The 144179-nt window shown below is 37.7% G+C and overlaps 2 protein-coding genes across 3 annotated transcripts; both read left to right on the plus strand.

Moving 5' to 3' along the window:
- Positions 1 to 1803: 1803 nt before the first annotated feature.
- Positions 1804 to 2226, plus strand: LOC138905966 (uncharacterized). Its single transcript, XM_070194480.1, has one exon. The coding sequence runs from the start codon at positions 1804 to 1806 to the stop codon at positions 2224 to 2226; it is 423 nt and encodes a 140-aa protein (XP_070050581.1).
- Positions 2227 to 66300: 64074 nt separating this feature from the next.
- Positions 66301 to 114296, plus strand: LOC104085827 (probable inactive ATP-dependent zinc metalloprotease FTSHI 5, chloroplastic). Of its 2 annotated transcripts, XM_009589948.4 has the most exons (19): positions 66301 to 67377; positions 67936 to 68407; positions 74426 to 74626; positions 74709 to 75002; positions 75103 to 75372; positions 75516 to 75605; positions 75689 to 75820; positions 79343 to 79516; positions 80007 to 80128; positions 86067 to 86268; positions 86820 to 86948; positions 95943 to 96125; positions 98329 to 98448; positions 103200 to 103385; positions 103482 to 103556; positions 104034 to 104093; positions 109469 to 109576; positions 110874 to 110951; positions 113743 to 114296. In XM_009589948.4, exons 1-19 carry the CDS (start codon positions 66446 to 66448, stop codon positions 113812 to 113814), a joined length of 3900 nt encoding a protein of 1299 aa, XP_009588243.1. In that variant the 5' UTR covers positions 66301 to 66445; the 3' UTR covers positions 113815 to 114296. The 2 variants fall into 2 exon arrangements, with proteins under 2 accessions (XP_009588243.1, XP_009588245.1); XM_009589950.4 differs by lacking the exons at positions 103200 to 103385; positions 103482 to 103556; positions 104034 to 104093; ... (1 more) ...; positions 110874 to 110951; positions 113743 to 114296 and adding an exon at positions 99262 to 99611.
- Positions 114297 to 144179: the final 29883 nt, after the last annotated feature.

Genomic DNA, 144179 nt, shown 5'->3' on the forward strand with positions numbered 1-144179 from the left:
TTATTTCGGGTGAGGGTATCCGGGTTGATACACAAAAGAGTGAGGTAGTAAAGACTTGGCCTAGACCCACAACACCGACGGAGGTTCGTAGCTTTCTCGGTTTGGCAGGTTATTACAGGAGATTTGTATAGGGATTTTCTTCTCTTTCAGCACCTTTAACAAAGTTGACTGAGAAGGGAGCAAAGTTTCAATGGACTGATGCTTTCGAACGGAGTTTCCAGGCATTGAAGTACAAATTAACTTTAGCACCGGTTCTAACGCTCCCAAAAGGGACTGATAGTTATGTTATCTATTGTGACGCTTCAAGCATTGGATTGGGTTGTGTACTGATGCAGCATGATAAGGTTGTAGCTTATGCTTCTAGACAGTTAAGAAAGCATGAGAACAATTACCCGACCCATGATTTAGAGTTAGCCGCGGTGATTCATGCACTACAGATGTGGAGGCACTACATGTATGACATTCATGTTGATATCTATATGGATCATAAGAGCCTCCAGTATATCTTCAAGCAAAAGGAATTGAATTTACGTCAAAGGAGATGGTTAGAGCTACTTAAAGACTATGCCATTGATATTTTACACCACCCGGGGAAGGCGAATATAGTAGCCGACGCCCTCAGTCGTAGATCAATGGGTAGCATGTCATATTTATAGCCAGAGAAGAGGGGAATAGCCCATGAGATTCATTAGCTAGCTAGTCTTGGAGTTCGATTATTGGATTTAGGTGATACCGAAATTACTACTTAGGACATGACAGCATCCTCTTTAGTAACTGAAGTGAAGGAACGCCAGTATGAGGATCATGTGATAGCTCATTATAAAGATACAGCCCCTCTGAAGAAGAAGACACTATTTGAAATTACAGGAGATGGGGTCCTCAGATATCGAGGACGATTATGTGTCCCTAATGTTGCAGGGCTACGCCGGCAGGTTATGGGATAAACTCACTATTCTCGTTATTCTATTCATCCAGGAGCAACAAAGATGTATCATAATATCAGGGAAATATATTTGTGGGACGGAATGAAAAAGGATATAGCAGAGTTAGTTGCTCAGTGCCCTAACTGTCAGCAGGCCAAGATTGAGCATCAAAAACCCGGTGGATTATTGCACGCTATAGAGATTCCGACTTGGAAGTGTGAAGTAATCAATATGGATTTCATCGTAGGTTTACCTCGTACCCAACGTAAATTCGATTCTATATGGGTGATGGTTGATAGAATTACAAAATCAGCCCATTTTATGCCTGTTCGGACTACATATTCCGTAGAGGATTATGCAAGGATTTACATTAAGGAGATAGTACGACTGCATGGTGTCCCTATATCTATTATCTCGGATAGAGGAGCTTAGTTTACAGCTAATTTCTGGAGGTCCTTCCAAAAATGATTGGGGACTCAGGTAAGTCTTAGTACAACATTTCATCCCATACAGACGGACAGGCTGAACGTACTATTCAGACACTTGAGGATATATTACGGGCTTATGTGATAGACTTCAAGGGTAGTTGAGATGATCATCTGCCGCTTATTGAGTTCGCGTATAATAATAGCTATCATTCCAGTATTCAGATGGCTCCATACGAAGCTCTTTACGGACGGAAGTGTAGGTCGCCTATAGGGTGGTTCGATGTTGGGGAAACTACATTAGTAGGACCAGAATAGGTACAACAGGCAAGAAAATTAAGCTTATACAAGAAATATTATTAGCAGCTCAAAGCCGTCAGTTGTCTTATGCGGATAATCGACAGCGAGACTTGGAGTTTCAGGTTGATGATTGGGTATTCCTAAAGGTATCACCGATGAAAGGCGTTATAAGGTTCAGAAAGAAAGGAAAACTTAGCCCTCGGTACATTGGACCATATAAGATCATATGCAAGGTAGGCCAGATAGCATATGAGTTAGACTTGCCTTCTTACTTGGAGTCTGTACATCCAGTTTTTCATATGTCTATGCTTCGTAAATGTATCGGAGATCCTTCTAGAGTCGTGCCAGTTGATGACGTTCAGGTCACAGAGAAGCTATTAAATAAGGAAACTCCTATTGCTATACTAGACAGACAGGTTCGGAGATTGAGGACTAAAGATGTAGCTTCGGTGAAAGTACTTTGGAGAAACAATAATGTGGAAGAAATGACTTGGGAAGCCGAAGAAGGCATGAAGTCTAGATATCCTCACTTATTTCCTCTTCTAGAGAAGGATTCGACTGAGACATCACAGCCTTAAGGTACGTGTATGGATTTTTGTGTTAGTTATTACCATTGGTCGTGTAAAGCCATTATCGTTATTGATGCTTGTGGTCTTATGTAACATTGAATTATTGGGTTTTCTACAGAAAGGGTTGACAGTAGTACTGTTACAAATATGACCATGTCAAATTTATATAGATCCTGAGGAGTTAAACATTCAAGGACGAATGTTTCTAAAGGGGGAAGGATGTTATATCCCGCATTTTGTACGTAAAAGTTTCGTCGTAAGTCAATCGACGTAGACTCGGGGATGAGATTATCTTGAGGTTATAAGCATTTATGCTATTTATTACAAGCGATAAGTAAGTGTCGTAAAGGGTAAAGAGTAAACGAATCAAAGAAATTGAGTTTCGTTGAAGGTTGTTGGTTTGGGATAAAATACGGTACGAGCCATAATACCCGGTATTTATGGACTAGTGCCATATAAGGTAATACATAACCATGATAGTAAGGTGTACAAGGTATGTTAAAAGTGAGTAGTATTTTAAGTAAGTTGAGATAATTCTTAATTATGTGGGTAATTGGTTAATTATTGGGTAATGGGATATTACCTAATTAATTAGGGAATTATTTGGATAAGGTTAAAGGCACCAACGTGGCAGCCCATAAAGTGGATAATAAATCCCATAAGTGACTCATATATTATGTAACAAGGTGTCATATTATTAGAGCATACAAAGTGATTCATATTCCCTTTAGCTTTCTGATCAAGGTTGCATAATGATATTCATTTTTTCTCAACACATGCAAGCTAAGGCTTTCTACAATTAGCAAGATACTACATGCCATCAAGTTACTTCACGTTTTTGCAATGTAAATTCATGTGTGTCTTACAAATCAAATTGAATCTCTTGTGTAAGTAGAGTGGGTTGATCGTGAGTAAGAAATCAAAACAATTCCATACCAAATTCTAAGAGAATCGGTTGTTGGTTATTGATTCTGTAAAGCGTGAATTGCAAATTCTAAGAGAATCGGTTCAGGTATGTTAAGGCTATCCCTTCTTTCTTTTGGCATGATCAATATGATACAAACGAAACGAGTAAACGCACAATTTTCATAAATGACTCTATTCATAGAAGTATTAGAGATGCCTATGTTCTTGATTCCCCATGCAAATTATGATTATATCTTATGTTCATGGGTCTCAGAAAAATACGTATTTGATAAAGTTTATCCGAAAAGCATATTGATTTTATGACATTCCGAGAAATCCTATTAACGTATTTCATATGCATCTTATTCATTTATACATGTACATTGACCCATGACCAGATGACGTTATATACGCGTATATTATATGTATATGGGATATGGAAAAAGGTTACGGCGTTGTATACGTACCACCGCCTGATCAGCTGAAACCTGTTGATAATTTTGCCCACAGTGGCCGAGAGGATATGATGGGATGCCCTCAGAGGCTTGATAATGTTATGAACACCTATACCTATGCATGACACGACATTTATATCCACATGCATGATATTATAAATGTTTCAGGATTTACAAAGTGATTTAGACTTACAGGCGGAATTCCTTATTCCATGTTCTATCTATGTCTTTTACGTATTGAGTTTTATGCCTTACATACTCAGTACATTATTCGTACTAACGCCTATTTCCTGGGGCCTGTGTTTCATGCCCGCAGGTGCAGGTAGACGAGCTGACGGTCCCCCTTCTTAGGATCCTTGATCAGCGAGAGTTGGTGTGCTCCATTTGATCCGGAGCTGCTTTGTATTTTGGTACGATATGTTTGTATACATATATGGGTATGACGGGGCCTAGTCCCGTCCTTGTACAGTTGTATATTCTGTTAGAGGTTTGTAGATAGTTATGTATAGTTGGATAGTATGTGGCTTTGTCGGCTTCCAGTTTTGGATACATAGTTGTCCATAGAAGCCTTGACGGCTCGACCTACATATTCCGCACGTATATGTATATATGTCTTTTGGACAGGGTTTCCTCACGCATGTTATTCTCAAATTCAGTAGATGTTATTCATGTTTATATCTTGGTTGCATGCTTAAGGGTGTTAGACATGTAGGACTCGGGCACCCATCGCGGCCTATCAGTTTGGGTCGTGACACTCCAGGTGTGAATTCTAGTTGGATTCAGTGGCATTCTTGAGCCACGTGGTGTCTAGCGATGAATCAAGGCAGAAGAAGATTGAGGTGGTTTAGAGTTGGCCCAAACCTTTTACAGCCATGGAGATCAGGAATTTTCTGGGTTTGGTTGGTTACTATCATCGCTTTGTGGAGGGGTTCTCGTCTATTACTACTCTATGGACCAGGTTGACTTAGAAGGGTCCTCCATTCAGATTGTTTGATTAGTGTGATGAGAGCTTTCAAAAGCTCAAGACTGCTTTGACTACAACTCCAGTTTTGGTATTGCCTTCAAGATCGGGGTTGTATAGGGTCTATTGTGATGCTTAGCGTGTTTGTTTTGCATGTATGTTGATGCAGGACGGTAGGGTGATTGCCTACGCATTGCGCCAGTTGAAGCCCCTTGAGAAGAATTATCTAGTTCATGATTTAGAGTTAGCAGCTATTGTGCACGCACTCAAGATTTGGAGGCATTAGTTATATAGTGTGTCTTGTGAGGTTTATACTAACCACGAGAGTCTTCATCATTTGTTTAAACAGAAGGATCTGAATTTGAGGTAGCGAAGATGGTTGGAGTTATTGAAGGATTATGATATCACTATTCTATATCATGCGGGGAAGGCTAATGTAATAACAGGCACTTTGAGTAGGAAGGCGGAGAGTATGGGGAGTACGGCATTTATTCCAGCTGCGGAGAGGCCTTTAGCTAGGATGTTTAGGCATTGGCCAATAGATTGGTGAGATTGGATAATTTTGTGGTGAATAGATTCCTTGTTTGTTTTCTCTCATACTTATCATTGTTTGAGCGCATTAAGGCTCAACAATATGATGATCCCCATTTGTTTATCCTTAAGGACACAGTACAGAGAGGTGGTGCTAAGGAGGTGAAAATTGGTGATGATGTTGTATTGGGACTTTAGGATCAGATTTGTGTTCCTAATGTTGATGGCTTGAGAGAGTGGATTCTTGAGTAGGCTCACAGTTCGTGATATCTATTCACCCGGGTTCTACGAAGATGTATCGTGATTTGAAACATTAGTATTGGTAGAGGAGGATGAAGAAGGACATTGTTGGGCATGTTTCACGGTGTTTAAACTGCCAATAGGTCAAGTATGAGCATCAGAAATCGGGTGGTTTGTTTCAGATGATTGATATACCAATGGGAAAGTGGAAGCACATTACTATGAACTTCGTGGTAGGGTTGCCACAGACTTTGAGAAAGTTTGATGTCATTTGGATCATAGTTGATAGGTTGACCAAGTCAGCGCATTTCATTCCAATTCTGACTTCTTACATTTCAGAGAAGTTGGTTCAGGTCTACATTAGAGAGATTGTTTGTTGCATGGTGTATGTATCTCTACCATCTCAGACCGCGACACTCAGTTTACCTCGAACTTTTGGGGAAATGTTCAGCGTGAGTTGGGCATGCAGGTGGAGTTGAGTACTGCATTTCATCCTTAGGCGGATGGGCAGTTTTAGGGGACCATCAGATCCTTGAGGATATACTGAGGGCATGCATTATTGATTTTGGGGTCTAGTGGATCAGTTTCTAGCATTAGTAGAGTTTTCCTACAATAACAGCTACCAGATTAGTAACTAGATGGCTCCGTATAAGGCCTTATATGGGAGGCGGTGTTGTTATCCAGTTGGTTGTTTCGAGCATGGTGAGGCTAGGTTATTGGGCACAAACTTGGTCCGTGATGCTTTGGAAAAAGTGAAGTTGTCTATCGAGACATGCGGGCATAAAACACAGCGTCCCCAAGTAAAAGGGACGTCATTACAAATAATGTACCGAGTATGTAAGGAATGACATTCAGTAAATAATAGACATGAGAGAAACATGGAGTAAAAGACTCTACATATACGTCATCATAGCTCTGTGAATCATTTAATTTTTATAATACCATGCATATGCGTATAAATATCATACCATGCATTGGTATATGCGTTCATAACATCATCAAGCCTCTGAGGGCATCCCGTCATATCATTTCGGCCACTGTGGGCAAATCATCAACGTATACCAGCTGATCAGGTGGTGGTGCGTATATAACGTCGTAACCTTTTCCCATATCCCATATACATATATATACAAATATACGCGTATATAACGCCATCTGGTCATGGGTCAATGTACATGTATAAATGCATAAGAAATACATTAATAAGATTTTCTCAGAATGTCATAAAAATAATATGCCTGTCGGATAAATTTTATTAAATGCGTATTTTTCTGAGACCCATGAATAGAAGATATAATAATAATTCACGTGAGGAATCAAGAATATATACACCCCTAATATTTGTATGAATATAGTCATTTATGGAAGTTGTGTATTTGCTCATTTCGTTCGTGTCGTATAGATCATGCCAAAAGAAAGAAGGAATAACCTTAACATATCTGGAGTAGGAAAAAATTCATATAATATTCTTGAGAAGAATTGCACCGTACTCCCTTGAAATTACAAAATCCCGTTGCTATAACATTACGTAGTATAACTTCGTTGCAGATCTCTTAGAATTGCAATCCATATTGAAGCTTTCATCCGTTTCCTTCTAATACATATATGAATTACTCATGTTGCTATTACATAAGTTCTTATATGAACTTGCTGAAGCATCCTTCATCACCTTGTAGAGATACAAAGTGAGTTTTAAAAGGTTTTTAAGCCTTTAGGTGTGGGCCCCACATGGAATGATAATTTGGCCACTAAATTCTCTTTAAAAGTGCCACCTTGCTATGTGATTCAAGAGTCATTTAAGAGACCAAATCTTGCTGCCACGTTTTTGGCTTAGTCTTTGTCCAAAGATTTAATTAATCCTCCACTAATTATTAATTAACTTATTAATTTCTCCATTATCCAATAATTACCCAATTATTAATATAATTAGGAATTATCTCAAATTATATAAAATACTACTCACCTTTAGCACACTTTGCATACCTTACTATCATAGTCATGTGGTACCTTGTATGGCACTAGTCCATAAATATCGGGTATTTTAGCTCGGACCGTAATCTTATCCAAAAATGTCAAACTTTGACGAAAATTTATTTTCTTCAATTCGCTTAGCCTCTCACCTTCACGAATTTACTTATCACTTGTTTGAAGTAGCATAATGCTTATAATCTCCAAATAATCTCATTCCCGAACTTACGTCGATTAGCTTACGACGAAACTTTAACGTACGAAAATGCGGGATATGACATCTCATTTCCGAGCTTATATCAATTTACTTATAGCGTACTTCCACGTATGAAAACATAGGGTGTAACATCATTTCCTCTTTTGGAATATTTGTCCTCGAATGTCGACTGATGCACTTATCATTTCCATAACCTATGTCTTCTGAATACTTTAGTACTCTCCTTGCAATCTAAGCAATTGTTCTGTGAATAATCCCAAAGGCCAGGGCATTCCCCCCTTTAGACCTCTTTCTCATACCACGACTTGTGGTCGGATTGTTGCTACCTTCTATCATGCAGCTTGTACGATTCTGACCTTGTAAGTGCGCCTATGCGACTCTTCTCTCCTTTTTCCTCCGGCTTTTAGCCAATCTCTAGGCCTCACTTTGTAAACATATACAGAATTATGACAAGTTGTCCTCTGGGCATCTATGGGTATACTGAAGTTCTTTGCTCGGTACTTTGTTGAACTTACGAATATTGTTATACCTTATTTCATAGCTCTGTTTATCCATCTGTCACAAGTCGACACATGATGTCCCTATGACAGGTGCATCAAGTATCCAATCGGCACGGAGGTCTCGTTCCAACATTCGGCAGCCCGCGGGGCTGGCCGTTCCACACATCGAGCCTCCAGCACCACTTTGATGCCCAACGCTAGCCCGAAGGCGTTGCGCCGCCCATAGAGTTTCCTTAACTCGTATGGGTACCTTTGACACTCCTTTGAGTCATCTAGGCAGGCCCTTAAGGTTGCCCCCAAGGTAGCTCATTCTATACGGCTCGGTGGCAGCACGTATGGGGGAGGCAGGTCGGAGTTTTCATCACCTATACCCCCCTTATATATGCTTAAAATTAAAAAGCCCAAGTTGCCCGAGTAGACAGTTCTACGTCAGACCATCAGAAGGACCTTTTCTCACCAGTTCTTGGCCGAAATCACAACTCCAAAATGTGAGTTGTGACAAAGGGCCATACAAAGGGTCTCCTATTTTCTCTTCCTCCTCCATTATCCTTCTTTTCCCCTCTTTTTCTTTCCCTTTTTTGAACTTTTTCTAGTTACTTTAATGAGTATACAATTATAAAAAATCACATAACTGGTATGCATTAAAACAATGTGTATGGGTTATAATATAACTTTTAATAAAAAATAAGTTTCCAAAAATGATCAATATTGATCCCATTTAGCAAATTCAACATAGTAAGAAATCATGTCCCATAGAAATCCTCGAATGCGTTATTTTGAATTTTGAAGACTTTTGTAGAAATATCTTTATAACCTAATACTAAAAGTAAAAAAAAAATAATACAAAATACTTTTATTACAATTTGTTAAATAACACAAATTGAAGATTTTAATATTTTGATTTTTTAGAGATTTAAGAATGAAGTGATCGACCATATAGCTCCTACAAAAGAATTGGTAAGTGAAAGGGGCACTCCTAGCATAGATTACCATTCTAACCTGTCTTTGCTGGTAGATAGATGCGCTTAATTAGTTACTTGAATTAAAGAGGACTCTTGAATAAGTTGGCTTCGCCTGGGCGTCATCTTTCCTTTCATTCACTAGTTGAGTACTTCCTCTTGTCAGATAGAAGCTTTTCAAAGGGTGCTTCACTTCCACCTCTTCTTGTTCGATACCGCTTCCCGTCCTTGTAAATATCATCCTCTTACCGCTTTTATGGATCAATCGGTCAACTGTAGGAAACTAGCCAATTGTTGTCAATTGGTATCGGTACAACCACGAATTTCTTGTTTTCTTTGTTTACAGCTGGCCTTACTTAAATAAATAGGAGTTCCTGCTTCTAGCTAGCTCAATTAGTACGTTGGAGTTCTGTTCTTTCAATCTCTCCGCCAGGGAAGTGCTCTTCGGGCCGAGGTCCAATTCATCTCGTAGGCTTATTGTAGAAAGGAAATCTTCAATCAATCATCATCTAGCTACGGTTTCTAAAAGTGATAGTTGAACTAATCAGATGGGCCGCCCCAAATCTTACGCTAACATTTAAATCGCCTATCGGAGTCGTGATGGGGCCTAACGCAGCTCGTTGGGCAAGCCAACAACCAATATGCATAAATAAACTTCAATAACAGTATTAAGTAGTCTCAAATGCAGATTAATATAAATAACTGAAGCCAAAATAGCAATACAACTTATAACCATCCCAAAATCTAGTATCACCGAGTATATGAACTTTATAGAATAAGTAAATACAATATTGTCCGAAAAGACTAAATAGTGATAACATGAAATAAGGAAAGGGACTTCAAGGCCTGCGAACGAAACAACAGTATTACCTCGAAATCTCCAACTAGTCCAGACCCGGCTCACGGGCAGCTACTACGATCAGTAACACATAGATCTGCATATAAAGTGTAGAGTGTAGTATGAGTACAACCGATCTCATGCACTCAATAAGTAGCAAGCCTAATCTCGGGATGAAAGAAGTAGCGAGCTTGGAAAGGTCCGATGCTCACTTTCCAAAGCCAACAACAATAATAACAGCAGAATAATAATATATAGGGGGAAAAGCAGCTTAGATAAAAACAGGTTCAACTCTAACACAATAAGAAGATAAATAGGCATGCTTTTTAGAAATATCAGTCAAGGCATAAGCTTTTTCCCACAAAAATCACTCAGACAGAGATTTATCAAGGTAAACTATGATTTCAAGCTCTAAACATCAAGTAGAGACATCAAATACTAACTAGCATGAGAAAAATACAACTTTATACTTGCATGTCAAATATACATGTCAAATCAATAATTTCACAGTTAAATCATCACGTATATACAATATCAGCACATTCATAGTGCCTAGCACATGTACCCCTTAATCATACTCTTATCACTCTCACGGTGCCTGGAAAATTGCCCATAGATCATATCACACATACATATACACACTTACTCAGCACTGTACGGGTGTCTGGCATAAGCCCTCACTAAGCACATATTACTCACGGGCCCCAAAGTAACATGGGTTATCACCTAACTCCGGAGGGGCGAATCCTAGCCCAAGTGTTAATCAGATCTAAGTCAACGATCAATATCACTCAGCCCAATATGGATCCTGGCGCACGCATCACCTTACTATCAATAATGCTCAGTCCAACATGGGGTCTGGCGCACGCGTCACCTCACTATCAATATCAACACGGATCTATAGCCTAACATCAGTCATCAATCCGCTTAAGTCTCTGTATGCCAAAATCTCATAGAAACATAATTCAATATATCACACGGAATATACCAATGTGCCACATTTTAGCTCAAACTAGTGTCACGCATGAGGACACTAGCAACATCTGAGATAACATATAAAAAGTGTACAGAGACAGATATATAACACGCGAATATAATATCATGACCGAAAAGTATGACTATGGCTAAGGCAAATAGCTCAACATAGCAAAAATAGCTTTATCATGCCTCAACAAATAAGCAAATAGCCTAGACATAATTTCTAACATGAATAATTGCTCACGTAGTCATACAAATGGAAAAAACACGATATGAAACAAGCATGATAGCAAAACAAGGCATATAATAGCCTAAGATCTACCCGAATTATGAATAACAACGATGCACACATATACGCTCGTCAACTTGCATATACATCATTCCCAACATACGACCAGGACTAGGTAAGCCAACATGCAATAAAGATGCAAAACAACGAAACAAGACATAATATGGTTGAAATAACATAAATAGTGAAATAAATCTTCAACAATAGATAATACACATATACCATAATATCAAATTCCCAAAACCAGGTAGTACAACGTCATGAGCTTTAAAACTGAATTCAAGAAGATATCTCAATAGTACAATATTGTCTAAATCTATAAATAATAGTATGAAGATAAGGGAAGGGTAATACAACGGTCTGCGACGATCATGCAGCACTACCTTGAATCCTCTATATTACTATGAATCCTCTCTATTACTAAACAATGTTCACTCCTAAGATCCGCTACTGCCAATGTCCGGATCTACACAAAAATGTACAAAAACGTAGTATGAGTACAAGATAACGTGTACTTAGTAAGTATCAAGACTAATCTTGGTAAGTAGTGACGAGGTTAAATCCATGTGATACTCACTAATCAAGAACTTGTGCAAGTATAATACTCACAACAAGAATATAACAAGATGAAATATCAATCAAATCAAGTGATATCAACTCAGCATCGATAAATCAACCCTGACAATCGAGTCATCAACAAATAACAGAGGCATATATATATCGTAGCATGTTAAAATTCAACATAGAAGCTTATAAAATCCCTAATAAGGCATAAAGGATTCACTTGCGTGGTCAAAGTTTCCACTTTTATGCTCAAAATTCAACATCATCGGATTCTATATCAGAATCTACCAACATCAATAAATTTACCATAATCTGCGTGTACGCCATCAAGAGAGAAACACGAGAGGGCGAACCTAGGGGTGGATCCAAATTCACACGTTGCACAGTACAATATACTCGTGCAAAACAGTAACAAATATCATCATAGCTGTACGACAAAGTCCGCGTGCCACAATACCATCAACACCACAATATGCGCAAGGAAGAGACCTCGTGCCAATACCAAACCAATCCGCTCAATATGTCTATATGTGGCTTAATCATAATAATCCATTATACCAATTTATCATAAAGCGACATATGCTCATAATGCATCAATAAGGTGTACAAGGACATAATAATAATAAAGTGTGGATGTGTGCTCAAGATGTAAAATATGACTACCGCTAAATCAGTTATACCAATAATTTCCTAATAGACCATCTTAGCTAATTAGGAGATAATAATCCTAAACATGATCTCTAGCATGAAAGGATAAGTTCACGTATTCACAAACGATTAAAACATGTATCATAGAGCACACAATCAAAATAAGGCATAATAGAAGCCTAAAGTCTAATCCGGTCATAAATCACACATAGCACCTGCATATACGCTCGTCACATCGCATACACGTTGCTTTTCACACATTACAATTAGACAAATATGGTCAAATCCTAAGGGTTATTCCCTCACATAAGATTAGGCAAGATATTTACCTTAGCAAACCCAAATCAACCTTCTAAAATCGCCTTTCCCTTAGAAATCACCTTCAACCGGCTCGAATCTAGTCAAATACAACTCAAAAACGGTAAACAAGACCATAGGAATTAATTCCAAACAATAAAGCTTCCTTTTTTTATCAGTTCCAAAAAACTTAACAAAAGTCAACCTTGGTCCACACGGTAAAAAACCGAGTCAAGTGGTAGATCCCGACTACTCATAACCCCACGAGTCTAAATATGTATTTAGTTTTCAAATCCAAGTCCATATGATTGCTCAAATTCTCAATTTTTCCTCTCTTAAAGACCCCTCCCCCCCCCCCCCCAAAATTTACTTCAAAATCCATGTTTGGGGTGTTATTAATCCATGTAGATTCTAGAAATAATATAAAAAATAAGTAGAAATCACTTACCCCAAAATCTTGTATGAAAATCTCCAAGCAAAATCGCTCATCTCCAAGTCTAGGGTTCAAAATATGAGATAATGGACTAAAATCCCGAAATACAACACTTAAATATTTTGTCCAGGGGTACTCTTCCCAAACGTGGTCCATACCTCGCATTCACGAAGCACAAAAATGCTTCTGCCTGAAATTCCTCTTCGCGAATGTGAATCCCCTCTCATGAACACAACGCTTCCCTGCTAGCCTCTTAACGCGATGAAGCCCCCGCGAACACGAAGGCCAAAGCCCCCAACTCCCAACTCTTCTTCACGAACGCGACCCTCCAAATGCGAACGTGAAGAACAAAACCACAAGCCATCGCGAACGCGACCCTCCATGCGCGAACGCAAAGAATCTTTCCCAGCTCCAAATCCTTCATCGCGAATGAGAGACTCCCCTCATGAATGCGATCAACACCATACACTAGCACATCACCCAACTCCAAACATGCTCCGGGTGGTCCTCAACTCACGCGAGCAACCCAGGATCCCCGTTCAATTATACCAACAAGTCCATAAATACTATCCAGATCTATTTAAAGCCTCAATACGCATACAATAACATCATATCAACTAATCAAAGACCAAATCACAAGTTGAACTTCTCTTAAGTTCAAGAACTTTCGAACTTCCAAAAAAGCGTCTGATTCAAACCTAACCAGTCCAGATTATAACCAAACTTTGCTGTCACGACCCCAAAATCCCACCTTAGGAATCGTGATGGCACCTAGTTCCTAGGAATAGGTAAGCCTAACGCATGCTGAGATTTAACAGAAATAACAACTTAACTAGTAAATGTATAACTGATAAATGACATAATAAAGTTGAAACTGAACAATATTCATACATCCCCTAAACTGGTAGTACGGAGTCATAAGCTCTACTGAGGGTAAAGTAGAAATCTCAATACAACACTGTTTTGGAATGAAAATAAAACAGTAGTAAAAGTAAACATCAGAAGGTGACTCTAAGGCCTGCGAGTGGGATGACATGTATACTTTGAAGTCTCATCAGCAACTCAAACAGCTAGCTAGTCCGGCACCATGAAACATTATTTTCTTTGCAAATTTTACCAGGCTTTACACTTAATTACTTCGAAATTTTTTGGGGTGTTACAACAGGTACATTGACTGTCCAATCACATGATGTATATGCTCTTATTGATCCCGTTACCACCTTGTCCTATGTTACCCCTTATGTTGCTATGGAATTTGGGATAGAACCGGAATAACTTCCTGAGCCGTTCTCTGTATCTACTCTGGTTGGTGAGTCTATTGTGGTCGCACGGGTTTATAGGGGTGTATTGTCATGCTACGTGGTCAGGACACCGTGGCCGATCTTATTGAATTGGGGATGGTCAATTTTGATGTAATTATGGGAATGGGTTGGCTTTATTCATGTTTTGCCAAGCTCAATTGCCGAACTAGGACGGTGAGGTTTGAATTTCCAAATGGGCCAGTTGTTGAGTGGAAGGGAGATAATGTGATGCCGAAGGGTAGGTTTATTTATTACCTTAAGGCCATGAAGATCATTAATAAGTGGTGTATCTATCATTTGGTCCGGGTTATGGACACCGATGCTGAGGCGCCTACACTTGAGTCTGTGCCTCTTGTGAATGAATTTCTAGAGGTTTTTCCTAATGAACTCCCTGGGATTCCGCCAGATAGGGAGATTGATTTTAGGATTGATGTGATGCCAGGCACGCAACCTATATCTATTCCGCCCTACACGATGGCACCATCAGAATTGAATGAGCTAAAGGAACAATTGAAGGATTTGTTAGAAAGGGGTTTCATCCTATCGAGTGTGTCACCATGGGACGCACCGGTCCTCTTTGTGAGGAAGAAAGATGGATCACTGAGGATGTGTATTGACTACCGGGAGCTCAACAAATCACAATAAAAAACAAGTACCCACTACCAATAATAGATGATTTGTTTGATCAGTTACAGGGTGCTAGATACTCTCCAAAATTGATTTACGCTCCAGGTACCACCAATTGAAGATCAGGGATCAAGATATTTCGAAAACAGCTTTCAGAACCCGGTATGGGCACTTTGAATTTCTGGTAATGTTTTTGGTCTAACAAATGCCCCGGTAGCATTTATGGATCTTATGAATCGGGTTTTCAAGCCTTTCCTCGACTCCTTTGTGATAGTACTCATTGACGATATTCTTGTGTATTCAAGAGGTTGAGAGGACCATGCCGATCATCTCAGGCAGTTTTGCGGACTCTTCATCGGCACCAATTGTATGCGAAGTTTTCAAAATGTGAATTTTGGCTAGAATCTGTCACATTCTTGGGTCATGTTGTCTCTAGAGAAGGAATTAAGGTTGATCCTCAAAAGATTTCAGCAGTAAAGAATTGGCCTAGACCTACAATGCCAACCGATATTCGCAGTTTCTTGGGATTAGCATGGTATTACAGGAAGTTTGTGGAGGGATTTTCTACTCTTGCCTCTCCGTTGACTAAATTGACTCAGAAGGCAGTTAAGTTCCAATGGTCCGATGCTTGTGAAAGGAGCTTCCAGGAGTTGAAATCAAGATTGACTAAAATGCCGGTGTTGACCCTGCCAGAGGGTACAAATGGATTTGTGATATATTGTGATGCTTTAAGAATTGGGCTTGGGTGTATATTAATGCAACACGACAAGGTTATAGCTTACACTTTTAGGCAACTCAAGAATCATGAAAAGAACTATCCAACTCATGACTTAGAACTTGCGACGATGGTTTTTGCATTGAAAATTTGGCGTCATTATTTGTATGGGGTCCATGTGGATGTATTCACGGACCACAAGGGTCTTCAATATATTTTCAAACAAAATGAGCTAAATCTGAGGCACAGAAGATGGCTTGAGCTACTCAAGGATTATGACATCGATATTCTATATCACCCAGGGAAAGCCAATGTTGTGGCTGATGCGCTTAGCCGGAAATCTATGGGTAGTTTAGCACACTTGGGGGCATATCAAAGGCCATTGGCCAAGGAAGTCCATCGATTGTCTAGTTTAGGAGTTCGTCTCAAACTCTAATGAATGAGGGGTAATTATGCAAAATAGGGCCGAATCATCGCTTATTGTGGGAGTCGAAGAGAAGCAATACAATGATCCCTTATTGGTACAGCTGAAGGAAGGGATTCATAAACATAAAACTATGGCTTTTACTCTTGGCATGGATGATGGTACACTAAGGTACCAAGGGCGACTATGTGTTCTGAATGTAGATGGTCTCCGGGAAAGAATCATCACCGAGGCTCACGCTTCTAGGTATTCCGTGCATCGAGGTTCTACAAACATGTATCACGATCTCAAGGAAGTCTATTGGTGAAATGACATGAAAAGGAATGTGGCGGACTTTGTGGCAAGTTGTTCGAACTATCAGCAAGTGAAGGCCGAACATCAACGGCCTGGTGGGTTGGCACAGAACATAGAAATTCTAATTTGGAAGTGGGAGATGATTAATATGGATTTTGTGGTAGGATTACCGCACACTCCGCACAAGTTTGACTCAATTTGGGTGATCGTGGACCGACTCACAAAATTAGCACATTTCTTGCCAGTTAAATCTATCGACACAACGGAACATTATGCTCAGTTGTATATCAAGAAAATAGTAAGGCTACATGGTACTCCAATTTCTATCATTTCCGATCAACGGGCTCAGTTCACGGCAAATTTTTGGAAGAAATTTCAGCAAGGTTTGGGTAATCAGGTGAATCTTAGTACAACTTTCCATCCACAGACCGACGGGCAAGCGGAGCGGACTATTCAGACGCTTGAGGACATATTACGTGCTTGTGTTCTTGACTTCAAGGGTAGCTGGGATGATCATTTTCCACTCATAGAGTTTGCTTATAATAACAACTTTCATGCAAGTATTCAGATGGCACCATTTGAGGCATTGTATGGTAGGAGATGTAGATCTCTCATTGGGTGGTTCGAGATTGGGGAATCAGAGTTGATAGGGCCAGACCTTGTACATCAGGCTATGGAAAAAGTTAAGATCATAAAGGAGCGGTTGAAAACTTCTTAGAGTCGTCAAAAATCCTATTCGGATGTTCGTCGCAGAGACTTAGAGTTCAAAGAAGATGATTGGGTATTTCTGAAGGTTCCCCCATGAAGGGTATAATGCGGTTCAGAAAGAAAGGAAATTGAGTCCGAGGTATGTCGGGCCATACAAAATCATCCAAAGGATTGGTAAGGTGGCGTACAAGCTTGAGCTACCACCCGAGATGTCATTAGTGCACCCGGTATTCGATGTGTCTATGTTGAAGAAGGTAGTTGGAGATCCGTCAGCTATTATGCCGGTTGAGACCATTGAGGTTAATGAAGAATTGTCATATGAAGCAGTTCCAGTTGCCATTCTTGATAGGCAAGTCCGAAAGTTAAGAAATTGCCTCCGTGAAAGTGTTATGACAAAACCAACAGGTTGAAGAGGCCACTTGGGAGGCCGAGGAAGAGATGAAGAAGAAGTATCCTTACTTATTTGAATAGCTGTGCAATCCTTTTTATGAACTTGTCGCCTATGAATTTTGTATCACCTGTTCAGTTAATGTAAATGTGTTCCTTTTGATTATATCTTGTTTGCATGAGGCCACGTTTGGTGTTGTTTTGAGTTATGTTACATTGTTGGATTCTGTACATGTTGTTAGGATGTGAATATGGGGCTCTCTGACAGGTGGATAGGCCTAGTTACAAAGGAAACTCTAGCAAAATTTTTGGAAATTTAGGGAGTTAGTTAAATTTGGGGTTGCTGGTGTAGGGTATGATAACTGAGTTGCTCAAGGTGCTAATAATGGACCCTGATCCTCATTTGAGTATGAATGATCTTAAGTGGGGGAGGATGTAAGGCCCCGTAAAATATTTCCTAAAACCCCGAATTCTGTGATGCCAAAGTAGGCGTAGAGGTTTATAATAGTATAAATTCGTCACAGCAAGCTTGCTCGCCGCGATTTAGACTTTTTGGGTTGAACAGTGCGCTAGGGAGTTGAAGGAAAATATTGGGTAGAAGTAGGCATTTCTGCGGCCCATTCTGCGACCGCAGAACCACTCTGCGGACCGCAGACTGGTCGCAGAGTGGGGCAGTTTTTCGGGGCATTTTTTATGTCAATTTCGCGGCCATTATGCGACCGCATAAAAATTTTGCCATCAAGAGAGAAACACGAGAGGGCAAACCTAGGGGGTGGATCCAAATCCACACGTTGCACAGTATAATATACTCGTGCAAAATAGTAACAAAAATCATCATAGCTGTACGACAAAGACCGCGTGCCACAATACCATCAAAACCACAATATGCGCACGGAAGAGACCTCGTGCCAATACCAAACCAATCCGCTCATTATGTCTATATGTGGCATAATCATAACAATCCATTATACCAATTTATCATATAGCGACATATGCTCACAATTCATCAATAAGGTGTACAGGGATATAATAATAATAATAAAGTGTGGATGTGTGCTCAAGATGTAAAATATGACTACAGCTAAATCAGTTATACCAATAATTTCCTAATAGACCATCTTGGCTAATTAGGAGATATTAATCCTAAACATGATCTCTAGCATGAAAGGATAAGTCCACACAGTCACAAATGATTAAAACATGTATCATAGAGCACACAATCAAAATAAGGCATAATAGAAGCCTAAAGTCTAATCCGGTTATAAATCACACATAACACCCGCATATACGCTCGTCACATCGCATACACATTGCTTTTCACACATTACAATTAGACAAATAGGGTCAAATCTTAAGGGTTAATCCCTCACACAAAATTAGGCAAGATATTTACCTTAGCAAACCCAAATCAACCTTCTAAAATCGTCTTTCCCTTAGAAATCACCTTCAACCGGCTCGAATCTAGTCAAATACAACTCAAAAACAGTAAACAAGACCATAGGAATTAATTCCAAACAATAAAGTTTCCATTTTTTATCAGTTCCAAAAAACTTAACAAAAGTCAACCTTGGCCCACACGGTAAAAACTCGAGTCAAGTGGTAGATCCCGACTACTCATAACCCCAATAGTCTAAATATGTGTTTAGTTTTCAAATCCAAGTCCATATGATCTTCGGGATGGAAGCGTGTCGCGAGGGCAATGTATGGGCATGGCACGAAAGACGCGCATGACAATGGCCAAGGGCTAAAGGTTGCCTTACTCGGGCGAGGCACGAGCTAGTCGCGGATGCACTAGGCGAGTGTCAAGCTTGAGGATTGGGCTTTGCACGCGGGAGCGATGCTCAGTCTTGGGCGAGGGACAAGACATGTCCTAAGCCAATCCTCAGGGCACGCATGGATAGTTATCCTAAGATGAAGCGCCACAACATGTCTAGGGCCAAGGGCCTAGACATCTTACGGGCGGCACAAGTTGGGGGGAGCCTACGGGCGAGTCCCACCAACAGGCACAGGATCGTGCTTGGGAACCCTGGGACAGGAGACTAGGCTGGCCTGCAGCGAGGGGAATTGCAGGCGCCACACGAGCGAGCTATGGGTGGCAAGTGGGCCGGTCCAGGCCCGGGACCGGCCCGGGACCGCGGGCCAAACGGGCTAAACGGACCAGGACTGTTTGGCCCGGTTTTAGCGGGCCTCGTCCGGTCTCGTGGGCCAGTCCTATGATTTGGGCCCGTCAGGGCCCGGGACTGTTTAGCCCGCCAGGGCCCGGGGCCGGGCCTGACCCTTAGCGGGCCAAACGGTCCCAACGGCTATTTTCTTTTTTAAAAAAATTATTTTTTTAAGAAAATAAATAAATAAATAGCCGTTGGGCTGTCAAAAATAGTCGTTGGCTATTTACAAAATAGTCATTTAACCCCCCCAACTTTGTTTTAATCCCAAACTTTTTATAATTACACTTTTTTCTCCAAACCTTGAAGGATTTATGAAATTTATAAGAGATACCATGTAAATTAATATGTAACTTGTATTTTGGCACATCTTGATTAGTTTCTTTTTCTTCTCAATGGTGGTATTAGCACCTTGTTGTGCTCATTCCATGGGGGGAGGGGGGGAAGACTAAGAAAGATATTGCCATGATTTTTAATGCTATAATAAAAATATAACACATTGATTTGAATATCTCTTTACAATATTTTTGTCTTTTTATATATCTTAAGCTATACATATAGTATAATATAGTATAGTATAGTATATAATATACTATATATACAACTTAAGATATATAAGCTATATTCGATATACATATACATATATATATATATATATATATATATATATATATATATATATACTATACTATAGTCTATACTATATATATATATATATATATCTCATAAGATATATAAGCTATATTCGATATACATATATATATAGGATCAAGTGGCGGGCGGTAATCCGCACGGCCTTCTCAACTAAGCTAAAACAGAAATCAGCGTTTGACCGGGAACTGGAATTGTTTCGCACCTCTGCTGACATTTATATGTCCATCGAGGTTTCCACCAGTTAAAGATTTCTATTTTAACATACTTGAGAATTCTTAATCTAGCGAATTCAGTACCCTTATATTTAAAGACTGGCGGTAAACCGCACAATCAGTAAGGATATAAGAATTGAAATATACTTGAATTTTATATATAGTTTAATGACTGTATGGAAGGTTAAACCTTTTACTCGAGAAAGGGGCATGTCTGAGGTGCCCTTTTTAACTCCTTTAATCGGGCTAAGGTTCACGGCTGGCTAGACCAAGCCACTAAGGCAAAGCCAATAAGAGTAGTGTTATACTAGACTGTACCAACCATCTCGAAACCAAGTCAAAACTCTATATATAAAGTTTATTTATATTTAAATAGATGCCGTCTATTTCATGGTTTATATAGGAGAGAAGTTAGATACTCAACATAGATATGAAGTCTCTTAGCCGGACATCGTCACGGCCAGAGAGGAGAGACTAGGGGAAAAACTAATTAAGAAAGAAAGAAATCAGTACCTTTTGGCCAAGGATGCAAGGCCTGAAGATGAAGACCTGAAAACTTTATTTACTTGTTCTTCTGTTACAAACTTTAAACTAAAAACTCTTAATTACACTTTGAAGAGAGAGAGAGAGAGAGAGAGAGAGAGAGAGAGAATTCTAGAGAGAGATGGTCTCGACTTCACTTCCCCTTCAAGAATGAATGAAAGAACGTATAAATAGAAAAGAATAAGAATCTATGAACAGTAAAGTAGGGTCCCATAGGGGCCCCTGTATAGTGTTTCTACTGTGCAAACAGTGTTTCTACTATTGATGAACAGTGTATCTACTGTTTGAGTGGGGTCCGGCGGCTTCACTATGTTGTGGGTCCGGCGGCTTTACTGTGCTGTGGGGTCCAGCTGTTTCACGGTGCTGGTCGTTTGTCCGATTCTTTCATTTTGCGGAGGAATTATTCCGCACCCTGCAAATCTTCATCAGATAGTATCCTTTCTGATTCAAGTGGTTGAGAATCTTCAGCGATATCATCATTGCTGGTTTCACTTTGCATAGAAGTGTTTGATTTCTCATATTGATTAATGGAACGAAGTAAATTTCTTTTGACTTCTTCTAGGTAGTTGTTAATCATTTCTTGTTTATCTCCGTCCTGAAAGGAGATTTTCCTGGCAATGTGCCGTACTAAGCTGTCATCAATTACCTCTTTCTGAGGTTTACTGGAATATTCTTGGATCTTTGTTTGGATATAATCCAAGAGTTCTTGACCGTCTTTGACTTGGGATCCTTTTTCATTAGTTTGTCCCAAAAATTGTAGTAAAAAGTCATGTATAATCATGGGACTTGTTCTTCGGTGAATCCAACTTCTAGAGTCCATTTATGAATCCAGGAAATAGAGAATTCCAGAAAGAAATAAATCTGTTCAATTTTTTCTGGGTAACAGATATGATCTGCGTGATATAAATCGTTTATAAAAGGAGAAATTTTTATCCATTCTTTGTATAACATGAGAAATGGATCAGGTAAAAATTTTACTATCAGACCGTGGTATGACCACCAATTTAGAAACCAGTTAGGAATTGGCTCTGCAAATATCTTTGCACATACTTTAATAAACCAAGTATGTTTGTGTCTATCATTATTGTAGTATAATACTTTATCAAATGCCTGGATATAATCCCAATAGGTAAAACTCATTCGAGATTTGGAAGGTTAAACCTTTTACTCGAGCAAGGGGCCTGTCGGATAATATAATACATACTTTTATTGAGCCCATGTGTCTAGCAGTTCTAACCGTGAAAGAAGGTGCCCTTTTTAACTCCTTTAATCGGGCTAAGGTTCACGACTGGTTAGACGAAGCCACTAAGGCAAAGCCAATAAGAGTAGTGTTATACTAGACTGTACCAACCATCTCGAAACCAAGTCAAAATACTATATATAAAACTCATTTATATTTAAATAGATGTCGTCTCTTTCATGGTTTATATAAGAGAGAAGTTAGATACTCAACATAGATATGAAGTCTCTTAGTCGGACATCGTCACGGCCAGAGAGGAGAGACTAGAAGAAAAACTAATTAAGAAAGAACGAAATCATTACCTTTTGGCCAAGATGCAAGGCCCTGAAGATGAAGAACTGAAAACTTTATTTACTTGTTCTTCGATTACAAACTTCAAACTATAAACTCTTAATTACACATTGAAGAGAGAGAGAGCAAATTCTAGAGAGAGAGGGTCTCGACTTCTTCCTCTTCAAGAATGAATGAAAGAATGTATAAATAGAAAAGAAAAAGAATCTATGAACAGTAAAGTCGGGTCCCATATGGGTCCCTATACAATGTTTCTACTGTGCAAATAGTATTTCTACTGTTGATGAACAGTGTATCTACTGTTTGAGTGGGGTCCGACGATTTCACTATGTTGTGGGTTCGGCGGCTTTACTGTGTTGTGGGGTCCAGCTGTTTCACGGTGCTGGTCGTTTGTCCGATTCTTTCATTTTGCGGAGGAATTCTTCCGCACCCTGCAAATCTTCATCATATAGTATCCTTTCTGATTCAAGTGGTTGAGAATCTTCAGCGATATCGTCATTGCTGGTTTCACTTTGCATAGAAGTGTCTGATTTCTCATATTGATTAATGGAACGAAGTAAATTTCTTCTGACTTCTTCCAGGTAGTTGTTAATCATTTCTTGTTTATCTCCGTCCTGAAAGGAGATTTTCCTGGCAATGTGCCGTACTGAGCTGTCATCAATTACCTCTTTCTAAGGTTTACTGGAATATTCTTGGATCTTTGTTTTGATATAATCCAAAAGTTCTTAACCGTATAATGTCTTTGTTTTGGGATCCTTTTTCATTAGTTTGTCCCAAAAATTATTGTAAAAGGTCATGTATAAGCATGGGACTTGTTCTTCGGTGAATCAAACTTTTGGAGTCCATTTATGAATCCAGGGAATAAAGAATTCCAGAAAGAAATAAATCTGGTCAATTTTTTCTGGGTAACAGATATGATCTACGTGATATAAATCGTTTATAAAAGAAGAAATTTTTATCCATTCTTTGTATAACATGAGAAATGGATCAGGTAAAATTTTTACTGTCGGACCGTGGTATGACCACCAATTTAGAAACCAGTTAGGAATTGGTTCTGCAAATATCTTTGCACATACTTTAATAAACCAAGTATGTTTGTGTCTATCATTGTTGTAGTATAATACTTTATCAAATGCCTGGATATAATCCCAATAGGTAAAACTCATTCGAGATTTGTTAAGGCTTATCTGCCTTTCTTTCATTGTGGATATACCCCACTCTTCAACCTATATAATCTGTTTAATTATAATCTTTGAGAAGTTATAAACGTTCTCGTTTGTGCTATAGCCAGAAAAGTTTTGAAACTCTGCACTGCCAGTACTGGTTAGTATTGTTTCATAATAAGAGCGGGTTTTTTATGACTCACCCGGATAATACAATCCATTTATCAAATACCTTTGGAATATCTTCCAAGGCTCTTCCTTTCTCTGAATATCAGAATTTTCTAAAAGAAATATCATTTCTTTTTTAGACACTTTCTCGTATGACCTAATATCATCATTGTCATCTTTTGAAATGGAAGCAAAAGTATCACTTTGCTTAGCAGAAGTATCTTTATATTTTTTAGCAGTCAAATATGCCTGCAAATATGCGTATAACGGAGTATTTTCTGGAATATCTTCCACATGAACGGATGGTCCGATCGATGATTCTTCTCTGAGAGATATCCTCTCATTGGATAAAATCTTTCTTCCCATTTGTATAACTGGGAGTTTGATGTGGATCCGTATGACGATCCTGAAGGTGATGATCTTCCTCTAGACTGTGAGGATGATCTTCCCCAACCTCTACCTCTTCCCCTACCCCAGGGGGGTTCCATCCTATAAATATTCACGAGATAAGAAATCTGGCAGAGAATTATCAATTCCCTTTTTATATTGTATTTCAAAATCAAAAGGGGCTAATTGAGCATGCCATCTTGCAAATATCATTTTCGAGGCATCATGTTTAAAGTCCTTGTTAAACATATATTTAACAGATTGTGCATCAGTTTTTATCAAAAACCTTTGATTGTATAAATCGTCTTGAAATTTTAAAACACATTTTACTATGGTTAACATTTCATGTGCCACAGTTGCGTATTTTCTCTAGGCTTCAGACCATTTACCATTTTTAACAGGATCAAGTGGCGGGCGGTAATCCGCACGGCCTTCTTAACTGAGCTAAATCAGAGATCACCGAGTTATCGGGAACTGGAATTGTTTCGCACCTCTGCTGACTTTTAAATGTCCACTGAGGTTTCCACCATTTAAAAATCTCTTATTTTAACACGATCAAAAATTCTCAATCTAGCTAATTCAGTACCCTTATATTTAAAGACTGGCGGTGAACCGCACAATCAGTAAGGATATAAGAATTGAAATATACTTGAATTTTATATATAGTTTAATGACTGTATGGAAGGTTAAACCCTTTACTCGAGCAAGGGGCCTGTCTGATAATATAATACATACTTTTATTGAGCCCATGTGTCTAGCAGTTCTAACCGTGAAAGAAGGTGCCATTTTTAATAGCATCAAGTGGCGGGCGGTAATCCGCACGGCCTTCTTAACTGAGCTAAATCAGAGATCACCGAGTTATCAGGAACTGGAATTGTTTCGCACCTCTGCTGACTTTTAAATGTCCACCGAGGTTTCCACCATTTAAAAATCTCTTATTTTAACACGATCAAAAATTCTCAATCTAGCTAATTCAGTACCCTTATATTTAAAGACTGGCGGTGAACCGCACAATCAGTAAGGATATAAGAATTGAAATATACTTGAATTTTATATATAGTTTAATGACTGTATGGAAGGTTAAACCTTTTACTCGAGCAAGGGGCCTGTCTGATAATATAATACATACTTTTATTGAGCCCATGTGTCTAGCAGTTCTAACCGTGAAAGAAGGTGCCCTTTTTAACTCCTTTAATCGGGCTAAGGTTCACGGCTGGCTAGACGAAGCCACTAAGGCAAAGCCAATAAGAGTAGTGTTATACTAGACTGTACCAACCATCTCGAAACCAAGTCAAAATACTATATATAAAACTCATTTATATTTAAATAGATGTTGTCTCTTTCATGATTTATATAAGAGAGAAGTTAGATACTCAACATAGATATGAAGTCTCTTAGCCGGACATCGTCACGGCCAGAGAGGAGAGACTAGAAGAAAAACTAATTAAGAAAGAACGAAATCATTACCTTTTGGCCAAGATGCAAGGCCCTGAAGATGAAGAACTGAAAACTTTATTTACTTGTTCTTCGATTACAAACTTCAAACTATAAACTCTTAATTACACTTTGAAGAGAGAGAGAGCGAATTCTAGAGAGAGAGGGTCTCGACTTCTTCCTCTTCAAGAATGAATGAAAGAACGAATAAATAGAAAAGAAAAAGAATCTATGAACAGTAAAGTCGGGTCCCATATGGGTCCCTATACGATGTTTCTACTGTACAAACTGTGTTTCTACTGTTGATGAACAGTGTATCTACTGTTTGAGTGGGGTCCGACGATTTCACTATGTTGTGGGTTCGGCGGCTTTACTGTGTTGTGGGGTCCAGCTATTTCACGGTGCTGGTCGTTTGTCCGATTCTTTCATTTTGCGGAGGAATTCTTCCGCACCCTGCAAATCTTCATCATATAGTATCCTTTCTGATTCAAGTGGTTAAGAATCTTCAACGATATCATGATTGCTGGTTTCACTTTGCATAGAAGTGTCTGATTTCTCATTTTGATTAATGGAACGAAGTAAATTTCTTTTGACTTCTTCCAGGTAGTTGTTAATCATTTCTTGTTTATCTCCGTCCTGAAAGGAGATTTTCCTGGCAATGTGCCGTACTGAGCTGTCATCAATTACCTCTTTCTAAGGTTTACTGGAATATTCTTGGATCTTTGTTTTGATATAATCCAAAAGTTCTTGACCGTATAATGTCTTTGTTTTGGGATCCTTTTTCATTAGTTTGTCCCAAAAATTATTGTAAAACGTCATGTATAAGCATGGGACTTGTTCTTTGGTGAATCCAACTTTTGGAGTCCATTTATGAATCTAGGGAATAAAGAATTCCAGAAAGAAATAAATCTGGTCAATTTTTTCTAGGTAACAGATATGATCTGCGTGATATAAATCGTTTATAAAAGAAGAAATTTTTATCCATTCTTTGTATAACATGAGAAATGAATCAGGTAAAATTTTTACTGTCGGACCGTGGTATGACCACCAATTTAGAAACCAGTTAGGAATTGGTTCTGCAAATATCTTTGCACATACTTTAATAAACCAAGTATGTTTGTGTCTATCATTGTTGTAGTATAATACTTTATCAAATGCCTGGATATAATCCCAATAGGTAAAACTCATTCGAGATTTGTTAAGGCTTATCTGCCTTTCTTTCATTGTGGATATACCCAAGTCTTCAACCTATATAATCTGTTTAATTATAATCTTTGAGAAGTTATAAACGTTCTCGTTTGTGCTATAGCCAGAAAAGTTTTGAAACTCTGCACTGCCAGTACTGGTTAGTATTGTTTCATAATAAGAGCGGGTTTTGTATGACTCACCCGGATAATACAATCCATTTATCAAATACCTTTGGAATATCTTCCAAGGCTCTTCCTTTCTCTGAATATCAGAATTTTCTAAAAGAAATATCATTTCTTTTTTAGACACTTTCTCGTATGACCTAATATCATCATTGTCATCTTTTGAAATGGAAGCAAAAGTATCACTTTGCTTAGCAGAAGTATCTTTATGTTTTTTAGCAGTCAAATATGCCTGCAAATGTGCGTATAACGGAGTATTTTCTGGAATATCTTCCAGATGAACGGATGGTCCGATCGATGATTCTTCTCTGAGAGATATCCTCTCATTGGATAAAATCTTTCTTCCCATTTGTATAACTGGGAGTTTGATGTGGATCCGTATGACGATCCTGAAGGTGATGATCTTCCTCTAGACTGTGAGGATGATCTTCCCCAACCTCTACCTCTTCCCCTACCCCAGGGGCGTTCCATCCTGTAAATATTCACGAGATAAGAAATCTGGCAGAGAATTATCAATTCCTTTTTTATATTGTATTTCAAAATCAAAAGGGGCTAATTGAGCATGCCATCTTGCAAATATCATTTTCGAGGCATCATGTTTAAAGTCCTTGTTAAACATATATTTAACAGATTGTGCGTCAGTTTTTATCAAAAACCTTTGATTGTATAAATCGTCTTGAAATTTTAAAACACATTTTACTATGGTTAACATTTCATGTGCCACAGTTGCGTATTTTCTCTGGGCTTCAGACCATTTACCATTTTTAACAGGATCAAGTGGCGGGCGGTAATCCGCACGGCCTTCTTAACTGAGCTAAATCAGAGATCACCGAGTTATCGGGAACTGGAATTGTTTCGCACCTCTGCTGACTTTTAAATGTCCACCGAGGTTTCCACCATTTAAAAATCTCTTATTTTAACACGATCAAAAATTCTCAATCTAATTAATTCAGTACCCTTATATTTAAAGACTGGCGGTGAACCGCACAATCAGTAAGGATATAAGAATTGAAATATACTTGAATTTTATATATAGTTTAATGACTGTATGGAAGGTTAAACCCTTTACTCGAGCAAGGGGCCTGTCTGATAATATAATACATACTTTTATTGAGCCCATGTGTCTAGCAGTTCTAACCGTGAAAGAAGGTGCCATTTTTAACAGCATCAAGTGGCGGGCGGTAATCCGCACGGCCTTCTTAACTGAGCTAAATCAGAGATCACCGAGTTATCGGGAACTGGAATTATTTCGCACCTCTGCTGACTTTTAAATGTCCACCGAGGTTTCCACCATTTAAAAATCTCTTATTTTAACACGATCAAAAATTCTCAATCCAGCTAATTCAGTACCCTTATATTTAAAGACTGGCGGTGAACCGCACAATCAGTAAGGATATAAGAATTGAAATATACTTGAATTTTATATATAGTTTAATGACTGTATGGAAAGTTAAACCTTTTACTCGAGCAAGGGGCCTGTCTGATAATATAATACATACTTTTATTGAGCCCATGTGTCTAGCAGTTCTAACCGTGAAAGAAGGTGCCATTTTTAACAGCATCAAGTGGCGGGCGGTAATCCGCACGGCCTTCTTAACAAAGCTAAATCAGAGATCACCTAGTTATCGGGAACTGGAATTCTTTCGCACCTCTGCTGACTTTTAAATGTCCACCGAGGTTTCCACCATTTAAAAATCTCTTATTTTAACACGATCAAAAATTCTCAATCTAGTTAATTCAGTACCCTTATATTTAAAGACTGGCGGTGAACCGCACAATCAGTAAGGATATAAGAATTGAAATATACTTGAATTTTATATATAGTTTAATGACTGTATGGAAGGTTAAACCTTTTACTCGAGCAAGGGGCCTGTCTGATAATATAATACATACTTTTATTGAGCCCATGTGTCTAGCAGTTCTAACCGTGAAAGAAGGTGCCCTTTTTAACTCCTTTAATCGGGCTAAGGTTCATGGCTGGCTAGACGAAGCCACCAAGGCAAAGCCAATAAGAGTAGTGTTATACTATACTGTACCAACCATCTCGAAACCAAGTCAAAATACTATATATAAAACTCATTTATATCTAAATAGATGTCGTCTCTTTCATGGTTTATATAAGAGAGAAGTTAGATACTCAACATAGATATGAAGTCTCTTAGCCGGACATCGTCACGGCCAGAGAGGAGAGACTTAGAAGAAAAACTAATTAAGAAAGAACGAAATCATTACCTTTTGGCCAAGATGCAAGGCCCTGAAGATGAAGAACTGAAAACTTTATTTACTTGTTCTTCGATTACAAACTTCAAACTATAAACTCTTAATTATACTTTGAAGAGAGAGAGCGAATTCTAGAGAGAGAGGGTCTCGACTTCTTCCTCTTCAAGAATGAATGAAAGAACGTATAAATAGAAAAGAAAAAGAATCTATGAACAGTAAAGTCGGGTCCCATATGGGTCCCTATACAATGTTTCTACTGTGCAAATAGTATTTTTACTGTTGATGAACAGTGTATCTGCTGTTTGAGTGGGGTCCGACGATTTCACTATGTTGTGGGTCCGGCGGCTTTACTGTGTTGTGGGGTCCAGCTGTTTAACGGTGCTGGTCGTTTGTCTGATTCTTTCATTTTGCGGAGGAATTCTTCCGCACCCTGCAAATCTTCATCATATAGTATCCTTTCTGATTCAAGTGGTTGAGAATCTTCAGCGATATCATCATTGCTGGTTTCACTTTGCATAGAAGTGTCTGATTTCTCATATTGATTAATGGAACGAAGTAAATTTCTTTTGACTTCTTCCAGGTAGTTGTTAATCATTTCTTGTTTATCTCCGTCCTGAAAGGAGATTTTCTTGGCAATGTGTCGTACTGAGCTGTCATCAATTACCTCTTTCTAAGGTTTACTAGAATATTCTTGGATCTTTGTTTTGATATAATCCAAAAGTTCTTGACCGTATAATGTCTTTGTTTTGGGATCCTTTTTCATTAGTTTGTCCCAAATATTATTGTAAAAAGTCCTGTATAAGCATGGGACTTGTTATTCGGTGAATCCAACTTTTGTAGTCCATTTATGAATCCAGGGAAAAGAGAATTCCAGAAAGAAATAAATCTGGTCAATTTTTTCTAGGTAACAGATATGATCTGCGTGATATAAATCGTTTATAAAAGAAGAAATTTTTATCCATTCTTTGTATAACATGAGAAATGGATCAGGTAAAATTTTTACTGTCGGACCGTGGTATGACCACCAATTTAGAAACCAGTTAGGAATTGGTTCTGCAAATATCTTTGCACATACTTTAATAAACCAAGTATGTTTGTGTCTATCATTGTTGTAGTATAATACTTTATCAAATGCCTGGATATAATCCCAATAGGTAAAACTCATTCGAGATTTGTTAAGGCTTATCTGCCTTTCTTTCATTGTGGATATACCCCACTCTTCAACCGATATAATCTGTTTAATTATAATCTTTGAGAAGTTATAAACTTTCTCGTCTGTGCTATAGCCAGAAAAGTGTTGAAACTCTGCACTGCCAGTACTGGTTAGTATTGTTTCATAATAAGAGCGGGTTTTGTATGACTCACCCGGATAATACAATCCATTTATCAAATACCTTTGGAATATCTTCCAAGGCTCTTCCTTTCTCTGAATATCAGAATTTTCTAAAAGAAATATCATTTCTTTTTTAGACACTTTCTCGTATGACCTAATATCCTCATTGTCATCTTTTGTAATGGAAGCAAAAGTATCACTTTGCTTAGCAGAAGTATCTTTATGTTTTTGAGCAGTCAAATATGCCTGCAAATGTGCGTATAACGGAGTATCTTCTGGAATATCTTCCAGATGAACGGATGGTCCGATCGATGATTCTTCTCTGAGAGATATCCTCTCATTGGATAAAGTCTTTCTTCCCATTTGTATAACTGGGAGTTTGATGTGGATCCGTATGACGATCCTGAAGGTGATGATCTTCCTCTAGACTGTGAGGATGATCTTCCCCAACCTCTACCTCTTCCCCTACCCCAGGGGGGTTCCATCCTGTAAATATTCACGAGATAAGAAATCTGGCAGAGAATTATCAATTCCCTTTTTATATTGTATTTCAAAATCAAAAGGGGCTAATTGAGCATGCCATCTTGCAAATATCATTTTCGAGGCATCATGTTTAAAGTCCTTGTTAAACATATATTTAACAGATTGTGCGTCAGTTTTTATCAAAAATCTTTGATTGTATAAATCGTCTTGAAATTTTAAAACACATTTTACTATGGTTAACATTTCATGTGCCACAGTTGCGTATTTTCTCTGTGCTTCAGACCATTTACCATTTTTAACAGGATCAAGTGGCGGGCGGTAATCCGCACGGCCTTCTTAACTGAGCTAAATCAGAGATCACCGAGTTATCGGGAACTGGAATTGTTTCGCACCTCTGCTGACTTTTAAATGTCCACCGAGGTTTTCACCATTTAAAAATCTCTTATTTTAACAGGATCAAAAATTCTCAATCTAGCTAATTCAGTACCCTTATATTTAAAGACTGGCGGTGAACCGCACAATCAGTAAGGATATAAGAATTGAAATATACTTGAATTTTATATATAGTTTAATGACTGTATGGAAGGTTAAACCCTTTACTCGAGCAAGGGGCCTGTCTGATAATATAATACATACTTTTATTGAGCCCATGTGTCTAGCAGTTCTAACCGTGAAAGAAGGTGCCATTTTTAACAGCATCAAGTGGCGGGCGGTAATCCGCACGGCCTTCTTAACTGAGCTAAATCAGAGATCACCGAGTTATCGGGAACTGGAATTGTTTCGCACCTCTGCTGACTTTTAAATGTCCACCGAGGTTTCCACCATTTAAAAATCTCTTATTTTAACATGATCAAAATTCTCAATCTAGCTAATTCAGTACCCTTATATTTAAAGATTAGCGGTGAACCGCACAATCAGTAAGGATATAAGAATTGAAATATACTTGAATTTTATATATAGTTTAATGACTGTATGGAAGGTTAAACCTTTTACTCGAGCAAGGGGCCTGTCTGATAATATAATACATACTTTTATTGAGCCCATGTGTCTAGCAGTTCTAACCGTGAAAGTAGGTGCCATTTTTAACAGCATCAAGTGGCGGGCGGTAATCCGCACGGCCTTCTTAACTAAGCTAAATAGAGATCACCGAGTTATCGGGAACTGGAATTGTTTCGCACCTCTGCTGACTTTTAAATGTCCACCGAGGTTTCCACCATTTAAAAATCTCTTATTTTAACACGATCAAAAATTCTCAATCTGGCTAATTCAGTACCCTTATATTTAAAGACTGGCGGTGAACCGCACAATCAGTAAGGATATAAGAATTGAAATTTACGTGAATTTTATATATAGTTTAATGACTGTATGGAAGGTTAAACCTTTTACTCGAGCAAGGGGCCTGTCTGATAATTAATACATACTTTTATTGAGCCCATGTGTCTAGCAGTTCTAACCGTGAAAAAAGGTGCCCTTTTTAACTCCTTTAATCGGGCTAAGGTTCACGGCTAGCTAGACGAAGCCACCAAGGCAAAGCCAATAAGAGTAGTGTTATACTATACTGTACCAACCATCTCGAAACCAAGTCAAAATACTATATATAAAACTCATTTATATCTAAATAGATGTCGTCTCTTTCATGGTTTATATAAGAGAGAAGTTAGATACTCAACATAGATATGAAGTCTCTTAGCCGGACATTGTCACGGCCAGAGAGGAGAGACTAGAAGAAAAACTAATTAAGAAAGAATGAAATCATTACCTTTTGGCCAAGATGCAAGGCCCTGAAGATGAAGAACTGAAAACTTTATTTACTTGTTCTTCGATTACAAACTTCAAACTATAAACTCTTAATTATACTTTGAAGAGAGAGAGCGAATTCTAGAGAGAGAGGGTCTCGACTTCTTCCTCTTCAAGAATGAATGAAAGAACGTATAAATAGAAAAGAAAAAGAATCTATGAACAGTAAAGTCGGGTCCCATATGGGTCCCTATACAATGTTTCTACTGTGCAAACAGTATTTCGACTGTTGATGAACAGTGTATCTGCTGTTTGAGTGGGGTCCGACGATTTCACTATGTTGTGGGTCCGGCGGCTTTACTGTGTTATGGGGTCCACCTGTTTCACGGTGCTGGTCGTTTGTCCTATTCTTTCATTTTGCGGAGGAATTCTTTCGCACCCTGCAAATCTTCATCATATAGTATCCTTTCTGATTCAAGTGGTTGAGAATCTTCAGCGATATCATCATTGCTGGTTTCACTTTGCATAGAAGTGTCTGATTTCTCATATTGATTAATGGAACGAAGTAAATTTCTTTTGACTTCTTCCAGGTAGTTGTTAATCATTTCTTGTTTATCTCCGTCCTGAAAGGAGATTTTCCTGGCAATGTGTCGTACTGAGCTGTCATCAATTACCTCTTTCTAAGGTTTACTGGAATATTCTTGGATCTTTGTTTTGATATAATCCAAAAGTTCTTGACCGTATAATGTCTTTGTTTTGGGATCCTTTTTCATTAGTTTGTCCCAAATATTATTGTAAAAAGTCCTGTATAAGCATGGGACTTGTTCTTCGGTGAATCCAACTTTTGTAGTCCATTTATGAATCCAGGGAATAGAGAATTCCATAAAGAAATAAATCTGGTCTATTTTTTCTAGGTAACAGATATGATCTGCGTGATATAAATCGTTTATAAAAGGAGAAATTTTTATCCATTCTTTGTATAACATGAGAAATGGATCAGGTAAAATTTTTACTGTCGGACCGTGGTATGACCACCAATTTAGAAACCAGTTAGGAATTGGTTCTGCAAATATCTTTGCACATACTTTAATAAACCAAGTATGTTTGTGTCTATCATTGTTGTAGTATAATACTTTATCAAATGCCTGGATATAATCCCAATAGGTAAAACTCATTCGAGATTTGTTAAGGCTTATCTGCCTTTCTTTCATTGTGGATATACCCCACTCTTCAACCGATATAATCTGTTTAATTATAATCTTTGAGAAGTTATAAACTTTCTCGTCTGTGCTATAGCCAGAAAAGTGTTGAAACTCTGCACTGCCAGTACTGGTTAGTATTGTTTCATAATAAGAGCGGGTTTTGTATGACTCACCCGGATAATACAATCCATTTATCAAATACCTTTGGAATATCTTCCAAGGCTCTTCCTTTCTCTGAATATCAGAATTTTCTAAAAGAAATATCATTTCTTTTTTAGACACTTTCTCATATGACCTAATATCCTCATTGTCATCTTTCGTAATGGAAGCAAAAGTATCACTTTGCTTAGCAGAAGTATCTTTATGTTTTTGAGCAGTCAAATATGCCTGCAAATGTGCGTATAACGGAGTATCTTCTGGAATATCTTCCAGATGAACGGATGGTCCGATCGATGATTCTTCTCTGAGAGATATCCTCTCATTGGATAAAATCTTTCTTCCCATTTGTATAACTGGGAGTTTGATGTGGATCCGTATGACGATCCTGAAGGTGATGATCTTCCTCTAGACTGTGAGGATGATCTTCCCCAACATCTACCTCTTCCCCTACCCCAGGGGGGTTCCATCCAGTAAATATTCACGAGATAAGAAATCTAGCAGAGAATTATCAATTCCCTTTTTATATTGTATTTCAAAATCAAAAGGGGCTAATTGAGCATGCCATCTTGCAAATATCATTTTCGAGGCATCATGTTTAAAGTCCTTGTTAAAAATATATTTAACAGATTGTGCGTCAGTTTTTATCAAAAACCTTTGATTGTATAAATCGTCTTGAAATTTTAAAATACATTTTACTATGGTTAACATTTCATGTGCCACAGTTGCGTATTTTCTCTGGGCTTCAGACCATTTACCATTTTTAACAGGATCAAGTGGCGGGCAGTAATCCGCACGGCCTTCTTAACTGAGCTAAATCAGAGATCACCGAGTTATCGGGAACTGGAATTGTTTCGCACCTCTGCTGACTTTTAAATGTCCACCGAGGTTTCCACCATTTAAAAATCACTTATTTTAACACGATCAAAAATTCTCAATCTAGCTAATTCAGTACCCTTATATTTAAAGACTGGCGGTGAACCGCACAATCAGTAAGGATATAAGAATTGAAATATACTTGAATTTTATATATAGTTTAATGACTGTATGGAAGGTTAAACCCTTTACTCGAGCAAGGGGCCTGTCTGATAATATAATACATACTTTTATTGAGCCCATGTGTCTAGCAGTTCTAACCATGAAAGAAGGTGCCATTTTTAACAGCATCAAGTGGCAGGCGGTAATCCGCACGGCCTTCTTAACTGAGCTAAATCAGAGATCACCGAGTTATCGGGAACTGGAATTGTTTCGCACCTCTGCTGACTTTTAAATGTCCACCGAGGGTCCACCATTTAAAAATCTCTTATTTTAACACGATCAAAAATTCTCAATCTAGCTAATTCAGTACCCTTATATTTAAAGACTGGCGGTGAACCGCACAATCAGTAAGGATATAAGAATTGAAATATACTTGAATTTTATATATAGTTTAATGACTGTATGGAAGGTTAAACCTTTTACTCGAGCAAGGGATTGTCTGATAATATAATACATACTTTTATTGAGCCCATGTGTCTAGCAGTTCTAACCGTGAAAGAAGGTGCCATTTTTAACAGCACCAAGTGGCGGGCGGTAATCCGCACGGCCTTCTTAACTAAGCTAAATCAGAGATCACCGAGTTATCGGGAACTGGAATTGTTTCGCACCTCTGCTGAATTTTAAATGTCCACCGAGGTTTTCACCATTTAAAAATCTCTTATTTTAACACGATCAAAAATTCTCAATCTAGCTAATTCAGTACCCTTATATTTAAAGACTGGCGGTGAACCGCACAATCAGTAAGGATATAAGAATTGAAATACACTTGAATTTTATATATAGTTTAATGACTGTATGGAAGGTTAAACCTTTTACTCGATCAAGGGGCCTGTCTGATAATTAATACATACTTTTATTGAGCCCATGTGTCTAGCAGTTCTAACCGTGAAAGAAGGTGCCCTTTTTAACTCATTTAATCGGGCTAAGGTTCACGGCTGGCTAGACGAAGCCACCAAGGCAAAGCCAATAAGAGTAGTGTTATACTATACTGTACCAACCATCTCGAAACCAAGTCAAAATACTATATATAAAACTCATTTATATTTAAATAGATGTCGTCTCTTTCATGGTTTATATAAGAGAGAAGTTAGATACTCAACATAGATATGAAGTCTCTTAGCCGGACATCGTCACGGCCAGAGAGGAGAGACTAGAAGAAAAACTAATTAAGAAAGAACGAAATCATTACCTTTTGGCCAAGATGCAAGGCCCTGAAGATGAAGAACTGAAAACTTTATTTACTTGTTCTTCGATTACAAACTTCAAACTATAAACTCTTAATTATACTTTGAAGAGAGAGAGAGAGCGAATTCTAGAGAGAGGGGGTCTCGACTTCTTCCTCTTCAAGAATGAATGAAAGAACGTATAAATAGAAAAGAAAAAGAATCTATGAACAGTAAAGTCGGGTCCCATATGGGTCCCTATACAATGTTTCTACTGTGCAAACAGTATTTCTACTGTTGATGAACAGTGTATCTGCTGTTTGAGTGGGGTCCAACGATTTCACTATGTTGTGGGTCCGGCGGCTTTACTGTGTTGTGGGGTCCAGCTGTTTCACGGTGCTGGTCATTTGTCCGATTCTTTCATTTTGCGGAGGAATTCTCCCGCACCCTGCAAATCTTCATCATATAGTATCCTTTCTGATTCAAGTGGTTGAGAATCTTCAGCGATATCATCATTGCTGGTTTCACTTTGCATAGAAGTGTCTGATTTCTCATATTGATTAATGGAACGAAGTAAATTTCTTTTGACTTCTTCCAGGTAGTTGTTAATCATTTCTTGTTTATCTCCGTCCTGAAAGGAGATTTTCCTGGCAATGTGTCGTACTGAGCTGTCATCAATTACCTCTTTCTAAGGTTTACTGGAATATTCTTGGATCTTTGTTTTGATATAATCCAAAAGTTCTTGACCGTATAATGTCTTTGTTTTGGGATCCTTTTTCATTAGTTTGTCCCAAATATTATTGTAAAAAGTCCTGTATAAGCATGGGACTTGTTCTTCGGTGAATCCAACTTTTGTAGTCCATTTATGAATCCAGGGAATAGAGAATTCCATAAAGAAATAAATCTGGTCTATTTTTTCTAGGTAACAGATATGATCTGCGTGATATAAATCGTTTATAAAAGGAGAAATTTTTATCCATTCTTTGTATAACATGAGAAATGGATCAGGTAAAATTTTTACTGTCGGACCGTGGTATGACCACCAATTTAGAAACCAGTTAGGAATTGGTTCTGCAAATATCTTTGCACATACTTTAATAAACCAAGTATGTTTGTGTCTATCATTGTTGTAGTATAATACTTTATCAAATGCCTAGATATAATCCCAATAGGTAAAACTCATTCAAGATTTGTTAAGGCTTATCTGCCTTTCTTTCATTGTGGATATACCCCACTCTTCAACCGATATAATCTGTTTAATTATAATCTTTGAGAAGTTATAAACTTTCTCATCTGTGCTATAGCTAGAAAAGTGTTGAAACTCTGCACTGCCAGTACTGGTTAGTATTGTTTCATAATAATAGCGGGTTTTGTATGACTCACCCGGATAATACAATCCATTTATCAAATACCTTTGGAATATATTCCAAGGCTCTTCCTTTCTCTGAATATCAGAATTTTCTAAAAGAAATATCATTTCTTTTTTAGACACTTTCTCGTATGACCTAATATCCTCATTGTCATCTTTTGTAATGGAAGCAAAAGTATCACTTTGCTTAGCAGAAGTATCTTTATGTTTTTGAGCAGTCAAATATGCCTGCAAATGTGCGCATAACGGACTATCTTCTGGAATATATTCCAGATGGACGGATGGTCCGATCGATGATTCTTCTCTGAGAGATATCCTCTCATTGGTTAAAATCTTTCTTCCCATTTGTATAAGTGGAGAGTTTGATGTGGATCCGTATGACGATCCTGAAGGTGATGATCTTCCTCTGGACTGTGAGGATGATCTTCCCCAACCTCTACCTCTTCCCCTACCCCAGAGGGGTTCCATCCTGTAAATATTCCCGAGATAAGAAATCTGGCAGAGAATTATCAATTCCCTTTTTATATTGTATTTCAAAATCAAAAGGGGCTAATTGAGCATGCCATCTTGCAAATATCATTTTCGATTCATCATATTTAAAGTCCTTGTTAAACATATATTTAGCAGATTGTGCGTCAGTTTTTATCAAAAACCTTTGATTGTATAAATCGTCTTGAAATTTTAAAACACATTTTACTATGGTTAACATTTCATGTGCCACAGTAGCGTATTTTCTCTGGGCTTCAAACCATTTACCAGAGTAGAATCTAATCAGATATTCATGCTTATTGTTAGGATTTATCTGTTTCAAAATCCCTCTGTAACCAATATTAGACGCATCATTCTCTATAATCTTTTGCCATGTAGGATTAGCAAGGGTTAAGCAAGGTAAAGATTAAACACGTTGCTTAATATTTTTAACCAAAGCTGTATGACTATCAGTCCAGGGGTTTTTATAATCCTTTTTTAGCCTATCATATAAGGGGGCTAAATCACGCGATAAATCTTTATTAAAAGGCGATATATAATTTAAACTTCCCAGAAATCTTTGTAACTGAGTTCTATCAGTAATAATATCGGGAAGTTTTGAGGCAAAATCTATTGATCTTTGAATAGGAGTAATCTTTCCTTGACAAATATAATGTCCTAATAAACTCATTTTTTGTTTTGAGATAACCAAACCATTTTGTATAACAATTCTTTTAAAAATATCTAAATGCTTAATATGCATTTCAAGTGTTTTGGAAAATACCAAAATGTCATCGATCTATACAATGACGAAGTCTAGATAGGGGTTGAAAATATCATTTATAATTTTTTGGAATTCTGAAGGGGCATTCTTCAAACCAAAAGGCATAACATTCCATTCATATTGCCCAAATGGAACATTAAAAGCAGTTCTATAAGTATGCTCTTTAAATATTTAAATTTGCCAATAACCAAATTTTAAATCAAATTTTGAAAATATATTGACATCATATAATCTTGACAATAAATCTCTTTTATTGGGAATAGGATACCTTACCCACTTCAAATATTTATTCAAGGGTTTATAATTAATGACCAATCTAGGAATACCACGTTCTTTTTCAGCTGCGTTATTAACATAAAAAGTTGTGCAAGACCAAGTTAAACTTTGAGGGTTTTATCAAACCCTTCTGTAACAAGTTATCAATCTCTTTTTTGCAGAATTCCACTAATTCCGCGTTCATCTGACAAGGTCGAGATTTAGTAGGAATATCATCCTCAGAGAAATTATCTTCATAAGGCAGAGTGACAATATGTTTTTTTCTATTCCAAAAAGCACTGGGATGTTCTGCACAAATATCAATAGCAATATTTTCGGAAATCATTTTGATCTTTTTCTATATTTTAGTAGAATTCAAAGTATCAAATATATTCATACTAAACAATTCTAACTGCAAAGAATCAACATGTTTCTGCTTCATATCAATCAAAGCATTAATATCTCTCGTTACTGGATCTGTAACAAAAGTATAACTAATCTCTTTATCCTTAAGTGCGGAATACAGACTTTATTCTGACAAATACCCGTATTAGGTAGTTTATACTTTATATCTAAAGCATGTCCGGATGCAGATCTAACCATATGAGTAGTTTTTTGAAAATATTTCGTAGGTATTAAACCTTCTTGAATGCAGCTAACATCTGCTCCACTATCAATCATGGCAATGTTTGTAATAGAAAAACTATTATCAATGAGAATAGTACATTTGATGTACCATTTATGAGCAGTAATAATTTGCATCATTCCTAAAAACATATCATGTTTAGGATTAAAATTAATAGGTTTTTCTTCAATATTATTTTCAAAAATATCTTTGTTTTTATCATTAGATTTCTCAGCTGGAGAATTGATTTTCTCAATCTGAGTAATCCTATGATCACAAATTATTTGATTTTGTTTAAGAGATTTGATCTCTCGTTTCAAGTTTTCCACTTCAACCTTTAAATCATTGAAAGAAGAATCTCTTGCTGGAGTTGTATTTTTATTCAAAAGACGGTTATTAACCTCTAGTAAAGAATAAGGCGGGTAATATTCAAATTCTTTTTCAAAAGGTTTTGCAAAACTAGAACTTGAACTAGCAGCCAAATTAATAATTTTTTCACGAAGTTTTTCATCAGTAACTTCTTTTAAAAGTTCTATTACATTATCAGATGTAAAAGTTTTCATGTTCAAATGTTGAAACTGTGATTGCGATTTATAAAATTCATCATCATCACAAGTACATGTATTACCTTTGCAAGTTGTACAAGAATTATCAACATTTTTATCACTATCAGATAAATCAAGTAAATCTATTTCAGCTTCTGATTCTGACTCAGAATAATAATAATCAGATTTTGATCTAGAAGTATATAACAAACCATAAACCTTATCACGTAACTCATTGTCTAGTTCTAAGGTTTTCAGCTTTTGAAGCTTACAATTCGGGGCTATATGGCCAAATTTACCACACCTGTAACACTTAATGTCAGTAAGATCTCGCTTAGACCTATTTTTGGTAAATCTAGTAGACTTGCGATGGGCTTTCTTGGCTTCTCGTTCTTCTTTGGATCTATATCTAGATCTCTTTCTCCTATAAGGACTGTCTTGGTTGGGGTATCTATGATACTTATGTTTCTTCTTCTTATGAGTAGAAGTCTCGGGTAAACCAAACTGGGTGCAAAAGTCCCCTAATTGGTTTCTTTCCTTAAGCTTATCCATTTTAAGCTGTCTGGACAATCCTAATTCATTGCACATGTTTAATCCTTCCTGTGTGCAAATTCCTATCAATTTACCATAGGTATAGTCTATGTAGGGAATTTCACCATAGCTACCTCTTAAAATCTTTCTAACTCTTTTAGCAAATAAAGAGGGAAGGTCATCTATGAACTTAGCTTTCCAATGTTCAAGTTTATTCTCTGGTAGTTCCATTACTCTACTCATAAAGGTGTCTTTATACCACCTAAACTCACCTAAGGTCTTACATCTAAGGCCATTAAGGAGAGTACGGACAGTCTCATTCTGGTTGGTAAATTTACCATTTAAGTGTTCTAATATAGTAAGAATAAGAGTATAAACAACATCTTCTCTATTTGCCACTAGGGCCATTCCTAAGTTATCAACTCCTTCTTCAGTGGCTTGAGCATTAATAACCATTGCTCTTTCTTCGATAGTCAAATAATTGTCCCACCAACCACGAAGTTGGCCAGTAAAACCTGCAACAATCATTCTGCAAATATTTCTATCTGTATTTTTCACACTTTTACAGATAGTTGCATACATAAGCATTCTATGTACAAAAATAGTCAATTGTCTATCAGTTGATCCATCAAGATTCCATTCGTAAATTTCGGAACCACTGTAAGACGTATTAGTCTGATTCCAATCACGTTCCTGTAAAAAACATCTTGAGGAGTTGGACGATTGTAATAATAAGTTTGCATTCTGGGTTTATCAGCATATCTGCTATCTGTAAACTTACTATTCTTTTTGGGGTAACTTCTGAGTTTATTAAACTATGACAAAACATCTTTTTTATAGTCAAAAGTAGTATCTAATTTATCAGCAAAATCTTTTGATAAATCAATGGGTTTGATATTCAAACCGAAAAACTTTTTATCAAGAAGTTCTTCTAAATCATTTAAAGATTTAAATTTAAAATCCTGAATCTCAGGAGGTCTTTGAATATGAGTAAAAACAATTTGAGGTTTTGATTTGCTTCCTGAAGTAGAGGCAATATCAGTTATTTTCTTGCTAGTACTCATTTCTTTTATCAAAACTATTAAATCATCAAGTTTTTTATTAAGAAAACTAATATGTTCTCCCACAACATTAACATATAAGCTCAAATAATTATTTTGAGAAATTAATTTATTAATTTCTGCGATGCTGACTGCAGCAACATCTTCATCAATAAATTTTTGAAATGCAGTAAAAGTAATACCTGTATTATTAGGTAAAACAAAAGATGCTTGAGGAGGGTAAATGGCTTTAGTATTATTGCCACTCCCGTCTTTATAAGATCTTTCCAAAACTTTTATAAAAAGTGGTAAATATGTGGTTATAAACCAAGGAACAAAATACATAATTTGATTATGTAAAGCACAAGTTTCATAAAACTCTTGTGAAATATTGTTTAAATCCTCCTCACTATAAGTATCAAAAAACCAAGTTTTAAACTGGTTCCATTTATCACTGAAAAATTCTTTTTGGATATAACCTCTAGCTTGTGACCCTGGACTAAAATCAATTTGGTGTGGAATCATTTAAACTTCATTTGGGTCAAAATCCATTTCGGACGCAGAAGGAATATCCTTATCAGAAATATTATCATTATCCTGAACAATATTGGTCTTGGGGTTAATCTTAACCCTTTCAACAGGTTTATCACCTACTTTAGTAGAAATTGTGTGTAGAGATGCAGCACGATTTCTAGCTAGTCCATAGACTGGTTCAACAGGAGAAATGTGTTGAATATCAGGCAACAGTCTACGATTGATAAAGGAATGTCTATTATAATTAGAACTAATAGCAGGCAACAGTCTATTATTAGAAAATGACTGTCTACTATAAGTGGAACTATTATCATCGAACTGAATGCAAATCCTTCCATCCGTATTTTGAGTAATATGAGAATACTCAGTATTACTAACAGCATTAGTTATCTGATTGGGGGATATAACCGAATCAAAAGTTCATGTAGTTGGAAAATTATTTTCTTCCCACTTAATAAATCTCCTCGTGGTGACCTTAGACTTTGCAAAATTCGTTTCCACTAATATAGACTGGTCAGATGTATCATATAATTTACATCTAGGGTTTAACGTTGATAGCAATTTAAAATAAATTCTATATGACAAACATATAAGTTCAGAACCAGACGCATAATTATAACCATGCGTTTTCACATTTAATCTTAATGCATCAAGTATATTAACATTAGATAGAGATAATTGCAGATTGGGTTGAGTATTAAAATATACTGGGCCGTAGGCAACAGTAGATTCAATAGAACCCATCAGAGACTGTCTAAAATTCAGATTTCTGGCATCTCTGAGAGCAGCCAAAAACGTCTCTGGTAACACTTTAAGGGTTAATGGCTTAAAAGCAATTTGAACCATACCAATATGCAAATAATTATATTGGTTTCTATAAACATCTGCATCATGCTTGTTTAACAAACGAATAGTCTGTTCATACGAATTTAAAGCTAAAGATTGCTCAGTTGTTTTAACAAGTTGTTTAGAAGAGAGTTTATCAAACCATCCATAATCATAGATTGTTCTAATATGGACTTTAGGAATAGTCCATTTGTTTAACAAATTAAGGTTTTGAGGTATATCTACCTCTTCTAATCTAGTATTTTTCATACTAGTTTCTCCTAAATCCATATTTCAGAAACATATCTATGTCGAATATTTCATATCTATCTCATATATACCATGAAAGTACCTAGGCTCTGATACCATTTTTAACAGGATCAAGTGGCGGGCGGTAATCCGCACGGCCTTCTTGACTGAGCTAAAACAGAGATCACCGAGTATAAGAATTGAAATATACTTGAATTTTATATATAGTTTAATGACTGTATGTAATGTTAAACCTTTTACTCGAGCAAGGGGCCTGTCTGATAATATAATACATACTTTTATTGAGCCCATGTGTCTAGCAGTTCTAACCGTGAAAGAAGGTGCCTTTTTTAACTCCTTTAATCGGGCTAAGGTTCACGGCTGGCTAGACGAAGCCACTAAGGCAAAGCCAATAAGAGTAGTGTTATGCTAGACTGTACCAACCATCTCGAAACCAAGTCAAAACTCTATATATAAAGTTCATTTATATTTAAATAGATGTCGTCTCTTTCATGGTTTATATAAGAGAGAAGTTAGATACTCAACATAGATATGAAGTCTCTTAGCCGGACATCGTCACGGCTAGATAGGAGAGACTAGGGGAAAAACTAATTAAGGAAGAAAGAAATCAGTACTTTTTGGCCAAGGATGCAAGGCTTGAAGATGAAGAGCTGAAAACTTTATTTACTTGTTCTTCTGTTACAAACTTTAAACTAAAAACTCTTAATTACACTTTGAAGAGAGAGAGAGAGAGAGAGAGAGAGAGAGAGAGAGAGAATTCTAGAGAGAGAGGGTATCGACTTCACTTCCCCTTCAAGAATGAATGAAAGAACGTATAAATAGAAAAGAAAAAGAATCCATGAACAGTAAAGTAGGGTCCCATATGGGTCCCTGTACAGTGTTTCTACTGTGCAAACAGTATTTCTACTGTTGATGAATAGTGTATCTACTGTTTGAGTGGGTTCAGGCGGCTTCACTGTGTTGTGGGTCCGGCAGCTTTACTGTGCTGTGGGGTCCAGCTGTTTCACGGTGCTGGTCATTTGTCCGATTCTTTCATTTTGCGGAAGAATTCTTCCGCACCCTGCAAATCTTCATCAGATAGTATCCTTTCTGATTCAAGTGGTTGAGAATCTTCAGCGATATCATCATTGCTGGTTTCACTTTGCATAGAAGTGTCTGATTTCTCATATTGATCAATTGCTGATTTCTCATTTCTCATATACATGTATATATAGTATATCTTAAGATGTATACTATCGAATATGGCTTATATATGGCTTATACTATACTATATATACATAGTATATAAGCCATATTCGATAGTATATATCTTAAGATATACTATATATACATCTTAAGATATATATATAATATATATAGTAAGATGTATATATATTATAGTATAGTATAGTATATATATATACTATATATACAACTTAAGATATATAAGCTATATTCGATATACATATATATATATATATATATATATATATATAAGCTTATATTTATACTATACTATATATATATCTCATAAGATATATGTATATCGAATATATCGGATATAACTTATATCTCTTAAGTTGTATATATAGTATATACTATACTATACTATACTATAATATATATACATCTTACTATAAGATATATAAGCTATATTCTATATACATATATATATAAGCTTATATATATACTATACTATACTATATATACATCTTAAGATATACTATATACACATAGTATACTAGATATATATATATATATATATATATATATATATATTCTAAGATATATATATATATTCTAAGATGTATATATAGTATAGGACTTGATAACTTAGGCATGGCCCTAGTGGCAAATAGAGAAGATGCCGTTTATACCCTTATTCCTACTATATTAGAACACTTCAATGGTAGATTTACCAACCAAAATGAAACTGTTCGTACTCTCCTTAATAGCCTTAGATGTAAGACTTTAAGTGAGTTTAGGTGGTATAAAGACACCTTTATGAGTAGAGTGATGGAACTACCAGAAAATAAGTTTGAACATTGGAAAGCTAAGTTCATAGATGGCCTTCCCTCTTTATTTGCCGAAAGAGTTAGAAAGGTTTTAAGAGGTAGTTATGGAGAAATTCCTTACGCAGACTATACCTATGGTAAATTAATAGGAATTTGCACACAGGAAGGATTAAACCTGTGCAACGAATTAAGATTGTCATAAAAAACTTGATAATTTAACAGTCTTGATTAAGGAGATGAATACGAAAAAGACTTTGACTGATATTGCCTCTTCTTCAGGAAGCAAATCAGAACCTCAGATTGTTGTTACTCATATTCAAAGACCTCCTGATATTCAGGATTTTAAATTTAAATCTTTTGGAGACTTAGAAGAACTTCTTGATAAAAAGTTATCCGGTTTGAATATCAAACCCATTGATTTATCAAATGATTTTGCTGATAAATTAGATTCTACTTTTGACTATAAAAAGGATGTTTTGTCAGAGTTTAATAAACTCAGAAGTTACCCCAAAAAGAATAGTAAGTTTGCAGATAGCAGATATGCTGATAAACCTAGAATGCAGACTTATTATTACAATCGTCCTACTCCTCAAGATGTTTTAATAGAGGAACGTGATTGGAATCAGACTAATACGTCTTACAGTGGTTCCGAAATTTACGAATGGAATCTTGATGGTTTGACTGATAGGCAGTTAACTATTCTAGTACATAGAATGCTTATGTATGCAACTATCTGTAAAAGTGTAAAAAATACAGATAGGAATATTTGCAGAATGATTGTTGCAGGTTTTACTGGCCAACTTCGTGGCTGGTGGGACAATTATTTGTCTGTCGACGAAAGGGCAATGGTTATTAACGCTAAAGCCGTTGACGAAGGACTTGATAACTTAGGCATGGCCCTAGTGGCAAATAGAGAAGATGCCGTTTATACCCTTATTCTTACTATATTAGAACACTTCAATGGTAGATTTACCAACCAAAATGAAACTGTTCGTACTCTCCTTAATAGCCTTAGATGTAAGACTTTAAGTGAGTTTAGGTGGTATAAAGACACCTTTATGAGTAGAGTGATGGAACTACCAGAAAATAAGTTTGAACATTGGAAAGCTAAGTTCATAGATGGCCTTCCCTCTTTATTTGCCGAAAGAGTTAGAAAGGTTTTAAGAGGTAGTTATGGAGAAATTCCTTACGCAGACTATACCTATGGTAAATTAATAGGAATTTGCACACAGGAAGGATTAAACCTGTGCAACGAATTAAGATTGTCCAGACAACTTAAGATGAATAAGCTTAAAGAAAGAAACCAGTTAGGGGACTTTTGCGCCCAGTTCGGTTTACCCGAGACTTCTACTCATAGGAAAAAGAAACATAAGTATCATAGATACCCCAACCAAGACAGTCCTTATAGGAAAAAGAGATCTAGATATAGATCCAAAGAAGAACGAGAAGCCAAGAAAGCACATCGCAAGTCTACTAGATTTACCAAAAATAGGTCTAAGCGAGATCTTGCTGACATTAAGTGTTATAAGTGTGGTAAATTTGGCCATATAGCTCCAAATTATAAGCTTCAAAAGCTGAAAACCTTAGGACTAGAAGATGAACTACGTGATAAGGTTTATAGTTTGTTATACACTTCTGGATCGGAATCTGATTATTATTCTGAATCAGAATCCGAAGCTGAAATTGATTTGATTGATTTATCTGATAGTGATAAAAATATTGATAATACTTGTACAACTTGCAAAGGTGATACATGTACTTGTGATGATGAATTTTATAAATTACAATCACAGTTTCAAGACCTAAACATGAAAACTATTACTTCTGATAATGCAATAGAACTTTTAAAAGAAGTTAATGATGAAAAACTTCGTGAAAAAATTATTAATTTGGCTGCTAGTTCAAATTCTAATTCAAGTTCTGGTTTTGCAAAACCTTTTGAAAAAGAATTTGAATATTCCCCGCCTTATTCCTTACTAGAGGTTAATAACCGTTTGTTAAACAAAAATGCAACTCCAGCAAGAGATTCTTCTTTCGATGATTTAAAAATTGAAGTTGATAACTTAAAACGAGAGATCAAATCTCTTAAACAAAATCAAATGATTTGTGATCATAGGATTACTCAGATTGAGAAAATCAATTCTCCAGCTGAGAAATCTAATGATAAAAACAAAGGTATTTTTGAAAATGATATTGAAGAAAAACCTATTAATTTTAATCCTAAACATGATATGTTTTTAGGAATGATGCAAATTATTACTGCTCATAAATGGTACATCAAATGTACTATTCTCATTGATAATAGTTTCTCAATTACAAACATTGCCATGATTGATAGTGGAGCAGATGTTAGCTGCATTCAAGAAGGTTTAGTACCTACGAAATATTTTCAAAAAACTACTCATATGGTTAGATCTGCATCCGGACATGCTTTAGATATAAAGTATAAACTTCCTAATACGGGTATTTGTCAGAATAAAGTCTGTATTCCTCACTTCTTTTTCTTGGTAAAAAACCAGTTATACCCTCCAATTATACTTGGAACACCGTTTATTAACGCCGTTTATCCTTTTACTAGCATAGACTCGAAAGGTTTTACTGCTACTTATAAGGATAAAGAGATAAGTTATACTTTTGTTACAGATCCAGTAACTAGAGATATTAATGCTTTAATTGATATGAAGCAAAAACATGTTGATTCTTTACAATTAGAAATGTTTAGTATGAATATATTTGATACTCTGAATTCTACTAAAGTACAGGAAAAAATCAAATTGATTTCCGAGCAGATTGCTATTGATATTTGTGCTGAGCATCCTAGTGCTTTTTGGAATCGAAAAAAGCATATTGTTACTCTTCCATATGAAGATAATTTCACTGAGGATGATATTCCTACTAAATCTCGACCTTGTCAGATGAATGCAGAATTGGTAGAATTTTGCAAAAAAGAGATTGATAGTCTGCTATCAAAGGGTTTGATAAAACCCTCAAAATCTCCTTGGTCTTGTACAGCTTTTTATGTTAATAACGCAGCTGAAAAGGAACGTGGTGTTCCTAGATTAGTCATTAATTATAAGCCCTTGAATAAATATTTGAAATGGGTTAGGTATCCTATTCCTAATAAAAGAGATTTATTGTCTAGATTATATGACGCCAATATATTTTCAAATTTTGATTTAAAATCTGGTTATTGGCAGATTCAAATATTTAAAGAGCATACTTATAGAACTGCTTTTAATGTTCCATTTGGGCAATATGAATGGAATGTTATGCCTTTTGGTTTAAAAAATGCCCCTTCAGAATTCCAAAAAATTATGAATGATATTTTCAACCCTTATCTAGACTTCGTCATTGTATATATCGATGACATTTTGGTATTTTCCAAAACACTTGAAATGCATATTAAGCATTTAGATATTTTCAAAAGAATTGTTATACAAAATGGTTTGGTAATCTCAAAACAAAAAATGAGCTTATTTCAAACTAACATTCGATTCCTAGGACATTATATTTGTCAGGGGAAGATTACTCCTATTCAACGATCGATTGATTTTGCCTCAAAATTTCCCGATGTTATTACTGATAGAACTCAGTTACAAAGATTTTTGGGAAGTTTAAATTATATTTCACCTTTTTATAAAGATCTGTCACGTGATTTAGCCCCCTTATATGATAGGTTAAAAAAGAATTATAAAAACCCTTGGACTGATAGTCACACTACTTTGGTAAAAAATATTAAACAACATGTTAAATCTTTACCTTGCTTAACCCTTGCTAATCCTACATGGCAAAAAATTATAGAGACTGATGCGTCTAATATTGGTTATGGAGGGATATTAAAACAGATAAATCCCAATGATAAACATGAATATCTGATTAGATTTTACTCTGGTAAATGGTCTGAAGCCCAGAGAAAATACGCTACTGTGGCACATGAAATGTTAACCATAGTAAAATGTGTTTTAAAATTTCAGGACGACTTATACAATCAAAAGTTTTTGATAAAAACTGACGCACAATCTGTTAAATATATGTTTAATAAAGATTTTAAACATGATGCCTCAAAAATGATATTTGCAATATGGCAAGCTCAATTAGCCCCTTTTGATTTTGAAATACAATATAAAAAGGGAATTGATAATTCTCTGCCAGATTTCTTATCTCGTGAATATTTACAAGATGGAACCCCCCTGGGGTAGGGGAAGAGGTAGAGGTTGGGGAAGATCATCCCCACAGTCTAAAGGAAGGTCATCACCTTCGGGATCGTCATACGGATCCTCATCAAACTCCCCAGTTATACAAATGGGAAGAAGGAGTTTAGTCAATGAGAGGATATCTCTCAGAAATGGTATAAGTGGCGGGCGGTAATCCGCCATGCCTTCTCAATTAAATTAAAACAGAAATCACCGTTTGACCGGGAACTGGACTTGTTTCACACCTCACATCTGGCTTTTATATGCCTGGAAGGTTTTCACCAGTTAAAGATTTCTATTTTAACATATTTGAGAATTCTTAATCTAGCTAATTCAGTACCCTTATATTTAAAGACTGGCGGTAATCCGCACAATCAGTAAGGATAAGAATTGAAATATACTTGAATTTTATATATAGTTTAATGACTGTATGGAAGGTTAAAAACCTTTACTCAAGCAAGGGGTCTGTCATAATATAATACATACTTTTATTGAGCCCATGTGTCTAGCAGTTCTAACCGTGAAAGAAGATGCCCTTTTAACTCCTTTATCGGGCTGAGGTTCACGGCTGGCTAGACGGAGCCACTAAGGCAAAGCCAATAAGAGCAGTGTTATATCAGACTGTACCAACCATCTTGACACCAAGTCAAAACTCTATATATAAAACTCATTTATATTTTAATAGATGCCGTCGCTTTCATAGTGTATATAGGAGAGAAGTTAGATACTCAACATAGATATGAAGTCTCTTAGCCGGACATCGTCACGGCCAGAGAGGAGAGACTAGAAGAAAATCTAAACTAAGAAAGACAGAAGTATGTACCTTGTGGCCAAGAAGCAAGGCCCTGAAGATGAAGAACTGAAAACTTTTATTTATTTGTTCTTCTATTACAATCTACAAACTTCAAATTAACTCTTTACTTACACTTAGAGAGAGAGAGAGAGAGAGTTCTAGAGAGAGAGAGTCTTAACGTCTGCCTCCTAAGAATGAACGAATGACTTATATAAATAGAAAAAGAAAAGGAATCTATGAACAGTAAAAGTGGGTCCCCGTGGGTCCGTGTAACAGTGTTTCTACTGTAGAAACAGTGTATTTACTGTTGATGAACAGTGTATCTACTGTTCGAGTGGGTCCGGCGGCTTCACTATGCTGTAGGTCCGGCGGCTTCACTGTTTGAGTGGGGTCCAGCTGTTTCACTGTGCTGGTTTCTTTTCCGCTTTTTTCAATTTGTGGATGAATTCTTCTGTATCACGTAAGTCTTCTTCAGATAATATCCTTTCTGCTTCAATGGGTTGAGAATCTTCAGCAATATCATCGTTGCTTGTTTCACTTTGCATTGACGTATCTGACTTTTCATATTGATTAATGGAAGACAGTAAATTTCTTTTAACCTCTTCCAAGTAACTGTTAATCATCTCTGTTTTATCTCCTTCTTGAAAGGAGATCCTTCTGGCAATATGCCTCACTGAACTGTCATCAATTACCTCTTTCTGAGGTTTACTGGAATATTCTTGGATCTTCATCTCGATTGAATCCAAGAGCTCTTGACCATATAAGGTCTTTGTTTTGGGATCCTTCTTCATTAACTTGTCCCAAAAATTGTTGTAAAAAGTCCTATATAAGCAGGGGACTTGTTCTTCAGTGAATCCGACTTCTGGATTCCATTTGTGTATCCAAGGGATAGAAAATTCCAGAAAGAAATATATTTGGTTAATTTTTTCTGGGTAGCAGATATGATCTGCGTGATATAAATCGTTAATAAAAGGAGAAATTTTTATCCATTCTTTGTATAACATGAGAAATGGATCTGGTAAAATCTTTATTGTTGGACCGTTGTATGACCACCAGTTTAGAAACCAATTAGGAACAGTTGTTGCAAATATCTTTGCACATACTTTTATAAACCAAGTATGTTTGTGTCTATCATTATTGTAGTATAATACTTTATCAAAAGCTTGGATATAATCCCAATAAGTAAAATTCATTTTATTTTTGTTAAGGCTTATCTGCCTTTCCTTCATTGTGGATATACCCCAGTCTTCAACAGATATAATCTGTTTAATTATAATCTTCGAGAAGTTATAAACGTTCTCGTCTGTGCTATACCCAGAAAAGTGCTGAAAATCTGCACTTCCAGTACTGGTCAGTATCGTTTCATAGTAGGAACGGGTTTTGTATGACTCACCCGGATAATATAACCCATTTATCAAATACCTTTGGAATATCTTCCATGGTTCTTCTTTTCTCTGAATGTCAGAATTTTCTAAGAGAAATATCATTTCTCTTTTTGGCACTTTCTCGTATGACTTGATATCATCATTGTCATCTTTAGTAATGGAAGCAAAAGTATTACTTTGCTTAACAGAAGTATCTTTCTGTTTTTGAGCAGTCAAATATGCCTGCAAATGTGCGTATAACGGACTATCTTCTAGAATATCTTCCAGATGGACGGATGGTCCAATCGATGATTCTTCTCTGAGAGATATCCTCTCATTGACTAAACTCCTTCTTCCCATTTGTATAACTGGGGAGTTTGATGAGGATCCGTATGACGATCCCGAAGGTGATGACCTTCCTTTAGACTGTGGGGATGATCTTCCCCAACCTCTACCTCTTCCCCTACCCCAGGGGGTTCCATCCTGTAAATATTCACGAGATAAGAAATCTGGCAGAGAATTATCAATTCCCTTTTTATATTGTATTTCAAAATCAAAAGGGGCTAATTGAGCTTGCCATATTGCAAATATCATTTTTGAGGCATCATGTTTAAAATCTTTATTAAACATATATTTAACAGATTGTGCGTCAGTTTTTATCAAAAACTTTTGATTGTATAAGTCGTCCTGAAATTTTAAAACATATTTTACTATGGTTAACATTTCATGTGCCACAGTAGCGTATTTTCTCTGGGCTTCAGACCATTTACCAGAGTAAAATCTAATCAGATATTCATGTTTATCATTGGGATTTATCTGTTTTAATATCCCTCCATAACCAATATTAGACGCATCAGTCTCTATAATTTTTTGCCATGTAGGATTAGCAAGGGTTAAGCAAGGTAAAGATTTAACACGTTGTTTAATATTTTTTACCAAAGTAGTGTGACTATCAGTCCAAGGGTTTTTATAATTCTTTTTTAACCTATCATATAAGGGGGCTAAATCACGTGACAGATCTTTATAAAAAGGTGAAATATAATTTAAACTTCCCAAAAATCTTTGTAACTGAGTTCTATCAGTAATAACATCGGGAAATTTTGAGGCAAAATCAATCGATCGTTGAATAGGAGTAATCTTCCCCTGACAAATATAATGTCCTAGGAATCGAATGTTAGTTTGAAATAAGCTCATTTTTTGTTTTGAGATTACCAAACCATTTTGTATAACAATTCTTTTGAAAATATCTAAATGCTTAATATGCATTTCAAGTGTTTTGGAAAATACCAAAATGTCATCGATATATACAATGACGAAGTCTAGATAAGGGTTGAAAATATCATTCATAATTTTTTGGAATTCTGAAGGGGCATTTTTTAAACCAAAAGGCATAACATTCCATTCATATTGCCCAAATGGAACATTAAAAGCAGTTCTATAAGTATGCTCTTTAAATATTTGAATCTGCCAATAACCAGATTTTAAATCAAAATTTGAAAATATATTGGCGTCATATAATCTAGACAATAAATCTCTTTTATTAGGAATAGGATACCTAACCCATTTCAAATATTTATTCAAGGGCTTATAATTAATGACTAATCTAGGAACACCACGTTCCTTTTCAGCTGCGTTATTAACATAAAAAGCTGTACAAGACCAAGGAGATTTTGAGGGTTTTATCAAACCCTTTGATAGCAGACTATCAATCTCTTTTTTGCAAAATTCTACCAATTCTGCATTCATCTGACAAGGTCGAGATTTAGTAGGAATATCATCCTCAGTGAAATTATCTTCATATGGAAGAGTAACAATATGCTTTTTTCGATTCCAAAAAGCACTAGGATGCTCAGCACAAATATCAATAGCAATCTGCTCGGAAATCAATTTGATTTTTTCCTGTACTTTAGTAGAATTCAGAGTATCAAATATATTCATACTAAACATTTCTAATTGTAAAGAATCAACATGTTTTTGCTTCATATCAATTAAAGCATTAATATCTCTAGTTACTGGATCTGTAACAAAAGTATAACTTATCTCTTTATCCTTATAAGTAGCAGTAAAACCTTTTGAGTCTATGCTAGTAAAAGGATAAACGGCGTTAATAAACGGTGTTCCAAGTATAATTGGAGGGTATAACTGGTTTTTTACCAAGAAAAAGAAGTGAGAAATACAGACTTTATTCTGACAAATACCCGTATTAGGAAGTTTATACTTTATATCTAAAGCATGTCCGGATGCAGATCTAACCATATGAGTAGTTTTTTGAAAATATTTCGTAGGTACTAAACCTTCTTGAATGCAGCTAACATCTGCTCCACTATCAATCATGGCAATGTTTGTAATTGAGAAACTATTATCAATGAGAATAGTACATTTGATGTACCATTTATGAGCAGTAATAATTTGCATCATTCCTAAAAACATATCATGTTTAGGATTAAAATTAATAGGTTTTTCTTCAATATTATTTTCAAAAATATCTTTGTTTTTATCATTAGATTTCTCAGCTGGAGAATTGATTTTCTCAATCTGAGTAATCCTATGATCACAAATCATTTGATTTTATTTAAGAGATTTGATCTCTCGTTTTAAGTTATCAACTTCAATTTTTAAATCATCGAAAGAAAAATCTCTTGCTGGAGTTGCATTTTTGTTTAACAAACGGTTATTAACCTCTAGTAAGGAATAAGGCGGGGAATATTCAAATTCTTTTTCAAAAGGTTTTGCAAAACCAGAACTTGAATTAGAACTTGAACTAGCAGCCAAATTAATAATTTTTTCACGAAGTTTTTCATCATTAACTTCTTTTAAAAGTTCTATTACATTATCAGAAGTAATAGTTTTCATGTTTAGGTCTTGAAACTGTGATTGTAATTTATAAAATTCATCATCACAAGTACATGTATCACCTTTGCAAGTTGTACAAGTATTATCAATATTTTTATCACTATCAGATAAATCAAGCAAATCAATTTTAGCTTCGGATTCTGATTCAGAATAATAATCAGATTCCGATCCAGAAGTGTATAACAAACTATAAACCTTATCACGTAGTTCATCTTCTAGTCCTAAGGTTTTCAGCTTTTGAAGCTTACAATTTGGAGCTATATGGCCAAATTTACCACACTTATAACACTTAATGTCAGCAAGATCTCGCTTAGACCTATTTTTGGTAAATCTAGTAGACTTGCGATGTGCTTTCTTGGCTTCTCGTTCTTCTTTGGATCTATATCTAGATCTCTTTTTCCTATAAGGACTGTCTTGGTTGGGGTATCTATGATACTTATGTTTCTTTTTCCTATGAGTAGAAGTCTCGGGTAAACCGAATTGGGCGCAAAAGTCCCCTAACTGGTTTCTTTCTTTAAGCTTATCCATCTTAAGTTGTCTGGACAATCTTAATTCGTTGCACAGGTTTAATCCTTCCTGTGTGCAAATTCCTATTAATTTACCATAGGTATAGTCTGCGTAAGGAATTTCTCCATAACTACCTCTTAAAACCTTTCTAACTCTTTCGGCAAATAAAGAGGGAAGGCCATCTATGAACTTAGCTTTCCAATGTTCAAACTTATTTTCTGGTAGTTCCATCACTCTACTCATAAAGGTGTCTTTATACCACCTAAACTCACTTAAAGTCTTACATCTAAGGCTATTAAGGAGAGTACGAACAGTTTTATTTTGGTTGGTAAATCTACCATTGAAGTGTTCTAATATAGTAAGAATAAGGGTATAAACGGCATCTTCTCTATTTGCCACTAGGGCCATGCCTAAGTTATCAAGTCCTTCGTCAACGGCTTTAGCGTTAATAACCATTGCCCTTTCGTCGACAGACAAATAATTGTCCCACCAGCCACGAAGTTGGCCAGTAAAACCTGCAACAATCATTCTGCAAATATTCCTATCTGTATTTTTTACACTTTTACAGATAGTTGCATACATAAGCATTCTATGTACTAGAATAGTTAACTGCCTATCAGTCAAACCATCAAGATTCCATTCGTAAATTTCGGAACCACTGTAAGACGTATTAGTCTGATTCCAATCACGTTCCTCTATTAAAACATCTTGAGGAGTAGGACGATTGTAATAATAAGTCTGCATTCTAGGTTTATCAGCATATCTGCTATCTGCAAACTTACTATTCTTTTTGGGGTAACTTCTGAGTTTATTAAACTCTGACAAAACATCCTTTTTATAGTCAAAAGTAGAATCTAATTTATCAGCAAAATCATTTGATAAATCAATGGGTTTGATATTCAAACCGGATAACTTTTTATCAAGAAGTTCTTCTAAGTCTCCAAAAGATTTAAATTTAAAATCCTGAATATCAGGAGGTCTTTGAATATGAGTAACAACAATCTGAGGTTCTGATTTGCTTCCTGAAGAAGAGGCAATATCAGTCAAAGTCTTTTTCGTATTCATCTCCTTAATCAAGACTGTTAAATTATCAAGTTTTTTATTAAGAAAACTAACGTTTTCACCCAAAACTTTAACATATAAACTCAAATAATTATTTTGAGAAATTAATTTATTAATTTCTGCGATGCTGACTGCAGCAACATCTTCATCAATAAATTTTTGAAATGCAGTAAAAGTAATACCTGTATTATTAGGTAAAACAAAAGATGATTGAGGAGGGTAAATGGCTTTAGTAATATTGCCACTCCCGTCTTTATAAGATCTTTCCAAAACTTTTATAAAAAGTGGTAAATATGTGGTTATAAACCAAGGAACAAAATACATAATTTGATTATGTAAAGCACAAGTTTCATAAAACTCTTGTGAGATATTGTTTAAATCCTCCTCACTATAAGTATCAAAAAACCAAGTTTTAAACTGGTTCCATTTATCACTGAAAAATTCTTTTTGGATATAACCTCTAGCTTGTGACCCTGGACTAAAATCAATTTGGTGTGGAATCATTTAAACTTCATTTGGGTCAAAATCCATTTCGGACGCAGAAGGAATACCATTTTAACAGATATCATTTTAACAGGATCAAGTGGTATACTATACTATACTATAATATATATACATCTTACTATAAGATATATAAGCTATATTCGATATACATATATATATATAAGCTTATATATATACTATACTATACTATATATACATCTTAAGATATACTATATACACATAGTATACTAGATATATATATATATATATATATATATATATATATATATATATATATATATATATATATATATATATATATATATATATATATAGTATAGTAGATATACATGTATATATAGTATATCTTGTTAAATTCATTTTATTTTTGTTAAATGGTATCAGAGCCTAGGTACTTTCATGGTATATATAAGATAGATATGAAATATTCGACATAGATATGTTTCTGAAATATGGATTTAGGAGAAACTAGTATGAAAAATACTAGATTGGAAGAGGTAGATATACCTCAAAACCTTGATTTGTTAAACAAATGGACTATTCCTAAAGTCCCTATTAGAACAATCTATGATTATGGATGGTTTGATAAACTCTCTTCTAAACAACTTATTAAAACAACTGAGCAATCTTTAGCTTTAAGTTCGTCTGAACAGACTATTCGTTTGTTAAACAAACATGATGTAGATATTCATAAACACCAGTATAATTATTTGCATATTGGTATGGTTCAAATTGCTTTTAAGCCTTTAACCCTTAAAGGGTTACCAGAGACATTTTTGGCTGCTCTCAGAGATGCCAGAAATTTGAATTTTAGACAGTCTCTGATGGGTTCTATTGAATCTACTGTCGCCTATGGCCCAGTATATTTTAATACTCAACCCAATTTGCAATTATCTTTATCTGATGTTAATATACTTGATGCATTAACATTAAATGTGAAAACGCATGGTTATAATTATGCGCCTGGTTCTGAACTGATATGTTTATCATATAGAATATATTTTAAATTACTATCTACGTTAAACCCCAGATGTAAATTATATGATACATCTGATCAGACTATTCTAGTGGAAACGAATTTTGCAAAGTCTAAGGTCACCACGAGAAGACCTATTAAGTGGGAAGAAATTAATTTTCCAACCACATGGACTTTGGATTCGGTTATATCCCCCAGTCAGATAACTGATACTGTTAGTAATACTGAGTATTCTCATATTACTCAAAATCCGGATGGTAGGATTTGCATTCAGTTTGACGATAATAGTTCCACTTATAGTAGACAGTCATTTTCTAATAATAGAATGTTGCCTACTATTAATTCTAGTTATAACAGACATTCCTTTACTAGTCGTAGACTGTTGCCTGATATTCAACACATTTCTCCTGTTGAACCAGTCTATGGACCAGCTAGAAATCGTGCTGCATCTTTACACACAATTTCTACTAAAGTAGGTGATAAACCTGTTGAAAGGGTTAAGATTAACCCCAAAACAAATATTGTTCAGGATAGTGATAATATTTCTGATAAGGATATTCCTTCTGCGTCCGAAATGGATTTTGACCCCAATGATTCTTAATGATTCCACACCAAATTGATTTTAGTCCAGGGTCACAAGCTAGAGGTTATATTCAAAAAGAATTTTTTACTGATAAATGGAACCAGTTTAAAACTTGGTTTTTTGATACTTATAGTAAGGAAGATTTAAACAATATTTCACAAGAGTTTTATGAAACTTGTGCTTTACATAATCAAATTATGTATTTTGTTCCTTGGTTTATAACCACATATTTACCACTTTTTATAAAAGTTTTAGAAAGATCTTATAAAGACGGGAGTGGCAATATTACTAAAGCCATTTACCCTCCTCAATCATCTTTTGTTTTACCTAATAATACAGGTATTACTTTTACTGCATTTCAAAAATTTATTGATGAAGATGTTGCTGCAGTTAGCATCGCAGAAATTAATAAATTAATTTCTCAAAATAATTATTTGAGTTTATATGTTAAAGTTTTGGGTGAAAACGTTAGTTTTCTTAATAAAAAACTTGATGATTTAACAGTCTTGATTAAGGAGATGAATACGAAAAAGACTTTGACTGATATTGCCTCTTCTTCAGGAAGCAAATCAGAACCTCAGATTGTTGTTACTCATATTCAAAGACCTCCTGATATTCAGGATTTTAAATTTAAATCTTTTGGAGACTTAGAAGAACTTCTTGATAAAAAGTTATCCGGTTTGAATATCAAACCCATTGATTTATCAAATGATTTTGCTGATAAATTAGATTCTACTTTTGACTATAAAAAGGATGTTTTGTCAGAGTTTAATAAACTCAGAAGTTACCCCAAAAAGAATAGTAAGTTTGCAGATAGCAGATATGCTGATAAACCTAGAATGCAGACTTATTATTACAATCGTCCTACTCCTCAAGATGTTTTAATAGAGGAACGTGATTGGAATCAGACTAATACGTCTTACAGTGGTTCCGAAATTTACGAATGGAATCTTGATGGTTTGACTGATAGGCAGTTAACTATTCTAGTACATAGAATGCTTATGTATGCAACTATCTGTAAAAGTGTAAAAAATACAGATAGGAATATTTGCAGAATGATTGTTGCAGGTTTTACTGGCCAACTTCGTGGCTGGTGGGACAATTATTTGTCTGTCGACGAAAGGGCAATGGTTATTAACGCTAAAGCCGTTGACGAAGGACTTGATAACTTAGGCATGGCCCTAGTGGCAAATAGAGAAGATGCCGTTTATACCCTTATTCTTACTATATTAGAACACTTCAATGGTAGATTTACCAACCAAAATAAAACTGTTCGTACTCTCCTTAATAGCCTTAGATGTAAGACTTTAAGTGAGTTTAGGTGGTATAAAGACACCTTTATGAGTAGAGTGATGGAACTACCAGAAAATAAGTTTGAACATTGGAAAGCTAAGTTCATAGATGGCCTTCCCTCTTTATTTGCCGAAAGAGTTAGAAAGGTTTTAAGAGGTAGTTATGGAGAAATTCCTTATGCAGACTATACCTATGGTAAATTAATAGGAATTTGCACACAGGAAGGATTAAACCTGTGCAATGAATTAAGATTGTCCAGACAACTTAAGATGGATAAGCTTAAAGAAAGAAACCAGTTAGGGGACTTTTGCGCCCAGTTCGGTTTACCCGAAACTTTCTACTCATAGGAAAAAGAAACATAAGTATCATAGATACCCCAACCAAGACAGTCCTTATAGGAAAAAGAGATCTAGATATAGATCCAAAGAAGAACGAGAAGCCAAGAAAGCACATCGCAAGTCTACTAGATTTACCAAAAATAGGTCTAAGCGAGATCTTGCTGACATTAAGTGTTATAAGTGTGGTAAATTTGGCCATATAGCTCCAAATTGTAAGCTTCAAAAGCTGAAAACCTTAGGACTAGAAGATGAACTACGTGATAAGGTTTATAGTTTGTTATATACTTCTGGATCGGAATCTGATTATTATTCTGAATCAGAATCCGAAGCTGAAATTGATTTGCTTGATTTATCTGATAGTGATAAAAATATTGATAATACTTGTACAACTTGCAAAGGTGATACATGTACTTGTGATGATGAATTTTATAAATTACAATCACAGTTTCAAGACCTAAACATGAAAACTATTACTTCTGATAATGTAATAGAACTTTTAAAAGAAGTTAATGATGAAAAACTTCGTGAAAAAATTATTAATTTGGCTGCTAGTTCAAGTTCTAATTCAAGTTCTGGTTTTGCAAAACCTTTTGAAAAAGAATTTGAATATTCCCTGCCTTATTCCTTACTAGAGGTTAATAACCGTTTGTTAAACAAAAATGCATCTCCAGCAAGAGATTCTTCTTTCGATGATTTAAAAATTGAAGTTGAAAACTTAAAACGAGAGATCAAATCTCTTAAACAAAATCAAATGATTTGTGATCATAGGATTACTCAGATTGAGAAAATCAATTCTCCAGCTGAGAAATCTAATGATAAAAACAAAGGTATTTTTGAAAATGATATTGAAGAAAAACCTATTAATTTTAATCCTAAACATGATATGTTTCTAGGAATGATGCAAATTATTACTGCTCATAAATGGTACATCAAATGTACTATTCTCATTGATAATAGTTTCTCAATTACAAACATTGCCATGATTGATAGTGGAGCAGATGTTAGCTGCATTCAAGAAGGTTTAGTACCTACGAAATATTTTCAAAAAACTACTCATATGGTTAGATCTGCATCCGGACATGCTTTAGATATAAAGTATAAACTTCCTAATACGGGTATTTGTCAGAATAAAGTCTGTATTCCTCACTTCTTTTTCTTGGTAAAAAACCAGTTATACCCTCCAATTATACTTGGAACACCGTTTATTAACGCCGTTTATCCTTTTACTAGCATAGACTCGAAAGGTTTTACTGCTACTTATAAGGATAAAGAGATAAGTTATACTTTTGTTACAAATCCAGTAACTAGAGATATTAATGCTTTAATTGATATGAAGCAAAAACATGTTGATTCTTTACAATTAGAAATGTTTAGTATGAATATATTTGATACTCTGAATTCTACTAAAGTACAGGAAAAAATCAAATTGATTTCCGAGCAGATTGCTATTGATATTTGTGCTGAGCATCCTAGTGCTTTTTGGAATCGAAAAAAGCATATTGTTACTCTTCCATATGAAGATAATTTCACTGAGGATGATATTCCTACTAAATCTCGACCTTGTCAGATGAATGCAGAATTGGTGGAATTTTGCAAAAAAGAGATTGATAGTCTGCTATCAAAGGGTTTGATAAAACCCTCAAAATCTCCTTGGTCTTGTACAGCTTTTTATGTTAATAACGCAGCTGAAAAGGAACGTGGTGTTCCTAGATTAGTCATTAATTATAAGCCCTTGAATAAATATTTGAAATGGGTTAGGTATCCTATTCCTAATAAAAGAGATTTATTGTCTAGATTATATGATGCCAATATATTTTCAAAATTTGATTTAAAATCTGGTTATTGGCAGATTCAAATATTTAAAGAGCATACTTATAGAACTGCTTTTAATGTTCCATTTGGGCAATATGAATGGAATGTTATGTCTTTTGGTTTAAAAAATGCCCCTTCAGAATTCCAAAAAATTATGAATGATATTTTCAACCCTTATCTAGACTTCGTCATTGTATATATCGATGACATTTTGATATTTTCCAAAACACTTGAAATGCATATTAAGCATTTAGATATTTTCAAAAGAATTGTTATACAAAATGGTTTGGTAATCTCAAAACAAAAAATGAGCTTATTTCAAACTAACATTAGATTCCTAGGACATTATATTTGTGAGGGGAAGATTACTCTTATTCAACGATCGATTGATTTTGCCTCAAAATTTCCCGATGTTATTACTGATAGAACTCAGTTACAAAGATTTTTGGGAAGTTTAAATTATATTTCACCTTTTTATAAAAATCTGTCACGTGATTTAGCCCCCTTATATGATAGGTTAAAAAAGAATTATAAAAACCCTTGGACTGATAGTCACACTACTTTGGTAAAAAATATTAAACAACGTGTTAAATCTTTATCTTGCTTAACCCTTGCTAATCCTACATGGCAAAAAATTATAGAGACTGATGCGTCTAATATTGGTTATGGAGGGATATTAAAACAGATAAATCCCAATGATAAACATGAATATCTGATTAGATTTTATTCTGGTAAATGGTCTGAAGCCCAGAAAAAATACGCTACTGTGGCACATGAAATGTTAACCATAGTAAAATGTGTTTTAAAATTTCAGGACGACTTATACAATCAAAAGTTTTTGATAAAAACTGACGCACAATCTGTTAAATATATGTTTAATAAAGATTTTAAACATGATGCCTCAAAAATGATATTTGCAAGATGGCAAGCTCAATTAGCCCCTTTTGATTTTGAAATACAATATAAAAAGGGAATTGATAATTCTCTGCCAGATTTCTTATCTCGTGAATATTTACAGGATGGAACCCCCTGGGGTAGGGGAAGAGGTAGAGGTTGGGGAAGATCATCCCCACAGTCCAAAGGAAGGTCATCACCTTCGGGATCGTCATACGGATCCTCATCAAACTCCCCAGTTATACAAATGGGAAGAAGGAGTTTAGTCAATGAGAGGATATCTCTCAGAGAAGAATCATCGATTGGACCATCCGTCCATCTGGAAGATATTCCAGAAGATAGTCCGTTATACGCACATTTGCAGGCATATTTGACTGCTCAAAAACAGAAAGATACTTCTGTTAAGCAAAGTAATACTTTTGCTTCCATTACTAAAGATGACAATGATGATATCAAGTCATATGAGAAAGTGCCAAAAAGAGAAATGATATTTCTCTTAGAAAATTCTGACATTCAGAGAAAAGAAGAACCATGGAAGATATTCCAAAGGTATTTGATAAATGGGTTATATTATCCGGGTGAGTCATACAAAACCCGTTCCTACTATGAAACGATACTGACCAGTACTGGAAGTGCAGATTTTCAGCACTTTTCTGGGTATAGCACAGACGAGAACGTTTATAACTTCTCGAAGATTATAATTAAACAGATTATATCTGTTGAAGACTGGGGTATATCCACAATGAAGGAAAGGCAGATAAGCCTTAACAAAAATAAAATGAATTTTACTTATTGGGATTATATCCAAGCTTTTGATAAAGTATTATACTACAATAATGATAGACACAAACATACTTGGTTTATAAAAGTATGTGCAAAGATATTTGCAACAACTGTTCCTAATTGGTTTCTAAACTGGTGGTCATACCACGGTCCAACAATAAAGATTTTACCAGATCCATTTCTCATGTTATACAAAGAATGGATAAAAATTTCTCCTTTTATTAACGATTTATACCACGCAGATCATATCTGCTACCCAGAAAAAATTAACCAAATATATTTCTTTCTGGAATTTTCTATCCCTTGGATACACAAATGGAATCCAGAAGTCGGATTCACTGAAGAACAAGTCCCCTGCTTATATAGGACTTTTTACAACAATTTTTGGGACAAGTTAATGAAGAAGGATCCCAAAACAAAGACCTTATATGGTCAAGAGCTCTTGGATTCAATCGAGATGAAGATCCAAGAATATTCCAGTAAACCTCAGAAAGAGGTAATTGATGACAGTTCAGTGAGGCATATTGCCAGAAGGATCTCCTTTCAAGAAGGAGATAAAACAGAGATGATTAACAATTACTTGGAAGAGGTTAAAAGAAATTTACTGTCTTCCATTAATCAATATGAAAAGTCAGATACGTCAATGCAAAGTGAAACAAGCAACGATGATATTGCTGAAGATTCTCAGCCCATTGAAGCAGAAAGGATATTATCTGAAGAAGACTTACATGATACAGAAGAATTCATCCGCAAATTGAAAAAAGCGGAAAAGAAACCAGCACAGTGAAACAGCTGGACCCCACTCAAACAGTGAAGCCGCCGGACCTACAGCATAGTGAAGCCGCCGGACCCACTCGAACAGTAGATACACTGTTCATCAACAGTAAATACACTGTTTCTACAGTAGAAACACTGTTACAGGGACCCATGGGGACCCACTTTTACTGTTCATAGATTCCTTTTCTTTTTCTATTTATAGAAGTCATTAGTTCATTCTTAGGAGGCAGACGTGAAGACTCCCTCTCTCTAGAACTCTCTCTCTCTCTCTCTAAGTGTAAGTAAAGAGTTAGTTTGAAGTTTGTAGATTGTAATAGAAGAACAAATAAATAAAAGTTTTCAGTTCTTCATCTTCAGGGCCTTGCTTCTTGGCCACAAGGTACATACTTCTGTCTTTCTTAGTTTAGATTTTCTTCTAGTCTCTCCTCTCTGGCCGTGACGATGTCCGGCTAAGAGACTTCATATCTATGTTGAGTATCTAACTTCTCTCCTATATACACTATGAAAGCGACGACATCTATTAAAATATAAATGAGTTTTATATATAGAGTTTTGACTTGGTGTCAAGATGGTTGGTACAGTCTGATATAACACTACTCTTATTGGCTTTGCCTTAGTGGCTCCGTCTAGCCAGCCGTGAACCTCAGCCCGATAAAGGAGTTAAAAGGGCATCTTCTTTCACGGTTAGAACTGCTAGACACATGGGCTCAATAAAAGTATGTATTATATTATGACAGACCCCTTGCTTGAGTAAAGGTTTTTAACCTTCCATACAGTCATTAAACTATATATAAAATTCAAGTATATTTCAATTCTTATCCTTACTGATTGTGCGGATTACCGCCAGTCTTTAAATATAAGGGTACTGAATTAGCTAGATTAAGAATTCTCAAATATGTTAAAATAGAAATTTTTAACTGGTGAAAACCTTCCAGGCATATAAAAGCCAGATGTGAGGTGTGAAACAAGTTCAGTTCCCGGTCAAACGGTGATTTCTGTTTTAATTTAATTGAGAAGGCATGGCGGATTACCGCCCGCCCGCCACTTGATCCTTGTATATATAGTATATCTTAAGATAATATAGTATAGTATAGTATATATATATATATATATATATATATATATATATATATATATATATATATATATATACACAATATTGCCTTGAAAGTTCTACAACAGCTTTGGCAGCTAGGCTTGCATGTTCTGCAAACTCAGCCGCTTCTTGAGTAGCAGAGATAGCATCCTTATATTTCATGTTCCAATTCTGCCTGCCAACATAAATATTACCATTACCATCTCCAGCAATTGATTGCCTATGTTCCAACCTTTCATCCTTGAAATCAAAAAATAGTAATAAAGATATATAAGCTATATTCGATTTATATACTATATATACGTCTTAAAATATATATATATATACTATATTATATATATAGTATATAAGCCATATTCGATAGTACACATCTATGTGTACTATCGAATATGGCTTATATACTATATATATAATATAGTATATATATATATTTTAAGACGTATATATAGTATATAAATCGAATATAGCTTATATATCTTTATTACTATTTTTTTTTCTAACTTCTATAAAAAAGAAAATCAAAGAAAGAAAAAAATCTGCTGGGCCCGTTTAGGCCCACTTAGGCCCGGGACCCGGCCCACTTAACCCGGGACCGTTAGTTCGTGGTACCGATCTCGAGTCGGTTTCAGCAATAAGCCCGCGAAGCCCGAGACCGTTTAGGACCGGATTGCATAAGACTTGACTATTTAGGATCGGCCCGCTTTGGACCGGGCCCGCAAAACCCATTTAGGACCGGACCCGACCCACTTGACACCTTAGAGCGAGCAGGCGCCGCTGGCCAATATAAGGATTTGGGCCGTGACAATTTGCTGTATTAACTTTGCTCGCCGGCTCTTTCTCTTGGAGTTTTATAAAACCCCAGCGGTCTTATCCTTCTTCTCTTTCAACTTTCTCAGAAATGCTTCTACTCTCCCAATTTCATGCGCTATAACACCAACGTCTTAGCCTTCATCACCGCCCTATTATGTATACTACTGCTACTACTACTACTCCATTCTTCACTACCCCTACTCCTCAAAATCCATTCTTCAATCGCCCTAATAACCGAATCCGCTTGAAAAAATTCCCTGTTAAATCTTCCTGTGAAGGAGATAAACCCAAAAATTCTCTTCTAGTTCCTATAACTTCAGCTCCAGCTAGACTTCTTCTAGAGTGTTCTATCACCAAAAATGACACAATAATACCAGATAGGTATAATAATGACCAAAATCCTCTGAAACCCTTTGTAAAGCCTTTAGTCTACACATTATTCTCTGTTGCTTTTACATTTTGCCCCATTCTAGGATTTCAATTGCCTCCTGCTATCGCTGCTCCGCCCGCGGCAGCTGAGCTGATTAACAAAACAAAAAAGAAAGGTAGTAGTAAAGGGGAACATGTGTATTCACATTGTACTAAGAGATTGTTAGAGACAGTCTCGGGGTTGCTTAAAGTTATAGAGGAGGTGAAGTACGGTAAAGAGGATGTAAGATGTGTGGAGGAAAAGCTAAAAGATGTGAAGATGAAGAAGAAGGAGTTGCAAGAGGAGATCATGAATGGTCTCTATGTGGAACTGAGATTGTTAAATGGGGAAAAAGGCGCGTTGGTGAAGCGTTCAGAGGAGATTATTGATGTAGTGCTGAAGATTAAGAGGGAGGAGGAAAGTTTATTGAAGAAGGCTAAGGGCAATGAAGATGCAGTAGTAAAGGGAAAAGTTGCGAAATTGGATGAGGAAGTGAGACGGAGCGGGGAGGAATATAATGGATTGTGGGAAAGGATTGCTGAGATAGACGATGAGATTATGAGGAGAGAAACACTTGCATTAAGCATTGGTGTGAGGGAGCTTGCTTCTATTGAGAGGGAGTGTGAAATCTTGGTCAAGGAGTTTCTAAGGAAAATGAGGCTGGAAAGCATCAGGAGGTAAGACAATATTGAAATTTTAGGTCTTTGGTACAAGTAATGATAGCAAAGCAGCTGTGCTTCTTTTAATCTGACACCTGATATGGGCATGAATTTGGCATGGAGCTCTTTTGTTTCAATTGTGCCCTCAGGTTCAGGGAAAATCTTGGGATGCAACTGCCCATGTGCACGTACTAATTTAGTTGGCACCTAAAACATATAGCTCTGTTGTGAACTGATTGTTTTTTCTTTCTTTTGAGGATTTAACCTTGTAAATTGTTCTGGTATTTGCCTGGAATACCTCATCTAGACATTTTAATGCTTAGTTAGCTATTATATTAGCTAGAATTAAAGTCCATCTCCAATTTTACTTGTTCCTTGGTCATCTAATCTACTTTATGTTGGTGACTAAATAGTTGACGTTTAGCATGTTATTATTGTAGGTTGTAGATATCCTTTTGTTCTTTAGAAGAGGTTAGTTTTGTTTAATACTATTTGTAACAAAACTTGCTATCTGATATTGTTTGTGAACTATATTGTTCCAATCATTTAATATACTTGTGTTCTATGTGTTTGCAGTGTGCCTAAAAACTCTCTCACCAAGCTTTCTAGATCTGAGATAAAAGAAGAGCTGCAAACTGCTCAAAGACAATTATTAGAGCAGATAGCTCTACCCAGTGTTTTGGAAAATGAAGAGAATGTACTCCTTTTTGATCAAGACTCTATGGTGTTTGCTCATCGAATAGAACAAACACTTAAGAACTCCAGAGAGATGCAACAGAGTCTCGAGAGTCGTATTAAGAAAAAATTGAAGAGATATGGCGATGAAAAACGTTTTGTTGTAAACACGCCAGCAGATGAAGTTGTCAAGGGTTTCCCTGAGATTGAATTAAAGTGGATGTTTGGAAACAGGGAGGTCGTAGTTCCAAAGGCCGTTAGCCTCAATTTGCAGCATGGTTGGAAGAAATGGCGTGAGGACGTTAAAGCAGAGCTCAAGAGGGATTTGCTGGAGAATGTTGAGCATGGTAAAAAGTACATGGCTGAAAAACAGGTATGTTTTGCTGAAATGCTTAGATCTGCCTGCTTATGCTAGGTAGTGCAATCATCCGCTTCTACTTTTGCCTTTCTATTACTATCAGTTTGATAATTTATCATTAAATTGATCATCTTGGAATTCCTCTTGTGGCTCATTGCTATCCATAACTTATCTTTTCCTCTGTAGTAAGAGTTACTTTGTATCTAATTAGCTAGTGTTTCTCAGTAACTGTTTGTCTCATATCTTGGCTTCAATTTTGTGATCTAGAAGTGTGAGACTCTACATAAGTGAGGGGTTGGTACATTATAGATTGTGGGGTTGTGGTCTCATGGCTAAATAGGTGTCTGATAGGTTGGATGATTTTCCCTAATAAAGTTCACTTCTACTCTAGGGATAACTGTTTTTCCTGCCAAAACTACTGTATTGGGTATCAGCAATCAGGAGAGAACATGAAAGACTGCACCTTTAGAACTTGTATTAACCGATTTCATGGTCTAATCTTGAATGCTCCATTATGTGCCCCAATGAGGATAGACAGAAGAGCATTCTAAAAAAAATAAGGATATGCAGAAGAGAATCACATCACCAGCTATTTTTTATGCTCTGGAGCAACCTATAATCAGGTTTCAATGGTAGAATTAGCTGAATATATGGATACTAACCTATGCCTATGCCATCCGGCCCTCTCCCCAGAGGAGAAATAAAACCTAGCTCATTAGGAATGCTTACAGGTTACAGTTGTCTTAGCATGAGATCCTTCTGTTTTTAATTTTCCTGTTTGTTGGGCTAAGGGTGGGGATTACCTTCTGTGAGATCATATAAATGTGCTCAGATTGTGACTGGTACATGCTGAGGATCAATCTATAGAATTTTCTAGTCCTTCTTTTTAAAGATAAATGATGCTCCTGCAAAACACCCATTGACAGATCTAGAATTGCCGACGACAGTAGTTCATTTTTTTTTTCATTTTGTTACAGGATTTTGGGGCTTTTGTTCCTTTGATATTTCACTTACATAACTCTACAAACCAGTTTTCTTCATTTTGACTAAGTTCACCCTCTAAACCATTGAAAAATCCGTTGTTGTGCGCTAAAAGGTACTTACAAATTTTTGCATCAAGAACCCTATTTGTAGAGAACCATATTATTTTGTGGGTTCGCTGCAATTCGGTGTACAGCTTGCCTATAGGGTTTCCCTAGTCATTTTATTTGCCTTATATAGAAAAAAATGAACGTAGCTCAAGAAGGGGAAAAGAAACTTTGCTCTTTTATTATGATGACTATTAAGTGTTTATGATTACTATTTGACTTGCAATAGGCAGTTCAAAATGATAAAACTTTGAACTGTTTGTTTTTTAGTTTTTATATCGGTAAAGATAACTTCTATTTCCTCTGTCCTAGTTTATGTGTCATACTTTGCGTTTTAGTCTGTCCCGAAAAGAATGTCATACTTCTTTATTTAGAAATAATTTAATTTTAAAGTTTTTATTTATCCTTAATGAGATGATTTATAGCTGTACATATATCTGTGGCTTATTTTAAACCACAAGTTTAAAATATATTCATTTCTTCCTTAAACTCTGTGTCCAATCAAACACCACCACATAAATTGGGACAGATGGAGTATATTAGGAACCAACATACAGGTACTACTAGGAAAATATAACAGTGTTCTTTCTGTCGTCAAACAACCTTCTATTTCTTGCTTTCCAGATGCACCACCAGAGCATTGTTGTTCCATTTGTTGTTCGAAGAAAATTGTGTACCTTTCCTGTGCCATCACGGCAAAAATGATACGACTTTTTTGGGCATACACCAATCAATTCCCAAGATGTTAAGAATAAAATCCCAATTTTTTTTTGCAGAGGAAGAGATGGGTGTTCAATATGCTCTTCACATAAGAGACATCTGTTACAAAGCTGCAGCCCTTTTCTGCTGGTTGCTTTGCGTGAGACAAGCCTAGTTGGCCACCAACCAAGAGAGGCACTTCACCTTGAGAGGCCAAACCTTCCCAAATGATCTTCCAATGCCATATAACATTCTGGGGGGGTGTATGGGTAGATATAGAGTACAAGAACTAACAGAGAAGCTGCTTTTTGGATGCCCATTAAAGACAATCAGAGTTGAAAGAAACTGGAGGATATTTGCTTAAACTTAGAGTGTCTAATAAGGATAGGTACCAGCCATTGCCAAATATCATGCCAAAATCTTGTGCTCCTACCATCGCCTACATTTATAGTAGAGTTCACAAAGAAGAATTCCCATTTGGCTCAAATTTTTTGTTTTCCCATACCAAGTGGGGAGGGGGGAGGAGCATATTTGGATATTCAGGGGTTGAGAAGTCCGTAATTAGTGCATATTACGACTCTCTAAAGAGCCTTTTCTTCTTGATTGAACCTCCAAATCCACTTGCAGATCAAACTGTTGCGTTGTTAAGTGCCTTCAATTCTCTAACCCCCAAGCTTCCTAGTTTCTTGCTTTTTGTGACGGTCTTCCACTTAGCCAAATGGTAAGTCTTCTTTTCTCGATAACCTTGCCATAGGAAATCTCTCTGTATTCTATCCAACCTTCTAGTATGTGATCAAAGTCTTAATTTGAAAGGCCTTGTTGTTGATTATCCATGATAGTGATTGAAAATGAAATAGTGAGCTGAATTATGAAGTACGACCAATGTGCCAAGAATGATATTGCGTTATGGCCAATGATGTCAATAAAATGAATGACATGTAAAAGAATATGAATTGAGAGGTGAATACTTTTAATAACAAATGCTTTGGGAGTATCGATTAGCCACTGAGGAATGGTAGGTCTGAACAACCTAACCCCGAAACTACACGTGCCGGTGTAGGAATGATTGAAGGGTAAATCCCCGTGTTAATATGATGAGGCTGTTTCCCTTATATGGGATGAGATTGGTGTGTTGAGATGTTTTCCCCTTAAATGGGATGAGATTATTGCTAGCTAGATGTGATGTAACGTCGACCCACACGGCATTGTGGTGATACGACTTAGCCGATCGGGCTGCGATCGGACGCCATGCCGCGCACATGGTGGTATTGTGAGTGTATGTCTCGGAGTGAGACGGCTTAGCCAGTCGGGCTGAGATCGGACTCCGTGCTAAAACACGGTGGTATATTGGTGCTAAAGATCTCCCAACTTAAATTACCGAAACCTACTTGAAATTTACGTTTTCCCTAATGTGACACCTTGATACCGTTTGAGTCTCTTATTGATATCATGTTTTATTCTCCGTTTACTGTTGCTCGTTCTATTGAGAGAGTGCTTAGTTTTACATACTAGTACTATTCCATATGTACTGTCATGGGCGGCTTTCCAACCATGCCCCATGACCCCTTGGACGCGCCCCGTGGCGTCCTGGCCAGCTTCCCAACGCCCGTCGTCACGGTCAGTCCCGTGGTCTCGGCAGCTCCAAGTGACAAGCGCGCATGTGCCTCTGTCGCCCCACCGATAGCCATCGCCAGCGCCCAGCCACAGGCAGATGCCAACAGCGCCGCGCGCGCAAACCCTGATGCTAAAGACAAAGTTGCTGCCAACGGACTTGTTTCTGCTTTGTAGAAGACTAAGTCCTTTTCATTGTAAATATAGAGTAGTTTTGCTGCATTTTCTTTAAGTGTGATTTTTCAGCTTTCATAGGTCTAGTCATGTAACTTTGGTTTATTTTTTTTAAGCATTATTAAGGGGGACCAAGCAATCAAACTTTCAAGCAAGCAAACAATTCTCTGTACTGGTGTCTCTCCCCCCGACACCGTGTTGTTTTTCTGTAATAGCTTTCATTCAATGCAATCAAGCTTTCTTTCATTCTCAATTCTCTTTTCTGCTCTCTCTTTCAATTGATCACGACATTGGTTTTCCCGTACGGCACTGGCAATCTAGTCTAGCGTACGGAGGGGACCTCAGTTGGCGGACAGCAATCGCACTGACATCGGTTGCTTAGCCTTACGTCGCCCTTCCAAGGAACATTAGGAAGGCGCCGCGTAACAGTACTAACGTCCTTTTTGTTGGGGGCGCTGCATCTTTAATGGATGCAGGTGGTTCCATAGCAGGTGATATTGATCAGTGATAGTAGCACACCCTACCCTCAGCTGATTTGGTGAGCCCCACTTCATTTCGGGGTCCTGTATCTTCTATCCTTTGTATATAGCATTTTGAGGTATAGCCGGGGCCTTGTTGCCGGCACTGTCATAACACTCTTTTGTTCCTGTTAGAGGCTCCGTATACATGGTGTGGGTTGTGTCTGTTTTGGGGAAGTTTAAACTAAAAATGTTATAATTTTATCATCTGTTCCACTTTAACTATGATTGCACAATGTACTGTTTTGAAAACTTGTTAATGACGTAACTAATGGAAATGAACCGGTGTTGTTCACATGACTTCTTATTGACTTATTAATGAACTGTATTCTTCTCTTTATTTGTGGGTGAGTTGGGTAGACGACACTGTGGAGGCTTGCTCGACCGAGGTAACTCTGTTGAGCGCCGGTCGCTCTCCCCGAGGTCGGGGCGTGACAAATTCACCTCGTTAGGAGATTGGTGAAGCTGTATAGAGAGAGGAAGAGGGACCTGTATATGATGTTCATCGACCTAGAAAAAACATATGACAAAGTCCCGATGGAGGTCTTATGGAGATGTCTGGAGGGTAGAGGTGTTCCTGTAGCTTATATTAGGGTGATTAAGGACATGCATGATGAAGCTAAGACTCAGGTAAAGATAGTGGGTGGGGACTCAGAACACTTCCAAGTTGAGATGGGGTTGCATCATGGATCAACTCTTAGTCCTTTTTATTTGCCTTGGCGATGGACATTTTGACGCGTCACATTCAAGGGAAGGTGCCATGGTTCATGTTGTTTGCTGATGACATAGTACTGATTGACGAGACGCGAGGTGGGGTTAACGCAAGGTTGGAGGTTTAGAGACAGACCCTAGAGTCAAAAGGATTCAAGTTGAGCAGGACCAAGACAGAATACTTGGAGTGCAAGTTCAACGACGTGACTCATGAGGCGGATGTGGACGTGAAGCTTGACTCACACATCATCCCTAAGAAAGCTAGTTTTATGTACCTTGGGTCAGTAATCTAAGATAATGGGGAGATTGATGATGACGTCACATATCGTATTGGAGCGAGGTGGATGAAATGGAGGCTTGCATTCGGTGTTTTGTGTGACAAGAATATACGTCCGAGACTTAAATGTAAGTTCTACAGAACAATGATTAGACCGACTATGTTGTATGGTGTAGAGTATTGGCGTGTAAAGGAATTCCACGTCCAGAAGATGAAAGTGGTGGAAATGAGAATGGTGAGATGGATGTGTCATACCGGGAGAGATAAGATTAGAGGAAAGAACATATTGGGGACAAATGGGAGTGGTCTTCGTGGAGGACAAGATGCGGGAAGTGAGGTTGAGATAGTTCGGGCATGTGAACAGAGGGGACACAGTTTCCCTAGTTAGTAGATGCGAGAGGTTGGCCGTGGTGGGTATGAGGAGAGGTAGAGGTAGGCCAAATAAGTTGTGGGAGGAGGTGATTAGGTAGGACTTGGCGCAACTTCAACTAACCGAGGACATGACCCTTGGTAGGAGGGTGTGAAGATCGAGGATTAGGGCAGAAGGTTAGTAGGTAGTTGAGCATTTTTCTTTGCCATACCATTAGCATTATTGATCTTGCATTCCCTTATGCTTAGTTTTCTATTACTACATGTTCTGTTTTTTTACTACTGTCTCTAGGCTTGCCTCTTTCGCTTCGATTTATCTAGTATCATGTTGTTGGTATTGCTTGCTGCTATTGCTTCTTTCTCATCTTTTCTCGTGCCGAGGATCTATCGGAAACAACCTCTTTACCCTCACAAAGGTAGAGGTAAGGTCTGCGTGCACTCTGCCCTTCCAAGACCCCACTTGTGTGATTTCACTGGGTTTGTTTGTTTGTTGTTGTTGTTGCTCATTGCTTGTCTCAGTGCAAGATACCATGCCCTCTCGTAAGGTGGAATTTTTTTAATAATTATTTCCAAATGCTTATTATAGGAAAGGATCCTCCTGGATCGGGATAGAGTGGTGGCAAAATCATGGTACAATGAAGAAAGAAATAGGTGGGAGATGGATCCTGTGGCTGTTCCCTATGCTGTGTCCAAGAAGCTTCTTGAGAGTGCTAGAATCAGACATGACTGGGCTGCCATGTATGTTATGTTGAAGGGAGATGACAAAGAGTATAATGTTGATATCAAGGTATGATGCTCTATCTGCAGTGATTTCTCTTTCTGATGTAAATATCTGCCATTGATTTTTAACCTCATCATTTTTATTCCAGGAATATGATATGATTTATGAAGATTTGGGAGGTTTTGATGCCTTGTACCTGAGAATGCTTGCTTCAGGTATTCCAACTGTGGTTCAGCTGATGTGGATTCCTTTCTCAGAACTGGACTTCCGCCAACAATTTCTCTTGGTCACAAGACTCTGTCTTCAATGTCTAAATGGATTGTGGACTCTGAGAATTGTTTCATGCGGGAGAGACTGGATTGTGGAGAAAGTTAGAAACATAAATGATGACATCATGATGATGATTGTTTTCCCTACCGTGGAATTTGTCATCCCTTATCGGGTATTTATATAGCTTGCAACTTGACCCTGGTTGATTGTTTAATCTTCCTTCTTGTTTATTAACTGTGTTTTCAAAGCAGTCTCTTGCTGTTGTGGTGTAGGTGAGGATGCGGCTGGGTATGGCTTGGCCAGAGTATGTCGATCAATCTGTTGCCTCAACTTGGTACTTGAAATGGCAATCTGAGGCTGAAATGAGTTTCAGATCAAGAAAAACAGATGAATTGCAGTGGTATCTCTGGTTCTTGATTAGAACTGCAATATATGGCTATGTATTGTATTATGTGATACGCTTTATGAAGAGGAAAATTCCACGGCTTCTTGGTTATGGACCTTTAAGGAGAAACCCCAACTTACGGAAGCTGCGGAGAGTGGTATAATTACCTCCTCGACTCAGTTATATAGCTAGTGTCTGGACAAATCATTGCTAGATAACAGCTTACAAGTAATTGTTACTTCTTGCAATAATTTCAAGTAAGTCAAGTTTATGCATAATAATTGTTATACTTTGCTGCAGAAAGCATATTTTAGATTTAGGACGAGGAGAATAAAGCGAAAAAAGAAGGCAGGTGTTGATCCAATCAGTACTGCTTTTGATCAGATGAAGGTTTGCACTTTTGTTCTTTAATCATGACAATGCCTTGGTATACTTACTTTCGGTGATCAATTCTCCTTTTCTCTGTTTCCCAGAGGGTGAAGAATCCCCCTATACGTTTGAATGACTTTGCAAGCATTGATTCTATGAGAGAAGAAATTAATGAAGTCGTAGCATTTTTGCAAAACCCTCGCGCTTTTCAAGAAATGGGAGCTCGCGCCCCTCGGGTATGTTACTGCAAGTCTGTTTGATTGAAGCAGAATTTCATAGTTTAAGATAAGTGTGAATATGCTTTTCTTTAGGAGGTTTGCTTCCTTACTGGTGCATTTTTGTTTAGATCTTTGTGACTGATTAAAAAGGCACTTCCACTATGTACCCACTACTTGACAGTTATACATGCATATACTAATAATTTAAGGGCCTTCGCTTTCCTATGAAGAATTCAGTCATATGGTTGTTTAAATATCTTATACACCAATAAACGATAAACCTGTGTGAAAGAATGATGTTGATGGAGGAATTATTTTCTGGTGTTTGAAATGAACTAGTCTTATGATACGCGCGTTGCGCGTGTAATCTATTTAAATGAGTAAAAAGTTTTTAGAATTTATATAAAAATATTATGTTTGAGTTATAAAATAAAAATATAAATTCATGTAGAATAAGGAATATTGGTTCTATATAGTCAACTCAATAAGGAATGAAACTGCCATAGTCCTCAATCATCAAAATATAATTAAAAAATGAACAGTCAAAATACAAATACTGAGAAAGGTTTAAAGAAAATCAAAGGATCATTTATAAAAAGGATATTTGTCCAAAGTGTTTGATTGGGGCGGGCAATTAATTCTATATTTTTGTGTTTCTTAAATCTTCATGGCAGAGAAAGCTGCCTAATAACACAAAATATTAAATTCCCAATATCTTAATTACCAACCGAAATATGTTATTGTGCTAAAAGTCACAAATAAATGATAGAATACAATTACTTGTATAAATTTATGAATAGATACATACCATTTATTTATACTAATTTCAGTATATCTTATCAAAAAAAAAAAAAAAACTAATTTGAGTATATAATTTGAGTATTTATTATTACTTTAAATATAAGTATTACTATTATTTTCAAATTATGGCAATTGGCATGTCATAATAGTCTTGTTTACAGATATTTTCTTACTCGTCCTAATATGTGTATTAGTTTGGTTTTACATTGTATAGTAATCTTCAATTTTGAAGACATAAAATTAGATCTAAGTTATCATTAGTAAAATTGTAATGTACGTTTATATACACTTTATCACATACATATAGGAAAAAGGTTAGTTACTTTATACAATCTAAATAAGGAAAAGTTTTATAAGTAAAAAATTTATTTTATTTTAAGTTTCTAAATAAGAGTTTTTATAGCCAAAATTTTAGTAGATTTCAAAGTCCTAAATATTAGGAAAATAGTTAAATTACAATTTTGTCTAATGTGAAATCTATTTTTAAGGGGTAAAAAATGCGAACGACATTTCGCTAAGGGCCTTCGTGCTTTTAATATAGTATAGATGTTATGGTCCTCTCAACAATAATCATAATCTCTCTGGTCCTACAAAAATGGTTCTTGCTGTATTTTGTAGTCAATTTGTGTATTCAGTTAAGTTCAGTGGCTTTCTATGTGCAGAGTCAAAGTCGCTGTGCTAACTTGACATCAAGTTAACTGCAAATTGATGTAGATCTCCGATATATCACTTTTAGATTCCAATTCATCCTTTAAGTCTTGATGTATTATTTTACAACTAATGCAATAGGCTCATAAGTGACATCAAAGACAAAACAAGAAGATGGATAGGTAGAATTCTTCCTTGGTCCAGTTGTTGGTTTTGGTTGTTCCTGGACTGGTATGGCTATCTCAAGCTCTCTTAGGTTAGTAGTGTAATAACATACTGGAAAAGAGTAATTCCAGCCATTTACCTGATTTTAAGAGTAACAATGCATACTCTCTCTGTCCTAATTTATGTGATGGTATTTCCTTTTTACCCCGTCCTGAAAAGAATGACACTGTGAAACAAGAAGAAAAGAGAATTTGGGAAATAGATTGCTTGATTATTCACTCAAGCTATTGGGTTTAAATAACCTTTACAAGAAACACAAAAAGCAAAGAAAATAATTATTTCCTACAAAATCTCCTAATAACTTAATTACAGGGATTTAGGATTCTTTCCATATTTACATTCTATCTGTATTTGACATATTTAATACTCTCTCAAGCTGGGGCTTACATATCGTATGCTCCTAGCTTGCCACAGATGATGTTAATTCTGGACCCTCAGAGTGATTTTGTGAAAACATCTGGCAACTAGTCTTTTGTTGACAAAAGTTGTGACAATGCATCCAGATTCAATTTTCTGTCCAATCAAATGAAGTGATGATCTTTTTTGGTTTTGTTTTGTTTTTTGCCAAGACTTTAAGGCTCAAAATAGGCTAAAGTTTACAAATGCAGGAGTAGCAGAAACGGCCCAATTGCATGCTCTAGCCAGCTTATTGCACAATTTAGCCATTGTTTAGTTATGTAGTGGCTAATTTTATAATTAGGAGCTAGCTACTATAAATAGTAGCATAGCCATCATTTCTCCTTAGACTTTGATGATGAGAGACCTGATGTCTCTTTATTTCCTTTTATGTATTTCTGAATTTATGCATTTATATTTGAGCTACTAGGTTTGTTGTTGTTGTTGTTGTTGTTTAATTGTTTCCTTCATTTTGAGCTTAATTAATGTGTAGATTGTGAGTGTTTAGTAGTGAATTAATGCACTGCTTGATTAACTTTGTCCAAGAATTTGCAAGAGTCCTGATCTCTTGAGGATTTCCATAGTTTAGGTGCTTCATTAATTGTTCTTTGAGTTGATTAGGCTTTCTTTAGTCTAATTAATTCTAGATCCTAATTAACTTCTATCTTTGATTCCTTGTTGAATTTCCTTATCCATTGAGTTTCCGTCCTTGTTTGTTATCATCTTGGTATCAAGATGATATGAATCAAAGTCAAGAACACGGATATGGAAAACAGGAAAGAAAATAAGGATAGAAGCTCGACACAAGCAAGCAATGAAGTAATAGACAATGATTAGATGAGAAGATTCCTAATTATTTTCTATCAGAATCAAGAACAAGCACCTAGGCGATTTGGATCCTGAAGAAAACTGCTTCCTCTTGCGAATCCAAGGGCAAGTCAAAAGGCAACGTTGGGGTTTTCACCAATCACCATAAACCTCTCACAAAACTAATCACTCACAAGCTAAAACTTAATATCCTCAAATTAAAGAAAGAAATTAAGATAAACATAAATACGTAAAAGGAAATAAAGAGACATCATTTCTTTCATCATCCAATCTAAGGAGAAATGAGGGCTTGAGCTACTCCTTATAATAGCTAGCTCCTAATTATAAAATTAGCCACTACATAACTAAATTATGACTAAAGTGTGCAATTAAGCCGGCTAGAGCAAGCAATCGGGCCATTTCTTGCAAATCCACCACTTGAATCTCCAATTTAGCCTATTGTGAGCCTTCAAGTCTTCTTGGCAAGATCTTCTAAGCGTCCATAAGCTTGGCCATGTTGTAAGTTATCATAAAATTGTTGTTAACAAAACAGTGTAGCATTGTTTGTGTGTGCGTAGTATGGATGCCTATCTACAACACATGTTAAAGCTAAAATTATGCTTTATGCTTGCACTAAGTTCTATTTCATGTGTGATATGACAGGGAGTTCTTATTGTAGGGGAGAGAGGAACTGGAAAGACATCCCTAGCACTAGCAATTGCAGCAGAAGCTAAGGTGCCTCTTGTTGAAGTTAAAGCCCAACAGTTAGAGGCTGGTTTATGGGTTGGCCAAAGTGCATCAAATGTTAGAGAGCTGTTTCAAACAGCACGTGATCTGGTCAGTCTGGTTTCTTTGTTTATTGCCTCTCCTAACAATTTCCAATACCTGGTTATGGTGTCCATCTGCAACTTCTTGTCGTTATTCTAAAAAAGAAAAAGAAAAAGAAAAAGAAAAGGGTCTTGTTGAAATTGGCTGCTGATATAGCATGGATAATGGATAAAGACACATCTCTCTTTGCACGAACTGACAAAAGCTGATTGATTTTGTTTGTGTGCATGTTTTCATTGAAAGGAAATCAAGTAAAACATGGCTTATCTTGAACTGCAACTCATTATTAATTTTATGCAAGAGATAATAAGAAAGTTTGCAAAAGCTTACCGGGGTAGAACCTTTTTGTGGCTTAATCTTATGATTTTTACTTGACTGACTGAGTGAAAAGGCAACAATACTGGAGTAATATAGAGTATGATGTCAAGGAACACATCTGGTGCATTCTTCAGAGCTGTTTTTCTGTGGTGATATCTGCTTACTTGATTATCCTGTTCAGGCCCCTGTAATCATATTTGTGGAGGATTTTGACCTCTTTGCTGGAGTCAGAGGGAAGTTTATCCACACTAAAAAGCAGGACCATGAAGCCTTCATCAATCAACTCTTGGTGGAACTTGATGGGTAAGTGTATTCTCATGTTTTTAACAAGTTTAGATATTGCAGCAACAGACAAGCATCATGTTGATGTAAATCATACATCAGGCAAATGGCCTCATATAGCTATTGTTGAGTTACCCAACTCCTCTTATATAATAGTTATGTCTACTTTTGTTGTGGTCTTGTGGAGGGGAGAAGGTAGGGCTAATATGAGCACCCAGGGCTTTGATTCAGTGGTAAGGACGCAATATTGTATGTGTGGATAGAGCACACGTTATCTTCACGGGGAGCCTAATATTTAAGTGGGAGCAGGGTAAGGGGAGCCATACTTCCTCGAGTTTCGAACTTGTGGATCAAGTGATGTTGGGCTAGCCGTCCATAGGAGATTTCTCGGTTGTCATAAGGAAAATAGGGGTTGATATGATTTACTAGCTGTCAATTCTTCTAGAAAGAGCTTTTATTATTTTGTAATTGTTCTAAATTTTCAACTTTATCTTCTTTTACATTGTTAGTTATGTTTACCATCTCATATAACATTTTAAAATATTAAAAAAATTAATTTGCTTATATTAGGCTTGCCATACGGTTTCTCATGTGCGAACCTTGTAGATTTTGAGAAGAAGAAAATGCTTCTTGTATTTCTGTGTGTGTTTATATCACATGAGCAAGTGAATTTATACAAAGCTCCTAATACTTATTAAGAAAATAAAAATAAATCTATACAATCAATCTAGCTATCAAATCAAATCAAATCAAATCTCCTAAATATAATCAAATCTCCTGAAATCATGCTAATCAACAATCTCCTAAATATAATTAAATCTTCTTGAATCATGCTAATTAACACTCCCCCTCAAGTTGGTGAAAATATGTCGCACATGCCCAACTTGCAACTCAATATATGGAAAGTTTGCTTGTTGAGACCTTTGGTAAACATATCAGCTAGCTGTTTTTCCGATGGCACATGAAACAAATTCAAGACACCTGTTATAACTTTTTCTTTGATGAAGTGTCGATCAATTTTCACATGCTTTGGTCGGTCATGCTGGACTAGGTTATGAGCTATTGTCACATTACAAGGAAAGTTTTCCTTTTTCAGACAGTCTCAATTCCTCTAATAGGTTTTGTAGCCAAAGCAATTCGCAAACACCGTGGGCCATAGCTCTGTATTCCGCCTCTGCACTTGATCTAGCAACTACACTTTGCTTCTTACTTCTCCAAGTAACCAAGTTTCCTCCTACAAGCATACAATAACCGGATGTAGATCTTTTGTCATTTAGAGATCGAGCCCAATTCGCATGTGTAAAGGCTTCTATTTGGAGTCGATCATGTTTGGAGAAAAGTAGACCTTTCCCTGGAGCAGACTTCAGATACCGCAAAATGTGAAAGACATCTTGCATGTGAGGATCTCGGGGATTATGCTTGAAGTGACTCACCAGGCTAACTGAATATGTTATGTCTGGTCTAGTGTGGGAAAGATAAATGAGTCTTCCAACCAACCTGTAATATCTCTCCTTATCAACTGACTATCCAGCTCCGCTTTGTAACTTGTGATTGCTTTCAATGGGCGATTCTGCGTGTTTGCAACCTGTCATAGCAGTTTCTTTCAAGAGATCCAGAATATACTTCATTTGAGAAATAAAGATTTCTCTTTTTGATCTAGCTACCTCAATTCCCAAGAAGTACTGCAATTTTCCTAAATCCTTGATCTCAAATTCATGTGCCAACAACTTCTTCAATCAGGCCGTTTCCTCTTTGTCATTTCCTGTCATTATTATATCATCAACATAAAATATGAGAAGAGTCAGTTTACTCGTTTGATGTCTTATGAAAAGGGTGTGATCAAACGAAGCTCTGGGGATTGCTTCAGTCAGTGCTTCAGTCAGTACAAGGCTTTCTTCAATCTTTTCATAGCTTGCTGAATCTGTCAAACCAAGACATCATTGCAAGCTATGGAGATCATTGCTTTGCTGAATCTGTCAAACCAAGCTCTGGGGATTGCTTCAGGCAGTACAAGGCTTTCTTCAATCTGCATACCTTTTCTCGACTTTGGGCAATATCAAATCCAGGAGGAATCTCCATATATGCCTCTTCTTCTAAGTCTTCGTGAAGAAATGCATTTTTCACATCAAACTGTTACAAGTCCCAATCAAGATTAGCTGCACAAGGCAAAAGAATTCTAATAATGTTCATCTTAGCAACAGGGGCAAATGTCTCTTGTTATTCCCCTCCATAAGTCTGAGTAAATCCCTTAGCCACCAATCTTGCTTTGAATCTTTCAATTAAGCCATCAGCTTTGGGCTTCACAGTAAAGACCCATTTGCAGCCAACCAACTTCTTGTTTGGTGGTGAAGTGACAAGTTCCCAAGTCTTATTTTTTGAGAAGACCTTCATTTCTTCAATCTTAGCTTGCTTCCAATTAGGATCTGCAAAAGCTTCCCTCCAATTCTGGGGAATAGACACAGAAGAAATAGACAAGGCAAAGGCTCTATAGGAGGGAGACAAAAGAATTATAGGAGACAAAATTAGATAAATGGTGTTTGGTGGTGCAAGATCTGACTCCTTTTCTGTGAGCAATAGGCACATCTAACTCATTAGGAAATGTAGATAACTCACCAGTAGAACAAGGTTCAGCTTCGGTAGATTGCATGGTGGCTTCTTCAGCTCTATTTCTCCTTGAGTAAGTTTTCAAATCAGGCCTATCCAAACGCCCAATAGTCCCCCCCTGAATTCTTTCTCCAATTTCCCTTTCCCCTGTGACAATGTCATCAAGAGGTCCAGTAATAGTACTAGGTAGAATCACCTCTTCCTTCTTACTTACTCTCCCCCTGAAGAGGTGATGAGGTAATACTTAAATAGGGTTCATATTCTCGAAAGTTACATCCATGCTAACAAAAGATTTCCGAGAGGGAGGATGATAACATTGTAACCTTTGTGTGTCGGAGTATACCCAATAAAAACACTTTATAGCTCTAGGATCAAGTTTAACAACATTCCTAGTGTGGACAAAGCAAACACACCCAAACACTTTTGGAGGAACAATATATTCATTCTCACCCTTTAAAGCTTCTAGAGGACTTTGAAAATTGAGGGTTTTAAGTGGCTTTCTGTTAATAAGATAGGCAGTCGCCAGAGATCTTGCTACTTCTAATAAATATTTTTTCTTTCAGTGACCCCATTTTGTGCACTAGTATGAGGACAACTAGTCTGATGGACGATCCCATTGGACTCCAAATAAGCACCAAATCTTTTATCCATGTATTCGCTGCCATTGTCAGTTCTCAAGATTTTTATTTTGGTATCATACCGAGTACAAATCATTTTATGAAACTACTAAAAACAAGAGAAAACTTCACTTTTGGCTTTTAACAAATATACCCAAGTCATCCTAGTGCAGCAATCAATGAAAGTAACAAACCATTAACTGCTAGATAAAGAAACAGTCTGGGTAGGACCCCATACATCAGAATGAATAGTCATAAACGGAGTTGTGCTTCTATTATCACTCACAGGATAAGAGTTTTTAGTATGCTTGACATATTCATACGCATCACAGAGCAAAGGTTCAAATCGAGTCCTTGAAAACAAATCGGGATATACTATTATCAAAACAAAGAATGATGAGTGTCCTAACCGTCTATGCCGCTGTATTATTTCTTGGTTGACATCCTTACTTTTCCCAAAAAAGGCTTGACCAGAGTTTTGAATTCCATCTAATATATACAAGTCATCACGCAATCTACCACAACCAATGTTTTTCCCTGTTTGAAGATCGTGAAAAATACAATGGTCGGGAAAGAACTCCATTTTACAACTTAGAGCTTTGGTGATGACACTAATAGATAAAAAGATTGACAGGGAACTCAGGGACATGGAGCACAGATGATAGTTTAATATTAGGAGTACAAATGACAGAACCTGTTCCAGAGATAGGTGTTAAAGAACCATTGGCTATTTTAACCTTATCTCCTTTGGGACCCGGAGAATAGTTTTGAATGCCTTTTAAAGAGCCTGTCATGTGTCTATTTGTACCAGAATCAACAATCCAAGAATTAAGATGAGCAGCAAAGGCAGTACCTGATTGCACATAATTGGATGTGACAACATTAGCGGAGTCAAGTTTGGCTAGGAGGCGATGGAGAAGCTGAATTTCAACCGAAGACAAGATTTCTCCAGAAATCGTCTCCTTTAATGTCTCCATAATTTTGCCCAATCAGAAGGAAATTTGAAGAAAATTGCTCAAAAATAATTCGTCTCGCTGGAAACCAAATCTGTCTCGACGGAACCTTAACTCCGGTGAACGGAAAAATCAATACTGGTAGAGATAGATTCAGAATGTTTCGGCAACCCCAATAGAAAATAAAATTCCAAAAACAAAACTGACCAGAAGGAGTTTGTGTTGCGGACAACTACCAATATAGAGAAAACTCGACCTCTTTGATAAAAACGAAACCTAGTGCTGCGATGGAGATAACTCACATAAAAAAGGCAGCAATGGATCTGATACCATATAGATTTTGAGAAGAAGAAAAGTCTTCTTGTTTTTCTGTGTGTTTATATATCCCATGAGCAAGGGAATTTATACAAAGCTCCCAATGCTAATTAAGGATTTAAAATAAATCTATACAATCAATCCAGCTATCAAATCAAATAAAATTAAATAAAATCAAATCTCCTAAATAAAATCAAATCTCCTAAATATAATCAAATCTCCTGAAATCATGCTGCTAATCAACAATCTCCTAAATATAATCAAATCTCCTTGAATTGTGCTAATCAACAAACCTAATTCTTTTTCTTGAGCCCAGCACATCTATTGTTGATGGATTGTGGTGAGACTCGAACATAAGGCCTCTGCCACTTTGATACCAAATTGAATTGTGTCTACCATATCATCTATAGTTTAAACTGGTAAAGAAGGAACATGGTAACCTATTTGATTTAGGTTTACAGCATACACCTACAATGAGGTATGTCCATTCTTTTGGGTGATTATCTTCGCCAATTTCATGCCAAAAAGTTAGATGGAGTTCAGATTTTATGTTCCAAGCAAGCAACCTACAATGATGAACGAAACAATGCCTTACCCTTATAAGAGTAACTTTAGTATTCATCTAGCTACGTGAAATTCTCCATTGAATTTCCTTGAAACAAATTGTAATAAGAAGTAAACATTCTAATTCATATAACAAGTGTTCTTACATTGGTCATTACTCCCTTTTCTAGTCTTCTTATCATTACATCATATTAAGACATAATGTTCTTTTTCTTTTTTCATCATCATCCTGCTTTTGTGTCTTCCTTGTTTTCTCTGTGCCGGTGAAATGCATTCTTCATCAGTATTAGATATAATAATGCAGTTTATACTCAGGTAGAGTCTCACGTGGGTGAATGGTGTTGTCTGTGATCCCTCACCTCATGAGCTAGTTGGAAAGTACATTCTGTGTCTTCCTTGTTTTCTCTGTGCCGGTGAAATGCATTCTGTGTCTTCCTTGATATTTTGGAAAATCAGGCTAATCCGCACTCATATTAGTAAATTCATGGCCCTGTTGGTGCTCAGAGGATTTAAAAAAAAATTCTATTCAATTGTCTGCAAAACTTGCAGGCCTGTAAATAAGTGGTGCCACTATGATGTAAGGAATGCCAATTTGTTTATACCAGCAGGAAATAAACTTGTCACACTTGATCTTGCTTAGGACAAACAAATTTTGATCTCCTTATTTGTTGTAGTAATAGTTTTTAGATAATATATCCAAAACGTTTATGTTGCAAGCAAGGACATAAGTTTTGTGCTTGATTTTGTTCTAGGATTCTCACGTATTGTAAACTGTAACTAGGACATACTTCAGGTCATTGTTACCTTGTAATTGGTCAAAGCATAATCTAAGTTGATTGAAATAAATAATAAATGCATCTTCATGTTTAGTTTCTTACTGTTCTCTCATACCATCTTATGTTGCAGGTTTGAAAAACAGGATGGTGTGGTCTTGATGGCTACTACAAGAAATCTCAAGCAAATCGATGAGGCCTTGCAACGTCCTGGTCGGATGGATAGGATATTCCGTCTTCAGCGGCCTACTCAAGCAGAAAGAGAAAAGATACTTACGATAGCTGCAAAAGGAACTATGGATGAAGAACTTATAGATTTTGTAGATTGGAGAAAGGTGCACTTATTTGGTCTGCAGACTCTACTCTTGTAGAGCTCATCAATTATCATTTTTGTCAGAGGATCATATAGGCCCTTCAAGTTTATTGAATTAAAGAGAAGCTCAGGCTACTTCAAACTCTGAAAGCAGTTTTTTTTTGATAAGTAAACTCTGGAAGCAGTTCTTAGACAGCTCCTTACTAATTTGAGAAGCTTCTTGGTCATATGGGGCATGAGAATCAACCTAGATCATGCATGGGGATGATGATGTATTTTAAATATTGTTGACTTGGATACCTGATTATCTGAACTAGAAATGATTACAATTTTGTGGAAGTCTTTCAGCAGCGATAATTTAAACCTATTTTGGTAGTTTTGCATGATTTGTATTAAATATTTCAGTGTCACAACTTAGTGATTCTTTGCAAATCTTATGTTGATTATGCTTTGCTTTCTTCTGCTGTTCTCAACTTGTTTAGAAGTTATTGTTGTTATATGTTAAATGCAGAGCAGAAGAGCTTTGTCAAATTTACTACTGATATTTTATAAAACTGCTACTTTGCCTAACAGGTCGCAGAGAAAACAGCTCTTTTGCGTCCAAGTGAACTAAAACTTGTTCCCGTGGCCTTGGAAGGTAGTGCCTTTCGAAGCAAATTCCTGGACATAGATGAGCTTATGACCCACTGCAGCTGGTTTGCGGTAATTACTGCCAATACTAGCTAAATTACTGCACTGTATCAGCATGTACTTCAAGCTCCTTTCCAACATATTTATCTGTGCACATTTCCTCTTCCACTATTGGTTGTTATGCTTCTGTAATTAGGATTTATCTTTTTCACTTTGGGGAGTCAAATGTTAGTCCACTGCATGTTTTACTATAACTTGCCTAGTACTCCCTCCGTGGCATTTTGTTTTTGCTTTGCATGCCAATACAGTTTATAAATTACTCCTTATGTAACAAGGGCACATTAAGTGCACTAATTACTCCTTATGTAAAATAGGGCATATTATGTGCACTTTAACGATGTGTAGGCATCAAGAAAAAAAGCTGAAATGCAATTGAATCATTTTTTTAATCAAGAATGTAATTGGATTTTTTTTTTTTGATAAGGTAAAATAATTTTATTAATGATGGGAAACACCCATATAAAAGAATATACCAAAAAGTAAAAAAGAATATAATGAAAAGATATGGTTGATTGGGGTCACTGGACTAGGGCTTCGGCAGTTGGAATTTGGATGTGGTGACAAGGAATCACTGGCCAACCTCCAAGGAGAAGAGATTTGCTTCAGAAGATGGACAGACAAGGCTTCACGCATCCGACATGTGGATCTGACGCATCGACGGCGTTGGAACTTTGGGAGGCTACTTGACAACACATGGAGGTGAGTCTCCTGGAGTGGTTTGTTGGGGTTTGCTCGCCGGAGGTCGAAAGGCATGGTGGTTATGCTGCTCCCGTAACTCCATCCCTTTTCCCTTGCAACCCCCTATCCCACCTCATTACCCCCAGCTAACTCCAACTGAAGCATCTCTTTGAAACATGGAGTTTGACAACTGCCCCCAATTATTGCCCTTAAAGGCTGTCCTTGAAGCTCCTTCTTCATCCCTCCCTTTCTAGTTTCTACAATCCTAATACCTTCTTTCTCCTTGTATTTACCTGATTTTGTGACCCCATAAGGCCCACCTCCCTATTAAGATTGCTAGCAAACACATTAGGAGCTTGCTGCCTAGGTTGTGGCCTAAAGGAAGAAGAACCCAGGTCTTACAACCTTCCCCTAGGGGTTCGCTGCCCTTCTTTCGCTTTCATTTCTTGTTTATTCGAAGTTTTATCTCAAGCTTCAGGCAGCTTGTGAAATTCTGTGGCTTCAGAAAAGCACGGGTTGTTCGTCCTTCCTCTAGGGTTTGCTCCCCTTTGTTCCCTTTTCATTTGTGTTTTTTAGAAGTTTCCTGCTTTCTCGAGCTTCAGGCAGCTCTCTCATGGAGTTTTCTGGTGGTTTCAGCGTTCAAAGCCTGTTGCCTGTCCTTTCTCATTCCCCTTCAGTTTAAAGTGTTTTGCCAGTCAGTTTTTATAGTTGTTAGCAGTATGACCTGTTTTTATTAGTGAACCGACTGCATCGAGAAGTATTACTAAAGCCACTTTTATTATATCAGTATTAATTCAGCCATCTTCAGATAATTAAGTTTTCTATACTTGAATGTGAAGGGATCCAGAAGTAGAGTGAACGCGATTTTCCATTTTGATGAAGTAAACTACTTTAACTTGAAATAAAAACAGCACTGCTTAGTGAAAGGACTTTCTAATATGAGATAGCTAACAGTTGGTGTATTTGGATTGAAAGAAATAGCAGCTGTTTTGATGGTATTTCAACTCCTAGAAGTCACCTGAAAGCTAAATGTTTGGTTAACCTTTTTAGTTGGGTGAAACTTTCCCCTGTAAATAACTCTGATATGTTTCTGGATTTTGTCAGCTCCTTAGCCTTATGATAGTCTTTTTTGGGTATTAGAGCTGACATCTTCCCTCTTTTGTAATCTCTGCATCTTGGTGACGCCTTTTAATGACATTTCACTTACCTTATCCAAAAAAAAGAGACAGCTAACAGTATCCTGAAATAGGCTGTGAGAGTATATTTCCGGGTATGGTAGTTAAGTCACGGGATATGATTGTTGGTGTTAGAATAGTTATGTGAATATATGTAATTAGTCCTAGTTCCTTATGTAATAGTAGGTTATGTGTTATGTATACATATAAATAGGGCTCATTGTACATAGAATAACAATCAATAATATTTTCTCCCGTGCTTTCTCACATGGTATCAGAGCATTGGTGAGGTAATTATCGTTGTGCGTCATTCCAACGACATCCGGGAAGAAATCAGTCGTCACCGTACAGTGTTGTAAATAGCGCTCGCCTCAGCGCTAATAGTGCTCGCCTCAGCGCTAATAGTGCTCGCCTCAGCGCTAATAGCGTGGGGCGTAGCGATGCGAGCTGTCGTCGCTTTTCTTCTCTGTTGCGTTGCGATTTACAGAAAGCGCTCGCCTCTGCCTGTGTAGCGAGATGCGACTGTAGCGTCATTTTTTTAAAAAAAGAAACGAAAAAGGGCAGAGACAAAAGAAAAAGGTCGCGATTAGGACTTTGAGCTCTCAGAAGTTTCTTTCTTCTTCAACCTTCTAACAACAGAGCAGCCAAGTCGACCCAAGGAGATTTCGACCCAGCCCAGTCATCTTCTTCATCTGAAAGCTGCAAGTTTCTGCCGTCTTCTTCTTCATCCAAGTTGACCCAGCCTAGCTATGCTTCTCTTCTTCTTCGAGTTTCCTTTCTTTCTTCTTCTCTTCTTCTTTCTATTTTTATTGCTCTGTTTTTTGTCGAGCAACAGTGCAGCAAAAACAGAACATATATGTCTGTTTTTGTGCTCTGTTTTTCGAGCAAGTAGCAGAGGCAGAGCAGAGGCAGTAGAGTCTCTTGTTTTAGACTTTCAGTTTATGAATCTACTATGACTATCTATTGAGTTTTTAATTTTTGAATTGTTATATTTATTAATATATTATTGTTATTGAGTTTTTAGTTATATATATATATAATATTTTATTTTTTTGTATAAATTATCGCTTCACATCAAAAAGGCGAGCGCTTCGCTGCGCGCCTCTCGCCTCTCGCCTCAGTGATGCGGGCCCTCGTCGCTATTTGTCACCGCACGCTATCCAAAACACTGTCACCGTGCAATTTTCCGGTGACTTAAGCAGCTGTTTACATCAATCTGAGTTTCAGTGGAGTTTGTGCAAATTCCAACACCACCACAAGGTTCTCCTATTACCGGCGACCAAACCCCTGTGAAGATCTCCTGCAGAAAACTTCACATGCGCCGCCACGCACCTCCGGCAGTTAAGGTTCCGCCGAGAGTTTTCACTTCACGCGCCGGCGCGTGAGGTCGTTTTCCGGCATCTTTCAAGTCCGATTTTTCTTCTGGGTTGGTCGCCTGCCTTTTCCGACTCGACCCTTCAAGATTTTGTGATTTTTCAGTTACCGAAAAAGTGTTTTCCGACGCGAGCAGTGGTCCGTCACTGTTCTGGTCACTTTTCCGCCCACCTTGTTCACATACTAAGGTCGTCAGTTGATTCCGACCTCAGTCATTTAATTTCCACTATTTTGTTGACTTCAATTTGCTTCCGACGAAGATCTGAGAAGTCAGAGCAGTTGCGTCTGTCAACCGAAGGTCTTCAACATAAATATTTCAGCACTCTGAAGCTCGATTAACAATATCAGACCAACTTACTCTAGTTTGGTGATCGGAACAGTGTCCGATCATTATAAAAGTTTGGTTACAGTTTCTAATTGCTTGATTTGAGGTTATCTCATCACTGTTGGTAATCTTCACCAGATATTTGGCTTTGATCTCTCTTAAGTCCATTATAATGTCACTCTGATTTGATGCTTTTGGCTCAAATACCGTTGGATCCTATATTTCGAATGTTCATATGGTGTCTTTATCAGATTATATCGAGTTCCTTCAGTATAAAGAACGTAAGCAGATACCTTCCGAGATAGCTTCTGTAGCTTAAACAGGTAATAACGTGAGTTGTGTCTCTCAATCGTCTTCTTCTTTCTCTCAATCGTCTTCTTTTCCCGACTCTTGGGTCATTGATTCAGGTGCATCTAATCATATTTCTAGTAACAAATCTCTTTTCACTAGTATTTCATATTCTCAATCTCTTTCAAAATTCACAATGGCCAATGGGTCTCAAACCGTGGCAACTGCAATAGGTCAAGCAAGTCCACTTCCTTCCTTACCTTTAGATTCAGTTCTTTATGTTCTCGGTAGTCCTTTTAATCTCATAGCCGCTAGTCGCTTAGCCAAATCACTTAAATGTGCTGTTTTATTTCTTGATGACCTTGTTTTTATACAGGAACGTAGTACGGGGGCGGATCATTGGTACCGGGTGTGAATCAAATGGACTTTATTACCTTATTCTTGCTAAATCACATGGACTCACATCTTGTCTTCCTTCAACACTTGTCTTATTACCGATTCACCGGATTTATTACATAAACGGTTGGGACATCCAAGTTTGTCAAAACTTCATAAAATGGTACCTGGTTTATCTCACTTGTCCACTCTAGAGTGTGAGTCATGTCAGCTCGGTAAGCATACTTGCTCCCATTTCCCTCGGCGTCCCGATAATCGAGCGGAGTCACCTTTCACTTTAGTCCATTTAGATGTTTGGTGTCCTAGTCAGGTCAGTTCTACCTTGGGATTCCGCTACTTTGTCAATTTCATTGATGATTATTCCAGGTGCACTTGAATATTTTTGATGAAAAATCGATCTGAGTTGTTTTCTATTTTCCAGACCTTCTACGCTCAAATTCAAAATCAATTTGGGGTTTCGATCCGCACATTTCGTAGTGATAATACCCTAGAGTATTTGTCTTCCCTATTTCAGCAGTTTATGAACTCTCATGGAATCATTCATCAAATATTTTGTGCGTACACATCTCAACAAAATCGGGTAGCTGGGAGAAAGAATAGGCATCTCATTACGACTGCTCGCACACTTCTCATTGAGTCTCATGTTCCGTTGTGTTTTTGGGGAGATGCAGTTCTTACAGCTTGTTATTTGATTAATCGGATGCCTTCATCTCCCATCCAGAATCAAATTCCGCATTCAATATTGTTTCCCCGATCACCCTTATACTCTCTTCCCTGTCGTGTTTTTGGGAGCACATGTTTTGTTCATAACTTAGTCCCTGGAAAAGATAAGTTAGCTCCTCGTACTCACAAGTATTTCTTCCTTGGTTATTCTCGTGTTCAGAAGGGATATCGTTATTACTCACCTGATCTTCGTAGGTACCTTATGATCTTCGTAGGTACCTTATGTCAGCTGATGTCACATTTTTTGAGTCTAGACCTTACTTTACCTCTTCTAACTACGAGGAGTTTACTATACCGACTTTTGAGGAGTTTACTATAGCTCCTCCTATGCCCTCAGCCACAGAGGTCGTACCATACCAACCGTTGAGAAGTCTAGTGTTGCTCCTCCTAGATCCCCAGATCAGCGTCGTCCGCCCCAGCATCAGTTCCGGCTGATTCACGTCCTGCACTTGACCCTGCTCCTGCTACGGACTTGTCTCCTCCTAGTCAGCTAATTGCACTTCGAAAAGGTATAAGGACCACACTTAATCCTAATTCCCATTATGTCGGTTTAAATTATCATCGTCTGTCATCACCCCATTATGTTTTTGTATCTTCTTTTTCCTCTGTTTCCATCCCTAAGTCTACAGGTGAAGCACTGTCTTATCCAGGATGGCGACATGCTATGCTTGACGAGATGTCTGCTTTACATACGAGTAGTACTTGGGAGCTTGTTCCTCTGCCTTCAGGTAAATCTACTGTTGGGTGTCGTTGGATTTATACAGTCAAAGTTGGTCCGAATGGTCAGGTTGATAGACTTAAGGCCCGTCTTGTTGCCAAAGAATATACTCAGATATATGGGCTCGATTACAGTTAGTGGTGGCAAAACAATTAACCACCCATATAATCCACTAAAAAATGGGTTGGATAATCAATTTTTTAAAAACGGGTCAAATATGGAAAAGAACCATATTATCCATTTAGAAAATGGATAACCAATGAATTTAACTTTTACATTTGTAAAACCTCAAATTGGGAGACTAGAAATTCTCCCAAAAGTGATCATATTCATGAAGCCATGTATACATATATTATCCACCGGTTAATCCGTTTTTTATCCGTATTAAATGTGGGTCGGGTTGGATAATTTATCTGTTTTTTCATTACCCGTTTTCGACCCGTCCCATATCCGCCCCACCCCGCTCGTTTGCCACCCCTAATTACAGTGGTACTTTCTTGCCCGTCACTAAAATAGCATCAGTCCGCCCTTTTCTATCCATGGTTGCAGTTCGCCATTGGCCTCTCTATCAGTTGGACATTAAGAACGCTTTTCTTCACAGTGACCTTGAGGATGAAGTTTATATGGAGCAACCTCCTGGTTTTGTTGCTCAGAGTGAGTCTAGTGGCCTTGTACGTCGCTTGCGTCGGTCACTTTCTGGTCTAAAGTAGTCTCCTCAGAGCCTGGTTTGGTAAGTTCAGCACAGTTATCTAGGAGTTTGGCATGACCCTAGTGAAGCTGATCACTCTGCGTTTTATCGGCATTCTGCTTCAAATCTCTATATTTATCTGGTCGTTTATGTTGACGATATTGTTATTACCGGCAATGATCAGGATGGTATTACTAAGTTGAAGCAACATCTCTTTCAGCACTTTCAGACTAAGGATCTGGGCAGATTAAAGTATTTTCTGGGTATTGAGGTCGCTCAGTCTAGCTCAGGTATTGTGATCTCACAACGGAAGTATGCCTTAGACATTCTTGAAGAGACTAGAATGACAAGTTATAGACCTGTTAACACTTCGATAGATCCGAATTCTAAACTTCTGCCAGGACAGGGGAGCCTTTTAGCGATCCTGCAAGATATAGGCAGCTGATTGGTAAATTAAATTACCTCACTAGACCTGACATTTCCTTTCCTGTGAGTATTATGAGTCAGTTTATGGATTCTCCCAGTGATAGTCATTGGGATGTAGTTGTCCGCATTCTTCGGTATATAAAATCAGCTCCAGGCAAAGGTTTATTGTTTAAGGATCGAGGCCATGAGCAGATCGTTGGATACTCAGATGCTGATTGGGCAGGATCACCTTCCGATAGACGTTGTACGTCTGGATATTGTGTCTTAGTAAGAGGTAATTTGGTGTTTTGGAAGAGCAAGAAACAGAATGTGGTTGCTCGGTCTAGTCCAGAAGCAGAATATCGAGCAATGGCCATGGCGACATGTGAGCTAATTTGGATCAAACAATTGCTCAATGAGTTGAAATTTGGTGAGATCAGCCAGATGGAACTTGTGTGTGATAATCAAGCTGCTCTTCATATTGCGTCAAATCGAGTGTTTCATGAGAGAACTTAACACATTGAGATTGACTGTCACTTTGTTAGAGAAAAGATACTCTCGGGAGATATTGCTACAAAGTTTGTGAAGTCAAATGATCAACTTGCAGATATTTTCACCAAGTCCCTCACTGGTCCTCGTATTAGCTACATATGTAACAAGCTCGGTACATATGATTTATATGCACCAGCTTGAGGGGAAGTGTTAGAATAGTTATGTGGATATATGTAATTAGTCCTAGTCCCTTATGTAATAAGAGCAGGTTATATGTTATGTATACATATAAATAGGGCTCATTGTAACATAGAATAACAATCAATAATATTTTCTCCCGTGCTTTCTCACAGTTGGAATAATGCAAAATATTTAATTTGAGTGGAGCTCCTGAATAAAATGCATACTCTTATTGGTTGTCCAAGTCTACCCAGTAAAAGAGAATAAACTTGGCGAATTATGAGCATCTGTTTTCTTTCCTAATAACCATGAAATACATAGTTTAGAGGACCGGTATATCTGAGTCTGGATAGAAACACATTATGCTTTGGGTCATTGTTTGAAAAAGTAATTGCTCCCATCTTCTTGCTTCGGGGGTGTGAATTGCATAGGTTGTTGCCTATTGTTTCTAAATCACGACATTATGTGTACTCTTGAATAATTTTGACTGGCTAAATTTTCAAATTTTGCAGCTATTGGACTGATTTATGAAAATATGCAATCTACCCTAAAGGTTTTTGATAACCATGACATTCAGTGTATGGTATGGAGAAAACTATAAAAAGCATCTATAAAAGGATGTCAATTAGCTTCGCCTCCATATTCTAACGCACATTCCGTTAGAAAAGACTGATTTTTGTTCTAATGTTCGCTCCCTATAATATGAGATACTTTATTCATCTATGCTGTTGTCCATTGTTCACTTTCCTTTGCACATAGTGGTCATGGTAATACTTTGAATAATGTTGCAAATATAGGGCTTGAACTTCTTGTTAACACATTATCTCCAGTGAATAGTTATTCTAAAAGCGTGGAGACTAATAGGGCTTTTTACATCTTGAAATGAAAATCTGATAGTGTCTATAAAGGTTGTGGTAGTAACATTCTCGCTTATCTAACCTATATCAGAATTGGCTCCAGCTGCCTAGGAGTCTCATGACATTATGTTAGAAGCTGAAAGCTCATAATTAAAGGCGAACAAGAAAAGATGATATCCGCGAGGCTACTGAGAGAAATAGAAAAGGGGGAAGATGAGATGACAATGGATCTCATTGCTCTTTTCTAGACTAGACATGTATTTGAAGATTCTGTGAATTTCAAGAACATGGTCAAAGGGCACATCCATGACATCGTCATTCTGGTGATGATATACATCTAAAATCCTGAACTTCATGAGAACAAATCTCTTAAAATCAATTCTTTTTTTTTAAAAACAATTACGCATTCCGTAAAAACCAATCTTATGATGAAAAAAATCAAGCACTGCTACATTGAGCGGTTTGCAAAGGATTGGGAAGCTGAACTTGATGAAGTTTCTCTGTAAAATGTAGAGTTTCACCATGTTCAGCTACCATGGGCTGTTTTTCAATACACTTGTTTTCTTCAATTGTTATGTATATACTCCATAACATCTCTCAAAAGCTTCATCACTGAGATTCTCCGCGTACAAAAAGAAGAATTTTTACCTTTGTCCTCTTCACTAGCCATTTTTCTCAACTGGATAATTGGGTTTGCTGTTCTGCAGACCTTCAGCAGCCTTGTCCCGAAATGGTTAAGGAAGACCAAAGCTGTAAAGCAATTAAGCAGAATGCTGGTGAATCATCTTGGATTGACATTAACGAAAGAGGATCTAGAAAGTGTTGTTGATCTAATGGAGCCTTATGGTCAAATAAGCAACGGAATCGAATTGCTAAATCCTCCTCTTGATGTAAGCATTCCCATTTTTATTTCCTTTATCAGTATGCATTTTTTGATGAATGATTAGACATCCTGTACGCTACTGTATTTCCTTGACCCCAGTTAGGTGTTCCTGTTTATTGTCTTGTCATTTATACGTTCAGTTTTTAAATTATATATTTTTTATTCGAGTGATGATTGTTCCTAATGAAACCTTTCCCTAGATCGTAATATCCTTTCACTATATCGTAATAGCACAACTTTTTTTGTCATTACCTTTTTGTCTTTTCTAGATCATTAGGGCATTTCTCCTGGAATTATTTTTGTAGGATTCTCAGTTTCCGTCTGATCACGTAAGCTGATGATAAGAATGTAACAAGTAGAGAAGCCTCTAACAACGACCATAGACGTAAAGTTTAATGAATCGTCTGTACAAGGCTGCAGTATCATGGGAAATTCATGAAAGTTAGGGCAAACAAGGAAAGGAAGAGCAAAGTTTCGGAAGATGGAAGGGAAGCCTTCCAATTGCTCCTTAATGCCCATGCATGAGTACATGTTGGGCTATTTTCCCGGTGCTGCCCCCTTGGTTTCCACTCCCTTCACTTTCCAAAACAGCAGCTGTTTTGCTGCAGCCAGCACTATCCAAAAAGTGATTCAATGGCACATTAAACCGAGTTTTCTGTGCTGGTACATGTGACTTTGAGAACTCTCCACCTTAATATTACAAAATTGTCAATTTTCTGCTCTCTTTATGATGCACATGATCTTGTCTTATTGATCTGTGAACATCAAAAGACACTCTTTTTCATAGGTGATTTTATTGAAGCTCTAAAAAAGCTAGTGAATCATCTCTACATGATGGAATATCGTGTGTGCTATATGTATAAACATTAATCACTTCGTTGTTACTTGAGGGACCAAACTCTATGCTCTTTGATTCACATTTCTCCTCCATCTCTATAGAAGATAGTCATATTTTCTCTAGGTCCTCTATGTTTTGTATATGGGGGTTTCCCATAACATCAATAGAATTATGACAATCACAAAACGGTTGTTGAACACTCCTTGGCATCATCCTTTGATGAAATCCTTAGGCACTTTGCAGGGGTATACTGAATAGTAAAACTTAGAAAGATTTGAGAAATGATATTAACCTTCTAAGTCAATCACCTTTATTCCAACCAAATGCTACTTTTTTTGAACCTCTAGGTTCCACCGCTACTGAAATTCTAGAGCAGATAAATTCTTTTGCCAGTTAAGCAAGAATACAGAAAGGGACATAGTAGGTAGGTAAACAAGTTAAGGTGCTTGTTAAATAGTGACAGCTTTACCTCCTTTGTACTAATATTTTTTCTGCCAGAAGTCCATTTAATCTTAAGTTTATGAAGTAATGGATTTCACACCTGAACATCTTTGAGGCAGCAAAGGAAGATCAAAATAGATGGGTGGGGTTTAACTCAGCTTGAACCCATGGATTTGTTTAAGTGGTTAAACTGCACTTTCCAACTTGGATGATGTCACATTCATTTTAGATTAACCAGCCTCAAGACTGTTTGCTACTAGCAGTGTACTCTTATCTGTTCATTTTCAACAGCATCACACAACAAGTAAGGTATCATATTTGAGGAGGTGAGCTATTGCTAGACTTAGCCTGCCCATGTCCTGGTTGGAGGCCCTTCAGATATCCACCTTCTGCTGCTTTATCTAGGGTTATGCCTCCCATCACAAAGACAGAGGCATAAGTGATATTGCATCATCACTAAAACCCTTAGAGTTTTCAAAGAAAGCGAGTAGACTATTAATGGAGATTGAGAATCTGACAATAGATATGCAGTACTAATCCAGCTTCTCCATTTTTCGTGGAACCCATCTTTCGATCAATGAACTCCGTTTGGTGACTCATTACCCTTTTTTCCAAATCTATTACCAGCACTTTCATTCAATTCTCTTGAACCAGTTAGTTCAGTAGCAATTAAAACTACATCAAGAATCTGCCTCTCATCAATAAAAGCATTTCAAGCGCCAGGGATTTCAAGTGCATTCTTCAGTCTCGTTGTTAGTAGTTCAGTAACTTTGTGAACTACTGGCAAAAAAGATTAACCAGCTCTATAATTTGTAGAGCTGAGTTATCTTTAGTTAATAGTGAACTAAAACTGCCTATACTGAAAGCATCTTTATTGTCTCTTCATGTGAGATACAACATGAAATTGACTTTTCATTTAATTTGTTTGTAGTGGACAATGGAAACAAAGTTTCCGCATGCTGTTTGGGCTGCCGGTCGGAGTTTAATTGCTCTTCTTCTACCAAACTTCGATATTGTGGATAATCTGTGGCTTGAGCCTTTCTCGTGGGAGGTACCATATTCTGTTTCTTCTTTAGAAGTAGCTTTTTTTAAGTATGATTGTAGTTATATCTTTGTAATTTTTCTTAAAAGAGAAAGCAAGAGAAATTTATCGGACTGATGTTATTGATCTATGAGAGAAGTGATGGTTCTACAGAGTAAGACTGTAAGAGTCGCACTAAGTGTCACAAAAAGAAAATAAGTTATCAGTCAGCACTTGATTAATGGTGGCCAACCTTTTTGTTGTTTGTTCTACACAAATTTTACTTTGGAACCAGATCGGAGATCACAGATTAATTAGGAGAGCTTTGTTTTTTTTTGTTGAGAAAAAGGTAACAGAAGCTATAAACTTCAGCACAAAGGCAGTGCTGGAGGCTAAATTTACAAAACAAAGGACAGCTCCAGTTCATCATTGATTCTTCTTACAAGGATTTTAAAGCTTCTAAAATAGAGACTGAATCATCTGTATAAGTTTCTTTACACCAAAAATGAAAAAGTAAAATGCAATTCATCTTGATCTTCTGGGTAGAACTATATCTATCTTTAAAACATGTTGAGTTTCTTTCCTTCCAGATAGTCCACCATATGCATGCATGGATTAATTTCCATCTGTCTTGTGTCTGACACTGTTCTAACATGCCGACAACTCCCTCGTTGATCTTGGCATTATCCATGTAATGCCTATCACGTTTAGGAAAAGCTGCCAAAGTTGATCAGTTATTCCACAATGCAAAAACAAATGGCTGCTGTTCTCTAGCTTCTTCCCACACAAATTACATTTTGAACATAGATTAATCCCCCTTCTCTTTAAATTTTCCTGTGACAGGCAAGCTTCTTTTGCTACCAGGTCACACATAACAGGCCACCTTATATGGAATTTTAGTTTTCCAGATATGTTTCTATGACCACCAATTAGCGTGCTGGCCATTATGGATCAAAGCGTCATATGCAGATTTGTTATCAATTATCAATACCTGGTGATTCTAATGATTAGAAAAATGTCATCTACACATGTAATATTTACTGCAATATCTGTTCATTGCCTGAAGATGTGGTTTGTTTCATCAGAATTAGTGCATCAGAATTAGTGCTAACCTCTTACAAGAGTATGTTCAATGTTTGGTATAGGTTCTTTACTTTTTGGTATACTTGTATACATGAGTTTTCTTCTCCCAACTTTAATAAAATCATTTACTTTTCTTGTTAAAAGAACAAGGTTATTTACTTTATCAAAAGAAAATAAAAGGGAGTACGTTCAGTTGCTCACTACTCAGTAACTACACCCCTATCAGTTGTATGAGCATTTTATTCTCTTAACTTCTGCCTCCAAAAATAGAAGGAAAAGGGAATAGAAATTTTCTACTATTCTCTACATTTTTCTTATTTTACTGTTATATAAGCCTTCGCATCAAGAAGCAATCCTTGAGCCTTTGAGTTCTAGTTGGGGTAAATACCGTCACATAAAATGGGACAGAGAGAGTATAACTTGATGATTACGTTCTTGGACATTTTCCATACATGTGAGTTTCAATAATTGGTTTACTCGTTTGGATGAATATGGAGAGAGAGTTGTGATAAATTAACGTTGAGATGGTTTGGCCATATCTTTCTTTGATAAGGTAAATGGTATTACTAAAAAAATGGGAAAGCTCCCGTATACAAAAGGTATACCAAAAAGTAAGAGAATCTACAACAAAGTATGATTTTCTACCGAAGACACTCAATCATCTATAAAAGTGGGAATTTCAAGGTGCACCAAAAAGCAATCAAAGACAAAGGCTATTCCTCGAGTGTACAAAATCATTTTCAATTCCCTCAAAGCTTTCCTATTTCTCTCTCTCCATACGTCCCGTATATTGTCTTCTTCTACTATGTCTACCAGCCTACATGTGCAACACATCTCTAATAGTACCTGACATCACCCATTGTACATCAAAATAATTTAGGACCACCCTCCACAAACCCGATGCCACTCTACAATGCACCACTAGATGATCAACTTTTTTACCCGGACGTTTGCACATGTAGCACCAAATGACATAGGTAATGCTTCTCTTACACAGATTCTTAGCTGTCAGAATCGTTCCCCTTGTTGCCAACCATGCAAAAAGCGCACCTTCCTAGGTGCCCTAGGAATCCATATTGATAAATGTGGAAAGCGCGTCTCTTTTCTCTAGCAAACTCTGGTAGAAAGATTTTACTGTGAACAAACCATCACTTCTTAGCGCCCATCTCCACGAGTCATTGTTAAAGTGAGGTCTGATTTGCTTGTAAAGTAACTCCACTAACCTTTGAAACTCCCCCAGCTCCCTGTGTTGTGGATTTCTCCTAAACGTGAGATCCCAAAGTACTTCACCTTCATACTCCCTATGAATCTGATGGAATGTCAACTTCTTTTGGTTCGAAACTCTGTACAGATTAGGGAATGAAATCCTCAATGAGTCTTTCCCGCACCACTCGTGATTCCAAAAGCTAATTCTTCTCCCATCCCCAACCCTAAAGATGACCATTGATGTCCTCCCACCCCTTCATTATGCTCCTCCACATGCTACACCGAAATGGAACTGTAATAGTTCTAGTTCTCCATCCCCTCCCATAAAACTATACTTCTCAACTACTACCTCCCTCATATAAGGCGTGCTCCTCCATCCCAAATCTCCATAATCACTTTCCCGATAGAGCTCTATTGAACACCCTAAGATCTTTCACCCCTATTACACCCCACTTTGGTGTTGTGACAACCTCCCAATTTACCAGGTGGATCTTTCCGGTGCCATCTACAACATCTCATACAAAATTTCTTTGAAGCCTTTCCAATTTTCCTGTGACTCTCCCCGGTGCTTGCAACAAAGAACAATAGTAAGTGGGAATACTTGATAAATTGCTTTTAGTGAGTACGTCTTTTCCTTCAACAAGTATTGCTTTGGCCCTGCTAATCTCCGTTCAACCCTTTCAATAATAGGATTCCACACTGCGAGATCCTTATTTGAAGCACATAGAGGCAAGCCCAAGTATGTAGTAGCCCCGTAGGTAAAGAGTCCACCTTACCATTGATACTTGTGCTAGTTCTTCAATGTTGTCTACCTCGCCCACTAGGAAAATCTCACACTTGCAGATGTTGATTTTGTGACTTGGCACGATCTGAAACCACTTAGGAACCTGTTTCAAGTATGTCAGCCGGTTAATATCTGCATCACAAAAAAATAGCTAATGTGTCATCTGCAAAGAGCAAGTTTGAAACCCTTACAGTGCTATGCTCCCTAATCAAAGCCGTGAAACCCCTCAAATAACCACCACCCGCTGCCCTATCCGTTATCTTGCTCAGAGCTTCCATCACTAGAATAAATAGCATAGAGGATAAGGGGTCCCCTTGTCTGAGGCCCCTTGAGCTACCAAAAAACCCACAAGGGTTACCATTGACAAGAACAGAGAAGCTGACAGTGGAAATGCAAACCTTGATCCATCTTCTCCGTCTTTCACTGAACCCCATCTTCACCATTAAAAGATCCAGAAACTCCCAATTAACATGATCAAAAGCCTTCTCACGTTTTCCTTTTTTCCTTATAGAGTTCACAACTTCATTTGCCATCAAAGCTGCATCCAAGATCTGTCTCTCTTCGACAAACACATTATGTGAGGTTGACACTGATGCAGATTTGGACCATATGAAGAGGTAGACCTAAAATCACATGAAAAGAAGCTGTTTAGACCTACAAATTCTTGGAACCAGTGTAGACTTAGCTAAAAATAGGAAAAATGAAAGATAACGATCCATATAGGTGAAACTTACTAGTTAGGGATACGCTTTAAATGTTACTATTTTTCTTTTATATAAAACTTATTTTCACTATTATTATTTTATTTTTGGCATGATGATAATATGAGTTGAGCTTGAAGAAAGAAGTGAGAATTCATATCGCCGACCCCGACTTTGTTTGGGACAGAGGTGTTGTTATTGTTGTTGTAATGCTTATGTACTTTCTTTTTACCCTTGTAAGCTAAGTTGCTCGGACACATGTGCGGGTGTCCGACACGAGTGCGGATCTAGAGATAGGATCCTTCGAAATGTAAATTCTAAGATTCAGGGATACAGATCCTAGTATGGATACGGGTGCAAGGATCCGGCTTAAAATAATTCAAAAAAATAAAAAAAAACTCTAAATTATGAGAAATTTTGTGGAATACTTACGTATAGCTTGTAAAATGTGAATTTCTATTTTATTCTCAAGTTGTAGATAAGTAAATGATTGATTTCCTACATAAGGTATGCTATTTTCTTCAAATTCTGATTTCGGGAATCAAATTGTATCTCGTCTCTAATTTTTTCGTCCGTCGTGGTCAAAGAACCCAAAATTATTTGACCAGATCCGGTACGGATCCCATACCCACATCCATACTAGTGTCGTGTCGACACGGGTGCGGCACCTAAACTGCCGTGTCGGAGCAACTTAGCTTGTAAGAGTAGAGCATATTTAGTACTGAAACCCTCTTTGGGTGTTTATCTATCTGCATTATCCTCCCTTCTTTTTCAAGACGAATCTCCTTTGCTGCCCTTGTGGTTTGATCAGTCTTCCATAAGGTTGGGTGAGTTGTACGCTGACACTCCCACTAACTCCTTATGTGTGATTTCTCATAGTGACACAGAGAGGTGTGCTTACAACTAATGTTCCTACCTAAACCCATGAAAGATTGCCTCATTGGATTGTGTGCTTGGTCTGTCCCGAAGATGTTGACTTTTACAAAGTTTGGGCCTGCTGATTTCAGGGAATTGGGTGTACTAAGATCACCAAAGCTAAAAATGAAGGTTCTATCAGTGGGAATGTTGAATCAAGATCATATCTTGAAAAAAGACTAGTTTTTTGCTTTGGTTCTTATGTTGCGGCCCAGCTATTGCTTCCATTTGGGGAAGAAAACATTCTTTCTTCATCAGAGCTGAAGCAGGCACAAGAGGTTGTAAAATTCTCTTCTTGCCCTCTTGAACTGTAGTTCTCTCATATACTTTGCTGTGGATACTGGGACCCAATAATTCATAGTATTTTGTGACAGATAGCTACAAGGATGGTGATTCAATATGGCTGGGGCCCCGATGATAGTCCTACGATTTACCATCATGGCAATTCGGTATTTACCATTATTTTCCCAATCTTATTCGTGACTGCATGATCTTTTATTTCATTCAAAGATATTTCCCCTTTGTATCTTCACTAAAGTTAGATATCCCATAGTTTTCATGAGCCATTTCTCTTTCCTAAGACATTAACTTATTAATGAAATGTTACAAGTTAGCTTGTGAGCCACATCACTTTGTTTGCTATAATGACCTTGGCTGCAAACAGTTAGGGGTGGAACCAAACCAGAAGATAATTCACCTCGACGCTAATGGGTGAACCACATCTCTGCCACGGAAATATCTTGCCAAAAAGATTTGCACATGGAAATGGGAGCCCAAATGTATAGATATGTGTGCATGTTAAAATATTTGTCAAACATAAGTAACTGATTAATGCTGTATATCTTGGTGCGTGACTAATTTGCTCTTTTTTCATTGATATATTTTTGTCTCAATTGTCTTCTTTTCCGTGTTGCTGCTCTGAATAGGTGACAGCTTTGAGTATGGGAAACCATTTTGAATATGAGATGGCTACAAAAGTGGAAAAGGTATAAAGCTGCCTATTGAGTATTCTCCCTGGTCCTTTTGATTGATGATATGAAACATTATTTTCTTGTTATCTGAGAATTCTATGTGCAAATTTTTATTGCTTCAACGGAACTGTGGGCCAGAAATGGTACTTAATCTTTGTAATAAATCCAAATATCCAGAGTCAGTTTTTTGAAGAACTATATTTTTGGCCTCTTCTTGTAGCTCCCACCATCTGGCTTGACTTTAGCTAAACTGTACATGTAGTAGTCTTAGTGTGTGCTTGGGCTTATTATCAGAAGGGTTTAACATCTTTGATAAGAAATAAGAGAAAAGGGAGAATGTGTGAAAAACAAAGGTTAAGTTCAGGTATTTGGATAAATGTATATGTAGGACACTCATATCACACTATTGTATTTGCACGTTTATCTAGGTAGAAGTTTAACCAAGTAACACCCATAACACTTTTCCTTGGTTGGTTGCATGCGTGTTATATGTATCAGGCTTGTTGCTTATGCAGCTAATCCAGTGGCTTATAAGTGACTTGTTGAGTATTTTTGTCAGTTGATCATTTGGTTTAGCCAGTTGGTTTTTTGGTTTTACAATTTTATTTTGTATAGTGTTGGCCTAAGATGAATTTAAATGGAGATACATGATCTTTGGGGATTCATATGGCCAACCCTAACTTGTTTGGGATTGAGGCATAGTTGTTATTGTTGGTCATTTGTTTTATAAATCTAGCGCCAATGTTTTTCTTTTCTCTACGAAAATGAGAGTTGATTTTGATATGTTTGGTTCTCTAAAAGCATCTTTATATAGCATTTGTCGCAAATATGCAGTGCAACTTGATTACCACTAAGAAATTGTCATGGTATTTTGTGGATCTCTAATCTTCGAGTTGTTGAATACGATGGAGTAATACTTGGTTTATGGCTTTGTTAAACATGCTCAAGCTACTAGGGTGTACAACCGTAGAGGCAGGGATGAAATATAGCCTAAATGTAATTGTGTTTATTTGTTACTCCTCCCGTTTCAATTTATGTGTCTTAGTTTAACTAGGCACGAAGTTTAAGGAAGTAAGGAATAATTTTAAACCTTGTGGTCTTAAACTAAAGACGTGTATAATGTACCAAAATATCCTTGAATCTTGTGGTATTAAACTATTAATAATGCCACGTAGAAAGTTGGAGTTAAAGAGTTACTAAATATAGTAAGAGACATTCTTTTTGAAACACACTAAAAAGAAAAGTAAGACACATAAATTGAAAAGGAGGGAGTAATTACTATGTTTATGTATTTACATTACTGTCCCTAGCAGTTAGAGAATGGTTATTTTGTGTTATTTATATTAGAAAACGAAGGGGTTCGATGGTTTAGTCAACTAGAAATCACATTATAAAAGCAAGAGATGTCATTTGTGTATAGAGCACGAGCCTTTTCCCAAACTAAAAAGCAGGTCTAGGATGGATGAAACAAAGGCATTAATTTAGAATCAATAGTGTTCCATAAGAGGCTAGACAATTGAGCATCGATCGTTTCTCATTCTCCTCGAACTTTCTCTTCAATATACATAGCTTGTTTAATTAAGTGATCTTGAACGCCTTGTCTTTTGCCCTATAACTGAACAGAAGAGGATCAAAAGAGGCATGTTGCACTACGTACTAATGTTTTTGTGGTAATTACTTGGTTTGAATTACTGGATACCATAGTTTTAGAACCAAAAGCATCTGATCCAAGTGACATTTTCGATGAATCAAAAGAGTTCCTTCACCAAAATATGAAATCAGGGCTCGGTAGGTCCAAGGTTTAATAAGCGGGCTGAGTAAGCTTTTGAGTTAGTTCATTCTGATGTTTGGGACCATGTTCCGTTATTTCCAAAACTGGGAATAAGTATTTTGTTATCTTTGTGAAGACTAAGATGGTTCAGACATGTGAAGAGGAGAGGCACAGATGCACCAGTGAGGAGGTGTGAGAGGTTGGTCTTGGAGGGCCAACGGAGGGGTAGAGGCAGGCCGAAGAAGTATTGGGGAGAGGTGATTGGGAAAAATATGGCGTTGCTCCAGCTTATTGAGGACATGACCATGGATAAGTAGGTATGGAGGTTGAGAATTAGAGTAGAGGGTTAGGTAGTCGAGCTTTGTCTTTGTTTTGGTACATCAGCTTTATTACACCACTTAGTGTCTTTATGTTTTTTCGCCTTTTTGAACTTCTGTTATTACTTGTGGTTGCCTTCGCTTCGGTTTTAACTGTACTAGCTAGTGATAATTGTGTGTTTTCGCCTGTTTTCCGATTGGTTTGCTTGTCATTGGCCCTTCCCTTTATCTTCCCTTAGCCGAGAGTCTATCGGAAACAGCTTCGCTGCCTTTTAAAGGTAGGGGTAAGGTCTACGTACACACTATCTTCCCCAGACCCCACTTGTGGGAATACACTGGGTTTGTTGTTGTTGTTGTTGTTGTGAATGATTTCTCTCGAATGACTTGCATTTATTTTATGAAGAGCCGCTCTGAAGTGTTTACTCACTGTTTTGCCTTTTATGCTGAAGTCAAAACTCAATTTAATGCTTCAGTACGGATTCTACGGAGTGATAACGCTATACATGTCAGAACTATTTCAGTCCTACATGAGACAACATGGTATTCTACATTAGTCTTCATGTGTTGATACACCGTCTCAAAATAGAGATGCTGAGAGGAAGAATAGGCATCTACTTGAGACAGCTCAAACACTTTTGTTCCGAATGAAGGTCTCTAAATAGTTTTGGGTCGATGCGGTCTCTACGACTTGTCTTCTGATTAATCGCATGCCATCTACGGTGCTTGTTGGTAATACATCTTACAGTGTTCTTTTTCCAAATAAGTCATTATTTCTAGCGGAACCTAAGGTATTTGGAAGCACATGTTATGTTCGAGATGTTCAACCATTTGTTACCAAATTGGATCCAAAGGCATTGATATGTGTCTTCTTGGGCTATTCTCGCCTTCAGAAGGGATATTTGTGTTATTCTACTGAACTTGGCAAGTATTTGGTGTCAACTGATGTGGTATTTTCAGAGACTACACCATTTTTCTATGCACCTCCAATTTGTACAAGTCAAGGGAGGAAGATGAATGGCTAGTCTATCAGGTTGCCCATGCTTTGACACAACAATCAGATGATGTTCCTCCCCCTCCTAGTTCTTCTATTGAGCATCGATCGACTATTATACTGTCACCACCTACTTCGTATGCGTTAGCAAGATCGCCAATTGTTCAAGTTTACTCGAGGAGGCGAGAGACCAATAATACGCACCAGTTCCTTCATCACCAGATCTTCCTTCGCCTGCACCTTCAGAGAACCTTGACCTTCCTATTGCTCTTCGCAAAGGTACGCGGACTTGCAAATCCACATATTTCATTGCTAATTTTATTTCCTATGACCGCTTATCCTCTACATCTAGATCTATGATTGCTTCTCTAGACTCCATCTCTATACCCAAAACAGTGAATGAGGCTTTGAATCATCCTGGATGGTCGATGCAATGCTTGAGGAAATACATGCCTTAGAGGATAACCGCACGTGGGATTTGGTGAATTTACCCAAGGGAAAGAAACCAGTGGGATGTTAGTGGGTCTTTACAGTTAAGTTAATCCAGATGGTTCCGTGGCCAGACTTAAAGCCAGACTTGTGGCTAAAGGGTATGCTCAGACTTATGGGTGGATTATTCAGACACTTTCTCTTAGTTGCCAAACTCACTTCTGTCCGCTTGTTCATTTCTTTAGTCGCTTCTCAAAATTGGCCTTTACATCAATTGGATAACAATAATGCATTCCTTCATGGTGATCCTCAAGAGGAAGTGTATATGGAGCAATCACCAGGTTTTGTTGCTCAGGGGGAGTATGTGAAAGCCTGTCATTTGAATAAGTCATTATATGGCTTGAAGCAGAGTCCCCGGGCTTGGTTTGGCAAGTTCAGTGAGCTAGTTCAGGGGTTTGGGCTGAAAATGAGCAAATGTGATCATTCAGTCTTCTACCGGCCTCGTTGTATATGTTGATGACATTGTCATCACAGGAAGTGATTATGCGAGAATCTCTTCCATTAAATTTGTCTTGCATACTAGGTTTCGTACAAAGGATTTGGGCCAGTAGAAATACTTTTTAAGAGTAGAAGTAAATAGAAGCGAGGAGGGAATTTTTTTGTCTCAAAGAAAGTATATTCTTAACTTATTTTCCGGACTGGAAAGTTGACAGCCAAACCGTGCAGTACTCCAACGGGGATGATGGTGATCCTTTTAATGATCCAGAGAGATATAGGAGGTTAGTTGGAAAGTTAAACTACCTCACGGTGACTCGTCCAGATATTTCTTTTGTGGTAAGTGTTGTTAGCCAGTTCATGTCCGTGTCTACGGTCAAACATTGGGAAGCTTTGGAACATATTCTATGTTACTTGAAAGGAGCTCCTGGACTTGGCATATTGTATAGCAATCACGACCATACTTGTGTTGAGTGTTTTGCTGATGCTGGCTGGGCTAGATCGATCCAGTGCAGAATCTGAGTATAAAGCTATGTCACAGTCTACGTATGAGATTATGTGGATACATCACCTTTTAACTGAAGGTGATGTCTACGGTCAAACATTGGGAAGCTTTGGAACATATTCTATGTTACTTGAAAGGAGCTCCTGGACTTGGCATATTGTATAACAATCACGGCCATACTTGTGTTGAGTGTTTTGCTAATGCTGATTGGGCTAGATCGAAAATTGATAGAAGATCCACTACAGGATATTGTGTTTTTATTGGAGGGAACTTGATATCATGGAGGAGTAAGAAGCAAAATGCTGTATCTCAATCCAGTGCAGAATCTGAGTATAAAGCTATGTCACAGTCTACGTCTGAGATTATGTGGATACATCACCTTTTAACTGAAATTGGGTTGAAGTATCATTGTCAAGTGTGATAATCAAGCTGCTCTTCATATTGCCTCAAATCCGGTGTATCATAAAGGAACTAAACGTCTTGAGGTTGACTGTCATTTTATTCGTGAGAAGATTCAAGAAAATTTGATTTCCACTGGCTATGTGAAGACGGGAGAGCAACTAGCTGATTTGTTCACCAAGGCGTTGAGTGGAACTCGAGTTGATTACCTTTGTAACAAGCTGAATATCTATGCTCCAGCTTGAGGGGAGTATTAAAGAATGAATGTAGTCATATTCCTTGTAATATACATAATAGCATAACTATAGGGATTTGATAGCATATCTGTAGGATTTTCCTTTTTGATTCTTTCCATAGTTAGGATTCTCTGTACATGTATATATACTGATTACTTCATGGAATAAGACATCAACTATTTTCCCATACCTTGTTCGATAACAAGCTCCTTAATTCATTAATTGCCTGCTTGATTTTTTGGCACAGATGTACTATATGGCTTATGATAAAGCAAAACAAATGCTACAGAGAAATCGACAAGTGCTAGAGAAGATTGTAGAGGACCTGCTCAAGTATGAAATTTTGACAAGAAAGGTAAGTTGATGTAGAAGTATGTGTTTGAAATTGCAAAAACTAAATTAAAAAAAATCATCTGAAATTCGTCCTTTTTTGAACTGAGTTCTTCATGGTGCCTCTGGGTCTTTATAGTTTGAGGTTTTTGGTTGGGATAGCACTTTGGCATTCTATTTTGCATGAACAAGGTTTTCTGTAATTCTTGTGATCTTGCTTTCCCCTTTGCAAATCACAAAATCTGAGTGAGTCCTCATTGATTAAATAAAACCAGACCTGATTAAATTCCTAAACATATAATTCCTGGATAAAGCAGTAGAAATAGAAGAAGAGGAGAAATATCTTATTGCATTGGTAGTTAACAACATACAAGGAGGCTCCTCAGCTAGGAGCTTTGATTTGGAATTCCAAATTATTCTGTTAAAATCACTAAAACGATTCTATACAAATATACAAATTTTCACTAATTCTCTTAACTTTAAATATGCCCATTCAAATTGTTGACGAGTCGCCCAAATTGTTTCACGAAATAGTGAGCAATCACAGGAAGAAAAATGGTGCTGATGTTTTAGCCCTAAAAAGATTGTTGGTAATTGCATAGTTAAAGAAAATGCTTCTTGTAGAACGTACAGAAGGGAATTTATCTGAAACACCAAAAAGTGGTATGGTAATATAATTAGTGTAGTTTGAATTGGTGTGTAAATCGTAACGAGAATGTTTCCGGAGCATCAACACAAAAAGATCCTGGAGAAGTCGTCAGAAGAATAACGTCTTATGATCACCCACACAAAGGAGTGGTTCCATTGGAATGGTTACCAGAAAGAGGCAATAATATTAAAATATATAATGAATAATAAGCTCTGGTCAAGCAAGAATGCAGCACATTGAAAATTGTGACTTTCCCCATTGAAATTCAGTATTGTGTAAAAATTCTTGGGAAGTATCTATATTTCAAGTTTGCCTCAATTGCTTAACAGGAGTACTAGCTTTCGTCCATTTTCAGTGGCTATTGGAGAGTAGGATTAATACATTTCACTATGACATTCTGAGTGATGTCGTACCAACCCTCAAGTCCTCAACATATCTTCATACGTTATTCATAATTCGTGTTTTCTCCCTGTATACTTTCTCCATATGATTTGTTTTTTTCCAATATCAACTAGGGTAGGATTATCCCAGGGTCTTTCACAATATATTCTGAGAGGAGTTGTACCAAGTACCAACCCTCAGTACATGACTCAATTTTGTGTTCATTTCTTGTTTACTGACTTTCTTTACGTGATGTTTCTTTTAATTGCCATTATTCTTCTTTAACTTGCAGGATCTGGAGAGAATTCTTGCTGACAATGATGGGCTGCGTGAAAAAGAACCATTCTTCCTTTCGAAAGCAAATAATGAGGTACTGATTCTCAATCCTCTGGGGACAAGTGATGTATAAATTTGGGGCCCGTTTGGGTTAGCTGAATAAAAGCAGCAAGGGCTTAAAAACACTTTTTAAGTGCGGGAGCTGGTTTTATGAATATGTAGTTACGTGTTTGGATAAAAATACTGAAGCTGAAAATAAGCAGTGATGCGTTTGGCGAATCTTAAAAACACTTTTTAAGTGCGGGAGCTGGTTTTATGAATATGTAGTTACGTGTTTGGATAAAAATACTGAAGCTGAAAATAAGCAGTGATGCGTTTGGCGAAAAAGTGCCGTTAAGCACTTTTTTCTGTTAAAATTACTGAAATGTCCTTAAATCTGTTAACATTAAAAATATTGTTTTTAAAGAATTTTCTCTAAAGATTTTAGAAATATTTGTGTTTAGATTTTATTTTTTGATAATTAGTGTTTGTTATTCTTTACTGCTAACAAGCTTGTTTTTTGTTTGGTAAAAGGAAATAGAGAGTCTCTAACTCTCAAAAAAAAAGGATTTTCAAGAAAAATAAAATAATAATTATTTGTGAAACTTGCTACTAACAAAGGAGGATGTTTTTTTTTTTAAAAAAGGGACTCATTCCTGAATCCTTGTCCCTTTGAAGACCATCTGAAATAATTTCAAAAGCTCCACCAAATCTCAACTAGGCAAAATTATCTTTTTCAATTGCATAAATAAAATGAGATCCTTATAGAAGCTTTTAACTTTTTGAGAGTTTCAAGAATATCAACGAAAAGAAGAATACTCTATATGATGGTTGATTTCTAACTAATGCACAGAAAACAAAAACAGGGGGAAGATAGGTTACACACACCACTGGTTTATGCCATAGAGATAGCCATGGAAGTCAAAGATGAAAACTTGTGGAGGAATGAAGAAGAAACTAAACTAGTAGAGTTGGGGCCTTTTGTTATGTAGGGTTCTTTTGGAAATTACGGAAAAGTGTAAGGGATAAAAAAGGTAAAATCATTGGTCAAACAAAAATAACTTTTAAGCCAAAAAGCGATAAGTTGGGGTTGCCCAGCTTATGGCTTGTTTTAAGCACTTTTACAACTTGCCAAACACTGAAAAGAGGTTAAGTGATAGAGATTACACAGAGTTAACCTTGGGCTGACCTAACCACAAACAAAAAGAGACTCCCTGGACTGGCTAGATTAATAAATATGGAGAAATTGCCATCAGACATACTTGAAGAAACAGCTGAATGATGCTAGGTTAATTTCTGACTAAGTTGCTAATAAATGTCTATTAATGGACTAAATAAACCTGAGAAGTAGTTCAATGAAGAAATATCATCTAGTGTACTTGAGCAATCCAGATGCTTGCTTTGACGTGAAATACCTAGAGGACACTATTGAAATAAAGTAATAGTTGAAGACATAATTAAGTAAATAAAAGTGTGTTCTCTCTAACAGCTTAAACTTTTAGCTGAGATGGTCACAGTTCACACACTTCAACATGGTATTAGAGCCAGGAAGAGGTTCTGGGTTCGAGTCTCACCACCACCCAATATCAAAAAGAATTTTCACGTATTTGGCTCATAAAAAAGAATCAAGCCTGCACGTGAGGAGGCGTGTTGAAGACATAATTAAGTAAATAAAAGTATGTTCTCTCTAACAGCTTAAGCTTTTAGATGAGATGGTCACACACTTCAACAGTAATACTAGTTAGTTTGAGATCCTAAGTTATAGGCTAACGCAATAAGAGATAGTGATATACAATGAGCTTAAAGACATCTCTGATCTGCATACACCAAACATCAGTGGATTGCAAAGTTAAGCGAAATTTCTTGATAGAGAAAAGACAAATCTTCTACTCAGTAAGCCTAAGTTACTGCCAATAATGCCAAAAATATTCTTGATAAGTATTGTGCAAGGCTTCCAGTGTTCGGTAAATATCTTTTGCTGGTTCCTCCATAACTTCTAATCCTATTTTTGGAGAATACTGAAATTTTGTTCTTTTTGCAATTTGGATTACCATGCTGGAAGAGCATTCCTGCTTTAACCTGACAGCTGGCAGTTATGCTTCTCTTTTCGGTATATCAATTATATTCAGCTTATAAGAAAACTATAGTGTAAACTTACGGTCATGTACATTGTTTCTTCCCCATGTGTGGGAGCTGAGAGAATTTAAGTTGAGATAATTGGGCACAGGGCACCACAAAGCATTATTTGGTGCTTGATGATAATTGATAAGTTCTGAACCTGTAGAGTTAGGCATGAGAAAATAGTGCTAAACAGTTCATCTACAAATTTCAAGGCCAATGGATGAGCTGAAGGTTGAGAGTTGCCTCATCATTTGAGAGCCACAAGATACTGAAGATTTGTGACTGTTTGGTCTGTTAATGGATATGTTCTCTGCTTCTTTAACTTATGGCACAATTTCTTTAGTACCTGTGAGCTGATCAAGAATTGAGCGACCCAGTGAAAAACTAAACTAACCTACAGAGATTTTCTATGTTTGGTTTACACTAAATCTAGATGTCTCAGAAACTTCAGCTCGGAATTTCCTTCATCTATGTGCATGCTTTCACTGGCGTAACTGGTAAAGTTGCTACTATGTGACCAGGAGGTCACGGGTTCAAGCCGTGGAAACAACCTCTTGCAGAAATGCAGGGTAAGGCTACGTACAATAGACCCCTGTGGTTCGGGGGCCCGGACCCCACGCATACCGGGAGCTTAGTGCACCGAGCTGTCCTTTTATGTGCATGCTTTCACTGCTTATAACCCATCCTCTCTTTACCAAATTTACAGACAGCTTTTACCTGTGCAGCCTGTGCTAGATAGTTTCCTCGATGGAAACGGGAGAGCTTCTTCAATGGCATTTCTAACAGCTGCAAATTAAATAGGAATGTCACGTATCACCTTCTGGCACGTTCATGCTTGCAGTTGTCCACCGGCTGATTTGGATAAGCACATGCATTTCTTTAGCCATTTATCGATGTAAAATGTAGTTTTTTTCCTCCTTTTTAGCTTTTTTATTTTTTTATTTTTTCATTTATGTTTTCTTTATTTTTATTTTATTTTATTAATCTTTTCTCTGCTCTTCATGAGGAGTAAGAAGAGGGTTTGGAGAAAAAGTAAATAGGGGTATGTGCTGGATCGGGCAGTACTACAGTTTGTAGATTCAGGCTGAGAAGAGATGGCATCCATTTTTCCTTCTCATCTTGGATGAGATTTTGTTTATTTTCTTAATGTCTTTTGCTAATTTTAGTCTATGAATAGTTTGTTTAGTACTAGTAAGAATCTTTTTGCCTTGCTCTGTACACAATTACTTGAGAAGCAATGTCACCAGAATTCTATTGAAATGCATTAATTTTTAGAAAATCTGTCAGTCGTTTACTAATTCTTTCATTGTGATCTTCATGCTTTTCATACAAGGTTTGAACCTTTGACATCGAATTTTCTTTTTTAACGTTTCATCTAGCAACGCAAACTAAGCTATTTGTCAAAAGCTATGCACTTTTAATAGGACTAGTATCTGGCCATGCGCGTTGCGCGTGTACCCCATATTAATAAGGAAAAAACTCAAGTTCATGAAAATGATGAATTTTAATCTTAATTTAAATAGACTATTAAAGAACATTTTGGATTTATAAAATTAAAGCTAAATGAAAAAATTCAAGTTTCTGAAAATGATGAATTTTTAATCTTAATTTAAATATTATTAAAGAATGAAAATGATGAATTTTAATTTTATTTAGCTAATATAGAAACCATATCCAACAAATATCTTCAAAAACAAAAGCGGTAAAGTTGATCCATGCATGTGCCATGGTTTCTCTGATCCAATCTGCGTATATGCTACCTTATGTGTTGTGTTCAATGTTTTGAATGGCAAGGGCCATTTCAAACTAACGTGTAGTATTATCATACTGCACTAAAAGTGGAGCACCCTAATTCAAAAGCTGATTTACAAAAATATCCTTTAAAGATTGAGAGATCATTTTGTCCTTGTAAAAAAAAAATATATTATAGCCCATTAAATGATTATGTATTTTTATGTACATTCAACTGGGTAAATAAGGAGAATTGTATGAAAAGTATGAAGATCACAATGAAAAGTTTTGTTCCATGAACTTGAGCATATCTTGATTCTTAATCTCCTCACTTGTTGGAAGTCCCATCTGTTTTTGTCTTTGATCAAACATCATTTTTTCCACTGTTGCCCTTGTCTCTGTGTCTATATCAGACAATTTACTCTGCTCTGGCTCAACTTTTTGTGTGCCAATTTCTATATCAGATTGAATTTAAGAAAGAGTTTCTTGAATTCAAGAAGTCTATTCTTGAAATTGAATCCTAACAACAACAATTAGCTAATAAAGAACTAATCGCCTTTGGTACAGAATTAAAAATAAAAGATAGATTGTGAAACCCGACCCTTTAGAATAACAAGAACAACAATAAGCCTAAACTTATCACCTTTCTTGAATACCTAGAAGTGATCTAAGATTTCGAAAGAGTTTTCTTACCACCTTAAGTTGAGTCTTGAAGGTTGAAGAATAAATCCAAGAGTAGCCACACACAAGAGTGCAAGAAAAATCTAACAGTTTTTATTGATATTGTCTATCATAATCTAAAATCTAAAAACAAAGAAGATACCCCTTTATATAGAGAGGGGGTCACAAAATTCCTACATAAAAATAAGGAAATAAAGTCATAAACTACTTTGGACAACAAGTCCAAATACCTTAGGAAAAGAAAAAATACCAGGAAACAAAAACCAAGTCAATCTTGGAAAGTAACTCCAACAATCTTAGGAAAAGGAAAAAATAATCTTAATTACCTAGGAAAACAATAAATCTAGTACCAAAATATATGGAAATAAGTTAAAACCAATCTTGGATAGAATCTTGAAAGTCGCAAACCAATCATGGATAGGATCTTGAAAATCTTGGAGGCAACTTACAAGCAACTTGGCACCAACTTCTATCACGCCTATTGAACCTTTCTTGGGCAGCAAGTAAGTCCTTTTATGTTATAAAAATTTGGCTTCATGTAGGACTTATTGGGCTGCAAGTTTGGACACATTTTTAGGTGCCAAATAGGTCCAATAATGGCCTGATTTGGACCTTCTTCAGAGGATGTCTCTTGCGATCTAATTCACCTTTTCTTGGACATGAATTTGGACCATAAAATAATTATAATACCTAGACAACTCATATCCTTTATCCTTGAGCTCTCCATCCCAATTAACAACATCTTTATTTGCACTTGAAGTCTAATAACCTTGTTTTGCAACTCTTTAACTTGACATTTTGTTAAAGGCCCTCTTTGAGATTCTAAAGCTTCATTCTTGCCCTTGAATAGATTTGAGCTTCCTAGGATGCTATCATTCCCCTCTTCTTGAAGAAAATTTATCCTCGAATTTCGACCTTGCAAGAAAAAGAAGTCACGCACTAGTAAATGACATCTACTAATCTGAAAAAATGGTAGGAATAAAATAAGATAGTGACCATGTATCTACTTAACCCAATTAAGCCTAATAGGTGTAAATACTCCTTTATAAAGCATATGGACATCATCATCCCAATAAAATTTATGCCTACTTAGAGTTGTCCAATAAAAACCTCTCTTAGATGCACTATGTAATGAAATTTGCAATGCGATCTTGTCAATAAGGTAGTCCAAACATGTGAATGCCAAAGAAATTACAAAATATTGGTCATGCATCCATTTAACACAAGTATCTCTGCCACATGTATCAAATAAGACACTCTTATGATATAGCCAAGTATCAATTATAAATCCCATGGATTCTTCTACATGTAAGTTATTCAAAGAAGCACATAAATTCTCAGAAAGGTCAGAAGAACCCATAAATTCTAAAATACAAATTTCAATACATTCAAGCTCATGATTATAACTTTCCCCAATAATATTCGCAACATCAATGGATTCTACATAATTGCTCAAATTGTTACAGAAAGAGTCATAGATAGGTTCATGAAAGAGTATTTGATCACTAACGTCACAATAATCATGCATATCCTCTTTAATAGTAGCAAACACTTTTACAGGCTCACAATCAACATGCCTAGAGGAATGACTTTCCATCAAACAACAAAACTCACATTCTAGCAATTTATCACATGAAAACTCATTAGACACTTGAATAAGAGAAGAAAGAATATTTAACTCATTAACAAGCCTCTTCTCATAAATTTCATGCCTCTTTCCACCAAGTTGGAATGCATAATCATCTATGTCATACTCAATTTCAAAAGAAAACAAATTACTCTTGCACTTTAACTTAGATATTACAGTTAATGACTTGATATGCATCAAAATATCATCATCCACAAAAATTATAAAGTCACCAACATAAGAAATAAGAGTATAGTTCATTACCTCCAAAAATACCTTAGGTGTTCTAGGAAGGCCAAGAATGTGAATGAACCAATTATACATATCATACTTGGACTTATTTACTAATGGAACAACATCACCTTGTATTCTTTTATGCAATGATTCCAGCTTAGCAATGGCTTTAGAAAACTCCATGTCATAAACCTATAAATAAGAATTAAAATAGTCAAAAGGTTCAATAACAAAGAATTTAACCAAGCTTTTATCTTCCACCATCCAACAAGAATTAATTTCACCTAATTCATGTTGGAATCCAATTGGATCCTTTACCACCATTTCTCGTGCCTCACCTCTCCTTTCAAAAGGTCTTTCAACACGTGGCTGCACAAAATCACAAGAACTAAAACAAGAATGAGTTAATAGGTTAGGAAGTAAAGAAATTTTATTCCTGCTTACACCCTCTTTGGCTTTTATCACAAAACTAACTTTTCCCTCACTCTTAGCCTCTTTTCTCTCACTAAAGTTTTTTTCTTTTTCTTTACTCAAACCCTCTTGTTTTTCTCTCTCTACCTCAAAGACTTTTCTTATCTCATTGCCTTCTCTCTTATCTTTTCCCTCAAGCTCACTCTTTTTCTCAATTGACATCCCATTCTCTTCACTCAATACAACCTCTCCTTTTTCCTCTCTTGGGATGTCAACATGCACTCCCTTACTTCTCTCATTCTTTTCTCTCTCATATTTTTCCATATTCTCTTTAACAGTCTTTTCATCTTCATAAATTTGTGAGGAGGTCAAAGGTCCAAGAATAAGTTTCTTTCCGTTAACCTCAAAAGAGTATCTATTTTTTTCCATGTTATATAAAGCTCTTCTATAGGTATACCATGGCTTTCCCAACAAGATATGATAATTATTCATGGGAATCACATCATACCAGATCGCATCCTCATACCTTCCAATAGAGAATAATAATAATAATACTCTTTTATCTACCTTTATTTCTCTCAACGTGTAGGGTTCAACCGAGTTCTTGCTTGCGTTGTGGCATAGTTTTCATTATTAGAGCGTATCAAGGCTCGCTTGTTTGATGATCCTCACTTGTTGGTGTTAAAGGATACGGCGCAGCGGGGTGGTGCTAAGGAGGATGTGATTGGTGATGATGGTGTTATTCGGCTTCAAGACCGAATTGTGTTCCAATTTGTTGATGGGTTGAGAGAGTTGATCCTTGAAGAGGCTCACAGTTTGCACTATTCCATTTACCTAGGTGTCACAAAAATGTACCGTGAGTTGAAACAACACTATTGGTGGCATAGAATGAAGAAAGACATTGTTGCTTATGCATCTCGATGTTTGAATTGTCAACGAGTGAAGTGTGAACATCAGAAACCGGGTGGATTGACTCAGAGATTGGAGATACCAGAGTGGAAGTAGGAGCGCGTCACTATGGATTTTGTGTTAGGATTGCCACGTACCTTGAAGAAATATGACGTAGTCTGGGTTATTGTGGACCGATTGACTAAGTCCGCGCAATTCTTTCTGGTGGCGACTTCCTATTCTTTATAGCGATTGGCTCAAGTTTACATTTAGGAGATTATCCGCCTGCACAGCGTGCCCATTTCCATCATTTCTAGCTGAGGCATGTAGTTCACATTGCATTTTTAGAGAGTCGTGCAGCGTGAGTTCGGCATGCGAGTTGAGCTGAGCATAACGTTTCATCTTTACCCAGACGGACAATTCGAGCACACTATTCAGATCTTGGAGGATATGTTGTGTTCTTGTGTTATGGAGTTTGGAGGTTCATAGGACCAGTTCTTACCTCTTCATATATGGTTTGTGTACGGGAGGTTCCGAGTGAGTTTTGGGTGCTAAAACAAAAATTATTTTGTTCCTGATTTTTTGGGTGTAAAATAATTACAAAAATGTCATTTCTGTCTCTTAAATTTTCAGATATACTTTAAAACTTCAAAATATCATATCTTCCTCATTTTACGGGCAAGTTGGGTGATTCAAAAGGCTATCTTGGGTGTAATCTCACAAGGATTATGTTGGGCTTATCAAATGTGAGTTTTGGGGTTATCTAGAATTTGATTTGAGCTTTAATAACTGCTGCATTTTTACTTATTCCGGAATTTAGTCACTTTTACTCACATGATTTTGGAGCTCAGATTTGGGCAATTTTGGACAGGATTTTCACCACATGGATTGGAGTAAGTGTTTTTTACTCGGTTTGGATTATATTCCGTGATTCCATCTTCGTTTTTAGTAGTTGATTGATAATTTCAAAAGAGAAATTGGGGGTTTTTGTCTAAACTTTCGTAAAGTGAATTTTTGAGTTTTGAACATCGATTCGAAGTCAGAATTGAGTTAAATTAGAATGGTTAAGACTCGTAATTGAATGGGTTGTCGAATTTTGTGAGCTTTGTTGGGTTATAAGGTGTGGGGCCGAGTTTGGCTTTTTGGTTGACTTTGAGTAAATGTGTAAAAATTTGACCTTTATCGACCGGGTTTGCTTCCTTTGGCATTATTTGATAATTTTGAGTTGTTTTTGGCTAGTTTAGAGTCATTCGGGGGATGATTTGAGTGGGATGACACTTCTAGTTTATCGATTTGGCTTGATTGAGGTAAGTGTCTTGCCTAACTTTGTTGGAGAAATTTTTCCTACTAATTGATATTGTTTGCTACATGCGGGGGTGATTCATATATGACGTGACGAGCGTATATGCATGTGCCAGGGTCAATCATGCTTGGGGTAGATTATTCGACTATTTGTGCCTTGTAGGATTAAGTGACCTTCTTGTTTTGTGTTTTACTTGACTTCTAGATTAATATGAATATGAAGATAAATGCTAGAAATCATGATTTAGCTTATTATAACTTGATTAAAATTTGACAGGCTTTTTGTGAAATTATTGATGTGCTAAATTTGCTCGTCATTATACTTAATCACTGTCACGACCCCAATTTTCCATCGTAGGATGTCGTGATGGCACCTAGTCTCTACGACTAGGTAAGCCTAACAATAATGAAAATTGAACATATATGAATTAACAAATTGCAAAAAATATTTGAACAATAGATAAAACCTTCCGGAAATCGAATCTCACACTACACACCCCAAAATCGGTGAAACCGAGTCATAAGCTCTACAGAGTAACAAAATTAACTACTACATAACTGTCTGAAAGTAAATACAACAGTAAATGAGGATAAAGGAAGGTGACTCTGAGGCCTGCGTATGCCAAGCAAACATACCTTGAAGTCACCGATAAAATGGCTAGCAGGAAGTCTCTATCGACCGACACGAGCTGACGTACCTGGATCTGCACAAAAGGATACGCAGAAGCATAGCATGAGTACACCACAATGGTACCTAGTAAGTATCAAGCCTAACCTCAGTAGAGTAGTGACGAGGCCAGGTCAAGACACGTACTAGGACATGAAATAGGCAGTATGAAATGAAATATAAAAATAAAATAAAAAGTAAGAAGGCAACTAATACGGAACAAGATGATAGCATGATCTAATACCGGAAAAATCAACAATAGAAATAGAATAAAAGAAGCGACTAAAGGAATACAATGATCATGTACGGACAACAACTGACAGAACAATAAGGAATGAAACAATAGATATATTTATGTTACAACCCAAATTCGCGTACCTTAGATCACGCCGTAAGTTAGTCGATGTAAATCCAAGAAGAGATTATCTTTGAGATGATAAGAAGTTAATCCTATTGGTCTTAAACGATACAAGAGTGTATAAGAGTGGTTAACAAGTTATTAGAAGTTAAACGAATCAAGGATGTTGTAACCCGTATTTTCGGGTAACACTAGAGGTGATTAATTGTACCAAAAGGTCATGTTTTAATGTATTTGAATCATATATATTATCCGTATCATAAGTCTTGAAGTCAAGCGAGTTATGAAACAAAGTCGATAAAAGTTGTCGCAACTTACGTTTATAATTTTACTTAAACTTTAGGTCAAATGTTACTACATTTTTCTCCTAATATACTTAGAATTATTGGGGTGATCTACCTATCAAATTGAATATCTATGAGTCTAGTTTCCAACTCATTAAACCGTTCGTCGATACGATATCGGAATAGAGAGAAATTCACATTTTCGTGAAAGTGCGCCAAGCAGCTCTCTATGGGGCCCACATAGGCAGTTTAAGACATATGGATATATATAAGATACCTCAACCCCATTTTAAGTCATTATTTTTCAGTATATTCAGACCTTAGAACCCTAAAAACACTCTCTCAAGGTTCTCTCATGATCCAAGACTCAAACAAAGGGCAAACAACACAAATCAAGTGTCGGGAATCCTGTGGCGCTAGTAAGTTTCTTGTTCTTCTTGTTGTTGCTGATTTTTGTGTTGTTCCAGATCGTGTGGGAGGTTGTTTAAAGTGTTTTATGTTCTGTAAATACTCCTTCAAGTTTTTAATATCAACCCTAGGTGATTTCAAGTCTTCTAAAGTAATTCTAGTGCCGAAAATCCCGAATTGATTGCTAGTTTCGCTTCCTTGTTCTTGTGGCAGAATTGGAGAGATATTTCGTGGAAAATTAAGGTCAAATTGGAGTTGTTATTTCTGTTTAAAGGTAAGGAACCTATTACTCTATATATATATTTAAGATTATCCAAGTTGCGGCTAAGTCGTTGAAGCTAGAACTTGTGAAATATATATCGAAAGGCTTGGTAGTAATGTTGTTGGTTGGTGGACTGTTTTGGGAGGTTAAATATGATTATTAATGATGTTGTTTGGGCTGTTTGGTGATTGTATTGACTTGTGTGAAGTCATATAAATAGGGAAGGTGCTGTCCGTTTCATCGTAAAATAGGTTGCGGTCGATACATAATAGTTACGACGCTTAAACGATAATGATAGTGTCATTTCTCTTATTGTAGACTAAGGAGTCGTGACATTTGCATAGCTTGAGGTTGGGCAGTATATACAAGGTATGTGAGGCTATCCCCTTCATTCTTTTGCATGACTCCGATTGTACATAATGTAATGAACGAGCTCCCAAAGATACTCTACTCTTAGAAGCTAGCAGTACTTACATTGCTGCCCTTCTTATGAAACGATTGATATTGATGTTACTTCTCTTATTCTTATATTATCATTGTTGTTGGTAGTTCCTGATTCTTATAAGATTCTTGATGAAGATTTAATCCTAATAACGTGTACGAAGGATACCGACCTTACGTCACTCCGAAAGGTTCAAAATGTGATTCCAATGAGTCCAGCATGCATCATATATATGTATCTATTTTACTCTACCAAGCCGCGCTATAGTTGGCCGGTTACGACACCTATTGTGCAACCACTGATCAGTTGGGTTTTACCGAGCTCCACGTGGCCGGGTATGATTCTACCGAGCCCTATGATGGCCGGGTACATTTTACCGAGCCTATTACGGCCGGGTACGATATGATGATGGTGATGCCCACAAAGGCGTATGTTTTAAAAGTTTATGTATATATATGTATGTATCATGTGTTTCATGTCAGTAGCCCTCAGAGGTACCCAGATGTCACATGTTGTATATTCCCTATCCCTGTTTACATTACTGTTCTTACTTATGCTTTCCTGCCTTACATACTTAGTACTTTATTCGTACTGACGTCCCTTTTATTTGTGGACACTGCATGTCGTGCTGCAGGTCCTGATAGACGGGTAGACGCAGCTCCCCCACCACAGTAGGCTGTCCAGTTCAGCGGTTATTGGCGAGATCCCTTCTTCGGACTTGCCGTGGTCTTGGTATGCATTTTTGTTATAGACATTTTGGGTATGTCGGGGCCCTGTTCCGGCAATGTTATAGAACTTATGTTTCTTTAGAGGCTCATAGACAGGTGTCGACTCATGGTAGCTCGTACCTTATATATAGTTTCTTCATAGTCTTATCGTCCCATGTTATGTATGTTCATGACATTATCTTTCATTTTTGGATGTTCATGATCCATTTCTACCATTTATATTGATCTTGTCGGCCCTTAAAGATAATAAGGAAAGTTAGATAAAATGTACGTTGGTGCTCGGCAAGTATGGCCCGGTTGCTAGTCATGACCCTCCAGTTGGGTCGTGACAAACTTGGTATCAGAGCAAGTTTGTCCTAGGGGTTGTCTATGAGCCGTGTCTAGTAGAGTTTTGATTATGGATGTGTAGAGTGCCACATTTATAATCAAGAGGCTACGTGACATCTAGGGTTGTTACCTTCTTCTTGAATCTAGATCGTGTGTAGAGTTGAGTCGTAATTGTTCATATCTAATATTCACCTTGTTTTCTTTTAGCGATGCCTTCGACTAGGAAGCAAGCGATTAGTAAACGACTTGATACAACTGTGGGAGAGGGTAACATTCAGGTGCCTCCAGCCATAGCAGGCCAAAGTGAGCCTCAGAGTGAGATGCCGTCTCATACCTCTCAGTCTCCTCTAGAGGATATTAGGAGGCACCCAGTACATCCAGTTCCTCTGTCTGGCACTACAGACCACGATATGCGTAGTGCGGTGCAGTTGTTGACTAGCTTGGTAGCTGCTCAGGTTCAGAGGTAGAATATCGGTGCTGCTGATAAACCGGTTAGTGCGAGAGTTCGTGATTTTATTAATCTAGACCCTCCAGTGTTTACCGGATCAGACCCCAAGGAGGACCCGCAAACATTTATTGATCAGGTTCATTGTACATTGCGGGTTATGCATGCTAGTGATACAGAGGCAGTAGAGTTGGCTTCTTATCGGTTACGGGATTTAGCGATTTTATGGTATGATAGTTGGGAGAGATCTAGGGGTCCGAACGCTCCTCCAGCCGTGTGGAAGGAATTTTCTGAGGCCTTTCTTCGTCACTACTTGCCAGCTGAGATACGACGAGCTAGAGCTGATAAGTTCTTGAACCTTCGACAGGGTAATATGAGTGTACGAGAGTATAGTATACAGTTTGATTCTTTAGCAAGGTATACTCCCCATATGGTGGCCGAGATGAGTGATAGGGTGCACCTGTTCGTGAACGGGTTGGGACCACATCTGATAAATGAGTGCACAACAGCCTCCTTGGTAGAGGGCATGGATATTTCCCGTATTCAGGCTTATGCCCAGACCCTTCAGGATCATAAGTTATATGCTAAGCTCTCTAAATGTGAATTCTTGCTGAACTCAGTAGCATTCCTTGGCCATGTGATATCTGATGAGGGTATTAGTGTCGACACTCAGAAGATCGATGCAGTGAAGAATTGGCCGAGACCTACAACACCGTCAGAAGTCCGCAGCTTCCTGGGGCTAGCAGGATATTATAGGCGGTTTGTAGAAGGGTTTTCCTCTATATCAGCACCATTGACTAAGTTAACACAGAAAGCTACCAAGTTCCAGTGGTCTGATGCTTGTGAACATAGTTTTCAGGAGCTAAAGAATCGATTGACATCCGCGCCAGTGCTCACTCTCCCAGAAGGAACAGAAGGTTATGTGGTATATTGTGATGCCTCAGGTATAGGTTTGGGGTGCGTATTGATGCAACGTGGGAAGGTGATTGCTTATGCATCAAGACAATTGAAGAAGCATGAAAAGAATTACCCGACTCATGATTTGGAATTGGCTGCAGTAATATATGCTTTGAAGATATGGCGGCACTACTTATACGGCGTCCATGTTGACATCTACACAGATCACAAGAGTTTACAATACATCTTCAAGCAGAAGGAGTTGAATTTGAGGCAGCGTAGGTGGCTTGAATTACTGAAAAACTACGACGTCGAGATATTGTACCATCCCGGTAAAGCCAATGTTGTGGCAGACACTCTCAGCTGTAAGTCAATGGGAAGTTTAATACATATTGAGGCAGGTAGACAAGGGTTGACCAAAGAGCTTCACCAACTGGCCAATATGAGAATCAGATTGTTGTACTCTGATGACGGAGGTGTTACTGTACAGAATACAGCAGAATCATCTTTGGTAGCCAAGGTAAAAGCACGGCAATATGAAGATCCTACCTTAGTAAGATTGAGAGAGGGAATTCAGCAGTGTAAGATTACAACTTTCAAGATCGGAGGAGATGGGACACTGAGATACCAGGGCCGATTATGTGTGCCTAGTGTGGCAGGGTTGCGAGAGAAGATTATGATTGAGATTCATCAGTCCCGATATTCTATCCATCCCGGCTCGACAAAGATGTATCATGATGTTAAGGAGCAGTATTTGTGGGATAACATGAAGGAGTCTATTGCAGAATTTGTAGCTCAGTGTCCTAATTGCCAACAAGTAAAGATCGAGCATCAGAAACCCAGTGGATAGATTCAGAATATAGAGATTCCGACCTGGAAATGGGAGGTGATTAATATGGACTTCATTATTGGATTACCTCGCTCTTATCATAAGTTTGACTCCATCTGGGTGATAGTTCATCGACTTACAAAATCTGCCCATTTTCTGCCAGTTAAGACAACTTACACGGCTGAAGATTATGCGAAGTTGTATATCAAGGAGATTGTTAGGCTTCATGGTGTGCCGGTATCTGTTATATCAGACCGAGGATCTCAATTTACGGCTAACTTTTGGAGGTCTTTTCAGAAGGGTTTAGGCACACAAGTAAATCTCAGCACTGCATTCCATCCGCAGACTGATGGACAGGCTGAACGTACCATTCAGACGCTTGAAGATATGCTACGAGCATATGTTCTAAATTTCAAGGGGAATTAGGATGACCATCTAGCACTTATAGAATTCGTCTACAATAATAGCTACCATTCCAGTATTAAAATGGCCCTGTATGAGGCACTGTACGTGAGGAGATGTAGATCACTAGTTGGATGGTTCGAAGTCGGTGAGATAGAATTATATGGGCAAGATTTGATTCACAAAGCCATTGAGAAGGTGAAAGTGATACAAGAGCGACTAAGGACGGCACAAAGCAGGCAAAAGTCTTATTCCGATGTCCGACGTCGTGATCTGGAATTTGAGGTTGGTGATTGGGTTTTCCTAAAGATCTCGCCGATGAAGGGTGTTATGCGTTTTGGGAAGAAGGGTAAGTTGAATCAGTATATTGGGCCATACAAAATTCTTCGACGAATTGGACAGGTTGCTTATGAGTTAGAATTGCCATCCGAATTGGAATTTGTACACCTGGTATTCCATGTATCTATGTTGAGGAAATGTATTGGAGACCCTTCTCGGGTCGTCCCTATCAAAGATGTACAAGTTACAGAGGATCTACCATATGATGAAGTGCCAGTGGCTATATTAGATCGACAAGTCCGCAAGCTGAGAATAAAGGATGTAGCTTCCGTTAAAGTATTATGGAGGAACAAGAATATAGAAGAAATGACATGGGAAGCAGAAGAGGAGATGAAGTCTAAATACCCTTACCTATTCCAGAGTGAAGATAACGAGGATGCCGGGGGAAAGAAGGACGCATTATAAGGTGGAACGGCTCTATGAGGTAAGCAATAGCTTGTGAATACTTTTTTTTTAATACAAAATGGTGATATGTGTTACAACCCAAATTCGCATACCATAGATCACGTCGTAAGTTAGTCGATGTAAATCCAAGAAGAGATTATCTTTGAGATGATAAGAAGTTAATCCTATTGGTCTTAAACGATACAAGGGTGTATAAGAGTGGTTAACAAATATTAGAAGTTAAACGAATCAAGGATGTTGTAACCCGTATTTTCGGATAACACTAGAGGTGATTAACTGTCCCAAGAGGTCTTGTTTTAATGTATTTGAATCATATAATATCCGCATCATAAGTCTTGAAGTCAAGCGAGTTATGAAATAAAAGTCGATAAAAGTTGTCGCAACTTAGGTTTATAATTTTACTTAAACTTTAGGTCAAATGTTACTGTATTTTTCTCCCAATGTGCTTGGAATTATGGGGTGATCTACCTATCAAATTGAAGATCTATGAGTCTAGTTTCCAACGCATTAAACCGTTCGTTGATACGATCTCGGAATAGAGAGATATTCATGTTTTCGCGAGTGTGCGCCAAGCTGCTCTCTATGGGGCCCACAAAGGCGGTTTAAGACATATGGACATATATAAGATACCTCAACCCCGTTTTAAGTCATTATTTTTCAGTATATTCAGACCTTATAACCCTAAAAACAGTCTCTCAAAGTTCTCTCATGATCCAAGACCCAAACAAAGGGCAAACAACACAAATCAAATATCGGGAATCCCGTGGCGCTAGTAAGTTTCTTGTTCTTCTTGTTGTTGCTGATTTTTGTGTTGTTCCAGCTCGTGTGGGAGGTTGTTTTAAGTGTTTTATGTCCTGTAAATACACCTTCAAGTTTTTAATATCAACCCTAGGTGATTTCAAGTCTTCTAAAGTAATTCTAGTGCCGAAAAACCCGAATTAATTGCTAGTTTCGCTTCCTTGTTCTTGTGGCAGAATTGAAGGGATATTTCGTGGAAAATTAAGGTCAAATTGGAGTTGTTATTTCTGTTTAAAGGTAAGGAACCTCTTACTCTATATATATTTAAGATTATCCAAGTTGCAGCTAAGTCATTGAAGCTAGAACTTGTGAAATATATATCGAAAAGCTTGGTAGTAATGTTGTTGGTTGGTGGACTGTTTTGGAGGCTCAATATGATTATTAATGATGTTGTTTGGGCTGTTTGGTGATTGTATTGACTTGTGGGAAGTCATATAAATAGGGGAGGTGCTGTCCGTTTCATCGTAAAATAGGTTGTGGTCGATACATAATAGTTACGACGCTTAAACGATAATGATAGTGTCATTTGTCTTATTGTAGACTAAGGAGTCGTGATATTTGCATAGCTTGAGGTTGGGCAGTATATACAAGGTATGTGAGGCTATCCCCTTCATTCTTTTGCACGACTCCGATTGTACATAATGTAATGACGAGCTCCCAAAGATACTCTACTCTTAGAAGCTAGCAGTACTTACATTGCTGCCCTTCTTATGAAACGATTGATATTGATGTTACTTCTTCTCTTATTCTTATATTATCAATGTTGTTGGTAGTTCCTGATTCTTATAAGATTCTTGATGAAGAGTTAATCCTAATAACGTGTACGAAGGATACCAACCTTATGTCACTCCGAAAGGTTCAAAATGTGATCCCAATGAGTCCAGCATGCATCATATATATGTATCTATTTTACTCTACCGAGCCGTGCTATAGTCGGCCGGGTACGGCACCTATTGTGCAACCACTGATCAGTTGGATTTTACCGAGCTCCACGTGGCCGGGTACGATTCTACCGAGCCCTATGATGGCCGGGTACATTTTACCGAGCCTATTATGGCCGGGTACGATATGATGATGGTGATGCCCATAAAGGCGTATGTTTTAAAAGTTTATGTATATATATGTATGTATCATGTATTTCATGTCAGTAGCCCTCAGAGGTACATATATATATATGTATCATGTATTTCATGTCAGTAGCCCTCAGAGGTACCTAGATGTCACAGGTTGTATATTCTCTATCCGTGTTTACATTACTGTTCTTACTTATGCTTTCTTGCCTCACATACTCAGTACTTTATTCGTACTGACGTCCTTTTTATTTGTGGACGCTGCATGTCGTGCTGTAGGTCCTGATAGACAGGTAGACGTAGCTCCCCCACCACAGTAGGCTGTCCAGTTCAGCGGTTATTGGCGAGATCCCTTCTCCGGACTTGCCGTGGTCTTGGTATGCATTTTTGTTATAGACCTTATGGGTATGTCGGGGCCCTGTTCCGGCAATGTTGTAGCACTTATGTTCTTTTAGAGGCTCATAGACAGGTGTCGACTTATGTATGGTTTAGAATGCCTTTTTGGCTGATTTTTGTTGTATAGTCTTTCATGGCATCATGATAGCTCGTACCTTATATATAGTTTCTTGACAGTCTTGTCGTCCCATGTTATGTATGTTCATGACATTATCTTTCATTGTTGGATGTTCATGATCCATGTCTACTATTTATATTGATCTTGTCGACCCTTAAAGATAATAAGGAAGGTTAGATAAAATGTACGTTGGTGCTCGGCAAGTATGGCCCGGGTGCTAGTCATGACCCTCCAGTTGGGTCGTGACAAACTTGGTATCAAGAGCAAGTCTGTCCTAGGGGTTGTCTATGAGCCGTGTCTAGTAGAGTTTTGATTATGGATGTGTAGCGCGCCACATTTATAATCAGGAGGCTACGTGACATCTAGGGTTGTTACCTTTTTCCTGAATCTAGATCGTGCGTAGGGTTGAGTAGTAAGTGTTCATATCTAATATTCACCTTGTTTTCTTTCAGCGATGCCTTCGACTAGGAAGCAAGCGATTAGTAAACGGCTTGATACAGCTGTGGGAGAGGGTAACATTCAGGTGCCTCCAGCCAGAGCAGGCCAAAGTGAGGCTCAGAGTGAGATGCCGTCTCATACCTCTCTGTCTCCTCCCGAGGATATTAGGAGGCACCCAGTACATCCAGTTCCTCCGTCTGGCACTACAGACCATGATATGCGCAGTGCGGTGCAATTGTTGACTAGCTTGGTAGCTGCTCAGGCTCAGAGGCAGAATACCGGTGCTGCTGATAAACCGGTTAGTGCGAGAGTTCGTGATTTTATTAATCTAGACCCTCCAGTGTTTACCGGATCAGACCCCAAGGAGGACCCACAAATATTTATTGATCAGATTCATCGTACATTGCGGGTTATGCATGCTAGTGATACGGAGGCAGTAGAGTTGGCTTCTTATCGGTTACGGGATTTAGCGATTTTCTGGTATGATAGTTGGGAGAGATCTAGTGGTCCGAACGCTCCTCCAGCCGTGTGGAAGGAATTTTCTGAGGCCTTTCTTCGTCACTACTTGCCAGTTGAGATACGACGAGCTAGAGCTGATAAGTTCTTGAACCTTCGACAGGGTAATATGAGTGTACGAGAGTATAGTATACAGTTTGATTCTTTAGCAAGGTATGCTCCCCATATGGTGTCAGAGATGAGTGATAGGGTGCATCTGTTCGTGAACGGGTTGGGACCACATCTGATAAATGAGTGCACAACAGCCTCCTTGGTAGAGGGCATGGATATTTCCCGTATTCAGGCTTATGCTGTTACACCCTATATTTTCGTATGTAAAAATGCGTCGTAAGCAAACTAATGTAGGACAAAAAAATGAGATAATATTTAAAAGTATATAAAGTAAGTTAATCATGTTACCTCTGAGGTTACAAATATTGAAGATCATGAACAACAAGTACAAAGAGGGTTGGATAGTTCAGAAGCTAAAGCAATTAAATAAAACAATGTTTCATCGAAAGTCGACAAGTTGGGAATGTTATAACATGTAACTTTGGGGTGAGACTAGGGTGATTAACATGATAAAGAGATTATGTTATGATTTATATTAGTCGTATTACATCCGTGTGTTATGTTTTTAAGTCAAGCGAGTTGTGGAACAAAAGTCGATAAAAGTCATCACAAGTTACATTCATAAGTTTTACTGAAACTTTGGGTCAAATGTAACTGCAATTTTCTCCCAATATACTTAGAGTTATGGTGTGTTCCACCTATCAAATTAAAGCTCTATGAGTCTAGTTTCCAACGCATTAAACCATTTGTCAATACGACATCGGAGTAGAGAGATATTTGCATTTTTGCGATACTGCGCAAGCTGCTAGGTGACAAGTAGGTGTGTCACCTACTTGCTTAAATGAAAGCCCAAAAATGGGCCATTTCGGGTCGTCCAAAGAGGCCTTTTAAGGGCCTATTTTCTTCATATATTAGACTTAAAATAGATCATAATAACCAGACATAAGCTCTGCAAAGAATCCTCCCAAAAATTTCCCACAAACCCTAATTGATTTTCTCTCCCTTTCAAGTTCCAATTGGAGGTAAAACTTAGAGTTTGAAGAACCAAGATAGGAGCTGAGTTATCCAACAAATAAGGTGAGTTTACTGCTCTCTTTCATCCATTTTTTCTTCTGTAAATTCATGGTAAGTCGTTCTATACTTGTAAGAACTCACGGGATGGTGATCGGAAGCCGTGAGTTCGAGTTATTCACTTGTAGCGGACTGTTTTGTGGACTGTTTTGTGTTGCTGTTGGGCTGCGTGTTTTATTACTATTTTGTGGAGTTTTGGAGGAGGAAGGGGGTTTATAAACACCATATAAATGTAGGGTGGTTGGCTGGTCGTTCGTCATAACATTTTCGGGTCGTTTGACACTACTACGGTGGTCGTTTTGTGTACGAAGAGATTGGGGTGTGTTGGGCTGTTTTGTAGTATTTGATGGTGTATATAGGGCTGGAAAATGATGTATATATATTGTTATTGTTCTGTCCTTGTATTGTTGGTGTTATCTTGAAGTTGTAGGAAGGGCATATTATAGGGGAGATGCTGCCCGTTTTAATACAAAATAGGTTTGTCGTTCGTTGTGCGATAGTTGTACCTTTCGTAACTTAACGATAGTATTATTATCATTCTTGTAGATTAAGGTGCGAAGAGGTGAGTTCAACTTGGTGATTGAAAAGATTGTGATAAGGTATGTTAAGGCTAAGCCTTCCTTCATTTTGGCATGATCTCGTAGATACATGTGTTAGTAATGAGACAAAAAGAGAAGTTCATATTCATGAATTTATTCACACTATTCTAGTCTCATAAGTTACAATATTATTCCTTATCGAGACTCTATATTCAATTTTAGTATTGTCTTCTTCCAGTCAAGAGAGCAGCAAGCCTATATATACAGTATTACAGTATTTTCATTACCATCGAGCTATAATCGATGGGCAGGCCCCTATTGGGCAACCTCTGATCAGATGGAAAGTTATATACCGAGCCTACTGTGGCCGAGCGCCTATGAGCGAGCCCAGCATGGTCGAGATACATAGCCTAGTATGGCCGAGCGCCTATAAGCGAGCCTACTATGGCAGAGCAGTTATATATACCGAGCCTTATAAGGCCGTACAATTATTTTACTTACTATATTGAAGGAGTTGAGTCAGTATCAGCAGGTAAGTATATCTCCAGATCATCTTTGACTCCCAGTTAATTTCAGTTATCATATTATCAGTTCAGTTTCAGATTTCAGTTATTTTATTGCCTTACATACTCGGTACATTATTTCGTACTGACGTCCCTTTTTTGGGGGCGCTGCATTTCATGCGTGCAGGTTCAGACAGACAGACGGGTAGACCTCCTCAGTAGGTGTTTCCCGAGTTCCGCCTGATCGGTAAGCTCCACGTCTTTCGGAGTTGCCAGGACTAGAGTTTTGTGTACATCTTATGTATATCTGTATATATGTTATGGGTAGGTCGGGGCCCTGTTCCGATCACAGTACATCTATCAGTAGAGGCTTGTAGGCATATCATGTTGGTTAGTGCAGTATGTTGGGTTTGTATAAATTGGTGGTTTGTCAGCTGTAGTAGCTATGACGGCCTTGTCGGCCTAGCTTTATATTGATATTTAGTTAGTGCTAGTTTCCATTCAGTTTTATATTTTGCTTCGCAAATTGTCTTGCAAGGTGGCCCCATGGCCAAAGTATGACATTATGTGTTCAGAGTCCCTTAGTCGCAATTTGGTACGCCAGGTTAGGTGAGGCACGGGGTGCTTGTCTCGCTCCTAGGTTCGGGGCGTGACAAACTTGGTATCAGAGCAGTTCTGTCCTAGGGAGTCTACAAGCCATGTCTAGTAGGGTCTTGTTTATAGATGTGTTGTGCACCACATTATATAAGCAAGGAACTACAGGGCATTTAGGAGTTGGTTACACTTCTTTGAAATCTAAATCGTGCTATAGAACTGAGTTATAGGAAATTTGAATTAAACTTATGTGTTGGTGTTTGCATGCACAGATGACGGTGACTAGGAAGACTACGGCTAGCCAGAGGAGAGATACAGTAGTAGGTGAGGGGACCAACAGGGTACCCCCAGTAGATGGGGCCCAGTCTGAGGCTCAAGGGGAGACCCCTACTCAGCCATTACCGGCTCCTCCACCAACTACGGAGATTCCTAGGGAAACCGCACATCCAGTTCCCCCTCCACTTCCATCAGATCAGGACTTAAGGAGTGCGGTGCATTTGTTGACACAGTTGGTAGCTACCCAGCAACATGCTAGGGCATCAGCTAGTGCAGGAACTTCTGAGGGGTCTGGGAGTTCAAGGGTCCGAGAGTTTATTGCTTTGAGTCCCCCAGAGTTCACGGGGACAGATCAGAGGGAGGACCCGCAGGATTTCATAGATCAGCTTCACAGGATCTTTCGTGTTATGCATGCCACGGAGAAAGAGGCAGTTGAGCTAGCAGCTTTTCGACTCCGAGATATAGCCATCCTTTGGTATGAGGGATGGGAGAGGTCCAGGGGACGTGATACACCTCCAGCTATTTGGGAGAATTTTTCAGATGCTTTCCTTGACCAGTACTTACCGCGGGAGATCCGACAGGCTCGAGTCGATCAGTTTCTAGCCCTCAAGCAGGGTAATATGAGTGTTCGAGAGTATAGTCTCCGTTTTGACTCATTGGCCAGATATGCACCATCCATAGTTTCTACTATACGGGACAGGATTCACAGGTTTATAGCAGGGTTAGCCCCAGAGTTAACCGAGGCACATGTGCCACCGCTGCATTGCAGGATAGTATGGATATCTCCCGGATTCAGGCATTCGCCCAGAATATAGAAAGGGGTAGGCGTCGGCAGCAGGGTACAGAGAGGGCTGAGCAAGGGCAACGTAAGAGGATGAGATTTCCCAGGTCTCAGGAGCAATCTCAGGGTAGTTATAGGACCCAGTACTTCGGACGGCCACCTAGGCCTCCGCCACCTCAGTTACAGGGTTACGGGTATGACCGCTATACTCAGTCAGGACCAGGTGAGAGCTCACGGGCGTCGGGTTTGCAGCGACAACGAGGTTCTGTGCAGACATGGTCATTTCCTCCGCGGTGTGACATCTGTGGTAGAGGACACTTGGGTCAATGCCGAGCAGGTTCTGATGCTTGTTATACATGTGGGCGTCCGGGGCATATGATGCGAGATTGCCCAAATAGAGATTCTGGGGGAATGGCACAACCAGCGAGTTCAGCAACAGGATCGTCTATGTCCGTGCATCCTTCAAGGCGTGAGTCTCAGTCTTCGGCTGGTAGAGGTCGAGGCAGAGGTAGAGGTTCCAGTTCAAGTGGTAATCAGAACCGTATCTATGCTTTAGCGGGTCGACAGGACCAGGAGTCTTCACCAGACGTTGTGACAGGTATATTAACCATTTGCTCTCACGATGCTTATGCTTTGATAGACCCAGGATCTACTTTATCGTATATTACCCCATTTGTCGCGAGGAAGTTTGGTATAGTGCCTGAAATACTAAGTGATCCTTTTGCGGTATCTACACCGGTCGGAGAATCGATTATTGCTAGACGGGTTTACCGAGGTTGTACGGTGACAATTTGTAGTCGTCAGACCTCAGCTGACCTAGTTGAGCTAGAGATGATGGACTTTGATGCTATCATGGGCATGGACTGGTTGGCAGCTTGCTATGCCACAGTTGATTGCCGAGCAAAGGTAGCCAAATTTCATTTTCCGGGTGAGCCAGTCCTTGAATGGGTAGGTAATACACCAACACCCAGAGGTAGGTTTATTTCCTATCTAAAGGCGAGGAAAATGATCGCAAAAGGGTGCATTTATCATATTGTGCGAGTTAGAGATGCAGATGCTGAGATACCTACACTTCAGTCTATTCCCATAGTCAAAGAGTATGCAGATGTGTTTCCAGATGAGCTTCCAGGTATTCCTCCAGAGCGAGAGATTGATTTTAGCATCGATTTGCTTCCAGGAACTCAACCAATATCCGTCCCTCCGTATAGAATGGCACCTGCCGAATTGAAGGAGTTGAAGGAGCAGTTAAAAGATTTGCTGGAGAAAGGTTACATTAGGCCCAGTACCTCACCTTGGGGTGCACCGGTACTATTTGTGCGGAAGAAAGATGGCTCGCTGAGGATGTGTATCGATTATAGGCAGTTGAACAAGGTAACTATTAAGAATAAGTATCCACTTTCAAGGATCGATGACTTGTTTGATCAGTTGCAGGGAGCTAGATGCTTTTCCAAGATTGATTTGAGGTCGGGGTACCACCAGGTCAGAGTTCGGGAAAAAGATATTCCGAAGACAGCCTTCAGGACCCGATATGGCCACTTCGAGTTCCTTGTCATGTCCTTCGGGTTGACTAATGCACCCGCTGTATTTATGGACTTGATGAATAGCCTATTCCGGCCATTTTTAGATCTGTTCGTGATAGTATTTATTGATGATATTCTGGTTTATTCCCGTTCAGAGGATGAGCATGCGGACCACCTGCGAGCGGTACTCCAAACCCTCCGTGATCGTAAGTTGTATGCTAAGTTTTCTAAATGTGAGTTCTGGTTGAAGTCTGTAGCATTCTTGGGGCATATTGTATCAGATGAAGGGATAAAGGTGGACACTCAGAAGATTGAGGCCGTGAAATCTTGGCCTAGACCTACCACTCCGACAGAGGTTCGTAGCTTTCTAGGCTTAGCAGGATACTATCGGAGGTTCGTAGAGGGTTTTTCTTCCCTTTCGGCACCATTGACGAAGTTGACACAGAAAGAAACTAAGTTTCAATGGACAGAGGCTTGTGAGCGGAGTTTCCAAGAGCTTAAGAACAAGTTGACCTCAGCTCCAGTTCTAACACTTCCAGAGGGTCTAGAGGGTTATGCCGTGTATTGTGATGCATCAGGTGTCGGGTTAGGATGTGTCCTGATGCAACATGGGAAGGTAATTGCATATGCTTCAAGGCAGTTGAGGAAGCACGAGAGGAATTATCCGACCCACGACCTCGAGTTAGCTGCGGTTGTCCATGCACTTAAGATATGGCGGCATTATTTATATGGTGTTCATGTTGATATATTTACTGATCATAAAAGCCTACAATATATTTTCAAGCAGAAAGAGTTGAATTTGCGACAGAGGCGATGGCTTGAGTTATTGAAAGATTACGATGTTAACATTCTCTACCATCCAGGGAAAGCTAATGTTGTAGCAGATGCCTTAAGTCGCCGATCTATGGGTAGCTTAGCACATGTAGAGCCCGAGAAAAGACAATTAGCTAGAGAGATTCATCAATTGGCTTCGTTGGGGGTTCGGTTAGTAGATTCTGAGGATGGTGGAGTTGTAATCCAAAACACTGCAAAATCATCCCTCATAGCTGAAGTCAAGGAAAGGCAGTACGAGGACCCAGAGTTGGTCGAGTTGAGAGAGCGAGTTCCGCAGCAGAAGAAGCCATTGTTAGAGCTCAAGGGAGATGGGGTTCTCAGATACAAGGGTCGTTTGTGTGTTCCAGATGTAGCAGGGCTACGAGACAGGATTATGTCAGAGGCACATTATTCATGGTATTCCATCCACCCTGGATCGACGAAGATGTATCATGACATTAAGGATATGTACTGGTGGAATGATATGAAGAAGAACATTGCTGAGTTTGTCGCCCAATGTACTAGTTGCCAGCAAGTGAAGGTAGAACACCAGAAGCCCGGAGGGCTAATGCAGACTATAGAGATCCCGACATGGAAATGGGAGGCGATAAACATGGACTTTATCATGGGTTTACCTCGTTCTAATCGTAAGTTCGATTCCATATGGGTGATAGTCGATAGGCTCACGAAATCAGCTCACTTCCTACCGGTCAGATCTACATATACAGCAGAAGATTATGCAAAGTTATATATTAAGGAGATAGTGCGGCTACACGGAGTACCAGTTTCTATTATATCTGACCGTGGGGCTCAGTTTACAGCACATTTTTGGAGGTCATTTCAGAGAGGTCTAGGGACTCAGGTGAATCTCAGCACAGCTTTTCATCCACAGACTGATGGACAAGCCGAGCGCACAATTCAGACGCTCGAGGATATGTTACGAGTATGTGTGTTGGATTTTAAAAGAAGTTGGGATGAACATCTACCTCTTATCGAGTTTGCATATAATAACAGTTACCACTCCAGTATCCAGATGGCTCCGTACGAGGCTTTGTATGGGCGTAAGTGCAGATCTCCTATAGGGTGGTTTGATGTTGGAGAATCTGGGTTACATGGGCCAGACCTGGTTCAGCAGGCCATAGAGAAAGTAAAGGTTATCCGGGAGCGACTGTTGACAGCTCAGAGTCGTCAGAAGTCATATTTTGACGTGCGGCGACGAGACTTAGAGTTCAGGATTAATGACTGGGTATTCTTAAAGGTATCACCTATGAAGGGCGTGATGAGGTTTGGCAAGAAAGGAAAGCTTAGCCCACGGTATATTGGGCCTTATAGGATCATTCGGAGAGTGGGCCAACTAGCTTATGAGTTAGAGTTGCCCTCAGAATTGGAGTCTGTCCATCCGGTTTTTCACGTATCTATGCTACGGAAGTGCATTGGCGATCCTACCCGAGTGGTGCCCACTGATGATGTACAGATTACAGAGGACTTGTCATACGAGGAAATTCCAGTTGCCATCCTAGACCAACAAATCCGCAATCTACGAAATAAGGAGGTAGCTTCCGTAAAGGTTTTATGGAGGAGCAAGAATGTAGAAGAGATGACGTGGGAATCGGAGGAAGAAATGAAGTCTAAATACCCCCACCTATTTCAAAATGAAGATATGGTTCGAGATGGGACGCTACAACATAGCTCTATGTAGGCTAGCAGGTCATCAGGTAAGCTTTTATTTTTCACTTTCAATATTTATGATTTACGGTCGGTGAGGCAAATTGCTGCTATTTATAAAGATTGGCCATGTGTGGCATGCATAGTATGTTTCTGGCTACGTGCAGGTTGGTTTTAACCTAGTGTACGAAGGATACTCTGGAAAAAGTTTCCAAAGTCTCCAAGAGTAAACATTCGAGGACGAATGTTCCCAAGGGGGAGTGATGTTACACCCTATATTTTCGTATGTAAAAATGCGTCGTAAGCAAACTAATGTAGGACAAAAAAATGAGATAATATTTAAAAGTATATAAAGTAAGTTAATCATGTTACCTCTGAGGTTACAAATATTGAAGATCATGAACAACAAGTACAAAGAGGGTTGGACAGTTCAGAAGCTAAAGCAATTAAATAAAACAATGTTTCATCGAAAGTCGACAAGTTGGGAATGTTATAACATGTAACTTTGGGGTGAGACTAGGGTGATTAACATGATAAAGAGATTATGTTATGATTTATATTAGTCGTATTACATCCGTGTGTTATGTTTTTAAGTCAAGCGAGTTGTGGAACAAAAGTCGATAAAAGTCATCACAAGTTACATTCATAAGTTTTACTGAAACTTTGGGTCAAATGTAACTGCAATTTTCTCCCAATATACTTAGAGTTATGGTGTGTTCCACCTATCAAATTAAAGCTCTATGAGTCTAGTTTCCAACGCATTAAACCATTTGTCAATACGACATCGGAGTAGAGAGATATTTGCATTTTTGCGATACTGCGCAAGCTGCTAGGTGACAAGTAGGTGTGTCACCTACTTGCTTAAATGAAAGCCCAAAAATGGGCCATTTCGGGTCGTCCAAAGAGGCCTTTTAAGGGCCTATTTTCTTCATATATTAGACTTAAAATAGATCATAATAACCAGACATAAGCTCTGCAAAGAATCCTCCCAAAAATTTCCCACAAACCCTAATTGATTTTCTCTCCCTTTCAAGTTCCAATTGGAGGTAAAACTTAGAGTTTGAAGAACCAAGATAGGAGCTGAGTTATCCAACAAATAAGGTGAGTTTAATGCTCTCTTTCATCCATTTTTTCTTCTGTAAATTCATGGTAAGTCGTTCTATACTTGTAAGAACTCACGGGATGGTGATCGGAAGCCGTGAGTTCGAGTTATTCACTTGTAGCGGACTGTTTTGTGGACTGTTTTGTGTTGCTGTTGGGCTGCGTGTTTTATTACTATTTTGTGGAGTTTTGGAGGAGGAAGGGGGTTTATAAACACCATATAAATGTAGGGTGGTTGGCTGGTCGTTCGTCATAACATTTTCGGGTTGTTTGACACTACTACGGTGGTCGTTTTGTGTACGAAGAGATTGGGGTGTGTTGGGCTGTTTTGTAGTATTTGATGGTGTATATAGGGCTGGAAAATGATGTATATATGTTGTTATTGTTCTGTCCTTGTATTTTTGGTGTTATCTTGAAGTTGTAGGAAGGGCATATTATAGGGGAGATGCTGCCCGTTTTAATACAAAATAGGTTTGTCGTTCGTTGTGCGATAGTTGTACCTTTCGTAACTTAACGATAGTATTATTATCATTCTTGTAGATTAAGGTGCGAAGAGGTGAGTTCAACTTGGTGATTGAAAAGATTGTGATAAGGTATGTTAAGGCTAAGCCTTCCTTCATTTTGGCATGATCTCGTAGCTACATGTGTTAGTAATGAGACAAAAAGAGAAGTTCATATTCATGAATTTATTCACACTATTCTAGTCTCATAAGTTACAATATTATTCCTTATCGAGACTCTATATTCAATTTTAGTATTGTCTTCTTCCAGTCAAGAGAGCAGCAAGCCTATATATACAGTATTACAGTATTTTCATTACCATCGAGCTATAATCGATGGGCAGGCCCCTATTGGGCAACCTCTGATCAGATGGAAAGTTATATACCGAGCCTACTGTGGCCGAGCGCCTATGAGCGAGCCCAGCATGGTCGAGATACATAGCCTAGTATGGTCGAGCGCCTATAAGCGAGCCTACTATGGCAGAGCAGTTATATATACCGAGCCTTATAAGGCCGTACAATTATTTTACTTACTATATTGAAGGAGTTGAGTCAGTATCAGCAGGTAAGTATATCTCCAGATCATCTTTGACTCCCAGTTAATTTCAGTTATCATATTATCAGTTCAGTTTCAGATTTCAGTTATTTTATTGCCTTACATACTCGGTACATTATTTCGTACTGACGTCCCTTTTTTGGGGGCGCTGCATTTCATGCGTGCAGGTTCAGACAGACAGACGGGTAGACCTCCTCAGTAGGTGTTTCCCGAGTTCCGCCTGATCGGTAAGCTCCACGTCTTTCGGAGTTGCCAGGACTAGAGTTTTGTGTACATCTTATGTATATCTGTATATATGTTATGGGTAGGTCGGGGCCCTGTTCCGATCACAGTACATCTATCAGTAGAGGCTTGTAGGCATATCATGTTGGTTAGTGCAGTATGTTGGGTTTGTATAAATTGGTGGTTTGTCAGCTGTAGTAGCTATGACGGCCTTGTCGGCCTAGCTTTATATTGATATTTAGTTAGTGCTAGTTTCCATTCAGTTTTATATTTTGCTTCGCAAATTGTCTTGCAAGGTGGCCCCATGGCCAAAGTATGACATTATGTGTTCAGAGTCCCTTAGTCGCAATTTGGTACGCCAGGTTAGGTGAGGCACGGGGTGCTTGTCTCTCCCGTATTCAGGCTTATGCCCAGACCCTAGAGGATCGTAAGCGCCAGCAAAGGGCAGATAGGGAGCAGGATAGGGGCCAGCATAAGAGGGCAAGATTTGCAGGGTATTCTGATGAGTTCAGAGGCAGTATCAGGCCCCAATCTTCGAGGAGTTCGGCGCCACCTGTAGCTAGTGCTCCTCCACAGTTTCAGAGGCCTCGGTATGATCGATTTACCTATTCTGGTTCAGGTCAGAGTTCGAGGGCATCAGGCTCACAATTTCATAGAGATACTAGTCAGACGAGACCCCCAACACCTCGTTGTGATCAGTGCGGCAAGGCCCACTTTGGACTGTGCCGTCGAGGTTCCGATGCGTGCTATTCTTGCGGACAGCGTGGCCATATGATGCGGGATTGTCCTAACAGAGGAGGTGGTGGTATGGCTCAACCGACTGGATCTGTGTCTGGTTCTTCCTCATCAGTTCGACCTCCAGCACAAGGTTTTCAACAGTCGACAGGTCGTGGTAGAGGTAGAGGTTCAGTGCCGAGTTCGAGTGGTGCTCAAAATCGAACCTATGCTCTAATAGGTCGACAAGATCTCGAGTCATCTCCGGATGTTGTTACAGGTATATTGTCTGTGTTTTCTTATGATGTATATGCGCTAATTGATCCAGGATCTACCTTATCATATGTTACACCCTTTGTGGCTAATAAGTTTGGCATTGAACCTGAATTGATAAGTAAACCACTTGCGGTATCCACTCCGATAGGAGATTCTGTGATTGCTAGAAGGGTTTATAAAGGTTGCACTGTGATGATTTGTAGTCGTCAAACCTCGGCAAATTTATTTGAGTTAGAAATGGTTGATTTCGATGTGATAATGGGAATGGACTGGTTGGCCTCATGCTATGCAAATGTTGACTGTCGTACGAAGATGGTTAGGTTTCAGTTTCCTTGTGAACCCGCCATTGAATGGAAGGGGAACATTGCTACGCCGAAAGGTAGGTTTATTTCCTATCTTAAGGCAAGGAAGATGATCTCAAAAGGTTACATTTATCATCTTGTTCGCGTTAGGGATGCGGAGGCGAAGCCGCCTACTCTACAATTAATCCCCGTGGTCAATGAATTTCCAGATGTTTTCCCAGATGAACTCCCAGGCCTTCCTCCTGAAAGGGAGATTGAGTTTAGCATTGATGCATTGCCTGACACTCAACCGATCTCTATCCCTCCATACAGGATGGCCCCGGCAGAGTTGCGAGAGTTGAAGGCACAGTTGAAGGACTTGCTGGATAAGGGTTTCATTAGGCCTAGCACTTCACCTTGGGGTGCGCCAGTCTTGTTCGTGCGGAAGAAAGATGGGTCGTTAAGGATGTGTATCGATTATCGACAGTTGAATAAGTTTACAATAAAGAACAAGTATCCACTTCCAAGAATTGATGACCTGTTTGACCAACTCCAGGGTGCCAAGTATTTCTCCAAGATTGACTTGCGTTCAGGGTATCATCAGGTGAGGGTTAAGGAGAAGGATATTCCAAAGACGGCCTTCCGGACAAGATATGGGCATTTTGAGTTCTTGGTGATGTCGTTCGGGCTAACAAATGCCCCAGCAGCTTTTATGGATCTCATGAATAGTGTATTCAGGCCCTATCTTGATGTGTTCGTGATCGTATTCATTGATGACATTCTGGTGTATTCTCGTTCGGAGGCGGAACATGCGGGCCACTTGCGGATAGTATTACAGACCCTTCAGGATCATAAGTTATATGCTAAGCTCTCTAAATGTGAATTCTGGCTGAACTCAGTAGCATTCCTTGGCCATGTGATATCTGATGAGGGTATTAGTGTCGACACTCAGAAGATCGATGCAGTGAAGAATTGGCCGAGACCTACAACACCGTCAGAAGTCCGCAGCTTCCTGGGGCTAGCAGGATATTATAGGCGGTTTGTAGAAGGGTTTTCCTCTATATCAGCACCATTGACTAAGTTAACACAGAAAGCTACCAAGTTCCAGTGGTCTGATGCTTGTGAACATAGTTTTCAGGAGCTAAAGAATCGATTGACATCCGCGCCAGTGCTCACTCTCCCAGAAGGAACAGAAGGTTATGTGGTATATTGTGATGCCTCAGGTATAGGTTTGGGGTGCGTATTGATGCAACGTGGGAAGGTGATTGCTTATGCATCAAGACAATTGAAGAAGCATGAAAAGAATTACCCGACTCATGATTTGGAATTGGCTGCAGTAATATATGCTTTGAAGATATGGCGGCACTACTTATACGGCGTCCATGTTGACATCTACACAGATCACAAGAGTTTACAATACATCTTCAAGCAGAAGGAGTTGAATTTGAGGCAGCGTAGGTGGCTTGAATTACTGAAAGACTACGATGTCGAGATATTGTACCATCCCGGTAAAGCTAATGTTGTGGCAGACGCTCTCAGCCGTAAGTCAATGGGAAGCTTAATACATATTGAGGCAGGTAGACAAGGGTTGACCAAAGAGCTTCACCAGCTGGCCAATATGAGAATCAGATTGTTGGACTCTGATGACGGAGGTGTTACTGTACAGAATACAGCAGAATCATCTTTGGTAGCCGAGGTAAAAGCACGGCAATATGAAGATCCTACCTTAGTAAGATTGAGAGAGGGAATTCAGCAGTGTAAGATTACAGCTTTCAAGATCGGAGGAGATGGGACACTGAGATACCAGGGCCGATTATGTGTACCTAGTGTGGCAGGGTTGCGAGAGAAGATTATGATTGAGATTCACCAGTCCCGATATTCTATCCATCCTGGCTCGACAAAGATGTATCATGACGTTAAGGAGCAGTATTGGTGGGATAACATGAAGAAGTCTATTGCAGAATTTGTAGCCCAGTGTCCTAATTGTCAACAAGTAAAGATCGAGCATCAGAAACCTAGTGGATTGATTCAGAATATAGAGATTCCGACCTGGAAATGGGAGGTGATTAATATGGACTTCATTATTGGATTACCTCGCTCTTATCATAAGTTTGACTCCATCTGGGTGATAGTTGATCGACTTACAAAATCTGCCCATTTTCTGCCAGTTAAGACAACTTACACGGCTGAAGATTATGCGAAGTTGTATATCAAGGAGATTGTTAGGCTTCATGGTGTGCCGGTATCTATTATATCAGACCGAGGAGCTCAATTTACGGCTAACTTTTGGAGGTCTTTTCAGAAGGGTTTAGGCACACAAGTAAATCTCAGCACTGCATTCCATCCGCAGACTGACGGACAGGCTGAACGTACCATCCAGACGCTTGAAGATATGCTACGAGCATGTGTTCTAGATTTCAAGGGGAATTGGGATGACCATCTGGCACTTATAGAATTTGCCTACAATAATAGCTACCATTCCAGTATTAAAATGGCCCCGTATGAGGCACTGTACGGGAGGAGATGTAGATCACCAGTTGGATGGTTCGAAGTCGGTGAGACAGAATTATATGGGCCAGATTTGATTCACCAAGCCATTGAGAAGGTGAAAGTGATACAAGAGCGACTGAGGACGGCACAAAGCAGGCAAAAGTCTTATTCCGACGTCCGACGTCGTGATCTGGAATTTGAGGTTG

Source organism: Nicotiana tomentosiformis, chromosome 2, assembly GCF_000390325.3.
Source record: "Nicotiana tomentosiformis chromosome 2, ASM39032v3, whole genome shotgun sequence".
Lineage (NCBI taxonomy): Eukaryota > Viridiplantae > Streptophyta > Magnoliopsida > Solanales > Solanaceae > Nicotiana > Nicotiana tomentosiformis.

Coding starts and splice junctions, on each gene's coding strand:
- LOC138905966 (XM_070194480.1), top strand. CDS start 1,804: ATGAAAGGCGTTATAAGGTTCAGAAAGAAAGGAAAACTTAGCCCTCGG.
- LOC104085827 (XM_009589948.4), top strand. CDS start 66,446: ATGTATACTACTGCTACTACTACTACTCCATTCTTCACTACCCCTACT. Junction 75,003..75,102: donor AATTTGTCATCCCTTATCGG/GTATTTATATAG, acceptor GTTGTGGTGTAG/GTGAGGATGCGGCTGGGTAT. Junction 86,949..95,942: donor CCCACTGCAGCTGGTTTGCG/GTAATTACTGCC, acceptor GCTGTTCTGCAG/ACCTTCAGCAGCCTTGTCCC.